Genomic DNA, 144,179 nt, shown 5'->3' on the forward strand with positions numbered 1-144,179 from the left:
CACCTGATATTCAGGTCCATTGACTTCCATAGAACTGAATATCAAGCCATATATATATAACAGGCAGTCGATGCAATATCACCCATTTAAGTAACTGTGTTAGGTGAATTTCTACCCCAACGTATTATCAAATGCCAGTAGTAGCAGGCATAAACAGTGGATTTTAATTTGTTGTTTAATAAAGAGTATATGAGCACTTTTTTTCCTTTTTCACTATACAAATTACAGAGTTTTGTGGCACTCTGTAAGTTAAAATCAGATGCTTTAGGTGGGTAAGTATCCTGAATAGAGCTCTCTGATTTGAATTCTTTCTCTCTTTCTCAGTATGCAATTGGCACACTCACGAATTTTCCTCCAATTTATTTAATTTCCTGAGGGAACTGAATAAAAATTCCAAGAAAATAACCTTCTGAAATTTCTCCCTGAGTCCCTTGCCGAGCTGAGCTAACACCCCAGGATATTAACGTGATGTTATACATTATTTTGTTCTAGCAGAATTAGAACTATAGTATTTCAGACTGTAGTTCACTATTAATCTCCACATCTATAAATTTTGATCAGTTGTATTCTTAACCAGTTATTTAATCAGACCCACTTTAATGACATAAAAGAAGAAAAAAATAACTGCAAATAATTTGAGTTCTGCTGGAAGGCTCTTGCTCTTGAAGTGTTAAGCTGCCTTTTTACTTTACGTGTGCTGACTGACTTGCTGTGTACCTCCCCAGTATTTTCTGCTTTATTTTAATGCTTTATATCTTTAATGTTTTTGCAAGGAGTTTATTCCACCTAACTACTGCTCTGTGCGGAAAAATATTCCAACTTTTAGTCTTTCTTGACACTGGCCAATTTCACATTTGGTTATGTAATCATAGCTTAAGTTAAATAACTTGCTTTCTTCTTCAATATTGCTGTTGTTCAGTATTTTAAAGACTTGAGTCACGCCTCCCCTTAATTTCTTTCAAAGAAATCAAATTAAATTCTGAGTTTCTGTCTTTATAGTTTAGAGTTCTAAGTACCTGTACTATCCTTGACATTGTTCTTTATAGCCTCTCTGATGCATTCATGTTCTTTTCATGGACAGTTTTCCAAATTTGTCAATTATACGTGACTATAATAACTTGTTTTGCTGTCTAATCAAATATCTTTGAGATGAGTTTCACTTCTTGATTGGCCTGTTGATGAGAACCTCATGCTACTCAATGAGCAGTCTCCATTGCCAATGGACACTCATCCATTGTGTATACATTTTCATGTTTTCTGTTTCTACTTTGGGTTACTTTATTTTCCATCAATATTTAAATCCATCTGAAGGTCCAGCAACTGAATTTGTTTACATTCCTTTGACTGCTATCAATAGCTGCTGCACAGGTCACCTCCCCACATGGCTTGGTATTATTGCTATCCTTTATACCACTAATGATTAAAGTGGCATCGGTCCTGTGCTTTTTGAAATACCAGAAGTCATTATTTGTTGACAGAACTCTGTCAGTTTTGTAACCATCTGCTTCCTATTGCATTATAATAAACTTACCCTTAGTAAGATCTGATTCAATCCTCCTAACCATATAGCAAGCCCAAATAAATGATATTCACCAGAGAATGTTTGTCAAGAATTATAGTGCATTAATGAGGTATGATCTCTCTTTTTCTTAAACTGTAGTGACTGCCAACCTATGAACTGTTTAGACATTAATAATAACCTACAGAATGCTCTCAAGCATTTTCTTCACTACCACTGTTTGACTAACTGGTCTAAAATTTCCCAGTTCATGTCTCGCTGCTTTTTGAATAAGGGGCTAATGATATTACACCTGACCACCTAGAGAATGCCCGTCACCAATAGTGACTGCATTCACTTGGTGAACACAAAGAGAAAACACAAAGAATAACGGGTTCCTTTTTAAAAAAATCATATAATTCCTTAGTAGGTAGTATGTTCCTCCATTTTCCAATTTTAATGGAAAGGTTGATGTAAGTATGAAGTGGAGAGGAAAAAAAGAAAGATATATATTTATATAGCATATTGCCATCCCAAACATCCCAAAATGTGTCGCAAAGAATGAATTACATTGTGCAGTTACTGTGCTATGTGAGTCAATGCAGCAGCCATTATGTGCACACAATTTCCACAAATACAATGAAATAAATGACAAGTTAATCTATTGGAGTTCATTCAGAGAGCGATGTTGACATGGATCCAAGGAAATCGCCCTGCTTTTGTATGAATAGCCTGTGGCTTGGTGGATAGCACTTTTGCCTCTGAAGTCAGAAGGTCATGGGTTCATAATTCCATTCCAGAGACTTGAGAACAAAATCTAGGCTGACGCTCCAATGCAGTACTGAGGAACTGCTGCACTGTCAGAGGTGTCACCATTCGGATGAGATGTTAAACCGAGGCCCTGTCTGCCCTCTCACATGGACCTAAAAGATCCCATGGCACTATTCGAAGAAGAGTCAGGAAGCTTTCTATGGTTCTCCCATTAACCGACATCAGATTATTTGATCAATGTGACATTACTGTGTGTGGGATTTTGTTGCACACAAATTGGATACTGCATTTCCTATATTACAACACTTAAAAGGGAAAGTACTTCATTGGCTGTAAAGCACTTTGGGAGGTAATGAGGTTGTGAAGGGTGTTATATAAATTATTTTAAATATAAGCTCTTTTTTATTGTTCACTGATTCACTTTAACAGGCAGTAAGTAAATGCGAATATGAAGAATTTTGACAATTCTTTGTTGTAGTGAGAACAAGGCTGGATATAGAAAGCTCAGAGGGGAAATGAGAAAAGAAATAAGAGAAGCAAAGTCGAAGTATGAGAAGATACTGGCAGCTAACATAAAAGGGAATCCAAAAGCCTTCTAGAGGCATATGAATAGTAAAAGGGTGGTAAAAAGGAGTGGAGATGATTAGGGACCACAAAAGGGGATTTACACATGGAGGCAGAGGGCATGGCTGAGGTACTATGAGTACTTGAATCTGTTTTTATCAAGGAAGAAGATGCTGCCAAAGTCATAGTGAAAGAGGAGCTAGTTGAAACACTGGATGGGCTAAAAATTGATAGAGGGTGTAAGGATAAGCCCAGCAAGTGCAGGCCAGTGAATTTAACCTTGGTGGTAGGAAAGCTTTTACAAATGACAATCCAGGACAAAATTAACAGTCACTTGGACAATTGTGGATTAATTAAGGAAAGCCAGCATGGGATTGACAAGGGCAAACCATTTGAGCAAATTAATTTGATTGAGTTTTTTGATGAGGTAACAGAGAGTGTTAATGAGGGTAATGCAGTTGGTGTGGTGTACATGGACTTCCAATAGGCATTTGATAAAGTGCCAGATAACAGGCTTGTCAGCGAAGTTAAAGCCCATGGAATAAAAGAGACAATGGCAGCATGGATACAAAGTTGGCTTAGTGGCAGGATACAGAGCGTAGTGGTGAACAATTGTTTTTCGGATTGGAGGAAGATATACAGTGGTGTTCCGTGGGTCAGTATTAGGTCCATTGCTTTTCTTGCTATATATTATTAACCTAGACTTGGGTGTGCAGGGCACAATAACAAATTTGTGGATGACATACAGTTTGGAAGTATTATGAACTGTGTGGAGGATAGTGACAGTCTTCAAGAGAACATAGAGAACAAGAGATGGAATGGGCAGACAAGTGGCTGATGTAATTTACTGCAGTGAAGTGTGAAGTGATACATTTTGGTAGGAGGAACAAGGAGAGGTGATATAAAGGGTACAATTCTAAAGTGGGTAGAGGAGCAAAGAGACCTGGGGGTATATGTGCACAAATCATTGAAGATGGCAGGGCAGGTGGAAAAAGTAGTCAATAAGACATACTAGAGAGAAACAGAGTTAACATTTCAGGTCTGTGACTTTGCATCAGAACTTGATGACTGGCAGTTCTGATGAAAGGTCACAGACCTGAAACATTAACTCTGCTTCTCTTTCCACAGATGCTGCCAGACCTGCTGAGCATTTCCAGCACTTTCTGTTTTTATTTCAGATTTCCAGCATCTGTAGTATTTTGCTTTTCTTTTCAAAATAAAGTACTTCAATCAAAAAAAGTCAAGGAAATTATTGAATTCAACTCCACTTTCATCTTCTTTGGTTTGAAATTCAAAAGAAATCTATTTGTGAAGAGGGTGCATTGTTAGTTTTGACTTCAAACCTGCACCCAGTGCCTTTTAACCCTTCAACGAAGGTTCACTGCTTCAACATAGAAACATAGAAAATAGGAGCAGGACTAGGCCATTCGGCCCTTTGAGCCTGCTCCACCATTCATTATGATCATGGCTGATCATCCAACACAGTAACCTGTTCCCGCTTTTGCCCCATATCCTTTGATCCCTTTAGACCCAAGAGCTATATCTAACTCCTTCTTGCAAACTTACAATGTTTTGGCCTCAACTGCTTTCCGTGGTAGTGAATTCCACAGGCTCACCACTCTCTGGGTGATGAAAGTTCTCCTCATCTCAGTCCTGTAAGGTTTACCCTGTATCCTTAGACTATGACCCCTGGTTCTGGACTCCCCCACCATTGTGAACATCCTTCCTGCATCTACCCTGTCAAGTCCTGTTAGAATTTTATAGGTTTCTATGAGATCCCCCCTCACTCTTCTGAACTCCAGCGAATATAATCCTAACCGACTCAATCTCTCCTCATATGTCAGTCCCGCCATCCCAGGAATCAGTCTGGTCAACCTTCGCTGCACTCCCTCTATAGCAAGAACATCCTTCCTCAGATAAGGAGACCAAAACTGCACACAATATTCCAGGTGTGGCCTCACCAAGGCTCTGTATAATTGCAGCAAGACATCCCTGCTCCTGTACTTGAATCCTCTTGCTATGAAGGCCAACATACCATTTGCCTTTTTTACCGCATGTTGGACTGGCATGTTTACCTTCAGCGACTGGTGTACGAGAACACCCAAGGTCTCGTTGCATATTCCCCTCTCTCAGTTTATAGCCGTTCAGATAATCTGCCTTCCTGTTTTTGCTACCAAAGTGGATAACCTCACATTTATCCACAATATACTGCATCTGCCATGCATTAGCCCATTCACTTAACTTGTCCAAATCACCCTGAAGCCTCTCTGCATCCTCCTCACAACTCACCCTCCCACCCAGTTTTGTGTCATCTGCAAATTTGGAGATATTACATTTAGTTCCTTCATCTAAATCATTAACATATATTGTGAATAGCTGGGGTCCTAGTACCGATCCCGGTGGTACCCCACTGGTCACTGCCTGCCATTCAGACAAAGACCCATTTATCCCTACAGTCAAAGCAAAATACTGCGGATGCTGGAAATCTGAAATAAAAACAAGAAATGCTGGAAATACTCAGCAGGTCTGGCAGCATCTGTGGAGAGAGAAGCAGAGTTAACGTTTCAGATCAGTGACCCTTCAGAACTGGCAAATATTAGAAATGTGAAAGGTTTTAAGCAAGTAAAGCAGGGGTGGGGCAAGAGATAACAAAAGAGGTGGTGTAGATAGGACAAGGTCACAGAGAATAACTGACCAGAAGGTAATGGAGCAAAGGCAAACAATATATTAATGGTGTGTTGAAAGCCAAAGCATTAGTACAGCTAGAGTGTTAATGGACTGAAAACTGAACAAGTACAAGTACTAATATGAAAAAAACAGTGGGTAGGCAAACTGAACAAACTAAGATAAAATAAAATAAACACAAAAAAATAAATAAAAATAAAAGTAAAATGGGGTGCCCATCATGCTCTGAAATTATTGAACTCAATGTTCAGTCCGGCAGGCTGTAGTGTGCCTAATCGATAAATGAGATGCTGTTCCTCGAGCTTGCATTGATGTTCACTGGAACACTGCAGCAAGCCCAGGACAGAGATGTGAGCATGAGAGCAGGGGGGAGTGTTGAAATGGCAAGCAACCGGAGCAACCATTAATCCCTACTCTTTGTTTCCTGTCTGCCAACCAATTTTCTATCCATCGCAATACGCTACCCCCAATTCCATGCGCCTTAATTTTACACACTAATCTCTTATGTGGGACTTTGTCGAAAGTCTTCTGAAAGTCCAAATAAACCACATCCAATGGCTCCCCCTCATCAACTCTACTAGTTACATCCTCAAAGAATTCTAGTAGATTTGTCAAGCATTCGTAAATCCATGCTGACTCTGCCCGATTCTACCACTGTTTTCTAAGTGCTCTGTTATAAAATCTTTGATAATGGACTCTAGAATTTTCCCCACTACTGACGTCAGGCTGACTGGTCTATAATTCCCTGCTTTCTCTCTACCTCCCTTTTTAAATAGTGGGGTTATATTAGCTACCCTCCAATCTGTAGCAGCTGTTCCAGAGTCTATAGAATATTGTAAGATGACCACCAATGCATCCACTATTTCTAGGGCCACTTCCTTAAGTACTCTGGGATGCATATCATCAGGCCCTGGGGATTTATCGGCTTTCAATCCCATCAATTTCCCCAACACCATTTCTCTACTAATACTGATTTCCTTCAGTTCCTCTCTCTGACTAAGTCCTGTGTTCCCCAACATTTCTGGTATGATATTTGTGTCCTCCTTTGTGAAGACAGAACCAAAGTATGCATTTAGTTGGTCAGCCATTTCTTTGTTTCCCGTAATAAATTCCCCTGCATCTAATTCTAAGGGACCTACATTTGTCTTCACCAATCTTTTTCTCTTCACATACCTATAGAAACTTTTACAGTCAATTTTTATGTTCCCCGCAAGCTTGCTCTCGTACTCTATTTTCCCCTTCTTAATCAATCCCTTGGTCCTCCTTTGCTGAATTCTAAACTGCTCCCAATCCTCAGGTCTGTTGTTTTTTCTGGCAAAGTTATACGCCTCTTCCTTGGATCTAATGCTGTCTCTTATTTCCTTTGTAAGTCATGGTTTGGCTACCTTTCCCGTTTTACTTTTGCGCCAGACAGGGATAAACAATTGTTGCAGTTCATCCATGAGCTCTTTAAATGTTTGCCATTGCCTATCCACCATCATCCCTTTAAGTAATATTTCCCAATCCGTCATAGCCAACTCATGCCTCATACCTTCGTAGTTTCCTTTACTAAGATTCAGGACCCTAGTCTCAGAATCAACTACGTCACTCTCCATCTTGATGAAGAATTCTATCATATTATGGTCGCTCACCCCCAAGGTGTCTCGCACAACTAGATTGTCAATTATTCCTCTCTCATTACACAATACCCAGTCTAGGATGGCCTGTTCTCTAGTTGGTTCCTCAACGTATTGGTTCAGAAAACCATCCTGTGTACACTCCAAGAATTCCTCCTCTATGGTATTGTGACTAATTTGATTTGCTTATTGTGTGATAGAATATTGGGAAGAAATGGCTGGCACCATTGTGCCGATTCACCCTCCTCTGTGCAGCTCCTGTATTTCATAGGTTTTCTGTCACATGCAACTCTGGATCTGCTTTCATTATGATCGTCATGCAGAAGGCATCTTGAGTCACTGCCCTTTTAAAAAAAATACTTGTGCTATGATGATGTGGTGGAAGGTACTAAAATCTGCCGGATTTGGATCCAGAGCACTCATGGAATTAAGACTATCAGAAGCTGTAAAATGGCAGTTTGGCTAATTTAAACAAGCTGTGTGTCTAGTGATGTGAGCTTTCGACAGTCAAAATTAGTATTTGCCACTTGGCCTTGCCATTACTGCATATCTGAATATAAAAGATGTATGTAATGCCAGGATGTATGTGAAGCATCATTTGTGTTGTGAGCAGAGGAAACAAGAACTTCTATTACTGTCACTTGGTTTGTCACATTGTTCCATGCTGCGATTTTTGCCTTCATGTCAAATTCTGGAACTTAACATAATATTGGTGTTAATTTTTAAAAAGCTAGTGAAAGGGAAGAATTATTGTGGATGATACTAAATGAGTTGACCTGACAGATTAAATGGCATTGGAAACTTTGTGCTGTTGGGAGTGATGTCATCTGTGTACTTATAACCACTATAACAAGAATCAGAGATAAAGTGCGAAATACATACATCAGAAATATCCTCGTAGTTTTTGATGAGCGTAAAATATCCTTCAATCCTTGCACTGGCATACCTACTTTTGAACAAAAAGCTGTTCCAAATGACATTCTCCTGTATTTCCTTTGAATCGTGACATTTACAAGAACACAAGACGCATTGAATATAAAAATCAAGTGATCTCAGGACACTTTACCAAGTTTGTAAATACACACGTAAGGGTGCAATTGATGTAATTATGGCTGCTGTGTTTATTTTAAATTGCTTATCTAAACTTTAAATAAAAACTAAAAGAAAACATGGAAATTGCACACTGCAGTCAAGATAGCTGAGTGAGCTTCAGTGCTATCTGTATTGGACAAAGCATTCCAATCATTAAACAGTGTGTCCTATCTATATGATACTGTGTGAGTTATATGGAAATGAACCAGATGCAGTCTAACAGGATTTTTTCCAAGTCATTAGAGACTAGGCGGAGGTGGGAGTGGTTAACAATGAGTGCCAAGAATCTAAAGTATTCATTGCTGGAAATATACAGCATGTCTGTCAGCATCTGTGAGGGAAAGAAAGATTTTCAACTGGGATGTAGACCCACCATCAGAACTAGAAGCTGGGAGACAAGTGAACCTTGTTTATGGGGCTGAAAAAGTGAACATAGGAGCAGGAGTAGGCCATTTGGCCCCTTGAGCCTGCTGTGCCATTCAACTAGATTATGGCTGATCATCTACCTCAATGCCATTTTACCACACTATCCCCATATCCCTTGATGACTTTAATATCAAGAAATCTATTGATCTCGGTCTTGAACATAATGACTGTTTCCACAGCCCTCTGGGGTAGAGAATTCCAAAGATTCACCACCCTCTGAGTGAAGCAATTCCTCCTCATCTCAGTCCTAATGGCCTACCCCTTAATCTGAAACTATGTCCCCCTCATTCTAGAACCACCCCCCTCCCCCGCCCCCCACCAAGCCAGGAGAAACATCCTTCCTGCATCTACCCTGTTGAGCCCTGTAGGAATTTTGTATGTTTCAATGAGATCATCTCTCATTCTTCTAAACTCTAGAGAATAGAGGCCCAGTCTCCTCAATCTCTCCTCATAGGACAATCCTACCATCCCAGGAATGAGACTGGTGAACCTTCATTGCACTCCCTATACGGCAAGTATATTCTTCTTTAGGGAAGGAGACCAAAACTGTACACAATACTCCGGGTGCAGTCTCACCAATTGCAGTAAGACGTCTTTACTCCTGTACTTAAATCCTCTTGCAATAAAGGCCAACATGCCATTTTCCTTCCCAATTGCTTGCTGCACCTGCATGTTAGCTTTCAGTAACTCATGAACAAGGACACCCAGGTCTCTTTGGACACCAACACTTCCCAGTCTCTCACCATCTGTATTTCTGTTTTTCCTACCAAAGTGGATAACTTAACATTTTTCCACATTATATTTCATCTGCCATGTTCTTGCCCACTCACGTAGCCTATCTAAATCCTCTTGAAGCCTCTTTGCATCTGCCTCACAACTCACATTCCCACCTAGTTTTGTATCATCAAACTTGGAAATTCTATATTTGGTCCCCACATTCAAATCATTGATATAAATTGTGACTAGCTGGGGCCCAAGCACTGATCCTTGTAGTACCCCACTAGTCATAGTCTGCCAACCTGAGAATGACCCGTTTAGTCCTACTCTGTTTTCTGTCCGTTCACCAATTCTCAATCCATGCCAGTATATTACCCCAATCCATGTGCTGTAATTCTGTTTACTAACCTCCTGTGTGAGACCTTTATCGAAAACCTTCTGAAAATCCAAATACACCACATCCACTGGTTTCCCCTTATCTGTTTTGCTAGCTACATCCTCAAAAAACTTCATCAAGTTTGTTAAACATGATTTCCATTTCATAAATCCATGTTGACTCTGCCCAATCCTACCATTATTTTCTAAGTGTCCAGTTATCACATCCTTTATAATGGATTCTAGCATTTTTCCTACTACTGCTGTCAGGCCAGGAGGTCTGTAATTCCCCATTTTCTCCCTCCCTCTGTTTTTAAATAGTGGGGTTACATTTGCTACCTTGCCATCTGCAGGAACCGTTCCAGAATCTATAAAACTTTGGAAGATGACCACCAATGCATCCACTACAGCCACCTCTTTCAACACTCTGGAATGTCAGATCCAGATGATTTACCAACTTTCAGTCCCATTAATTTCTCTAGTACTACTTTTTTACTAATACTTATTTCTTTCAGTTCCCCATTCTCACTAGTCCCTTGGTTCTGTAGTATTTCTGGGAGGTCTTTTTGTATCTTCCTTCCTCTGTGAAGACAGACACAAAGTATTTGTTTAGTTTCTCTTCCATTTCCTTATTCCCCATTATAAATTCTCCTTTGTCTGTAATAGGCCCACATTTGTCTTTGCTAATCTTTTCCTTTTCACATACGTATAGAAGCTTTTACAGTCTATTTTTATGTTTCTCAGTAGTTTACTTTCATATTTTATTTTCCCTTTCTTTATCAGTTTCTTGGTCCTCCTTTGTTAAATTCTAAAATGTTCTCAATCAGGCTTGCTACTTTTTTGGCAACTTTATAAGCCTCTTCCTTTGATCTAATACAGTTTTAAACTTTTATTGTTAGCCATGGTTGGATCACTTTTCCACTTGGTTTTTTGCACCTCAAAGGAATGTAAATTTGTTGTAAACCATATATTAATTCTTTAATGTTAGCCATTGCCTGTCTACCATTATAACTTTTAATGTAGTTTCCCAATCTACTACAGCCAACTTTGCCCTCATATCTTTGTAGTTTCCTCTGTTTAGATTTAAGACCCTAGTTTTGGATTGAACAACATCACTTTCAAACTTAATTAAAATTCTATCATGTTATGGTCACTCTTCCATAAAGGCTCCTTTACAAGGAGATTATTAATTATCCCTTTCTCATTGCACAATACTAGATCTAAAATAACCCATTCTTTAGTTGGTTCCTCAACATACTATTCTAGAAAACCATCTTATATACATTCCAGGAATTCTTCCTTCGCAGCATTAGTGCTAATTAGGTTTTCCCAGTCTATATGAAGATTGAAGTCCCCATGATTACTGTATTACCCTTGTTACATCACCCCTAATTTCCTGATTTATAACTTGCCCTACATTACTATTACTTTTTGGTGGCCTATAAACAACTCCCTCGAATGTTTGCTACCCCTTGCTGTTTCTTAGCTCCACCCACAAACTGATTCTACATCATTAACTTCAGATCTAAGATCCTCTCTCACTAATGTACTGATCTCATTCTTTATTAACAGTGCTACCCCACCTCCTTTTCCTTTGTGCCTATCCTTCCTAAATGTCAAACACCCTTGAATATTCAGTTTCCAGCTTTGGTTCAGTCATTTCTGATGACATTTATACTATGAGGACCAACAGTCCAAAGTCTGAGTACAGATTACTACATGAAACCACTACCGTGTAGTAGACTTTGAAGTTGGCCACAACAATTATTTTGCTTTCTTTTTTTTCTTGTGCTGTTTAATGAGGAGCTTTATGGCAGACATCAAAGCTCTGAATATTTATTTCATGGATTTGTTGTGTGATGTCTCTACAGAAGGATTAACAGTTGAGCTTTTTACTGAGTTATTAACAGGAATTGATTACCACAAAGGCAGCCACTTTATATTGTAATCAGTAAGTATTGGACAAAGAAGAGGTTTGGTTATAAGTAATGCTCAAAGATAATTTCACAGAACTGAATCATAGAGAGAGTTTTGTCCTCACCACCTGGGTGGTAATCCTGCGGAGGGACAGTGTTACGCATCCTGTTTACAACCTGCCTGGCTTTGAAATCAATGGTTAGAGAATGGGGCAGGTTTTGTAGCAGACGGAAAATCCGCTCCATCTGATTACCAGCCTGGCAGTGAAGATGGGTATCTACCCTAAAGTATCCTGCTGAGGGTATTTGTAGAATTGCAACTGATTGGAACAGAAGAAAATCCATCCATTGAGTTCTAAGTACTAAAGGCAAGGCATTACAGGTTGATTTATTGAAACAGAGCACCATTTCAATTCACTCCAAATCTTGACTGTGCCTGTGTAAGTATTTGAAAAGGAAAAGCCCCAGGGATTTTCAAAGAAGTTGTGTATTGCATCAAATGTTGGTGGAACAGAGGATGTTGCTCCTGCGGAGGTAAAGCGATTGAATCTTTGAATTGTAAAATTCAATAGGTTATTTAAACACTTAATTTGTACAACATCTGGCATGCCGAATTTAGCTGACTATATTTTATGGTGCTAGGGAAAAAAAATGTATGACAGCTGTGAATATTTTGTAATTTTATTTGCCATGAGTCCAAATTTGCTGGGATTACATAGATTTAGCAATATCAGGTGTTCTCAAATGACAGCAAGGTAAACAACTTTGACTAATGAGTGTGCAGTGGTTGGATGTGAAATGTTGGATTTTACTGTCTACTAAATGGAGATGGAACTTGTTTCCCCTTTATAACTAAACCAAATGCAGCATTAAAGAAATTCAAGGAATTAATATGCAATCTGGACTAACCTTGATGTGTAGATTTTTAGCCATGGCTCAGAGGTAGTACTCTCACTTCAGAGCCAGAAGGTTGTGGGTTCAAGTCTCACCCCAGAGACTTGAACACATATTCTAGGCTGACATTCCTAGTACTGGGGAAGTGTTGCACTGTCAGAGTTGCTGTCTTTCAGATGAAGATGTTAAACACTGTCTGCTCTCTCAGGTGGATGTAAAAGATCCCAAGGCACTATAGCATAGAAGAGCAGTGGGGTTCTCCCTAGTATTTATCCCCCAACCAGCATCATTAAAACAGATGATTTAATCATTGTCATGTTGTTTGTGGGAGCTTGCTGTGTGTAAATTTGTTGTCACTTTTCCTACATTACAACAGCGACTACATTTTTCTGTTATATATAAAATACTTGGATCTTGGAATAGAGAGTAGAATTTCAAAAGTTGGCAACATTTGCCAAACTTGGAGGAGTGGCAAACAGTGAGGATGATACAAATCGCCTGCAACAGGACATCGTTAGGCTAGCAGAGTGGGCAGACAGGTGGCAGATGGAATTGAATTTAATACAGTCAAGTGTGAGATGATGCATTTTGGCAGAAGGAATAGGGTGAGGCAATATAGATTTAATGGCGCAGTTCTAAGGAGTGTGCAGGAGCAGAGTGGGGTGCATGTGTATCGATCTTTGAAGGTGACAGGACATATTGAGAGAGTGGTTAGCAAAGCATATGGGAACTTGGGCTTCATAAATAAAGGCATTGAGTACAAAAGCAGGGAAGTTATGCCGAACATTTATAAAACTCTGGTTAGGCCTCAACTAGAGTATTGCATCCATTTCTGGTCATCACACTTTAGGAAGGATGTGCGGGTTCTTGAGAGGGTGCAGAGGAGATTTACCAAATGGTTCCAGAGTTGGGGGATTTTAGTTAGAAGGTTGGGTTGGAGAAGCTGGGGTTGTTCTCCCTGGAGCGAAGGAGATTGAGAGGAGATTTAATAGAGGTGTGCAAGATTATAACAGGCTTAGATAAAGTAAACAAGGAAAAATTGTTCCTATTAACTGATGGCACAAGGACTAGGGGAAACAGTTGAAGGTTTTTCTATGTTCTATAGATAGGTATATGGATAAAGGAGAATGATGGGGTATAGATTAAATTGTCCTTGACAGAGGACAAAGGATCGGCACAACATCGTGGGCCGAAGGGCCTGTTCTGTGCTGTATTTTCTATGTTTTCTATGTTCTATGTTCTATATGTTTTGGACAAGAGATGCAGGGAGAATGTGAGGAAGAACTTTTTTACACAGCAAGTGGTAATGACCTGGAACTTGCTGCCCACAAGGGTGGTGGAAGAGGAGACAATCAATGATTTCAAAAGGAAATTGGACTGGCACATAAAGGAAATATACTTGTCGGGCTGCAAGGATCGAGGGAGTAGTGGGACTGACTGGATTGCTCCACGAGAACTGGCATGGACTCGATGGACCGAATGGCCTCATTCTTTGCTATAAGAGGCTCTGTGATTCTATGACTCTATGACTTCGAAATTATTTCATTGGCTGGAAAACACTTTGAGATGGCCAGAGATTGTGAAAGGCACTAAATAAATGCAAGTTTCTCTTGAATTCTTGCTTGCTTTCTTTCTCCCAATTGTAAGGAATGTAGGGTCCATTTACACGAGTGAAAGGTAACTGTACCTATGAGGGTGCCCAGTGGTAACTGGAAATTTGTAATAGAAAACACTGACACGCGAGATTTTTTACAACAAACATACGAATTAGGAGCAGGAGTAGGCCACTCGGCCCCTTGAGCTTGCTCCGTCATTCAACAAGATCATGGCTGATCTGATTGTAACCTCGACTCCACATTCCTGCCTACCCCTGAGAACCTTTCACCCCTTTGCTTATCAAGAATCTATCTACCTTTGCCTTAAAATTATTCAAAAACTCTGCTTCTACCGCCTTTTGAGGAAGAGAGTTCCAATGTTCCAAAGACTCACGACCCGACAAGAACCACCATTAATACTGAAAGCTGATGTGAACATATTTACAGCTGGTGAATTAACAGGAAAACAGCTGAAAGAAATGTAATATTTGATAAGGAGAAAGTGATTGCAGATGTGAAGTGCCCCAAAAAAATGAAGTGCTTTAGGATGTCTTCAGGGTATAAAAGGTGCTGTACAAATGCAAGTATTTTTTTCTTTTTAATATTGAATGGGAAGGTGCACATTTTAGTTTTTAGAGATACAGCACTGAAACAGGCCCTTCGGCCCACTGAGTCTGTGCCGACCATCAACCAATCAATTTGTTGGGGAAGATTTGTCAGGCAAGTGCTTGTTTTAGCACTTGTTTTGGCTTGTGCTAAAATAATCAGCATAATTTCAAAATTGATTTACAAGCTCCTTTATTAGCTCAGTAGGCGAAACATTGTCCAGTGAGGTATTAAGTGATATACACCAGGGAAGCCACAAGGTCAATTCTCGATCTGTACTGAGTTGTGTGATCTCAACTACGATAGCAACAAATTTGCCATGGTATCCCTGGGATAGAGAGTGGAAATATCGACAGGCTTCCTGTTCTGATTATTATCCAATGATTCCTCCGGCAAAATATGGATATCAGTCACGAGCAGGATCAACCTTGTCTGCCAACACTTATTGGGCTGAAATGTATGCTCCTGCCACCAAAATTGGCGGTGGGTGAAAACAATGGTGGCCCGCCCGTTGCGGAGCCACCGTGATATTAAGCGCAGAGGCTCATTTAAATAGCCAGGGCCGACCGCACCACCACGCCCCCTCCCCCAGAGGTCAGGTCAGAGGCTAGGAATCCTGCGGTGTGTAATTCACCTTCTGACTCCCCAAAGCCTGTCCACCATCAACATTGCACAAGTCAGGAGTGTGATGGAATACTCTCCACTTGTCTGGATGGGTGCAGCTCTAACAACAGTCAAGAAGCTCGACATCATCCAGAACAAAGCAGCCCACTTGATTGACACCCCACCTACAAACATTCACTCCCTCCACCACCAACGCACAGTGGCAGTAGTGTGTACCATCCACAAGATGCACTGCAGCAATGCAGCTCCTTAGACAGCACCTTCCAAAGTTGTGACCTCTACCACCTCGAAGGACAAGGGCAGCAGATGCTTGGGAACACCACCACCTGAAAGTTCCCCTCCAAGACACACACCATCCTGACTTGGAACTGTATCACCATTCCTTCACTGTCTCTGGGTCAAAATCCTGGAATTCCCTAACAGCACTGTTGATGGACCTACCCCTCATGGACTGCAAGCGTTTCAAGAAGGCAGCTCACCACCACCTTTTCAAGGGCAATTGGGGATGAGCAATAAATGCTGTCCTAGCCAGTGACGCCCAAATCCCATGAACGAATATAAAAAAAAAGATGAAACTCGTTAACCTTGTTTGACGTTGCTCTGTGGACAACCCATTGAAATTAAAAGGAGGACTATTGCATATTGATGACTCTTATTGGCATAATTTAACTGACAAAGGGTTCTAGAGACAGACTGATTCACTACCCAATCCAACATGAATAGGTGTGAAGTAGCACTGTGTTAACAGAATTGTCCCCATTCAGTCATCAATCGATAGCTATGGTTTCCATTTCGTGATCCAGTGTGAGGTCAAACCAGGGGAGAAGGCCATGTGTCACCTAACAGAAATTCTAATGTGATGGATTTTTTCTTTAAAAAGTTGGCCCTCTGGAGAGAAAGAGAGATCAAGCCAAGACCTCTGAAAGCCAGTCCAGCTGGAGTCTGGATCCAATCAAGCAAGAAGAACCCTGCTGAACAACAACTGGAATAGCTACTACAGCAGAGACATCACAAAATTACTTTGAGACTCTCCATCTGTGAAGATAATAAAACCCACACCACCAGCTTTGTGCGAAGTTGTAACCACTAGAACTCTACAACACCTCTGCATGTCCAAGACTACAAATATCCAGGCTTCCAGTTTAAAAAAGACTTTCCTCCTGAGAAGATTCAACAGATTAAAATAAAAGCAAAATACCATAGATGCTGGAAATCTGAAATAAAAACAGAAACTGCTGGAAATACTCCAAAAAAAGCATCTGTGGAGAGAGAAGCAGAGTTAATGTTTCAGGTCTGTGACCCTTCATCAGATTCATGTCTGTAAACCATGAACACTTACCTCACTTTGGAATTTAAACTACATCCTATCCCTTTTCTCTCTATCTATGGTGAATGTATGCATGGGTAAGGTTGAGAACATTTTGGGAATTGTGCAAAAATAAAAGTTTTATTAACCTATGAGAAAATCTGTCATTTGTCTGTCTATTTGACCCAAAATACACGCGGGCTAACACGTCATTTTTAACAAGCATGATTGCGGTTAGTTGGGAGGTAAACAGTGGGAACCATCCACACCCCTTTCCACCTCTCCGTACCACCATCTAATCACTTGCTGTACCTGCATACTAACTTTTTATGCTTCATGTAGCATGACACCCAGATCCCTTTGTATCACAGAGTTCTGCAGTCTCTCTCCATTTAAATAATATACTGCTTTTCTATGCTTCCTGCCCAAATGGACAAGTTCACATTTTCCCACATTATACTTAAAATGTATTTAAAGTAAACATTACATTTTTGCCCACTTACTTAACCTATCTATATCTCTTTGTCGACTCTTTATGTCCTCTTGACGACTTACCTTCTTACATATCTTTGTGTCATACATTAGCTACCATACACCCTTCATCCAAGTCATTGATGTAGATTGTAAATAGTTGAGGCCCCAGCACTGATCCCTATGGCACTCCACTAGTCACAGCTTGCCAGTCCGAAAATGACCCATTTATCCCTACTCTCTGCTTCCTGGTAGCTAACCAATCTTCTATCTATACTAATGAGTTACCCCCTACACCATGAACTCTTATTTTATTTAGTAACCTTTGATGTGGCATCTTATCGAATGCCTTTTGGAAATCCAAGTACACCACATTTACAGGTTTCCCTTTATCCATGTTGCTTGTTATTTCCTCAAAGAAATCTAATAAATTAGTCAATGCGATTTTCCTTTCACAAAACCATGTTGACTCTGCCTGATCACACTATGATTTTCTAGGTGTCCTGCTATAACCTCCTTAATAATGGATTCTAGTATTTTCCATTTGACAAATGTTCAGCTAACTGGCCTATGGTTACCTGTTTCTGTCTCCTTACCTTTTTCAATAGAGGTGTTACATTCACTATTTTCCAATCCGATGGGACCTTCCCAGAATCTAGGGAATTTTGGAAGATCACAACTAATGCATCTACAATCTCTGCAGCCATTTCTTTTAAGACTCTAGCATGCAGGCCATCAGGTCCTGGTGACTTGTCACGTTTAGGTCTAATAGTTTTCCCAGCACCTTTTCTTTGGTGATTGTGATTGTTTTAAGTTCTTCCCTCCCTTTTACCGCTTGTTTTTTCAGTATCTTTGGGATTTTTTTTGTGTCTTCTACAGTGAAGACTGACACAAAATACTTGTTCAATGTTTCTGCCATTTCCTTGTTACCCATTATTAATTTCCCAGAATCTCTCTCTGGAAGACTAACGTTCACTTGAGTTACTCTTTTCCTTTTTCAATACTTGTAGAAACTCTTTATCTTTTTTATATTTCTAGCTAGCTTTCTCTTGTACTCCAACTTCTTTTTTTTTAGTCAGTCTTTGCTGTTTTTAAAAATCTGTCCAATCTTCTGATCTACCACTAATCTTCATAGAATTGTACGCTTTTTCTTTCAATCTGATACTATGTTTAACTTCCTTAGTTTTCCACAGATGGGGCATCCTTCTCCTAGAGTCTTTCTTTCTCACTGGAATATATCTTTGTTGAGAGGTATGAAATATCTTCTTAAATGTCTGCCACTGTTTCTCTACTGTACTATCTTTTAACCTAATTTCCCAGTTTGCTTTGGCCAATTCTGTCTTCATATCCTTGCAATTACCTTTATTTAAGTTTAAAACACTAGTCTTATGCTCACAGTTCTTACCCTCAAACTGAATGTGAAATTTCATCATGTTATGATCACTGTTGCCTAGAGGCTCCTTTACTATGAGGTCATTAATTAATCTTGTCTGATTTCATATTACCTGATCTAGAATGGCCCACTCCCTGGTTGGTACTAAAATGTACTGCTCTAAGAAATTGTCTTGAACACACTCTATGAACTCATCTTCCAGGCTACCTTTGTCAATCTGATTCGTCCAATCTATATGTAAATTAAAATCACCCATGATTATTGCAGTACCTTTCTTACAAGCCCCCATTATTTCTTCCGATATACTCTGTCCTACAGTGTATCTACAGTTGAGGGATCTATAAACTACTCCCATAAGTGACTTCTTTCCTTTGCTATTTCTTATCTCTTTCATTAATTCGTTTGGGGGATGTGGGCATCGCTGGCTATGCCAGCATTTATTGCCCATCCCTAATTGCCCTCGAGAAGGTGGTGGTGAGCTGCCTTCCTGAACTGCTGCAGTCCTTGGAGTGTTGGTACATCAACAGTGCTGTTAGGAAGGGAGTTCCAAGATTTTGACCCAGCGACAGTGAAGGAACGGCAATATAGTTCCAAGTCAGGATGGTGTGTGGCTTGGAGGGTAACTTGCAGGTGGTGGTGTTCCCATGTCATTCTAGGTGGTAGAGATTGCTGGTTTGGAAGATACTGTGGAAGGAGCCTTGGTGATTTCCTGCAGTGCATCAAGTAGATGGTACACGCTGCTGCCACTGTGCGTCGGTGGTGGAGGGAGTGAATATTGAAGGTGTTGGATGGGATGCCAATCAAGCAGGCTGCTTTGTCCTGGATGGTGTTGAGCTTCTTGAGTAGTGTTGGAGCTGCACCCATCCAGGCAAATGGTGAGTATGAGTATTCCATCACACTCCTGACTTGTGCCTTGTAGATGGTGGACAGGCATTGGGGAGCCAGGAGGTGAATTACCTGCCGCAGAATTCCCAGCCTCTGACCTGCTCTTGTAGCCACAGCATTTATGTGGCTGGTCCAGTTCAGTTTCTAGTCAATGATGACCGCCCCTCCCCCCACCACCCCCCGCCCAGGATGTTGATAGTGGGGGATTCAGCAACGGTAATGCCGTTGAACATCAAGGGGAGATGGTTAGATTCTCTCTTGTTTGAGATGGTCATTGCCTGGCACTTGTGTGGCGTGAATGTTACTTGCCACTTACCAGTCCAAGCCTGGATGTTGTCCAGATCTTGCTGCATCTTGACACGGGCTGCTTCAGTATCTGAGGAGTCATGAATGGTGCTGAACATCGTGCAATCATCAGCAAACATCCCCACTTCTGACCTTATGATGGAGGGAAAGTCATTGATGAAGTAGCTGAAGATGGTTGAGCCTAGGACACTACCCTGAGGATCTCCTGCAGTGATGTCATGGAGCTGAGATGATTGACCTGCAACAACTACAACCATTTTCCTTCATGCTGGGTATGACTCCAACCAGCAGAGAGCTTTCCCCCTGATTCCCATTGACTCTACTCAAACTGATTCTACATCTTGATGTTTTGAACTAAGGTCACCTCTTACTACAGTGCTAATGTCACCCTTAATTAACAGAGCTGCCTAACCACCATTTCCTAGCTTCTTATCCTTCCAAAGCGTCAAATACCCTTGACCAACCATGGTCACCTTGCAACCACATCTCTGTAATGACTATCAGGTCATACATATTTATTTCTACTTGTGCTAACAATTCATCCATTTTGTTACAAATGCTGCACACATTCAAATACAGAAAATTCAGTTCTGTCTTTTTATCATTTTTGCAAACTCTGGCCTTATCTGCTGGTGCACTCTTAAGTTTGTTCTCTCTGTCCCTTTCTGCTACACTCTGGTTATCATTACCCTGTCGCTACTCTGCACTATTGTCCTTTCCCTTTAATTTACCAACTAGATTGTGTTGAGACTCATTGTTTTTGAAAACGTGTGGCTTCACTCCGTTGAATGAATTCTGCAGGATTCTAGTATCCATCTGATTCAACTACCAACTACACTGGCTTTGGTGAGTTTGTTTTGATTAGGCTGACTTAGCTTCTGTATCATTGATACGAACAGCCAGAGTAAAGTGTTTACTGGGTCACTTTTACATTTGAAAATGGGACAAATGGCTGCGCCCACGGAATATACTGGAAGGCTAGGAGTGTAAGATAGAGCTTGCGAATCACTCATTGAAAGAATGGACATGTTCTTCAGAGCTAATAATTTATTCGAAATCGACAGTGAAAGTGAAGAGGCCCAGACTCAGAATAATGCAAGAAAGCAATTTTGCTGATGGTGATTGTTCCAGAAGTGTATAGCAGGCTAACAAATCTTCTTGCTCCCAACAATTTTGGCACCACAAACCAGAGAAGTAATGAAACAGTTGGTGAATACATTGTGGCACTGAAGAATTTACCATGACATTGCAACTTTGGTACATTCTTGGACTGTGCATTACAAGACAGATTTGTGTGTGGATTGATGGATGAAAGAATCCAGTCGAAGTTACTAAACACACAAAATCTTGCGTTTGAGCTAGCGTGTAAGATTGCTTCTACCATGGAGATGGCATCAAAGAATGCTCCTATGCAGGTGACTAGTACAACTTCTGTCCACCATCAGAAGGCTTCTGCCAAGTCTAAAGTGGGGAGACCTGATCGGACGAGTGCTGTTGATAAAGGTTTAGTGGCTTGTTATCGCTGTAATGGCAACCACAGGGCATAGGCATGTCAGTACAGAAATTCCAAATGCTTAAAGTGCCAAAAGATAGACCATATTACAACTGCTTGCTGAGCAAAGGCCAAAGCAGGAAAGAGAACATAGTTTCAGCAGAAATGAGCGTGCTTATGTTCGGAGCCCCCCTCACAAGTCACACAAGTGGGATATGGGCATTGCTGTAGAAATTTGTGGTGCTCAGAGATACTTAGTTGAAATTGGTGGAAAAGTAAAAAGTGTTCACATAGATCACATGATTCCAGCGAGGGATGATCCAAAACTTGAACGTGACTGACTTGATAGCAAGCTTTTGCCAGAATGTGAACCAGTTCAGACTTCGATGTCTGAAGTACCAGTTTCAGAAAAAGAAACAAGGTCTTCTGTAAGTCCTGAACTGAAACCAGTAGTTCAAAACCTGACTTTACACCAAAACCTGAGAGATCAAGAGGACTTCGTAACCAGTTATTAGACTTCATTTATTGTCTAAAGGAAAAAAAGGTCAGTTGTTATTTTGCCAAGTGTGCATATTCTCAAAGATTTGTTTGTTTTTGAAGTTGTATAGTTAGTGTACCTGTAAATGGTTATTTTTTTTTTCAAAGGGGGAAGCTGTGTAATGTATTCCTATCTTATGAGCGTGCATCATGATGTAATTTAACATGTAATCTGGCCAACTTGGTGTCTGTCTTTCCTCCCAATATATAGCAGCCCGTTACACTCTGCCTAATCATATGCCTTTTCCCCATAGCTGAGAAGAGCACTCGTGTAATATTTGTCTTTTCCACTTCAATGAGATTGTTAATTGGGTGATGAATTAATGGGGATGGCAGTGCTGTGACCCCACACTCACTAGGAATTAGTTTGAGAGTGTTCAATCTAATTTCAGAAAGGACTCTTGCAGGATGCAAACAGTAGGTAGAGGAGACTTTCATTGCATTGTTTGAACTGGATTTGAACCAGAGTCTCGAAACTGAAAGGACAGTGTTGAAATCACTCTTCTATCCAGTTCTCCCCAAATTAATTCCTCTTTCAAAACAAAAAAAATTGGTTACAATTCACGCTGATGTAGTTGAGTATTTGTTCATATGAATCAGATCTTGGCTTTGCAACCCTGCTAGGTAGAACTGCTGTCAAATGAAAGGAAGTTTTGAATGCAGTGTTATTAGTGAGTATATATCAACAATTTTACAATGTTGATAGCCAATAGCTGTTAATTTTAATCTGACATCTACTGTTGATCTGCCTCTTTTCCCCCTGCATGTTCTTGATGTGTCAATACAAATTACCCAATCCTCCATTTTATAATGTACTTTAATATCTTGCAAATGAGCATGTCTGTGGTTACATTATATTAAAATATGTAATTCATTAGCACCCCATATGGTAAGATGCTTTCTGTTTCCACAGATGCTGCCTGAGCTGCTGAGTATTTATGTTTTGATTATAGTAAGATGCTAGCTCAGGCTCATCATTTTCCATATGGCAAATGATCCCACTCTTCATGGGAGCATCAAATGGAAGCCAAATGCTTAACCCACAGAGGGTCTGCCTATTGGAAAACTTTCCAGCTATTTCTGACAGCATGCTGCTGGTCACTGATCAGACTGTCTGAGTTCGCAGTCAGGTAATAGTAACATGAAAGATTCTGAGTCACAAACCATTGTTTAGAGTATACAGTACAACACTTTAAAATATATGTGTATATCTTAGAGGAGAAAATGTTATTGATTTTTGTATTTGGTTTTGTTAGATGGCCAACATAAATCACTTTGACCCTCCCCTATTGAAACTGTGAAATGAAATATATTAGACTTGGAACGCTTTATGTTGAATAGACTATCTGAGCTTCTTAAATGAAATTGTTCTTGATCATACTAAAGTCACCCATGTCTCCTGTCTTTCTTGTCCCTGAAGTTCACCTTAGGCATGTATTTGCACTAATTAGAGATGATGCAGGTGATTATTATTGAATGATTGGATATTTTTAAGGTATACTTAATACTAAGTGGGGCGGCACAGTGGCGCAGTGGTTAGCACTGCAGCCTCACAGCTCCAGGGACCCGGGTTCGATTCCAGGTACTGCCTGTGTGGAGTTTGCAAGTTCTCCCTGTGTCTGCGTGGGTTTTCTCCGGGTGCTCCGGTTTCCTCCCACAAGCCAAAAGACTTGCAGGTTGATAGGTAAATTGGCCATTATAAATTGTCACTAGTATAGGTAGGTGGTAGGGAAATATAGGGGCAGGTGGGGATGTTTGGTAGGAATATGGGATTAGTGTAGGATTAGTATAAATGGGTGGTTGATGTTCGGCACAGACTCGGTGGGCCGAAGGGCCTGTTTCAGTGCTGTATCTCTAATCTAAAATCTAATCATCATGCAATATATGGTTGAAAGTGATTGCTAGACAATAATCTCACTGAGAATTTCTCAAAGCTGTTGGCTCCCTGAGACCTCACTACTTTATCCAGTGAGTAGTTATGCTGTACTGATCAGGGTCGACCCCTTGGCCAGAATTTTACACCCCTCCCCACTGGGAGGCGGGGGTGTTGGGAGCTGGTAAAATCGAGTGGGAGGCGGGAGGTGCTGTTCCCATCGCTTACCCACCCCAACTGCCATTTTAACAGCGGCGCGGAAGGTCGTGAATGGCCGGTCCGCCCCAGGCCAATTGAGGCCACTTAAAGACCTCTTCCCGCCACGGCTTGTATATTAGCAGTGGCGACTGGCCACTTCGCTGCGTGAGGAGGCTGCCCAGTAATACCTGGCAGCCTCTTTCTGGGCTTGTGGGGGGTGGGGGGTGGGGGGGGGGGTGGCTCCTGATAGGGCACTCTGTGCCGCACAGAGAGAGCTACCCCAGCAGCACGGGCCACTCCCCCTAAAACAACACCCCCTACTCTACATTACGACTCTCACTCACCTGTTTTAGGCTGGTGTCCCTGCTGGCTCCTCTCACTGAGTGCAGTCCCAGCAGTGGCCATTGCTCCTGGTGGCGCTGCTGGGACTGAGGAGTTGCCAGCCCTCTGATTGTCCAGCAACTCTTGGAAGCAGGACTTCCTGCTTCAGAGGGGCAGAAGACCCGACTGAGGCCAGTTAAGGGCCTGGACCACGTAAATTTACAGTGTGGCTTCCAGGCCCGGCGAGGTGAGCTTGGCCCTAACTATTTGGCCAGTGGGTGGGGTACCTGCTGCAAAGTAAAATTCCAGCCCTTGTCTTGACTGAGTTGGTTCAGCTGACCTGGGAATAATGAGGGTTCTAGAATTAACCACAATGTTTGTCCCCTGCTTCTAGATTACGAAAGAGAAAACTGTCAGGGTCCCTTGCTTGATTGCTACCCAGCAACTCCTGCACGTATGAAAACATTGGGTGAATACGAGATCAAGTCTGGCTGTGATGGCCTCCACAGTCAATAATCTGCCGCACTGTTTGTTGAGGCTCACACACAAATAAAAGCCACCTGGGAGTCATTGATCTTCTGGTACTAGTGGAATTGTGCCCTTGCAATCAACACCTTTGGAGCAAGGAGCAAATTGGTGGAGGAGAAAGAAGCATTGAACCTGGGATGAACTAGAAGACAATCACATTATGGGATTTAGATCATTTATATAGAAAATGTATAGAAAACTATAATCTCTGTGACCTTTGTCATGATGAGCACTATATACAAAGGTAGTTTCCATCGTAGTATCTGGATTACAGGGTATCAGTTTGATAGAATGGTTCAGATTGCACCATAAAACCACAAGAGCAAAGCTCAAGTGGATTAACTGTCATCTGAACTGTGAGATAATAGCCTGGAAATCACTTCAGCACAACTACTTTTATATATTTCTATAAATGATATATATCCTGTATGTGGTGAACTCTATGAGGTGGTTTTATTCAGTTTTCAATCGCATGTTATGCTAAAATCATCTGTACATGGACAGCAACAGACATGGTTACTTTGCACCATCAATGCAAGAGGACATTGGCACTGAAGGAAATAATCAATGGCTGATTTCTGGGGAATAATTTGAATACTCTCTTTTTCTCACTTTTATTTTCTTGGAAGGCGTCAGCAAGAGGTTAAATTAATAATAAAAATTGAAAGCTGCATTATACTGTGTGTCTATTGGATTCACATAACATGCGAGTCTAAAATCATTGTAACATATTTTGATAGCTTCTGCAATATAAAACTGAGTTGTTTATAGCTTTTTTAAAATATAGAAGCTGTATCTGGCTTGCACCTCATTTATACAATATACCTCAGTTGGTTCACAATAACAGACTTGTACTCAGGGTCTAGGGCAACTGTATGAGAGGAATGGGTAGACAATATCAAGCTAATCCACATGAAGTAATTCCATATTTATGTTAAGGTATATTGGGTGATGTTTTTCCCCTTCCCTGCAATACAGTTTGCTAGCATCTACACTCAAGGGAACAAATAATACAAAGTTTGACAACAAAGTTAGAAAACTGAACTGTATGGTACATCTAAACCTTAATTTTGTGATGATAGCAAAATCAGGGATATACTCACTGGTCTCAAAGGTGAGCAGCTGGTGATATTGAGGAGGTCTTTCAAATTATGCAAAGCTAGCTCCTCCACCTTATTTTAATTGGCTTCTCCCAATAGGAATGGCAGAAGGAATGTGACCAGTGAAATCGACTGGAGGTGAGGAATCCTGCAAGGCAGCTGCTTTTAAAGGGCTGCTGCTTGCCAGTAAAGGGAAATACTTCTAATTGTCCTTTTCTTGTGAGAATAATTGGGACAAGCAGGAATGTGAGGAAAACTGCCCCTTTTGGTGATGACGTTTTGATGACAGTTGGAGGTGCAGAAAAGGATGGTCGCCAACTTTGGCCAGCAGTGTTGAAGTCCACCCTCCTATCAAAGCACAGATTAAAAGTGATTGGGAGGAGTTTGCAGAGAAAGTGAATGGAAAGAACATAACTAGGAGTAAAGGGTGAAGAGTTCTATGATGTTGGGAGGTCTGCCAAAGTACGCGTACATATCTTTGCAGAGATTATTATACTATTGGACTATAGTTTGCTTGGCATAAAGTAACATTGTGAGGGGCAAGCTTGCCTTCATATAGGGGAGATGGGCTACAAAGCAAGACATAGAGACAACCTTTCCATTTTTCTGCATATACTTTTCTTTTAGAAAAGCTGAAAGGTATAAATAATTTGTAATATGACTCATAAATATTGAAAGGAGTATTGAGAACCAGCATAGCAACCAGGCTGGATACACATGCTGTATTGCACTTGCACAAGCAGAGATGTGGACTGGTCACAGGTTAACTGTATGGGTTTCTGGCAATATTTAACTTCTGGATGTCTTGTGTGTGCTTCAAAGAGAGGACAGCTCATAGCTACCTTAAGAAGTTGAGCACTAGCTGGGGACCTTTGAAAGGTATCTGTAGGATTTTGGGGAGAAGTTTCTAGGCATTTTGGGCCTGGAATCTCTTGGAGGAGTTTGAAGGTGTATTGCCACTGCACAACACTTATCTTCCTTTTCTTACTCTCTTATTCAGTAACAATGAGACTAAATGTAACATAAATATTATACAAATGTATTACCTCTATTAGATGGCATTCCATCCTAAACCAATTGTAATATATCCCTTTGATTTCTCTTTGGTCTTTCAGAGATGAAGTGGTATTGTCTGGTGGCAGTCAGGATCTGAAACTTTACAGCAAATCAGATCACACATTCCACCTGGTGCAGGCACCATCACAGCTTCAAACGTGTTAGGACATTTCAGATAATGAAGTTGAGGAGGGAGCTTCAGGGAAGCACCATCAAAGTGATGAGAAATAAGTGGAGTTGACAGCCAAGAAACCTCATGCAGCTGCCCACAGTCACAATGTTTATCTTCTATAGAGGAAAGGGGTTGGTACCCTACTGTGCCTGCGTTCAGAAGGCAGGCGATTGATGAGCAAAAGGCTTTCATGGTAACTTTTGAGACTGAGCTGAACACCATAAAAATGTTGGAGAATGTGTACTTCACCCCTCTGAGTGAGTAGCAATGAATGAAGGATTTTCACAACTACAATGTACTATGTGCAGCACCATCACTCCCACCTGCATGAGAGCTATCGAGGATAGAGGGATTAGGCTGGGAGATATGGTTTGCCTCAGAAACACTGGAACAGAGCTAATGGAGAACTTGGGCTCTAACATATGAGTCTCTGCTGGACTTGACAGGCTGACAGATCAAATCTAGAAATCCATCACCTCAGCCTTTAAACACTTTAATAGTATCCTACAGTTTGCTTTCACATAGATTGCTGGTAATACTATAGGGATGGAACAACTTCCTCTTGGGTTGACTATACAATATTCAATCCAGCCTATGCCCTCAAAGAATTAAAGGTATTGGGCAGTCACTGGCAGCCAGTGTCTTTCTGGGCATGTCGTATTTAGTTATAACAAGACCCTCTCATGTCTCTTGAATCAGAAATAATGCAAACTCCAGCACTTGAAGCTTGCCATATATAGCAGCCTGCCCACACACTCTCACCTCCCACTGGAGGAGTACTTGGAGGTAGTAGGTTAGACTGTAGAAGAAGTTCTTGGGCACCAAATATATTTTGAGTACCTTAGTTCTCTTCTGTGTAAATCATTATTGTTCAGAAACACTAAATGAGGCTGCTGGTGATCAGATGTTACGTTACAGTAGACAGAATAGTTTGCATGGTGCTTGACTTGTCTGCAATATTTGTGTAGGGGCCAGATCTGGAAATAACTGAAAGCAGTTATCACTGAGTGCCTGCCGTACCAATCTTGCTCACTGCTTCTCTATTTTCTCAATTTCTCAATGTGCATGCTGATTATTTACTAGAAGAGCAGAATCCTGGAATTGTCTAACAGTGAAAAAGACAAAGTATTGGGCAATAGACTGAGGCAATTATCAGTTTGTTCAGAAATCATATGATGGCTCCAATAATGTGATAAAATACACGTCAAAAAAAGGTGTGTTTTTGGCTAATCAGTCATTTAATATATTCAATTTTAATGTTTTTCGGAGCTCCATAAACACAAGACTGTAACAAAGAGTTTGGAACTTTCTGGACATTATTGGGATATTTAAAACGGAGTCACATGTGACTAGGGAACTGGGCAAATTGCTCACTTAATAGGATGTTACCAGTGTTCTTGCATTGAATGTAGAGACCATTGGGTTTTTATAAGCGATACGTGAAGCTTCACAACTCCACTTAAATTCTTGGAACTGGTGACTAAATTAGTGGAGGAGAGTTGTTCAATAAATTAAATTTCCTTCCATTTACAGATGCATTTTGTAAGATTCCATATCTGAGGCTCATGCAATTATTCGAAAATTGTCTAGTTGAGTTGAAAATAAGATTGGCAATAGACAACAGATGAGATGATATATGAAAATGTTGTATTACTGTTGCGGAGGAGTTGGGGGTAAGGTTGGCACTGAATACAGTGTCTGGTCATAGTGCAAACATCAGGGACCATCAAAAATACAGAGGAAGATGCCTCGAGAAAATGTGGAAATTTTGTTAATTACATTGAGCTATTTGGGCAGTGGATGAGTGTAAGGGAGACTCAGTGGTATCTGGAAAAAATAACTGGATGAATCATGGAGTAGTAGATGAATGTTGATCTGGATAAGTGTGACGTGATACATTATTTAGAAAGGAAATTTGAATAAATGGGTTTTTTTTAAGATGGGCCTGGGCTCACAAAGGTGAAAGTTCTTCCCCTTAAAGAGCGACATGGCTAACATTTCTGGAGAGGCAGAATAAATAGGTTTCCAGAAGAAAAGTACAGATGGAAAAGGATTTAGATATAATTATTGATCATTTCTGGAAGTATCCAGTCAATGGGAAGCTGCAATGAAGGTTAATCAAACACTGTAATGGAATGTGAGTGCATTTGATTGAGTAATAAACTATTTTCTTTTAATTCTATAACTTGGTTGACAAGGCTACATGTAGATAGGATATTGTGCGCAATTTTGGGCACCCTCCTTCTAGAAGTACATTGATGCACTAAATTATGTAAGGCCCTAAAAAATATTCAGTTTTCATTCCAGAACAGAAAATTATAAATGGAATATGATAAAAGGCCTTTCAGATGATGTGAGGCACTGATTATTTCAATGCAAATTGGGCTAGTGAACACAAAAGACTAGCTATCGGAAAAATGTCTCCCCTCCCCAATGTCACATAGTGAATATGTGGAACTGAGTCCCAGCAAAGTCATCATTGCTATGTTGATTAATCCTGTTTAAAAAGTGCTGAAAAAATTCTGGTCAAAACTGCTGCTAGAGCCATCACAAGTAGAATGCAACTAGTCAGAATTAAATATTATGATTATAGGATTAGCGTTTTGCTTGTGCCTTTTGGGAAGAAATTTCAGTGAGCGTTATCTTCTTGGAAACCTGGTCAAAGAGGTAGGTTTTAAGGAGCCTCTTAACAAGCAGATAGAGAGGCAGAGAGGTTTAGGGAGAGAAATCCAGAGCTTAGGGCCTTGACAGTTGAAGGCATGGGTATCAATGGCAGAGCAATTAAAATCTGGGATGCTCGAGCAGAATTAGAGGACTGCAGGTACCTCGGAGGCTTGTGGGGCTAGAAGAGATTACAGAGATAATACGAGGATAGAGGGATTTGAAAAGGATGATGAGAATTTTAACCCCCTTTCAATATATCGAGTGGATTGTGTTGAGACTATGATATAGAAAATTGTAAACAATCTGTGGAAGAAATTAACTTGATGAGTCAAATACATTTTTTTCATTTTATACTTCATTATATTTTTGCAGTAGATAATATCGCTAATCCTTGCTTTAAAATCATGAATATAATATTGGTAATTATTTACTGAGCATTGAGCTTTCAGCTTAGAAGATTCCACATGTTACGATGAGCTTTCTCCTGATATTTAACTTGTTAATAGCAAGAAGGGTTTCCAGAAACCGGAACCTGTACCCTTAACCATGTCATAAATGGAATAGCATTCCACAAGACTAATAATTACCCATTGTAATACACCAGAGATCACATGGGATGCCCAACATGCACTGCTGTCTACCACAAAAAGGTGGATACTGTCATGGCAGACCATTTGATTTCAGGCTCAAACTATCAGTCAGATTTATTTACCAGTATGGTAATTGCAGGAAAGCAGCACAAATATTATTTGCTACGTCCATTGATCATAAAGTCTTCAGTGGAAAAAATAAAATTTATAGACTTCACAGTATGGTGAGGTAATGCTGCTGCCATTCAAACAAAGTCAGAATGTCAACATCACCAACTACAGAAATTGAAACTGAAGAGTTGAAAGCTAAATGCTGAAGTAAGTGAAAGGTTGATGAGGGTTATGCAGTTCATGTCGTGTAGATGGATCTTCAAAATGTGTTTGATAAAGGGCTGGATGGTAGACCTTTTAGCAAAATTAAAGCCCATGGGATTAAAGGATCAGTGACAAAATGGTTAACAAAATTAGATAAAAGGAAGAGTTGAAAGCTTAGAGTAATAATGAATGCGTGGTTGTTTTTCAGACTGGAGGGAGGAATACAGTAGTGTTCCACAGGTTTGGTATTATGACCAATGCACCTTTTGATATGTTAATGGACATACAGAGCATAGTTTCAAAGTTTGCAAATGACACAGAACTCAAAAGTAGTAGACAATGAGGATAATAGGAATAGACTTCAAGAGGACAAAGACTGATGAAATGAGCAGACACATAACAGATGAAGTTTAATGCAGAGAAGTGTGAAGTGATAGATTTTGTTAGGATGACTGAAGAGAAGCAATATCAACTAAATGGTACAATTTTAAAGGGTGTGCAGGAACACAGAGATCTAGGGGTGTATGCATACAAATCTTTGAAGGTGTCAGGACAAGTTGAGAAGGCCGTTCAGTAAATATATGGGATGGTTAGCTTTGTTAATAGTGGAATACAGTATAAAAGGAAGTTATACTAAACATTCACAGAACACCTCAGCTGGAACAATGTGTTCAATTCTGGGCATCACACTTTAGGAAGGATGTCAAGGCCTCAGAGGGTTTGAAGAGATTTACTTGAATGGTACCAGGAATGAGGGACTTCAGTTGCATGGAGAGACTGGAGAAGCTGGGGCAGTTCTCCTTGCAGCAGAGAAGGTTGAAAGGAATTTTGATAGAGGAGTTCAAAACCATGAAGTATTCTGGTAGAGTAAATAAGGAGAAAAAGTTTCCAGTGGCAGAAGGGTTGATAACCAGAGGACACAGATTTAAAGTGTTTGGAAAATGAACCAGAGACGACATGAGAAAACGATTTTTTACACAACGAATGGTTATGATCTGGAATGCATTGTTTGAAAGGGTGGTGGAGGCAGATTCTGTAGTAACTTTCAAAAAGGAATTGAATAAATACTTAAAGGGAAAACAAATCAGGGCTATGGGGAAAGAGCAGGGGAGCTGGCACTGGCATGATGGGCTGAATGGCTTAGTATTCTACGATTTTACTGCATTGAATTTGTCACAAGTAGTAATGGCAGTGCCTCTATGACAAAAGAGGCTCATTCTGACTTTGGGCTATAATGTAAAATGGGTGAAATAGAATTGACAGCCTGTTTGATAACTCTCCCAATTTTTATTTCCATTGTGGCTGCCTATTTGCTGTTATCTGTTTTGCACCATTGCACAGTCAAAATTACTCCCAAGGAGTGAAGTTTAGTGCCACAGATGTTACATTTGAGGTACTAACTGACTTCCTTGAAAGATATCTCCTAATGGGCCAGATAATTAATTTGTTTACTTCTTGCATTCTGCAAACTTGCATATATTAGCAACCTCAAAGGGGACTGAGCCAGGCATCATTAACATTGTCTGAAACATGGTGTTCCCACTGAAATGACAGTGTGTCTGATGAGTCAGTCGTGGAGCTGCATAATGCCATCAAAAGCGCAAAGAAGGAACAAAACAAAAGAATGAGGAAGTCAAGAAATTGAAGTATTGGAGAAAATGGAACTAGCAATAATGAGAAAATATGGGAAAAAACACCCAATGTAGAGGTTGGGTGGAAATCAAAGCTAAAGGAGAAAACTAATTTAAAATGTTATTTATGTATGCAGCCATTAATGAGGATCTTGTGATAGCAAATAATGCAGAATGTATTATTCTGTTGCAAAGGTGAAGATGTATCCTTTTAAAGAAAGAAAAAATACTTGCATTCTTATAGCACTTTTCAAAACCGGACATTTCAAAGCACTGTACAGCCAATGATGTACTTTTGAAGAGTAGTCATAGTTGTAATGCAGGAAATGCAGCAGCCAATTTACGCACAGCAAGCTCCCCCAAACAGCAATGTGATAATGATCAGATAATCTGTTTTGTGATATTGAATGAGGGATAAATATTGGCCAGGACACTGGGGTTAACTCACCTGTTCTCCTTTGAAATAGTGCCATGGGATCTTTTATACCCACCCAAGCAGGCAGGGGGCCTCAGTTTCATGTCTTATCCAGAAGACAGCACCCCCTCAGTACTGCATTAGAGTGTCAGCCTCAATTCTTGCACTCAAGTCCTGGAGTGGGACTTAAACCCAGAATCTTATGTTTGAGAGGCAAGAGTGTTGCCAACTGAGCCACAGCAGACTTAAAAAACAGCACCGAATCACTATCAAGTAAATGCAGATTGAGATTTGATCGTTTTTCAGGCTGTAGTTCACAGCTTTAGCTTTCTCTATTTAAAAAAAAAGTGATTGGTGTAGTCAGAAGTTAGACATTATGCCGTTTGTCAAATGGCTGTCTTTATTTTCTCTTTTTAAATAGTTTTCAGCCTTGGTTCCGTGGCAGCAATCTTGCTTCTGAATCTGAATCTTAAGCCTTTCTCCAGGCCTTCAGCACTGAGGGAGTACTGCAGTATCAGAGCTGCTGTCTTTCAGATGGTGGTAAACTGAGGCCGGGTCTTGTGCTCTCTGGTGGATGTAAAAGATTCCAAGGCACTATTCAAAGACAATGTCCTGGCCAACAATTAATCCCTGAACCAAAATAATCTGAAACAGTTTGACTGATTATCTGTCTCATTGATCTCTGTAAGACCTTGCTGAGCACAAATTGTCTGCTGGGTTTGTTTATGCTTGACAAGTAATTATTTGGCTAGCAATATTTTGAGAGGCCCCGAGGATATGAAAGGTTTGATTTTAGATTCAAGTTTTTTTTTCTTTCTTCTTTGAAATGTGGCTCTAAAATATGATGGAGAAGAAAGGAGAAGTACAGTGAAATAGCAATTTATACTAGATCAGGGATGTCCAACCTTTTCACGTGGGGTGGGGGCCACATTACAATTTTTGTCTTATATGGTGGGGGGGATATGGTGGGGGGGGGGGGGGTGCGGTGAGACAATTTCAGAAAGATAAAGGCATTAAAAATGTATCTTACGATTAATCAAAACAACAATAAATGTTCATTTTTATGGAGAAGTTTTAAATAAACTTAATTTATTGACTTACTTTCTCATCACTGTGTTGGACACTGATTTAGTGAGATAGCTGGCATTATTTTTGCTTGCACAAGTAATCAATGTTTGCCCGTACATTTGTTGTAGTGATGCAGAGTATTCTGGATAAAGTCCATCTGTCAGGAGTGATCCTGACCATACACTGTCTGTCTCTCTCTGTCCCTTTCACTGTCTCCGTTTCTCACTCTGGGTCTCTCTCTCTCTTCCTGTGACACCGCCCCCCCCCCCCTCTCTCTTCTCTCTTTCTTCCCCTTTCTTTCTTTCCCTCTCTTCCCCTCTCTCATCTCTGTGTTTCACCCCTGTGTTCCCCCCTCTCTGTGTGCCCCCCTCTCTGTGTGCCCCCTTTCTCTTTGTGCCCCCCCACTCTCTCTGCCCTCTTCCTCTTCCTCTCTCTCTCCCTCTGACAGTTGCAGGGAGCAGGAGCACTCAGCACAGCAGCTTTGTGGTTGGTCTGTTTTTAAAAAAAATATCACAAGTCAGTTTCACAGGTGACAGGTGCCGACATCGGGAGCAGCGGTTTCCCAACTTTGGACATATTCAGGGTTTTCCGGTGGATTACGACTTTTTTTCAAAAGCCCGCCGAAAAAATCTGAAACTGTCCTAAGTTGGGAAACAGCTGTTCCTGATGTCAGCACCTATCAGCTGTGAAACTGACAGCGCAATGTTTTTAAAAAGCCAGTCTGAAAGAAGACAATGGGAAATTTGTCATCTCCTGAAATATATCCGCGGGCCAGATGGAAACCTTTGGCGGGCCGGATTCTGGTCCACGGGTCGTATGTTGGACAACTCTGTACTAGATGTAATGATGGCATTCTCGCCAGCAGGCTGGAAGGTGCCTTGGCCCTCTTGTTGAACCCCGGGTGGAATTTCACAGCGAGCAGCCAGTTAACTGGCCACCGCCGGGGACACCATCCCTTTAACGGATGAACTTCCACCTCCAAAGCTGCTGGCCAATTGGAGGGCTGGCAGTGCTACCAGGAGTAGTGACCTCTGCCCATATTGCAGGAGGCCTGCAGTGCTGAAGTTGTTGGAGACCCTGGGATGCAGGTAAGTGGGGTCAGGGTCATCGGGGCCAATCAGGCAGGCCTAAGCAAGGGGGTGTGGATTTTATGAGGACAGGGTGAGTCTTGCTGTGGGGGTGGCTATTCCCGGGGGGGTGGGGGGGAGCCCTCCAGAGGGCCCCCCCAGAGGACCCCCCTTACTGAACCCACTAGAAGGCCGCCAGGTCTTACCTGGTGGTGTCTCCATATGCCGGCAGGCCCTTCTGACTTCAGTAAAATCTGAGCGGAGGTGGGAATCTGCTCTTAAATGGCCATTAATTGGCCACTTAAGGGGCTCAATTGGCCTCTGGTGGGGAGGTCGTCCTTCGCCTTCCGCAGCCCCGGACAAAATGGCATGGGGCCAGGAAAACATTGAGCACACCCACTGCCTGACGCCACTCTGTCACCCCTTGCCATTTTGTGTGACAATCCTCCCCACCACCACGCACTCCCCCCCCCCCCACCGACCTTTGTTCCCATCTCCAAGGGCAGGATAAAATCTTCCCTTCTGTCTAGAGCAGGAGCACTTGCCTCAAGAAGCCAGACAAAGCAGCAAGGCATGGCACCCAGCAGGAGGAGAACACAGAACTCACTGACACAGAACTCCAAACCCTCCTCGAGAAAATTGAAGTAAGGAATCAGAGTGCCAGGTGTCTGTGCTAGCAAGCTTACCAGGAAAATTACTGGCGCTGCCTGAAGGAACGTGACGCTGACATAGAGTGCCAACTCCCTCAACCCAGGCCTGCTGACCAGACTGCACGAAGCTGAACAACCTCACCAAAGCAGGCAAGGTAACACATCCAATGCTGTTTTTTTCCTTGCCCACCCTAGGTGCCAGAGCAATGTTCATCCTCCTAACACAACACTTGTAAAACTAACCCTTCATAATGCACTCTGGTTAAGGAGGGGCTCTAATATTGGCATCTTGACAACCTAGCTTCCCTGTCAGTATACTACATGCACAACTTTGAAACTCCTTCCTTCATTTGAACACATGACACCCCAAAATCCTTAACTTCAGCTCACTGATGCCACATAGCATATGCTCAACTGCTAGCCTTCCCCCCCACCCTCATGTACTCAGTATTCTTTTTGAAGGAGTAATTAGTCCACAATGGCTGTCAGAGACAGGCCAACGAAGGACACATCTTCACTTTTAAACCCCTCATCCCATATGAGAATAAGACCATGCAGCTCATACGGACACACTCAGCTTTTACCACGGGAAGTGGTGAGTTTGCCGATATATTAGCAACACCAGGTTAGTGACTGAAGACCCAAATTGCTGCCCAAGTTATTTACCCATTCATAGTTTCTGATTTCCATTGCTGCAGATTCATCACAGCAATGGTGGTGTGGGGATAGAAATGAGGATGACAAGTAAGAGAACAATAATGACAAAAAGCAACAGGAAAGGGATTTCTTCCTGGTCAATTATGACTACTATGTAGAGGAACAGGATGATGAGGATCAAGCCTGCAGCATGATTCTGCCCTGTGTTCCTCTTCTGCAACCCATCCAAATCACCACCTGTGGCACTTGCTTCCTCACTCCCAGGCACCAGGCTCGGGACTTGCAGCTAGTTATTGTTACTGAGGATATGACATTGGGTTATTCATTGAGCACAGTGGAAGCTGGGAGTGGGTGAAGAGGCGCCACCTTCCCAGTGAGGCTCAGGAGAAGGCTGCCAATAGCTTTGGAGTCGTGGGACTGATAACTCACGAGTACTTGCCTCAAAAGAAGGATGTTCGAGAAATATCACGCCCTGCAAGTGGGTTCTGAGGTCACTTTTGAGGAACTGTGGATGTGTGACTCTCAAGTGTGCAGTTGTCCTTTTCAGCAATAACGTGGAAGCCTTGTCTTTGTTGCAGGAATCAATGGACTGAGTGTCACATTTATTGGAACCTACAGCAGATTTTAGTTAAGAAGTGCTCAGGGACTAGTTACTACTTCAAACTCCAGGGAAGTACAGACTGCAGCTCTGAAAGCATTAGAGAACAGATAGAGTACAGCATGCATTAGGACTCCTAAACTGGGACTGCTGCTATGTGTCTGAACATTCCAGATCTGCTAGCTGCTATTAGACTGGCCATGCTCCTGATCAGTCAGGCCACCAGAGTGAGTGGAATGTCAATGACCGGAGTCCGTCTGCCTGACACTGCCGTCTCCCAGGACAACAGCATATGCCAGGCCTCCAGCTTTCCCACCTCAGTGCATCAAACCAGTGGAAGGTGGGAGATGAAATCTGGCTGCCCAAGAGAAGGTTGTCATGAAATGAGAGACACCTCCGTCTGTAGTCTTTTGGAAAGCATGAGAAGCTAACCACTTCTTATGATACTGGCTCTTAGGTGGCACCTAGAAATAGCATGAAGATAGATTTTATTTTTAAAAAGCAAGCATAGGCATCTAAAGAAAAGATGGTGTTGGGAAAGAGTAGGTTCATTGTGTCCACTTTGGAATTTGCTGTAATAGATTAAAATTCCACTGACATGGTGCCTTGTTATTGGTAGAGATTAGAGTCATATAAAAGAGTGTGTGCTTGTATGATGGTGATGATTTGCGCAATCATGTAGGGTCAGACCGTGCTCATTTGATGGATGGAGAGAGGATTGAGGGAATCTCTCCTTATTTGAAAGTGGCGGTGAAAGGAGGTCAGGCTGTGGTGTCAGAGGTAGACTTACAGACAAGAAAGAAAAAGAAAAGGCTTGCATTTATATAGCCCCTTTCACAAGATCCCAAAGTGCTTTATAGTGAATGAAGTATAGTCACTGCTGTAATGTAGGAAATGCAACAGCCAATTTGCACACAGCAAGCTCCCTCAAATAGCAATCTGACATTGACCAGATCATTTGATTTTGATTAAAGGATAACTCCCCTTTTACATCCACTGTAGAGGTTACATAAAGTCTCAGTTTAATGTCTAATCCTAAAGACAGCCCCCCTAAGTGTCAGCCTAGATTTTCATGTTTAAGTCACTGGAGTGGGACTTGAACCCACAGCCTTCTGAAAAATAGGGCAAGAGTACTACCCACTGAGCCACAACTGACAGGTATATCACAAGGCCATATCTGCTCGTGAATAGCCTTTACTGTGGGTGGGGGGAAGGACCTGAAGGTCTGCCATTGGTCTGACCCTGTGAGAAGCAGGTCCAGATGTGCAAAAACAATGTGTAAAAAATGATTTTTCTCAGCTGCAGAAATCAGTATTCAAATCCCCAGACCCTCTCTTGCGGCGGAAACTACTCAGTTTAATCTGCAACAGCTGATGCTGTTGTCTGCTACACCTCACCAACCTCACTCCAAGCTGCCCACATTGCATTCGGAGTATGAACCCAGGAAAAAGAAGCTGCCACTCTGTTGGCTCTCATTTTGACATATATGCAAATGAGATCACGCGGCTCACAGGGCGGTTCAGAAAGTGCAAGGGAACTCGCCAGAAACGTTTCAATGGTGGAAGAGGCTTTCACCTGACGTTCCTGTCCAGCAAAATTCCGTCCACTGTTTATACACTGCTAATTCACTGAAAATGGCAAGGAAGTTCCTCCCCAGTGTATACTTCTATTCCTAATGTGTAGGTGGAAGCTTTCTAAGGCTACAAATTTTCTAATTGATAAGTTCATACAAAGGTTAATCACAATCGAGGCTAGAGATCTAAACCCGGGGCTGGATTTTCCCTCCCGGTGTAGGAGGCAGAGGTTGGGACTGTTCCCGGTCTCTAACCTGCTCCCCTGGGGGGAAAACAGTTACCCATTGGGATTTTCAAGGGGCGCCCCCTTATATGGCATGGAGACAGGTTCCCTGTCCAATTAAGGGCAGTGGGCAGGCTCTCGATGCTGGAGGGCCAATCAATGGCCTTATAGCTTGAGAGGAGCAGCAGATTGCAATGGAATATAAGTAAGAGAGAGGGTGCTTCAAAATGGAGGCACCATCTCTCTAACAATTTAAAATCCATAATTAAAAAAAAGATTCAGCAGCCAGGCCACCACTGTTGGTGGGGTGGCAAGGGAGGTGGAGTGGGGCCTGTGGCTGCTTCTGCACCCAGGCAGATAGGGAGGGCCTCTAGGCCTGCCTGAAGCACTGGCCCCCTGACAATGCAGCGGGTAGGCCCTGCTGACCCCAATCCCAGCTCCGCAAAAATGGCCAGGAGGCGGGATAGATCTGGGGAACTGGCACGCTGGCTGGCAGGACTAATTTTCGGCTCTGCCTGCCTCCGAGCCCAGCCCCGGCAGGGGCCGAAAATCCAGCCTTTGTTTGTGAGATAGAGTCAGTTAGAGTCTGCACCCTGTGACTGATTTTCTGTTTCTGGTGAGTTTTTTTACAAGTTGTACAATCAGTGCTTTCCAAGCCTTTTTTAAATAGTGCAATGCTGAACGGTGTCTGAAATGTGATGGCCAAAGGTGTGCTCTTTGGTAAAGACTTTATAATATCCATTTATATTCTTCTGCTATGTACTGGAATTTTTTTACTGCCTATTTGCTTTTCCTATGTACACACCTTAGGTCAGTTTAATTATTTTTATTGCCTTCTAAAAGAGGCTGAATATCCACAGGAAAAGTCTGATTGTGATTTATCACACTGATAAAGCCCACAGATCTCTCATCTTTTGCTTGGAGAATATGAACATGTGATTGGTAGCAAACATTGGTTACATTCCTCGAGGGTCCCATTATCTTTTGGAGTGCATGTTACCACTTCAAGTATTGATTGTGTTGTAGAAAGCCACGTTTGTAACAACGTTCTCCTGAGCTTTGTGATCCCTTCTGTCTCGAGGATTCCCTAAGCGTTGCACATATTCCAGCATGATAATGACCCAAAACATATGTGCCTACTGGGAAGAAACAATTATACAAGAAATCTGGTAGTGTGCTTGAATAGTTTGTTCATTTAAAACTAATGGTGTGACATTGCTTGAGGGAATGAATTAGTACCTGGAATCCAATATCTCCTCAGCATCAATGGAAGGTGACTGATGATGAATGGCGCCTATCCCACAGCATCAGTGTCAGTCTCTTGTATGACTAAAGTTCAGTGAGGAAATATCTGATATTGACTGCTCCAGGAATTTCAAATTTTAAGAACGGAACAAACTTTGCTTGGTATTTGTTATTGTTATTAATATTGTACTTGGAGGATGTCTTAGAAAACATAAAGTTGATGCAGAGTAGATCTGTGTGTTAGCATGCTGTCCTTTCATGTCTCGAACCTGTGTTTGCATCCAGCCCAGATTGATGGGCTGAAGGTGTCTTTTCTTTAACTGTAAGGTTATCATTGAAGTCAGTCTCGGCTCCGTTCCAAACAGTTTGGTCGTAAATTGATCGTCTCACCCAAGAGACGAGAAACCTTGCTGTTTCTGGAACTCTCTCCCCACCCCCTCTGCCCCCTACCCCACCCCCACCATCACCACAAAAGGGTGTGGATGCTGGGTCAATGGAAATGTTAATGTCTGAGATTAATAGATTTTTGTTAGTAAGGGTATGAATCAAAGGCAGGAAAATGGAATTCAGATACTGATTAGCCATGATCTGATTGAATGGCAGAATGGTCTACTCCTGTTGCTATGCTGCTATTTTATGGGAAATGAGATATTTCATACTATAGCTGGAGAGGTAACTAAGGCAGGAATGAGTACCTGCTTAATAGGCAGCAGCAATCTTTCCTGGCTTGGTCACATGCCAATTGGCAGCCAGGCCAGTGCCACACACTGATGTATTTAAGGAAACACTCCAGATGTAGCCACATGTGTATAGGTAAACCAGCTATGTTGCAAACGGAGATCTATGATGTTGGGTCTCCATGAGAGGGAAAATTAACAACAGCATCAAGGTTATCAGGGAATCTTGATATTGTATATTTTACGACATGAAAGGCGCTATATAGATGCAAATTGTTGCTGTACTTTCATTTTTCCTCCACTGTTCTCCTTTTTAAGCATATTTAAACAAAATAACATCCAATCATACTTGCACTGGTACATAAAATTACAAAAAAATATATTTGTTATAAAGCTACAGAGCACAGAGCTTCGCAACATAGAGTATATGTATTTATTATCGATTGTATTCTGTTCAAGTGAACAATCCTATAAATCAAGCTTGACAGAGAATGTTGGTCTTCAGTCTCTGTCTCTTTTAATCCCATGTTAAACTGTCACAGTTAATAAATCAATATGGATTCTTGTTGCTCCATAATCAGACAATTCAAAAACTGTATATGAATATGTTCTGATGTAGTGTGGCTACATTTAAATTACAGTTCATCAAGTATTGATTTATTTCAAACTTTTATTGCGCTCCGTAGATGTCATTGCAGCTTGTACATATCCTGCAAGGATAAAAATGTCCCTATTTTGAGCACTCACTTGTGGTTTCACAGTGAAACATTATTAACTTTTCTGTCAGTCCCATGGCCATGAAGTAAAAATTAGAATCTTTCATGCTCATTTTCCCCATGTATTAACTATACATGTGGTCAACTGCTTCTCTCCCAAAGGATTCCTTAACAATTATCGAATTATGATTATTGTGAGAACGAATTTATTATTGTTCCCACATGCTCACGAATAATTTTTCTCAGTGCCTCCTGGATTTAGTATGCAAGTTTGCAGTAAAAAGGTAGTACATCATATTGCACTTGGCTAGAGTGGAATTTCATGGTTTGCTTAACATCACAAATCACTTGCTCCAGTTATCCTCGTAATCTTTTGGGGAATGTTAAAAAAATAAACAGGCCTTCTATATTGGAACACACCATACAAAAAAATCTTTTTTCTAATGTGTTATTTTCAGTCAACTGTAGCAAATCAGGACGAACACGTCCTCAAAAGTTGTTCTTGGCAACCTTATTTTTGCCGTGTTTCAATGTGCTCCTTTGGCAAACTGGGGCATTTTTTTTGTGCACGGTTTAAAGTTTATAAAGACCTTATGAACTCGTTGCAATAGAGAAAAATATAGTTATTTAGAATGTATTTTTAAAAATAAAAATGTTTTGCATGTGTTGTTGGCAGCACACACCTCTCAACGCCATGTTAATTTTTCAGCACAATTTTTCATCCACAAAGCAGTTTGCTTGATCAGCCCCATGCTATGGGACTCCATATCCAGCCCCTCCATTACTAGTGCACTATGGCTGGAGTACGTATAATCTACTGGATGCACTGCAGCACTCAGCAAGGTTAATTTGACCGTACCTCCCTCCCTTACAGTCTCTGCTACAACAACAACGTATCTTTATATGGTGCCTTTAACGGAATGAAACGTCCCAAAGTGCTTTACAGGAGCATTATAAAAAAATGTTTGATGCCAAGCCATAGAAGAAGATATTAGGTCAGATGTCCAAAAGCTTGGTCATCGAGGTAGGTTTCACAGATTGTCTCAAAGGAGGAAAGAGAGGTGTAGGGTGGGTATTCCAAAGCTTGGGGTCTAGGCAATTGAAGGTGCTGCCACCAATGGTGGAGTGCACAAGAGGCCAGAATTAGAGGAGCACAGATATTTCGGAGGGTTGTGGGGCTGGAGGAGATAACAGAAATAGGGAGGGATGGGCTATGGAGGAATTTGAAAACAAGAGTGAGAATTCTAAAATCAAGACTTTGCTTGACTGCAAGCCAATTTAGGCCAGTGAGCACAGGGGTGATGAGGAAGAACGGGACTTGGTGTGGGTTATGACATGGGCAGCAGAGTTTTGGATGACCTTAAGGTTATGGAGAGTAGAATGTGGGAGACCAGCCAGGAGTGCTTTGGAAGAGTCAAGTATAGAGGTAATGAAGGAATGAACTGTACTGACAAGCACAAGAACAACAATATATTGGGAATCCCATCACCTTCAAGATTCTCATCATCTTAACTTGGTTACATATTGCTGTTTCTTCATTGGTGGCTCAAAGTCCTAGAATATCCAATCAAACATCGTGGTGGGAGTACCATCACCACAAGGATCATAGTGCTTCAAGGAGGACATTTTCTCAGGACAGCCAGGGATGGACAACAAATGTGACCTTGCTAGTGTGGCCCACATCCAGAGAACAAATTTTTAAAAAGTTCTCTGCATTTCACAATTTTTCATGAAAGGGTGGATATTTTCTGCATCTGTTTCCTTTGCAAACTACCAAGCTGGGAGAGCTCCATCTTTTGCCCAATGCTCCTTCTGGTCCTCCTCAGCAGATGATCATTCTCCAGAGGCCTCTGTTGAACCTTTGTGATGTTTCACTTCAGGTTAACTTGGTCTTTCTCGATGATGCCTGTTTAAAGCAGATTTCTCAAAATTCTTTGGTGCAGACTTTCCTGAGATGACTGGAGACAGTCTACTCAAGAAAAAGCCCTGTTGGTTGGCAAGTATAGACATTGAGTGATCTGTCTTAGTGATCTAAATATTGGCAATTGAGTACTCAGCATTTAACAAAGCAATTTCCTTGGACTTCATCAAAGCAAGTGCACCTCTTGACTTTGAAGTACATTGGAATCTGACATTTGTCCATTATTGCTAGACACTTTGATGTTCCCTGTCACTGCACATGTGGAATCTATAAGTTTTACAGAGAATATTGGTGAATAGCTTTTTATCCTGGAAAATGACCAAAAAGGATTATGGCAGTTGTCAAAGTGATTGGGTTGCAGTTTAATGGATCCCACCCCATTTTCTGCAATGCACCTACATTATTATCATCCTCTCGTCAGGGCATGAGCTTTTTGGGCCAAGTCTGAGAGGGCCAGTATATTTGGAAATGTATCCCAGCATGGCTCAGTGTCTTCAGGAGAGCGTGAAGGGGGCAATATTATACACTTAATTTAAAAAAAAAAGAAACAGTTGCATGTGAATGAACTCTGATGCAAGCTGCAGTTTAAAAAAAGAAAACATCTACTGTGCATACTGTGGAAGATTGAGATAAGAGCCTTGCTATGATTTCTGGCTTCAAATTACTTTGATCTCCCCCCACTTGAGCATCCTTTTGTTTATCTCAGGAATCACATTCCTGCATGTCCAATCATCCCCTCTTAAAATACGATTCACTCCATGCGTTGTTACTGCAGCACCAGGTGGACATTCAATATTGCTGTTTTTTTCTTTTAAAGTTCACAGCAAGTGTTCTATCTGTTAGAGGATTGCCTAATCCATTAGCCACTGACACTGTGGGCCGATCTCAGGATGCACGAGAACATCAGTTTGAGGAATGTTGAATGTCTCGTGGGTGGATCCAAAACACGAAGGGTAGAATTTCAGTTGGAATCCAAATGGAATACATCAAAGCTGGAGATAGTTGCTAAGGAAGGGAGATTTATATGGCTGGCCCAGTTAAGTTTCTGGTCAATGGTAACCCCAGAATGTTGATGGTGGGGGATTCAACGATGGTAATGCCATTGAATGTCAAGCAGAGATGGTTAGATTCTCTCTTATTGGAGGTGGTCATTGCTTGGCACATGTGTGGCGCAAATGTTACTTGCTGCTTATCAGCCCAAGGCTGAATGTTGTCCAGGACTTGCTCCATGTGAGCGAGGACTGCTTCATTATCTGAGGAGTTGCAAATAGTACTGAACACTGCACAGTCATCAGCGAACATTCTGTCTTCTGATCTTATGATGGAGGGAAGTTTGGGCCTAGGACACTACCCCGAGGAATTCCTGCAGCAATGTCCTGGGGCCGAGATGATTGGCCTCCCACAACCACAACCATCTTCCTTTGTGATAGGTGTGCCGCTAACCGGTAGAGAGTTTTCCCCCTGATTCTCACTGATTTCAGTTTTGCTCAGGCTCCTTGATGCCACACTCGGTCAAATGCTGCCTCAATGTCAAGGGCAGTGACTCTCACCTCACCTCTGGAATTCAGCTTTTCCATCCACGCTTGGACCAAGACTGTAATGAGGTCTGGAGCTGAGTGGCCCTCGCAGAACCCAAACTGAGCATTGGTGAGCAGGTTATTGCTGAGTGCCGCTTGATAGCAGACTGATAGTAGGCTGATGGGGTGGTAATTTGCCAGATTGGATTTGTCCTGCCTTTTGTGGACAGGACATACCTGGGTAATTTTCCACATTGTCAGGTAGATGCCAGTGTTGTAGCTATACTGGAACAGCTTGGCTAGGGGCGCAGCTAGTTCTGGAGCACAAGTCCTCAGTACTACAGCCGAGATATTGTTAGGCCCTATAGCCTTTGCTGTATCCAGTGCATTCAGCCATTTCTTGATACCATGTCAATCAAGTTGGCTGAAGGCTGGCATCTGCGATGATGGGAACCTCAGGAAAAGGCTGAGATGGATCATCCACTCAGCACTTCTGGCTCATTGTGAAATAAGATTTGGCTGATTCTTTACTTACTAATCAGAAGTACAATGAACAGTGTACACCGTTGTTGAGCACGTGATTTCAATATCTATATGTCTATGGCAAATGTGTGTGCAAATTTAGTGCCTGGGGATAAAAATGTAACCACACCTGTGGCTAGTCAGCATGTTCTATTAAATAACACTTCATTAAATGAATGTAAATGTATGTATCTGGATTTGAAAACTGTATGTCTTTTCACATGATGACAATTTTTTATAATCATGACCAAAGAATGATAAATGGGTACAATGGAAAATAAATAGCTTTTTTGCCCCCCCAGCACCCCTCCCACCCCCACCCCCCACCCAACTCCCCAGAAGCTGTTGATCCATGCTGGGATATGTATTATACAATTGCCAATCACCCTTGAGTACCATGATAGTGAGGTACTGGTCCCAGGATGTAGGCAGTGGTCGAGTATCTTGGTCAAGTGGTTGCTTTTCATGCGCGAACCTTACAGTGAACTCTAGCTATTGAACAATCAAGAGGGCATTACAACTGAACCTGATCCTCTCCTCACCTGCTATCCACACGAGCCCTTTGTCTGGCAGGAGTCACTGCATGGCAGTCAGAGTGAACCCTGGCTGCTAGTTGCACCTTCCATCTGAGAAGTGCTGTGACTCTCCTACTGTTGCTCCAGCTCAAACCAATTAAATCAACACAGAAGGGAATTTTGTATATTCTTCCTACCTTTTAAGTGACTGACTTTGTAGGCGAATTTTAAAGTTGTATGTCTGTGGTAATATATCAAATCCAGAAGACAGTTGTGTGTTGGCGATGTGACGGAGGTTAGAGCCTATTCCCCACTATTGATTCAATACATAAAACAAAACAGGAAAAATGATGCTGTCACCTTTCACTTTAATTAGGAAAACAGACTGAATTCTAAGAATTCCCAAGCTATTTGCAGATTCTGAGTTACCTGCCTACAGTTAGCCTAAAGCCTAGATTCTCCCACAGGGCACTGTTCGAAAATATTCTGACAGCATGTTTAGGTATCCCATCTCGTCACCTTGTACAACAGCTACTAAGACCTGTTTAAAATAAATAAATAACTGCATCATGAAGTTTCCTTAATATCCTTTTCATTTTTAGCATCTTTTGGTGAAAGTTATAACACAGAGAAATGAAGGGCAAATTTAGTTTCACCCTCCATCTTGTATTTGAATTTTTTATGCTACTGCTGAAAATATAAAAAATAAACTACTCCCTGTTATGAACCTCACAGGGTATCTAGACTATGTAGGCACACCTTATATTATAAAATAAATTAGTGCGGGGATAGAGTGGGGAGTTGAGTTTAATGGTTGAGAACTCTACGATTCTAAGAATTATTTTAAGAATTTAAAGCAAGAAACAAAAAGGCCATTCAGCCACAGCTCAAAGTGGTGGAGCTCTAAATTTTACTTAGCATGTCTGCCTAGAATCTACAGACCTTTAAAGGTTGGGCTTAGAATAACCTAGCACTGTTTCTTGATTTGAAACCTCATCGTGTCTCCTACTGTTTCAAAACCTTGGTGGTGTTCTGAACTATGGGCCTTAGTCCTTTTACCTGGGTTTCTTGAGAATTCAAGTCTTCTTTCCTTCTACTGACTGCGTACGTATGTTTTGCAATTCATTTCCTACTCACATGCAATCCAGAGCTGGCACAGTAGCTGAAACATCCTCACTGAGTAATGCAGTAGGAATGATGGAACAATGCAATCTGCTAACTCCACTTGTCTGTGCAGACAGAGATGGCAATGCAGGTGATGAGCTCTGCATTGTAAGAACAGTGGGGCACATATTTACACTTGCACACTGGCTGGGGTCCCATGCATGCTCTAATGTTTACGACTCTGGCATTCTATGGAAATAAAACATAGTCCAGCTGTTTCAGTTCTATACAACAATTCAAATGGTAAGAAGGTATAGGCTGGTCACTATAATAAAAGTGCAGAATTAAATGCTACATTTTATTATACTGTAGCAGCAACAAGAAATGCCATTTGCAGTGCAATCATGGTACCTAACACTGTTTAGTGGTGCCTGACACATGCCCTTCCCCTTTAGAAGTCATGTGAGATTTCCACACACTCATGGATATTTAACCTCTGTAACTCTTTATGAATAAAAAAGGCTGAGACCATGTTGCCAATTTGTACCTTTTGCAGCCTGGGTGATAACCTGGTGGAATGGTTCACCCTCCTGTTGTAGAATCCGCCCAAATTTTCATCCCTTTAAAACCTGTGAAATGGAAATCGGGTGGGTTCTGTAATAGGTAGGTAATCTGCTCCACCAAGGTACCTCCCAGATGGCAAAGCGGAAAATCAACCCCGTACTTCTCAACAAAACCAATGCGTATTTATAAGTACAGACAATAGCCCAACCAGCACACCAGATGGCAGTGTTGTGGGAATTTAAATTTAAATTTAAAACACTGCTTGCTGCTGGAACACAGCCATTCACTTGCCCATAATGGAACAAGACAGCAAAGTTCCTATCAATGAAGTACAGAAAAATGGCAGCAATTTTTTTTTAACACTGTGCTCGCCTTATTACCACAGCACTAATAGGTACGTTCCAGTAGTTGGGGCGGCACAGTGGCGCAGTGGTTGGCACCGCAGCCTCATAGCTCCAGTGACCCGGGTTCGATTCTGGGTACTGCCTGTGCGGAGTTTGCAAGTTCTCCCTGTGACCGCGTAGGTTTTCACCGTGTGCTCCAGTTTCCTCCCACAGTCAAAGACTTGCAGGTTGATAGATAAATTGGCCATTATAAATTGCCCCTAGTATAGGTAGGGGAATTGTGGGGATGTGGTAGGAATATGGGATTAATGTAGGATTAGTATAAATGGGTGGTTGATGGTCAGCACAGACTCGGTGGGCCAAAGGGCCTGTTTCAGTGCTGTATCTCTAAATAAACAAGCAGCTGGCACTGTGCTGCCACTCTATATTGTGAAAAAATATGGTAAAAAGTGTAATGTTATAATAGATTCTTAAACGCCCAACAAACAGGAGTTTAGATTGGCATTTGTTGCACTTTTGCACATTTCTCGCCCTTTTCCCGTGCTCCCCAGGTTTCATAAACGCTGCATTATAGAAGCCTCCTCGTCCTCAGCATGATTTTTTTTTAAAATTTGTTCTTGGGATGTGGGCGTCACTGGCGAGACCAACATTTATTGTCCACCCCTAATTGCCCTTCAGAAGATGATGGTGAGCCACCGCCTTGAAGCGCTGCAGTCCATGTGGTATAGGTGCATCCACCGTGCTGCTACAGAGGGAATTCCAGGATTTTGACTTAGCGATATGATGTAACATCTTGATCAGATGTATAAAGATTTAAATGAGCTAATCAATATAACTGATGCTACACTTATGTCCCCTTGCATCAATCAATAAAATAGATTTTTTCTGCTATCGAAGTACGGGCTGCATTTTGTGCTGTCTTTAATGCAAACGAATGAAATCTTCCTCTGTTGTAAATTGGGTTAAACTATAATTTATACATATAATGAAATAATTGCAACAGCAAAAACTTGACCAAGACTCTGAACCCAAAAGAGGAAAACCTGTTAATGTAAAGGAATGAGAATTGCATCTCTTAGCACAGAGTTGTCAGTTTGATGGAATGTATTTAGGGCAGCAGTGTTTATCTGTTTGGACATGTTTTAGCTTGGCTGACTGAATACAGCAGTGAATAGGAAATCTGGGTGAGATCTACAGAGAATTGTTGTCATCCTTAGTCTCCAGGATTTGGAGGAAAAACACACATAAATCCAAGCACTAGTAAACATTGCATGCTGCTGCCTCTGCCTTTTGAGAAAATTATGTTCAAACATCATCTCATTTTGTAAATTAGAGTGAGGCTCTATTATATTCTGTTATCTTTTTATATAAGAAAAGCAGAATCTGTGATTTCAATTGCCACTATCTACATAAACGGAAGTTTTGCAGTTAACACTTTTTTCAAACACATTATGCCTGAAATTGTAGCCTCAGCTGTTAACCATCCAATAAACCACATGTGATTGATTATAGCTTTAAAAAAGGCTCTAACAACTAACTTAAATGAGAGATGATTTTTTAAAATTCTTTCATATGATGTGGATGTTGCTGACAAGGCCAGCATTTATTGCCCGGCCCTAATTGCCCTTGAGAAGGTGGTGGTGATCTGTTTTCTTGAACTGCTGCAGCAATGTGGTGTAGGTATTCCCACAGTGCTGTTAGGGAGGAAGTTCCAGGATTTTGACCCATCAACAGTGAAGGAAAGCCATTATATTTCCAAGTCAAGGTGGTGGTTGGAGGAGAACTTATAGGCGGTGGTGTTCCTATGCATCTGCTGCCCTTGCCCTTCTACATGGTAGAGTTTACAGGTTTGGAAGGTGCTCTCGAGGAAGTCTTGGTGAGTTGCTGCTGTGCATCTTGTAGATGATACACATTGCAGCCACAGTGTGTTGCTGGTGGAGAGACTGAATGCTTGATGTGGTGCATGGGGTGTGAATCAAGTGGACTGCTTTGTCCTGGATGGTGTTGAGCTTCTTGAGTGTTGTTGGAGTTGCACTCATTCAGGCCAGTGGGCAATGTCATGCAAGCCCCCACCTGCCAAGAATGAGGCATATTAATTTTGCCACACGGACATTAAATTTCAAATTGTTGCTGGGAAAAAGAGAAGGCATGATTCAAGGGGTTGCCAGGTCCCTGGCTAGAAAGACATTTTTGCATCTTAACAGACACTGCTTGGAACAAAGGACCTATCCCCTGACCCACCCAATACACAAAGCCAGACTACCCTGCTGACAAACTTGGGGCGTTCCAAATTGTCGAGACAGTGTTTGAACTGGCAGAAAGCTCTTTGCTCCCAGACTGAAGAAGACCTCCTGTCTGCCTGTCTGCTCCCATCTCTTTCTCATGGAACTTCCAAAACCCACTGAAGGCACATGAACCCCAAGAGAGAAATGTCTCCTACAGTGAACAAGGTTTAAGAAGAATACTGGGCCCCAATGAAAAGCAAGAATATATCTTCATCAAGGACTCTACAGTGAGCATGAAACACAGTAACAAAAAAACCCTCCTCAGAGATTGCCTCAAACTCTTCCACTCTATTTTTCTTCTCTTTTCTGTCCCTATCTGTGTGTATATCACATATGCATGCTAGTGTGGGTGCATCATGTATCTATAGGCGTCAATCGAATTAGAGTTTAAGTTTTAATAAAATTTCACTTTTCTTCTTTAAACCTAAGAAAGCCTGTTTGTGCTTGTTTCTTTACCTTATAATTGGAAAGCGGTGAATAAGGATTCACCAAGGGGGAGCTAAAAACACAGTATGTTTAAAAATAAAACGCTGTTACAGTAAGACCAGGTGAAAGCTGAAAGGGAACCCTAGATCTTTATCTCACCTGGTCGTAACAGCGAGTATTCCATCACACTCCTGATATGTGTTATGTAGATGGTGGAAAGGCTTAGGCGAGTCAGGAGGTGAGATACCTGCTGCAGAACTCCCAACCTCTGATCTGCTCTTGCAATCATAGTATTTATGTGGCTAGTCCAGTTAAGTTTCTGGTCAGTGGTGATCCCCAAGATATTGGTGGTGGGGGTTTCAGTGATGGAAATGTCATTGAACATCAGGGGAGATGGTTAGATTCTCTCTCGTTGGAGATGGTCATTGCCTGACACTTGTTGGGAACAAATGGTATTTGCCACTTATCAGCTCTGGCCTGAATGTTGTTCATGCCTTGCTGCTGCTTGCGGGCGCAAATTGCTTGATTACCTGGTTTGGTTCATTCGGAACAAATCCAAATACCAGTGAGAAATGAGAAACCATCAGAAAAATGACCATCAAATCCTGTAATTTTTGTTTTACAAAATAGCACATACAGTCTCCACCACTGACACTCCACACGCTTATCACAAATGTACCATTACCATAGCAGTCAATTACAAAGGTCCTATTTAAACCGTAAGAAGCGGGCTGGATATTTCAGGCATATTTCCTACTTCAATAACGACTGGATTCCGCCCCTTACTATTTCTTGCATTTTGGCAGTTGGTTGTCCTTCTCCTGTTGCTTTCCTTTCTTGCTGTAGTTCTTCAATTACTCTCCTGTTAAATTGGGGAAATGGTCAGTTCCACAAAGTCACATGTCTGCCTCCTGCCTTCCCATTCCTTGTTTTACTGTTCACCACCCACAGCGGACAAAGCATGTTAACACCACTGCCCATTATCAGCAGTGAGGATTGTATCACAAAACTGACCAATAAAATTATCAAGTAATTTATTCATTACTTTCATCTGCCATTTTCTTTATTCAGAGGAGTATTTACAGCTAGAAATAACATTTTTAAAATCATAGAATGATACAGCACTGAAGGAAACCATTCGTCCCATCATGCCTGTGTCAACTCTTTGAAAAGAGCTATCCAAGTAGTCCCAGTCCCTTGCTTTTTCCCCATAGCCCTGTAAATTTTCCCCTTAAAGTAGTTATCCAGTTTTCTTTTGAAAGTTATTATTGAATCTGCTTCCACCACCCTTTCAGACAGTGCAGTCCAGATCATAACAATTTGCTGTATAAAAAAGAAAATCCTCATGTTTCTTCCATGATCTTTATAACCTGTCAAGCAGATTACAAACTGCACAATTATATATATAAAAAAAGCTAAATTTAATGTTGCAAGGAGTTTGCCTCCAAAGGCACAACTTTCAGCCCAGGGCTGCAATTAGAAATTTCATCTTAGTCTCAGATGCTGGGATCGGCAGCTATCCACATGTGGGCATGTGATGCATCATAGCTGTAGTTCCACAGAGCCAGGATGCACTCAACAATACACGGGGTGAACCATGATAAGCCACACCACATAACAACCAGGCAGAAAAGGAATCGAGAGGCCAAACCCCTGTGGACACATTCACTGTGTAGTTTTCATCCTGTTTCTCCTAAACTACGCTACCTAGTATGTCCTGTCCATAATCCAGGCAGTAAATTAATCAAAAATTATGAAGCACCTCTTAACCTTATTAAAAATTAACTAGCACATGGAGCAGATTTCAAAACTGTCATATCTATTAGGAATATAAGCTGCACTATCAGCTTGTGATGGCATCTGAAACACTTAATGAGATTAGTGCATTGCAATCACTGCTGAGTGGTCATTATTCTCTGTTCTTTTAGATGTTGGATTTTCAGGATGCTCATAGTTTGGTCTCTAACATAGAAGTGACACACCTGTATTATACCTGTGAGTCTGCCAGTACAGCAGAATCAGGCTTCTGTGTTACATTTCATGATTAATCTGCTCCTGAGATGGCAGGCACTTTTAAACCCAGCTACAAATATACCTGCGCACATATCTAAGTTGTTTTGTCTACAGGGGCAAAGAAATGATAATGCGCATTCTGTTTTTACAGTCATAATACCCAGTCACTTGAAGGTGAAGGCGTTACACAAAAATGGCAATCCAGTGTATTTTCAGGAGTGATGTTTTGAAATGTTTTGGAAAGATGGGCCTCGATTTTAGTGAGGGGGCGTGGGGTAGCCCGGAAATGGGTGATAATCCTGGCAAGGCCGAGGATGTGGAGGCTTTGCTGATTTTTAACAGTGGGGCCTCATTGCGCTAACTCATGTCCAACAGCCAGCCATACTGATTGCCCGCCTGCCTGCCTGATTGGTGGGAGTAGAGATTTAACACCATGAAACTGCAGCTGAGGACGGTCTCCGGCAGTCAGTGAAAAGAGTGCTGTGCATGAGATGTGGGATTGGAGTTCCAATGAGAGCAGGGCGAGGATAGGCCGGGAATGAAAAGGCCCAAAAGATTCCTTGACTAGCCTGGGGGAAGAACTCCTACTGCTCTTGGCCTACAGACAGTTCTAAAAGGAGCAGACCCTTGATGCTTACCTTGCTCATTTGGCACCTCTCACCTTGGATCTGCTACCAATTGGCAACAGCACGGGACTCCCTCTGATAAGTTTATGTTGCGGTGCCGATGATGGCTTCAGACCCTGACTTTTGAATCTTAGACCCTCCCTGCCTTGTCTATGGCCTGATTTGAGTTTGTAAAAGTTTAAACGGCTGGAATATCAAATGGGTTGGAGCCAGGAGGTAAAATTTTAATCCCTCCCAGACACTATTCCTGCTCGGAAGGTTGGGTACAATTAAAATCGGGGCCCATGGAATCTGAACACTTAGAAACCTGCTGCAATCATCTCCTCCATAAGGATCAGACAGAAATGTAAACAAACTTTACCAGCCTTCAACTCACCGCAATCTGTGTCTCTCTCTCTTGTTGCAGTAGCAAATTTATGATGTACTTCAAACCATATGTGTCAAAGCTGGACTGTGTTATCGGCACTTACACACTGGGAAAAGTAAATATGATTCTTGCTTGCTCTGTGGTTAATTATTACAATTGGTTTCTTTTTTAGTGATATTTTTGGTTCAAAATACAATTATTTAGTTGTTGAAACACATTATCTTGCATATGATGCCGATGCAGCATAAATATTTCCTGCTTCTGGTTTCTGAATTTGTTAAACCAGTGCAGATGAATTTTGGCATGCACTTATATATGCACTATTTAATCTTGTATGTTGACATCACTTTTAAAATTATTTCGTTTCATATCTTGTGTTAAAGGAGTAAACTGCCAAGGTTTCTAAATCAACATGATATACAGACTGGAAACGTCCAGGGTTTGATGCATTTCTCTGTGCTAAGCTTACTTGATCTCAGAGTGACTGCAAATATATGTGCTGTATTGGCTTCAACACCCTGGGGCTAAGGGGTAACAAGTCAGTCGGAGATCCCACTCTGGATCATTATCTAGTAACACAAGATGGAAGTGTGCAAATGATGGCCATCAAATGAGGATAGAATTGAGCTTGGATATGATGCCTTTCATGGTTGAATGGTCTGCTAACTCACTGACTAGACTCAGCTGAAGAATGGCTGCTTAGATGTCAGCAACCCTTTAGATTCAGAATCTTTGGGAAGTGGCGATGAGAGAATTAGAGGGTGGAAATTCAAAAGCCCCAATCCTGCCTACTTTGATTATAATATCTCTTTGTGTGGGTGTGAATTACTGTATTCCTTTCCCTGACTATATGCGAGGTGCAATGGAATGCTGGATGCACAGATTAAAATTGCCAATTGACCTACTGAGTGCCGGGTACTACATCAGTGGTCAACATATTCTATAAAAGCAAAATACTGTGGATGCTGGAAATGAAGGAAAAACAGAAAGTCCTGGAAATACTCAGGTCAGGCAGCATCTCTGGTGAGAGTGAGAGTGTCAACTTTTCAGGTTGATGAGTTTTCATCAGAACCCATAGGCCCAACGTGGTCTAGTCATGTACCAAGGTATTGGCCTTGGCTCAGTGAGTAGCACACTTGACTCTGAGTTGGGGGTGCAAGGCCAACCCCAGAAACATGAGCACATAATCATTTCAGTATAATCTTTTGGATGAGATGTTAAACTGAGGCCGATCTGCCCCCTCAGGTGGATGTAAAAGATTCCATAATACCTTTCAATGAAGAGCAGGGGGATTCTCTCTGGTTTCCTGGCCAATATTTATCCCTTGACCAACACCTAAAACAAATTATCAGCTCATTATCTCTGCTATTTGTGCGAGTTTGCTGTGTACAAATTGCCAGCTATGTTTTCTATGTTACAACAGTGACTACATTTTAAAAGTACTTCATTGGCTGTACAGTGCCTTGGTACATCCTGAGGTCTTGGAAAGCATTTTATGACTAAAACTGTCTGCCTTTTCATCAATGCATGGTTTCTTGAATAGTGTGGACAATTAAATAACTAACATGAATGCAAAAGACAAGGGTGAAGTGTTCACAACAATCTTCAGCCAGAGGTGCTCAGAGGATGATCCATCTTGGCCTCTCCTAAAGTTCCCATGATTGCAGATGCCAAACTTCAGCCAATTTTATTCATTCCACATGATATCAGGAAATGGTTGAACGCACTGGATACAGCAAAGGCTATGGGCCCTGACAACCTGCTGACTGTAGTGCTGAAGATTTGTGCTCCAGAGTAGCGGTGTCCCTAGCTAAGCTGTCTGAGTACAGCTACAACACATGCCAATTGGAATATTATCCAGGTATGTCTCGTCTACACAAAGCAGGACAAATCCAATCCAGCAAATTACCACCCCATCAGTCTTCTCTGTCCCATCAGCAAAGTGATGGAAGATGTCGTTGACAGGGCTATCAAGCAGCACTTACTCACCAAGAACCTGCTCACTGATGTTGAGTTTAGTGTCCGTCAGGATCACTTGGCTTCAGACCTAATTGCAGCCTTGGTACAAACATGGACAAAAAAGCTGAATTCCAGACATGAGGTAAGAGCGACTGCCCTTGACATTTTGGCAGTATTTGACCAAGTGTGGCGCAAAGGAACCCTAGTAAAATTGAAGTCACTGGGAATCAGGGGAAACTCTCCAGTGTCAAACCTAGCACAAAGGAAGATGACTGTGGTTGTTGGGGGCTGATTATCTCAGCTCCAGGACATCGCTGTAGCAGTTCCCTAGGGCAGTGTTGTAGGCTCAACCATCTTCAGCTGCTTCATCAAGAACTGTCCCTCCTTCATAAGGTCAGAAGTGGGGATGTTCTTTGATGATTGCACACGGTTCAGTACCGTTCACAATTTCTCAGATAATGAAGCAGTCCATACCTGCATGCAACAAGACCAGGACAACATTCAGGCATGGGTTGATAAGAGACAAGTAACACTGATGCCAGGTAATGACCATTTCCAACAAGAGGGAGTCTAACTACCTCCCTTGATATTCAATGGCATTACCATCAGCAAATTCCCCACCATCAACATCCTGGGGGGTCACCATTGACCAGAATTTAACTGAACCAACCACATAAATACTGTGGCTACAAGAGCAGATAAGAGGCTGGGTATTCTGTGGAGAGCAACTCACCTCCTGATTCCCCAAAGCCTTTCCACCATTGGGCGGCACAGTGGCGCAGTGGTTAGCACCGCAGCCTCACAGCTCCAACGACCCGGGTTCAATTCTGGGTACTGCCTGTGTAGAGTTTGCAAGTTCTCCCTGTGTCTGCGTGGGTTTTCTCCGGGTGCTCCGGTTTCCTCCCACAGCCAAAAGACTTGCAGGTTGGTAGGTAAATTGGCCATTATAAATTGCCCCTAGTATAGGTAGGTGGTAGGGAAATATAGGGACAGGTGGGGACGTGGTAGGAATATGGAATTAGTGTAGGATTAGTATATAATGGGTGGTTGATGGTCAGCACAGACTCGGTGGGCCGAAGGGCCTGTTTCAGTGCTGTATCTCTAAACTAAACTATCTGTAAGACACCAGTCAGGAGTATGATGAAATACTTTCCACTTGCCTGGATGAGTACAGCTCCAGCAACACTCAAGAAGCTGGACAAAACAGCTCACTCAGTTGGCACCCTATACCGTAGCTGCAGTGTATACCATCTACACGATGTACTGCAGCAACTCACCACTGTTTCTTCACCAGCACCTCCCAAACCCACGACCTCTGCACTGAAAAGGACAAAGACAGCGGATGCATGGAAATATCACCACTTCTACGTTTCCCTCTAGCAGACATCATCCTGACTTGAAAATATATTGTCATTCCTTCATTGTGGCTGGGTCACAATATTGGAACTCCCTCCTTAACAGCCTTGTGGGTGTACCTATACCACACAGAATGCAGCGGTTCAAAACGGCAGCTTGCCACTGCCTTCTCAAGGACAGCTAGGGATTGGGCAATAAATACTGGTATTGCCAGTGATGCCGACATCCCATGAATGGATAAATAAAAAAAATTCTGTCCCCCCCACCCCCGGAGCATTAGGATTTTTTTTTCCTCAAAAATATACTTTATTCATAAAAATCTATTAAAAATTACATTACAAAACAGCTCAAAACAGTGCCAAGTTGACATTCCAGAAAGTGCAAAGGAAATCAGTTTTCTTCAATACAGGAGTGAGTTGCCTCTCGACCCTTCCATTCCATTTTACTTGCCATGTACATTTTACAACAAACCCATATTTGGTGTATACAGCCCGAGGGGTTTCCCATGGGTCCAGCCCCTCAGTTCACTGTGGCGGGAGGACCTTACACAGTGGTCTTTCCTCATTGAGCCTTTGCTGCAGCTGCCCCAAGCTTTAGTGCATCCCTCAGCACGTAGTCCTAGACCTTGGAATGTGCCAGTCTGCAACACTCGGTCATGGACAACTCTTTGCACTGGAAGACCAGCAAGTTTCAGGCAGACCAAAGAGGGTCTTTCACCAAATTGATGGTCCTCCAGCAGCAATTGATGTTTATCGGAAGCATTTAGGATGCCAGATCTCTGCTCAGCATTTCCTTACAATAGCACAACTCAGCTAACTGAGATCGAGGATTAATGAAACTGTCTTGGTCGCTATATATTGTAGTAATGTTAACTTTTAGATTTTGTCTGCTGTGAGTTTCTTTTAGAAGAATACAAGTGTAATCATAAGACATGCTTGCTCTATCGTATTACTATAAAATGCAATGATAAGCAATAGTTAGTTTCGACAGTGAAACTTAATTAGAATACATTCTGGTCAGAGATCCTGAGCTGATAAGTTATTGCACGGACACAGAAACGCTTCCTTTCTTAGGAAGGCCTTGAAAAAGCATTTGTTTGAGAAAGACCATAGACATGGAAATTTAGGGAGCGTGAGTTAAGTTAGGGAGTTTGATCTGTGGCTGAAAGGACAGGACAATTAAATCAGTGTTAAATGATGGCTGTGTATTGGCTAATGCTATGATGCATGTGAATTGCTGTGTATCAGTTGTGAAAAAGAGTAAAAAAGTGGCTGTTGGGACAAATAGTTTGGAATTTGAAGGTTTGGCCAACCAAATATATCAAGCTTGGAACTGTAATGTGTTTTCAGTTTCTCAGCTAAATCTCGCAAAATTTTGTCCCTTAAATCTGAGTTTAATAATTGTCAATAATTATTATTGTATGCTGAATAAATCTGTGAACATCTACCAACCAGAAGGACAAGGGCAGCAATGCATGGGAACGCCAACGCCTGCAATTTCCCCTCCAATCCACACACTATCCTGACTTGGAACTATATCGCCGTTCCTTCACTGTCGCTGGGTCAAAAGCCTGGAACTCCCTTCCTAACAGCACTGTGGGTATACCTACCCCACATGGACTGCAGCAGTTCAAGAAGGAAGCTCACCACCACCTTCTCAAGGGCAATTAGGGATGGGCAATAAATGCTGACCTAGCCAGCGACGCCCACATCCCATGAATGAATAAACTAAACGCTGTGAACCCTATTATTTTGAGAACACCCATCCTTTAATCAGTGTAAGAGACTGAATGTGCATCTCTACTAAAACATTGTGCTCAATTTAAAAAATGTTGCTGGGTAAGAGATTTATCGCACAAAGACTGACTCCTCTATTGGCATACTATGATACTGAACTAGAGACCTGATGATTGGTGCTCTATTGCTGTTTATTGTACCAACTGATTCAGTGCCTCTGGGGGACAAAAGAGAGAATGCGTGTGTACTGCCTTAAAAGAGTTGACTGTGTCTGCTCTCATTAGATTACTTTTTGCCCTTTACAGTTAACAATCGCAAGGTTGTACATTGATTTCTAAAACTGAGTCATATAAAGAGTGTTTCTCAGAATTCTAATATCCCCATCATAAAACCTTTGAAAGCAGCTGCAGTGCAGTAAATAAAGAGGTGATAAATGGGAGAATGGCTCACAAAAGCACTCTAAAACACATTAGTCGTCATTCATAAGAAAATAAGAGCGTAAGAAATAGGAGCAGGACCATACGGCCCCTCGAGCCTGCTCTGCCATTCAGTACGATCATGGCTGATCTTAGGCTTTAACTCTGCTTTCCTGCCCACTTCCCATATCCCTTAATCCCCTGAGAGACCAAAAATCTGTCTATCACAGGCTTTAATATATTCAATGATGGAGCATCCACAACCCTCTGGGGTAGAGAATTCCAAAGATTCACAACCCTTTGAGTGGAGAAGTTTCTCCTCATCTCTGTCCTAAATGATTGGCTGCTTATCCTTAGACTGTGCTCCTGTGTTCTAGATTCCCTAGCTAGGGGAAACAATCTCTCCGAGTCTACCCTGCTAAGCCCTTCAGAACTTTGTGTGTTTCAATGAGATCACCTTTCATTCTTCCAAACTCTAGAGATTATAGACCAGAGATTCATCTGAATGAACATATTGGTGTGATTTCCTAATGCATTAAACATTGGAAATCTGTAGGGTGGGGGATGCATCCTGACATAAGTTCCAGGATGTGCATGTCTGGGATCGTTGGTCCTGACTGTGTCAAGGGTGGTGGAGTCAGGGGCAGCTGCCTTAATTTTAATGCTGCCGATAGACATCTGCCATTTGTTGATATATCCATGTGGAATGTCCAGCACAGGATGCCCATTTTGAGGGGAAGGAGGAATGCTGAAAGGGAGCTTAAAGGGTCCATGAGAGCTGCAGTTAAGTCTTCAAAATAAAAATCCTTCTCCAGGCCACAGTTACAGCTTGAAGGCCCAGCTAAGGCTTGTTTCTACCCTTTGGCTGCCTGTTGGTATCAATGGTGGTATTCCAGGACTATGTTGGTTCCCTCGCAACACTGCCCAATGTAGAGAGTCCCTGCCCTATCCTGTGTTGTCATCCTTTGATATATGCAAGTAGTTAAATTGAGTCACTATTTCTTTTGGCAGTGTTACTTTAAATCGGAGGGTGGGATAGAACATTGTCCTGGGCCTTAGTTACACATGTAATCTCAGACAGAGGATGAAGGCCTTTTGTATCTGGTGGGTGAGGATCACAAGTGAAATGAATTTGTATGGGTTTAGTTCAGTTCATAGGTTCATCTGTCATTTCCACTATCGCACAAATACTACCCAGAATTGACTAAGGTTCCTACTTCACACGAGAATTCATAAAAATAGAAATCATGTGATGCTGAAAATGTTGCATGTGTAGTTGTGGAGGAAAGAGTTTACTGCGGTTATGGTTGATGTATGTTGTCAGTGAAATATACCCAAGGGGAAGAAGAATCTGAATATTGCATTCGACCTATATTTGACTTAAGACTGCTTGATGCTGGGAAAGTGCTCTATTCGCATGCCTTATCTTAAAAAGATATGCAAAGGAATTAATAAACACAAAAGCCTTTCACCTCAGTCAGTCCTTAATTTAAATATAAAATAAATTAAAATGATACTTGTCACACCGAAGAGTTTTCAGACAGGCAAAGCTATGAGCATCCTACTTCAAAAGTCTGTGATGAAGATGCCACCTTTAAGGGTTTACATTGCTACAGATGATGTATCTGCTGAGCGTAAATGCTTAGTTAGTTGTTCACTTTTAAGTAATGACAAAAATGAGCAACCATGCTGAATGGCTATGCAACAATACAGCAGTTAATGTTCCCATTCCTGAGTGCTGTCTTTTATTTAAGATGGATATTTTACTCTTGAGCACATCACACCGTTGTAATTTCATTTTGTGCTAACCTGGTACTTCGCCTTGAAAGATGAGTTATTGCTCGGCAGTGCTCCTTTAATACAGTGAAAGCAATGATGTGTGAAGATATTCTTGATATTAAATGTACTGTAGTTACTAAAGATTATGATGAAAATGAAGCATTTTCCCTATGATTGATTATCTATTGGAAACTTTTTTGCTGGCCATGGTACATGCCTGGTTAACATCGGTCACTGCTAGCTGTTTCTGCAGTCTGTAGTGAATGTACATTCCAATTTGCGTGATATACATTATCTCAGGACAAGGCAAAGACCATGGGGGCAGCTTTATACTGGCCAAGGGGGTCTCCCAAATCATGCTGTATTTCGTGCCAATCAGGCACTTAAGTGAACACTGGCGGGCCTCCCAAAGGATCAAAGACCCTGTCGCCAGAAATCCTGCCATTGGCGAGCTACCGGCCAATCAGAGGCCAGCAGCTGCAGTGCCACTGTGGAGGCGGTGTCTACTGGTGGAGGAGCACCTACCAGAGCTGGGGAGCGCAGCTGGAACCAGGCCTTAGGTAGGTCAGGGTGGGGGTCGCGGGGGAAGGGAGAGGGGGGAGGTTGGCAGCAAGGGCAGGGGTGTGGCTCTCAGTGGGCTGCTCCTTCCCGAAGCCGGGTCCCTTGTTCAGGCACTATGTGCCTTTAAACGAGTCCCTCCCCTCACCCCCCCCAACCCCCACCCCGAGCCAGGAAGCAGCCCGCACGGTTTTCTGTGCCGTGCTTCTCGCAAGGCAACAGGGCTGCCTGCCACACAGCTATTTGCGGCTGCAGTGGGAAGAGGCCCTTAATTGGGGCTTAACTGCACCCCTCCCCCCCACCGCAACCTCGACCCTGCGAGACCCCTCCCACCCTGACCTACCTGTGCAGCGCCACTCCTGAGCCTCCAGTGGGTGTTCCTCCGGCAGCAGCCATTGTCTCTGTGGTGGCACTGCTCACTGGAAGAGCTGCTGGCCTGTAATTGGCCGCAACCTCTCTGAGTGTGGACCTTCGGAAATGGGGTCCTTGGTGCCGTGGAAGGCCTGCCGCTGTCCACCAAATTGCCTGATTGGCACTAGATTTGGCGGATCTTTTTCCAGACATCAAGACTGCTGCCGCCAGCATAAAATCCCGGCCTTCGCCCTTGGCATTTTCAAAGATTGCAATTGAAGCAAATAAATAGTTGCACTGTGTATTTGTTTAATGTTCAATAAATGTGTCCTTCAGTCACAGTACAAGAGAGTGTATATTGTTTCACTGACCAGGAGATCACACATGGTTCTTTGGTTTACTTCCACAATTTACTACATTTACCTAGATATTAGGCAGGTAAAGGCATACTCTGGCTCATAGGGGACAGACAATCCATTGGCCTGTAGTGTAGAACTGGAGGAAAATACATAGAATCATACAACACAGGAAGAAACCACTCAGCCCATCATGACTGTGCTGGCACTTTGAAAGAGTGATCCAGTTAGTTCCACTCCTCTCTCTGCTTTTTCCCCATAGCCCTGCAAATTTCTCTTTTCAAGTATATATCCAATTGCCTTTCGTAAGTTGCTATTGTAAATGCATGTAATCATTTAGTTGTAAGATTGAATATGATGGGTGCCTAACCCTATTGCCAGGCTTTGGCCAGTTTAACCTGTTTCTGTAACGTGGAGCGAGCAAAACTAAATTATACTGCTTGTTTTTGAGGATCTTATTCAGTCAAACAGCACTGTAGTCTTGTTATGAAAACTTAGTTCCAAGGGAACATAAATGTGTTGGGTGAGGTACCAAATACTTAACTGAGGTTGCTGAGTGATTGAGTTTTATTTGAGTAGATATCACACAAACGAAGCTGCTTGGCTGCCTGCCCAGAAATATCCCTATTGTCACAAACACGTGCTATGCCGAATGATGATTTTTTATTCCACCGGCTGGGAACATGAGTCAAATTTTTAAAAAGGGGAAAAAAGGTACAGATAAAATGTGACTGCTGGCAGCTGAAATGGCCACTGCAACTTGCATCAAAATACCCTACATTCCAATGCATAGAGGTGGAGACATAGTGTCTGCCCCAGCCAGAGCAATGACCTTGGGGATTCTGAGTGAACTACCTGTCCTGTCACCATTAACAAGACATTAAAGGCAATCACTTGGGGCATTAAACTGGTGGAGATGAACCACTCAAAGACAATCACTTGAACAATGGAACCCTGGTTGAGAGAAGGGAATTCTGAAACATGAACTGATTAAGTTGTAAGAGGAAATACACACTGGGTGATGGTCATGTGACAGGCCTCACAATCTCTGTGTTTAAGCTGTTTTTTCTCTCTCTGCTGAAATCCTTCATGTATGCAACAAAGGCTTGTCTCTTTTTTACTGCTTTTCTCCTTGCTGCCTTCTCGCTGTGCTTCTCTGCCTTCCTCCTCCCTTCATTCTCACTGTGTTGAGATCAAAACTCAATAGATAGCGTTGTATCTAATATTTTCCCAAAACTGAATTTCATTGTAATATCCCAACTTTCCCTCCCTTTTCTAATTCAAACACTTTATGATATTACATCATCCGGTCTGATTTCAACTTTGGTGTGTCTTTACATTAGCTTCTCAATACAATAATGGTAAAGGGTGTTTACTAGGGGCAACCATTCAGTTTGGCTTCAGATTTTCATCAAACAGTATGTAGTTACGTTTAGGAGTACAGTTGCCATCTACATGTGTTTTGCATATAACATGCTCTAAGCTTTGCTACCCTATAATTATAGCCACCAAAAGGTAAATATGAGTGGCGTAAAGAATATTTTCCAATAAAGATCATTCAGTGTGGGGCAATTATATGCCCTTGGCATTACTTATCATGTTCGAGCATTGTCGTTTTAGAGGGATCTTACACCACTTGTAGTGATCATTGTAACTTATTGGTGTCTGAGCAATGCAGATATCCGTGGGACTAGGAATTTGAACCTTGTAAACCTCCAGTTATCCCAACATTTGATTGTTCCAATTTGAAGCAGTGAGAAGCAGAATGCAGACTGGTTTCAATCTCACTTTGAAGAGCTGGAACCTGTCATAGCCGCCGAGCGCATTGCACTGTTGAACTACAAGAGAGCCCCCAGCAAGTTAACATCCGTAGCACTTAAAGCAGCCAGAAGCGCTGCACAAAGAACAGCCAGGCGCTGCGCAAATGACTACTGGCAACACCTATGCAGTCGTATTCAGCTGGCCTCCAACACCAGAAACATCAGAGGAATGTATGATGGCATTAAGAGAGCTTTTGGGCCAACCGTCAGGAAGATCGCCCCCCTCAAGTCTAAATCAGGGGACACGGTCACTGACCAACGCAAGCAAATGGATCGCTGTGTGGAGCACTACCTAGAGCTGTATTCCAGGGAAAATGTTGTCACTGAGACTGCCCTCAATGCAGCCCAGTCTCTGCCTGTCATGGATGAGCTGGGCGAAGAGCCAACAAAATCGGAACTCAGTGATGCCATTGATTCTCTAGCCAGTGGAAAAGCCCCTGGGAAGGACGGCATTACCCCTGAAATAACCAAGAGTGCCAAGCCTGCTATACTTTCAGCACTCCATGAACTGCTTTGCCTGTGCTGGGATGAGGGAGCAGTACCACAGGACATGCGCGGTGCCAATATCATCACCCTCTATAAAAACAAGGGTGACCGCGGTGACTGCAACAACTACCGTGGAATCTCCCTGCTCAGCATAGTGGGGAAAGTCTTCCTTCGAGTCGTTTTAAACAGGCTCCAAAAGCTGGCTGAGTGTGTCTACCCTGAGGCATGGTGTGGCTTTCGAGCAGAGAGATTCACCATTGACATGCTGTTCTCCCTTCGCCAGCTACAGGAGAAATGCCGCGAACAACAGATGCCCCTCTACGTTGCTTTCATAGATCTCACCAAAGCTTTTGACCTCATCAGCAGACATGGTCTCTTCAAACTACGAGCAAAGATCGGATGTCCACCAAAGCTACTAAGTATCATCACCTCATTCCATGACAATATGAAAGGCACAATTCAGCATAGCGGAGTCTCATCAGACCCCTTTCCCATCCTGAGTGGCGTGAAACAGGGCTGTGTTCTCGCACCTACACTGTTTGGGATCATCTTCTCCCTGCTGCTCTCACATGCGTTCAAGTCTTCAAAAGAAGGAATTTTACTCCACACAAGATCAGATGGCAGGTTGTTCAACCTTGCCCATCTAAGAGCGAAGACCAAAGTACGGAAGGTCCTCATCAGGGAACTCCTCTTTGCTGACAATGCTGCATTAACATCCCACACAGAAGAGTGTCTGCAGAGACTCATCGACAGGATTGCGGCTGCCTGGCCTAACCATCAGCCTCAAGAAAACAAACATCATGGGACAGGACGTCAGAAATGCTCCATCCATCAATATCGGCGACCACGCTCTGGAAGTGGTTCAAGAGTTCACCTACCTAGGCTCAACTATCACCAGTAACCTGTCTCTCGATGCAGAAATCAACAAGTGCATGGGAAAGGCATCCGCTGCTATGTCCAGACTGGCCAAGAGAGTGTGGAAAAATGGCGCACTGACACGGAACACAAAAGTCCGAGTGTATCAAGCCTGTGTCCTCAGTACCTTGCTCTGTGGCAGCGAGGCCTGGACAACGTATGTCAGCCAAGAGCGACGCCTCAATTCATTCCATCTTCGCTTCCTCCGGAGAATACTTGGCATCAGGTGGCAGGACTGTATCTCCAACGCAGAAGTGCTTGAGGTGGCCAACATCCCCAGCATATACATCCTACTGAGCCAGCGGCGCTTGAGATGGCTTGGCCATGTGAGCCGCATAGAAGATGGCAGGATCCCCAAGGACACATTGTACAGCGAGCTCGTCACTGGTATCAGACCCACAGGCCGTCCATGTCTCCGCTTTAAAGACATCTGCAAACGTGACATGAAGTCCTGTGACATTATCCACAAGTTGTGGGAATCAGTTGCCAGTGATCGCCAGAGCTGGCGGGCAGCCATAAAGGCGGGGCTAAAGAGTGGCGAGTCGAAGTGCCTTAGCTGTTGGCAGGAAAAAAGACAGAAGTGCAAGGGGAGAGCCAACTGTGTAACAGCCTCGACAACCAATTTTATCTGCAGCGCCTGTGGAAGAGCCTGTCACTCTAGAATTGGCCTTTATAGCCACTCGCGGCGCTGCTTCACAAACCATTGACCACCTCCACGTGCTTACCCATTGTCTCGCGAGACAAGGAGGCCAAAGAAGAAGTTGATTGTTCCAATTTGCTTGACTGTGTCTGCTCCAGAGAAATCAGACTGGCTGCTAGCTGCAAATGCTCAGTTTGGCCCAGGACCTCTGATGAATCTGGAGAAATGGCAGAGAGGCAAGCATTAGCAAATAGTGGCATGGATCGTGGCTGTAGCAGATGAGTGGCAGTTTTATGCACCACCAGGTTATCATACAGAGTGTGGGGGAGAATGTTCAGTGCATGGAGATAAGGAAGGGAAGATGCTAAAATACCCAGCAGACGTGTCCTCTAGCCTCGCCACCTGCTCTGCTCCATTCCCTCCCTATGCCAATAATGGCAATAACAACCTCCTCCACTGGTGTGAGCACTTGTGTTCATGTGAGATCTCCTTCAACACTTATCAACTCTTGCAGCTTGCTCTGGAATAAGAGTAGAAGGGATATGAAGATGTGTGAGGAAGTTTAATATACTATGCATGCTGAGAGGAAAAAGCAACAGTTGTGGAGGAAAAAGGGGAAATTGTTTTAAGGATAGTAGCAGGTCCTTAGTGTGGAATTGGAAGCAAATGGAGGCACAGTGAAGTCTCCTGTTGTTTTTAGAGGAGAGGCATGGGAACCAAGGGAAGGAAGAAATGGTTGTGCTGGAGTTAACGTAGGGTGTGCAGGGCTGACCTGAGAGGAAGAGAGATATGAATAGAAGTTTTATCAGCACAATTTGCCTTGATACCCAGGGTGAGATTTTAACTCATCCAAAATCCATCAACTTGCAAAGAGTTAAAATCAGGCCCCCAGTGCCCATCAGCAGGAAAGAGGATCTCCTTCCTGCTCCACACTGCACTATCTGGAAACCTGTAGGTGTGGCTGCAATCATCATAGCGGTGAGGAAAACAAACACCAACATCCAGCTTCTTTAAGAGGAGCAGACCACCTTTAAGTAGGGTCTGAATTTTCTGCCCTACCAAATGGTGAGCTAGCTGCTGGAAACATAGTTAGTGCTGACAGCTTGCTGTATTAAAATGAGGTCCGACCACAATAATGGATCGAGTTGCAAACTGACATCATCAGACAGGCGTAAGGAAGTCTCGCTCACCCAATTTTCACCAAAGTCGAAAATGTGCTTTTAGTTACAGTGAAGCACTTCCTGCTCCATATTTAGATAGATGATGTTGCTCGCATTTTTTGATCCTAGTGCTTATTTTGCTACATTAAATGATGTGTTGCTACATGATGAGGGTTATTGTTAAGTCACAAAAATAAAGAAATTTGTCAGTCATGTATTGTCAGGATACTTTGTATCTCTCACACTTTGCACAAGTGCAACACATTCTTTTAGGAAAATACAGAGAAAACCAGTCATTTCATGATGGCGTTTTGACCTGGAGTCAGAAATTTACAAATGGTTACAGTTGTCCTTAGATTGCTTGGAACTTTAAAAGTAATTTATGATGATATAAATTTGACTATTTGGACCACCCCTTCACAGAGGGGGAAAGCCCCATGAGAGACAGGTTAATATCTAAACATCACAACATGCTCCAGCCCCCATATCACTCATGAGCAGTGTCACATGAGGTCCATTTATCTAGTTGATAAACTCATGAGTAAAATGTGTCTCACTTTGTTTACATGGTGGCAATTAAATTTTTTTTTTTGTTTCCAAAATATACTTTATTCATAAAAATCTGTAAAAATTACATTGCCAAACAGTTTCCAAACAGCACCAAAAAATACAAACATTGCAAGGGAGATCGGTTTCCTTCAATACTGTCATGAGTTTCTTCCCAACCCTTCCGTTTCACAATTGTCATGTCAATTACAGTTTTACATTTACAGCAATTGAGAATATTAACGATACAGTTCGAGGGGTTTCCATTGGATCCAGCCCCTCAGTCCAGCTTGGTGGGGGAACCTTACACTGTGGTCTTTCCCCATTGAGCCTTTGCTGCGGCTGCCCCAAGCTTTAGTGCGTCCCTCAGCACGTAGTCCTGGACCTTGGAATGTGCCAGTCTGCAACATTCGGTGGTGGACAACTCTTTGCGCTGGAAGACCAGCAAGTTTCGGGCAGACCAAAGGGCGTCTTTCACCGAATTGATAGTCCTCCAGCAGCAGTTGATGTTTGTCTCGGTGTGCGTCCCTGGGAACAGCCCGTAGAGCACAGACTCCTGTGTTACAGAGCTGCTTGGGATGAACCTTGACAAAAACCACTGCATCTCTTTCCACACCTGCTTTGCAAAGGCACATTCCAGGAGGAGGTGGGCGGCCGTCTCTTCCCCACCACAGCCAACGCGGGGGCACTGTGCGGAGGGGGCGAGACTTCGGGTGTGCATGAAGGATCTGACGGGGAGGGCCCTTCTCACCACCAGCCAAGCTACGTCTTGGTGCTTGTTTGAAAGTTCTGGTGATGAGGCATTCCGCCAAATGACTTTGACGGTCTGCTCGGGGAACCATCCGACAGAATCCACCGTTTCCTTTTCCCGTAGGGCCTTGAGGACATTCCGTGCAGACCACTGCCTGATGGACCGGTGGTCAAAGGTGTTTTCCCGCAGAAACTGCTCCACGAAGGATAGGTGGTACGGCACGTCCCAACTGCATGGAGCGTTCCGCGGCAATGTGACCAGGCCCATCCTTCGCAACACCGGGGACAGATAGAACCTCAGCACGTAGTGACACTTGGAGTTTGCGTACTGGGGGTCTACACACAGCTTGATGCAGCCGCACACGAAGGTGGTCATCAGGATGAGGGCCGCGTTGGGTACATTTTTCCCGCCCTTGTCCAGAGATTTGAACATTGTGTCCCTCCGGACCCGGTCCATTTTAGATCCCCAGACGAAGCGGAAAATGGCTCGGGTGACTGCCACGGCGCAGGAGTGGGGTATGGGCCAGACCTGCGCCACGTAGAGCAACAACGTGAGCGCCTCGCACCTGATGACCAGGTTCTTACCCACAATGGAGAGAGATCGCTGCCCCCACATGCCCAACTTTTGTCGTACCTTGGCTACTCGCTCCTCCCATGTTTTGGTGCATGGTGGCAATTAAATGATACATTTAATTTGTGAAGCACATTTGTTTCTAGATTTTTTTTGTCTTCTTGCGCACCAAATCTAATTCAAATAAATGCACAATCTAGTCAACATTAATAACTTTATGTAAATATCTCTTGTAAATTCATTTCTTAATGGCTGGGCAGGAATGGGAGGAGTCCTTTTGTGCCAACTATTGCTTTGTCCCTTTTCAATCAGAATGCATCTTGTTTTGATAAATGTTTTTCCTTTAATTCGTTGATCGATTTCAACTTTACAAGGAGGTGCGCAAATCCTTTCAGACAACACCAACTTGTGACATGTTCGGCTGGATTTTAAGAGCCTGCCATTCTTAGTGGCGGCTGAAATGCCGCAAAACCGCCGCAATCTACTGCACGGCAGCTCATTTCAATAACCAGGGCGGCCCCCCCCCCCCCCTCCAAATCACGTGGAGGGAGCAGGCTGTCCGGCACCAGTATTTTTAAAGGGCAGCCTGCCCTGCCGGCATATTTAAATTTTTAAAGAGGTACTCACCCCACCCCCCCCGCCCCCCCAAAAATTTAACGAATAAAATTGTCATGCCCCTTTTCCATCCCCCAATAAAAATTACAGGAAGTATATGCCTTCTCCCCACCCCCACCTATCTTTGAATTCTGACCTTTTCCCACCCCCAGACTGTACAAAGTTGAAAGTTCACCCCTTCCCACCATCCCCTACACTGATGATGCTTATTTAATCCCGTTACCGCTCCCTGCCCCCCCACCTGCAGTAAGCTCCTCCCCCTCCCCACCAGTGGCATGCCTGTTTTCCCCAGATGGGGAATTGAAGGCGCGGGAGTACCGGCCACTGCTCTGAAGATCATGGCGGGCACAGAAGATTGCTGATAAATCTATTTAAATGTATTCATTTCATTGATTTAAGTATTTAGATTCAGTTCCTGTCACCCAGTGGCAGGGGGTGGGTGGAGGGGGGGGGGTCGCCATGGAGCCTCGCCATAGAGCTTCGCCACCACTAGGAGGATCGGGCGGGGCCCTCCTGCCGTTGAGCTCTGTGGCGGGCCTCTGCCGGAATCATCTTCCGGCCCTCACGCCATGGAGGTTGATGTCGGGGCTCGGTAAAATCAAGCCCAATTTGTGGGATTTCTTTTTCAGGCAAAAGTAAATGAAAATGATAGACATTAATGAGTTCTACATAATAGACCCACTAACTTTGTAAAGCACATAGAAACCAAAAATGAAGTATGACACACAGCAAATTCAAATGAATAGTTTGTCATTGTGACAGTTGGCTTATCAGATGTTCGGGGAAAATATTCTTGCTGATTGAAGACAGCTAATAAAAATACAATATATTTTAAATGCGTCACATCATGTAATGTAATTTAACTGTTATATGAGTGAACCTTGGTTTTATTGGATGCCATATGGTTTGTTAATGAAAAAAAGCCATTCAGGCCACCTTTGCTCATCCATCTGAAAAAGCATTTGTCAGTATAAGAAAATGGCAGGAATAATTATCCTCTGATATCAAGACATGAGGACTTGGTATAGATTTATATGTTGGGGGAGATTATAATAGGAAATACTTAACTTACCTAACTTCCCAGTGCTATGAGTTGGATTATTTATGTGTATCCAAATGCAATGAGTTGGTTTGATCTATTGATGCTAAATTGTTAACTTGTGTTCTTCAGACTGAAATGAAGATTTATTTAAAGAGGAAGGAAAGCACAGGAGGTCGCTTCTTGTTCAAAGTAGCCCACAACATTCTCGTGAGAAAGGGATAAGAAATATCTATGCATTACACTTCACATAATTCGATGAAGGTCCAATTTTTCTGGTCTTTTCTCTGTCCCAGAGCTACCCCAGTCACGATACCGACAAGGAGGGGATCTGCTTGTGCCCTAGTATCTTTCTTAATTAGTACCCTGCTATTTTCCTGTGGGGCGGGAGAAGTCTTCAAATTCCAGACAAAGCTTTTCCTGGGCTCGGGCAGCTCCAGGTTGGCTCCCAGGCCAATCTAAAATTGTCTCTTGCATTGAAATGAATGGAGCCACTTGGGAAGCAGATGGGACCTCAAGGCCAGTGACATCCCATAACTGCAGCTGAATGAACCAAAATAGCACAGGGTAGCAGGAATCTATTCAACCTGTACATGATGTTTATCTGAGGTATACAGCTCAACAGGATGTTACTAAAGAAATTAAATTGTTTTGTGTTACTTTTTTAATGCTTTGTGACATAGGCAGGAGTTTTTTTAGTAGTGTGGGCAGGAGGAACAACATTGCCTCAAATTGGGTTATCAGTGATCAACAATGAGTGAACCTCGAAGCAGATAGTGAGAGAGAAGTTTTCAACACCGAGGGCAATTGAGTGAAAGAAGGCGAGAATAAGAAGCAGGCTTGGTTTTGAGAAGCATAAAATGTGTAAAGGGACACATTGTTGGAGAAAATCACAGATGTAGAAAAGACCAGGCCATGCAGGGATTTGAAAGAGTGGACAATGACATTACATTTTATTCTCTGGGCAACTGGGAGTCAGTTAAACTTGGTAAAGATGGGGCTACAAGTGTAACCAAAAATGTTGGAAGGTGAATGATAACAAGGAAAGCATTGAAGAAGACCAACCTCAAGGTGATTAAAGCATGAATTAGGGTTTAAAGGGCAGAGACGGGGAATATTTGAGGGGAAAGATGGGGATCTCAGTAAAGCATTGAATTTGGGGGAAGAATTCAAGCTTGGATTGAGCTGGACATCAGAGTTCTATACCACTCGGCTTAATCTGCAATGTCATCTTTGGGGAGGGTTGATCGAGATAAGGCTGAATACATGTACATGGGAGCTGAAGAAGATGGTTTTGATTTAGCTGACATTTAGCTGGAGGGGATTTTGGTTCATCCAGAACTTAATGTGCGATAGGTAGTTGGAGAATGGCCATAGCTCTGGGATCAGTAAAGGACACGTACAGCTGAAGCTGAGTGTTGTCGGTGTACCTGTGGTAAGTGACCCCTGTGTTTCTAGATGATGACACCATGAGATAATGGAGAGAATGGGGCTAAGTTGGTAACCCTGGTGTTCATGAGAGATAAACATGCAGGAAACAAACATAGGGAAGAAATGGTTGGGGTTGATGCAGCATCTACAAAATAAAAGGTGGTGGTGAACTGTATTGTGGAGAGATGTTCAAGGTGCACTTAGTGGGCAACTGTATCTAAAGCAGTAGAGAAATCGAGGAGGGTTTTGACTCGCACAGTCTCCATGCTGTGAGTGTGATGGAAGCCTGATTTACAAGTTTTGTGCAGTGAACATAGAACCTAAATGCGGAGAAAAGATATATTCCAGGACTTTAGAAATAAAGGGAGGATTGGCCTGGGAAGAGTTTGGAAGGAATGAAAGTAAGTTTTTTTGATGAGGGGTTGATGACAGCAGTTTTGAAGGACTAGGGACAATCCTAAAGAATAGGGAAACATTGACAATTTTGAGTGTGGAATTGAGAAGGTGAATCTCGGTGGTCGGAAGCTGGGTTAGGAGAGGTGGTCTAAGGATTGTGTGATTGGCTCCATGGATGAGATACGTTAAGTGATAACAGGGCAGGGAGGCGAAAGAAAAGCTCTCGAATAAGGTAGGGGAAGGGAAATGTGAATTCATTTGCGACTCAATAGTGTCTCCTTATAGGAGTGATGTGGGTGGTTCCCACCTGACCACAGCAAGTGTGTTTTGTTGTTAGGGTTTAACCCCTTGCTGTTTTATTTTTCAAAGAGGCAGCGGCAGGTTGTGCCGTAGGTTTAAAAAAACAGAAAATCAATTGTTTATTGATCAATACGCCTTATCCTGAAGTTGTCATAACTGTATCCATTCACGTATTCGCTTGCGTGCATGCGCGCGCACATGGACAAGAAAAGACTAGAGAGGGAATAAAGAGAAATTGATTTTTTGTTGCGGGGAGGTCACAATAAACCTGTTAAATTCTCTTGGAAATCAAGTTCTCGATGGGTGCAGGCCTGAGATGATTGTAGATTTCTCTCTTGATTGTAAGTTCAGTTGAAGACGATGGATCACTTCTAGTTCACGGCTGTCTAGTGTAGATGCAGAATTCCACAGCAGGACTTCTGGCTTGCTGGAAAACAAGCTGCTGCATCTTGCTCTTTCTCTCTTTCTCTTTGGCATCTCTTTCTCTCTAGGCTGTCTTTTTTTATAAGATAAAGCCATGTTACTTCTCATCTCCTGTTAGGAGACGTTCTGATCGCTCCTCAATGGTGATCACACAATGGCCCAGGACATGGCTACTACACACCTTCTTTGTTTCAGAAGAAAACATTCAATTCTGGAATGATTTAGGATGGGGTGCAATTGACACCTCTTAACTTTGAAGATTTGTCCCTTACCCTTGTCAGACAATTTGATACACAAAGGCCAATCACTTTTTCTTCAGTGGCCATTTTGTACCGTTGTTCACTTTTTTAAAAAAAGGTTCATTTTTAAAAGACAAAGTCAGTTTCTCATAACTCTTCAGAGTTTGTCCATAATTTGTATCATCACACTTCTGGTGTACGTGACATTATTCTTTGCTCTATAACTACAGCATTGTACTATTAAGAAGAAAATGTATCCATTTGTTTCCCATGGTTAATAAAATTTTTAATGAAGTGATTTTCAACAAATGAAAAAAATGACTAGAAATATTGGGTTAAAGCAGAGTAAAATGACTCGAGCAACAACAAGTTTTCCTTCAGGGTAGTATATTCAATAACTAGGGATGTGCTACTGAACAAATTGTTGGAGCTGCAGGCTGGTAGGTCCCCTGGTCCTGATTTACTTCATTCTAGGGTGTTAAAAGAAGTGACTAGTGAGATAGTTGATGCTTTAGTTTTAATTTTCCAAAATTCCCTAGATTCGGGGAAGGTTCTGTTAGATTGGAAAATAGCAAATGTAACTCCTTTCTTCAAAAAGGAAGGGAGACGGAAAGCAGGAAACTACACGCCAGTTAGCTTAACATCTGTCTGAGGGAAAATGTTAGAAGCTATTATTAAAGACGGTATAGCAGGGCATTTAGAAAAATTCAAAGTAATCAGGCAGAGTCAACATGGTTTTGTAAAAGGGAAATCATGTTATTGAAGCTCTTTGAGGGAGTTACATGTGCTGTGGATAAAGTGCCACATTAAAGGTTATTGCAGAAAATAAAAGCTCATGGTGTAATGGGTAACATATTGGCATGGATAGAAGATTGGCTAGCTAATAGGAAACAGAGAGTAGGCATAAATGGGTCATTTTCTGGTTAGCAAGATGTAACGAGTGGTGTGCCACAGGGATCTGTGCTGGGGCCTCAACTTTTTACAGTTTTTATAAATGGCTTAGATGAAGGGACCGAAGGTAAATTTGCTGATGACACAAAGATAGGTAGGAAAGTAACTTGTGAAGAGGACATAAGGAGGCTACAAAGGTATATGGATAGGTTAAGTGAGTGGGCAAAGACCTGGCAAATGGAGTATAATGTGAGAAAGTGTAAAATTGTCCACTTTGGTAGGAAGAATAAAAAAAGAAGCATATTATCGAAATGGTGAGAGATTGCAGAGCTCTGAAATGCAGAGGGATCTGGCTGTCCTAGTGCATGAATCGCAAAAGGTTAGTATGCAGGTACAGCACGTAATTAGGAAATCTAATAGACTGTTATTGTTTACTGCGAGGGGAATTGAATATAAAAGTAGGGAGGTTATGCTTCAGCCATACAGGGCATTGATGAGACCACATCTCTGGAGTACTGTGTACAGTACTTGTCTCCTTATTTAAGGAAGGATGTAAATGCATTGGAGGCAGTACAGAGAAGGTTGACTAGACTAATAACTGAAATGGGCGGGCTCTCTTAACGAGGAAGGATTGGACAGGCTAGGCTTGTATCCGCTGGAATTTAGAAGAGTAAGAGGCGAATTGATTGAAACATATAAGATCCTGAGGGGTCTTGACAGGGTGGATGTGGAAAGGATGTTTCCCCTTGTGGGAGAATCTAGAACTAGAGGTCACTGTTTCAAAATAAGGCGTTGCCCATTTAAGACAGAGATGAGGAGAGTCATAAGTCTTTGGAATTCTCTTCCTCAAAAGGTGGTGGAAGCAGAGTCTTTGAATATTTTTAAGGCAGAGGTAGATGGATTCTTGATAAGGGGGTGGAAGGTTATCGGGGGCAGGTGGAAATGTGGAGTAATCAGTTCAGCCATGAACTTATTGAATGGCGGAGCAGGCTTGAAGGGCCGAGTGGCCTGCTCCTGCTCCTAAATTTTTCTGTTCATATTCTAATAGGGAATATTTTAGTTATACAACTTTTTATTTTTCTCAGAACTCGTGAAAATAATGTAAATGCATTCAATGTAATTTAATGGATATTTGATTTTAAAAAAAATTAAATTGGCTGAGCTTATACAAGAAACCACGGGAAACAAATGGAGTCTATGCAATTAATCTGCTTATCCAATTTAAGTGGGAGGTATTGCGAAGTGTTTTGCTTCCTTTTCGTTCTACTTTATATTTAAGTAACTTGAGTGATTGCCTGTGCCTCTGCCAAGGACTAATGCATCACTTTGTGGGCAAGGAAACCCTTGCGAGCTATTCTTTTAGTAGATTCATTTTCTCCATTTGTAGAAAGTCACTTTATTTCATTTGTGAATTTTCAATACAATTCTGTAGTTATATAACAATGAATGAAGAGACACAAATGAGTATCAGAGTCCCAACCTATCCTTCCTCCATTCTACAGCTTCTCTTCCATCTCCCCTATCTGGCATCGCTAGACTTATCTTTTACAATTCCTTGACCTACTTCTCTGTGAAAACTTGCTGAATGCAAATTGGCTGCTGTGCCAGCATTTCGATAATACTTTATTAACTCTGAATAGTTTGGGCTGTCTTGAGGTGGTAAAAGGTGCTCTATAAATAAGTTATTTCATTTTTACTTTAATTAGCAGATAAGAGGTAAAGAAGGGCTGTTCCAAAGTTATTACAATCACAAACAAAGGTAATGCACTTCCCAGCTATTGATTAATTCAAGAGCTTGGGATTGCTCCTCACTTATTATACATTCTCAGGATGTGGGCATCTCTGACGAGGCTGGCATTTATTGTCTATCCCTAGTTACCCTGAGAAGCTGGTGGTGGGCATTCATCTTGAACTGCTGCAGTCTATGTAGTGAAGTTACTCATAGTGCTATTAGGAGGGAGTTCCAGGATTTTGATCAAGTGACAATGAGGGAATGGCAATATGTATCCAAGTTGGGATGGTATGTGACTTGGAGGGGAACCTGGAAATGATGATGTCCTGGGTATCTGCTGCTTTCGTCCTTCTAGGTGGTGGAGCTTGAGGTTTGGGAAGCACTGTCGAAGGAGTTGCGCTGGGATCTTTGGGCTGAGAGGTAGATGCAGCAGGTTCATTGGTGTTGTAACCAGCAATTATATGGTCATGTACACAGACAACACTCAGCTCTACCTCATGAACACTTCTCCCCAACTCCCTCCACTGTATGTAAATTGTCAGACTGCTTGTCAATCATCCAGTACTAGGTGAGCAGAAATTTTTTCCATCTAAATATTGGGAACACCAAAGATATTGTCTTCGGTCCCTGGCACCAGTTCCATCCCTGTCCCTGGCAACTGTCTGAGACTGAACCAGCCTATTCGCAATCTTGGTGTTATATTTGACTCCTAGATGAACTTTCAACCACATATCCATGCCATCACTAAGCTTGTCTATTTTCACCTCTGTAACATTGCCCAACTCCCTTCTGCTCATCTGCTGCTGAAACCTTCTACACTTCACTATTCCAACTCACTTCTGGCTGGCCTCTCATGGTCTATCCTCTGTAAACCTAAGGTCATCCAAAACTCTGTTGCCCATGTCCTAAATTGCACCAAGTCCCATTCACCTATCATCCCTGTGCTCACTGACCTACATTTGCTCCTGGTTAAGCAACGCCTTTATTTTAAAATTCTTGCCCTCATTTTCAAATCCCTCCATAGCCTTACCTGTCCCTATCTCTGTAACTTCCTCCAGCTCCACAACTCTTTGAGGTATCTGCATACCTCTAAGTCTGGCCTTTTGAGCTTCCCTGGTTTTAATAGGTCCACCAGCAGTATCTGTGTCTTTGCCTGCCAAGGCCTAAGCTCTAGAATTCCCTCCCTAAGCTTTTCTGCCTCTCTACCTCTCTTTCCTCCTTTAAGATGCTCCTTAAAATCTACCTCTTTGACCAAGCTTTTTGTCATCTGCCCTAATATCTCTCTGTGGCTCAGTATTGAATTTTGTTTTATAATGCTCCTGTAAAGCCTTGGGATATTTCATTACATTAAAGATGCTATATAAATACAAGTTGTTGTTAAGCAAAATCCTCAGGAGAATGGATTCAGATAATTGAGAACTCCACCCATTACATAACTCCTATTCTGACCCAGTCTTGGTAATTATTGCATTATGGTGATCAAGTCAGATGTTGCCAGCTCAACTAGAAGGTGTGTTCGATGCCAATGGAACCTGATGTGATATGCTTTGCCAAATAATTATTTGCCAGATAGAATTTTCTTTTAATCATTTAAGAAAAGCTGTGGTTGGATAATTCCTCGGAGGTGATCCCACCCCAGCAAGTGTTACTTTGCCAGAGGTGCAGTGGAAACCTTGTTTACATGCGGGAGCAGCACCAAGGAATTTCCTGATCTAAGACTACTAAAGAGTCAATGGTAGAAAATAATGCAGAGGAGGGTTGAATGGATGAGTGATTGAAAACAAAAGCTAAAACCTTGAAGAATTGGAGATGGTGAGCTTAAACACCCAGAGGGATTAGAGCTGGAAGATTGCCTATATTAGAGAAGTAGACCATGAAGAAATGAGGGATAAATTATTTAGCAGTTTGGAGAACCAGAGATGAACACTCAAAGACAGTATGACTAAAAATGGACAGATTCTGGAAATGAAGGCTCAGCAAACTCGAGGATTGGAGATGGAGGAAGAAATACCTTCAAATGTTGGAGATGAAGCATAAAATCCTGAAGTTACTACAAGCTAGTGAATCGCTTTAGGTTTTGCTTCATTGAAATTGGAATACAATGCATATAAGCTATTTAATATTGTAGTTGTCCTGAGTTTCATATAATCTTGCCTAAAGTATTGCAGTAAAAACAGTTGCACATAATTCCCTTGGTAAGTTATTGATCTGTCTTGTATAATCTATGTTATTAAAAATTGTGTCTAAGAACGTATTACTATGATTGAATAGTATTTCAGCCACCGATTTGCCAATTCCATACTGGGGGAGACTTAGCGCTCGCTTAAAATTCTCACTTCCCAGCATTGAGATTACATGGAGAGCCATGGAACATCATCCAGTTTTCATAAATCTTCCTACTGAAGTGTAGCCAGGCCACTCCTATGATTGAAGCTTATCTGTAACATGTGGTTGGTTTCATGTCAACAGCATTACATTGTGAAAGAATCTGCTTAACCACTGTGGTAGTAGGGGCACGAATCATATGTATTTCATGAAAGTGAAGCCAATTTCATATCAAAGAAAGAACTGGCAATTATAGAGCATCTTTCATGATCTCAATCTTCTCAAAGTGCTTTACAGCCAATAAAGTACTTTTGAGTATAGTCAATGTTGTAATGTACAAAATATCACTACATTCATTTAGTGATACAGACTTTGTGTAGCCTTCTAGCACCTTCAGTGTGCAGAGAGAAGGAGGTCTAGGCTTTGATAGTTGAAGAATGCTGTTATTAGCAAAAATCTACAGAAAAAGTTTCAAAACATTTAAAAATGATTCAATTTTCTTTCTTGATGCATAAATTTTCCATCCCCAATGATTCCTACTACAACAGCAACAACTTATATTTATATAGCACATTTCACATGATTAAACATTCCATGACACTTCACAAGAGCATTATAAAACAAAATTTGACACTGAGCCACTTAAGGAGATAATAGGTGAGATGACCAAAAGCTTGGTCAAAGAGGTAGCTTTGAAGGAGTGTCTTAGAGGAGGAAAGTAGGGAGGCGGAGAGGTGTAAGGGGAGGAATTCCAGAGCTTAGGAAATAGGCAGTTTTAGTGAAGGTGCGAATATGTTGTCCGAATCTCATCTCAGGGCAAACATGACACCAAGATTGTGAACAGTCTAGTTTAGTCTCAAAACGTTGCCAGGAAGAGGGATGGAGACGATAGCTAGGGAATGGAGTTTGGAGCGGGGACCAAAAACAATGGCTTCAGTCTTCCCAATTTTTAACTGGAGGAAATTTCTGATCACCCAGCCTGGATGTTGGATAAGCATTCTAATAATTTAGCAACAGTGGAAAAGTAGAGAGAGGTGGTGATGAGGTAGAGCTGGGTGTCGTCAGTGTACAGATGAAAACGGATGTTGGGACAAGCTATTTTGTGTTTGGAATACTTTTTGAGTGGAATGTTTGATGGATTTTTTTTTGCATATTTACAGCTGCAAATTTTCCATCTAAATACAACAGAAAGTTAGTGTGACAGGTGTTACTGTAATGATGTTCTGGCAGGCACTTGCCTCTCTTATCAGGGTAGCATTGTTGTGGTTGAACTATAATTGGTTAAAGGTGTTCAGATATTTTTCATAATTGTCAACTCAACTGTGTTAATTGAATGCTGCAGCTGCGAGGGACTTAGCAGTGCTGATTAGAATCTATTCACTTACCTATTGGGTGCTTGAATTTCACTTGATGCCTGTAACCTTGTGGGAGTAACTACCTCAGCTCTTACAGCCGTATTACAAAATGCAGTCTGAAGGTTAAATCTGTGCATATTCTGCCTTAGCAGAACTCAATCTTAAATGATATGAAACAATAGCTTACCATTTTGGATGAAAATCGAAAACCCACATCCAGACTATGAGTGGCTACAACATGCTGTTGCTGATTTGCTGGAAGGGGATGTCACAAGAACACAAAAAATAGGAGCAGAAGTAGACCATCCAGCCCCTCGAGCCTGCTCTGCCATTCAATACGATCATGGCTGATCTTAGGCTTCAATTCCACTTCCCTGCCTGCTGCCTATATCCCTTGATTCACTGCGAGACCAAAAATCTATCTATCCCAGCCTTAAATGTGTTCAATGATGGAGCATCCACAACCCTCTGGGATAGAGAATTCCAAAGATTCACAACCCTTTTGAGTGAAGTAATTTCTCCTCATCTCAGTTCTGAATGATTGGCCCCTTATCCTGAGACTGTGTCCCCATGTTCTAGATTGCCTGACCAGTGGGAACAATCTCTCAGCTTCTACCCTATCAAGCCCTTTCAGAATCTTGTTTGTCTCAATTAGATCGCCTCTCATTCTTCTAAACTCCAGAGAATATAGGCCCAATTTACTCAGCCTCTCATCATAGGACAACTCACTCATCCGAGGAACCAATTTAGTAAATCCTCGCTGCACTTCCTCCATTGCAAGTATATCCTTTCTTAAATGTGGAGACCAAAACTGCCCACAGTATTCCAGGTGTGGTCTCACCAAAGCCCTGTTCAATTTTAGTAAGATTTCTTTATTCCTGTCTTGTCACACTTCATTGCAACATAGCATATACTTCATGGGGTTTGGTGTTTATAATGGTGCAACATGCTGTTGCCTTGCTCTGAGGGAGGGGCTACAATTTAATATGGGAAAAGATATTCTCTGATCTCCTATGGTTTACACTTCAGTGCAATATGACATGTTTTTGCTGAGCTCTCAGTGGTTGGCAATTAAATGTCCCTCTTGGTGAATTACATGGTGCTTCACAGAATCAGTCCAATTTAAAATGCCCTAGCTAGCCACCTGGATGGTTCACAGTTCATTGCAACATAACATACTATTGCTGAGATCTTGGACAGGTTCATGGGCATTTTGGGAACAGAACACAAACATGTAGTCCATCCAGAATCCAATACTCCCCTCCATAATCACATCTAGTTACAACTTTGATTCATGTTTATCGGGCAGAATTTTAGATATGTGGAGGAGGCGAGACAGGAAGCAAGTGAGGGCGCAAAATTTGATCCTGGTCCAGTGTGCTATCACAAAGAGAACATTCATCACCTGCTGTATGCTGTGATGGGCAACCAACTGTGGGATGCCAGCGAGGTCAGCTGCCGCTGCTTGGAAGGACCCAGAGGAAAGAATTACAGTGCCATGGTCACTTTGACGTCTACTGGCAGGGTGTGCCAATGCGACCGACAAGAACTGAGGTGGCCCTCCAGCAGGGCATACAACTCTGCTACCATCTGCCTTGATGGGCGGCACTTCGCCGACACTGATACTCGTAGGCTAATTCATTGTTGGTATACCCTATAGAGTGTATCGTCTTTGCTCCCCCTCAGCTCCTTGTCCAACGTGGTCACATCACTCAGTGATTTTTGAAGAAGCGTTGGGACCTGTATGCCAGCAAGCCGCACGAATGTGGTGGTTCAGCATTTAGGTATGTAAATGAGGCACTTAACAGCCGGTTATAGGGCAGAAAGCTATTTATGATTGAAGACACGGGGATCACAAAGGATTGTGACTATGGCCAGAATGTTATGCCCCCTGCCACCCGCCACCAAAGAGCTGGATTGTGGCAGGGGTTGGGCGGGGGGTGTAAAATGGAGTGGGAGGCTCGGGTGGGCCTTCCCGACCCGCCTCCACTGCCATTTTATGCAGAGTGGTGGCGGTGAAAACCAGTCTGCCCACCCTAGGCCAATAAAGGCCCTTAAGTAGCCAGTTAACAGCCACTTAAGGGCCTCCGCCCGCCACCACAATGATTTTACCATTGGCAAGCGGGTGGACCAGGCCCAAGAGAAACCACCTGTTAAAAGTAGGTGGTTTTCTGATGGCCTGGGGGGGAGGCCTTATCATCAGGCATCCTGTGCCCGACAGAGGGCCGCCCCCGGTGCCCCAACCATCCCCAACTCCCAACATGCCCCCCATCCCCCCAACTGACTACCCTTGCCTCGCTGGGGCCTGACTGATCACCCCCGGCAAGGCCCCCAAAACTTACCTTTTCCCTGGGCCATCCTTCCACTTCAGCCTTCAGTTGGGTTGCAGTCCCAGCAGTAGCCACCGTTGATTGGCTGGCAGCTCCATTAGGCGAGACTTCCTGCCTCAATGAGGTGGAAATCCCAGCTCAGATCAATTAAGGACCTGGGGACCGTAAAATCTGCACTGGATCCCCAGGCCAGGCAGAGGCGCGATCGTCACCGATTTTTTGGTCGGTGGACGGCTCCCGTCCAACAAGGGTAAAATTCGGCCCATGTCCCTGACTGAGAGGTGGCAGCCCAGCGGGGAGCCAGTCACAGAGGTGGGTCCATTTAGCTTCAGTGAATTAAAGGGCAATGATTCGGAGAGCTGCTCAGGCAGATAGTGGCCAGTAGGTGTGCAAAGATAGCCTGGAGATAGCACTGTAGGCACTGGAGCACTTGGGTGTGGGTGGGGGAATGACCCTACAGAGGCATAGCAGGCGGTCCAGGCAGCCATGACCTCACTTCTGGAGGCCAGGGAGGCTCATGCAAATGGGGCTGAGATACTTGGATATGGAGAACAGCAGTGATGAGGAACAGCCACTCACACAGCAAGAGCAGGCCATTGGCATTGAGGCATGCAGAGGTGTTGGACATGGAGCTGGGAGGGAGCAAAGGTGATACACTCCACATAGAGTATATCGATAATGAATTAGCTTAGAGTATCAGTGTCGTTGAAGTGGTGCCCATCCAGGCAGATGGTAGGAGAGTTGTGTGCCCTGGTGGAGGGCCACCTCCATCATCACCGGTCGCATCAGCACACCCTGCCTGTAAACATTAAAGTGACCATGGGACTGCAGTTCCTTTCTCTGGGTCCTTCCAAGGGGCAGCAGCCGACCTCGCTGGCATCTCACAGTCGGCTGCCCATCACAGCATACGGGAGGTGATGGATGCTCTGTTTCAGAGGACATCGGATTACACTGAGTTCACCACTGGAGTGGGGGTGGGGGGGCGCCACACAGGCACAGAGGGCAGTGGGATTTGCCTCCATCAGTGGACTCCCTTAGGTGCAGGGGGTTGTTGACTGCACCCATGTGGCCATCAAGGCACCAGCAGAGCAGCCAGGGGCATTCATGAGCAGGAAGGGATTCCACTCTCTCAACGTTCAACTGGTGTGTGCCCACCACAAGCAGTTCCTTCTGTGCACGGTATCCGGGCTGCTGCCATGAATCCTTCAGCCTTAGGCATTGCAGGTGCTGCAGCTGTTCATGTCAGAGACCACGTGGATGGCTGCTAGGGGACTAGGGTTATCCATTAAAGAGAAGGCTGCTGACACCAATACGCAACCCTTCGATGGAGACACAGAGGCACTACAACCGCTGTCATCGCAGCACAAGGGCCACCATTGAGCTGGCTATTGGACTGCTCAAGATCTGGTTCCGGTGACTTGACCAGACCGGGGCGGGGGTCGAGGTGGGGGTGGTGGGGTGCCCTCCAGTAAGCTCCCTCAAGGGTGATTGATTGTAGTGGTCTACTGCCTTTTTCACACCCCAGGCCACCAGAGAGTTGTGCACATCAATGAAGGAGGAGTGGCACACTTCCTCAGAGGAGGAGGCGGAAGTAGTGGGGCAGTGTTACCCAGCCCGGCAAAGACCTCCAGAGGTCTGGTTAAGACCTCAAGACATCGATCAGGCTGGAAGGGATGCTTGGGATGCTCTGATTCAGGCACGTTTCTCCTAAGGGCCCGTCATCCTGGAAGACAAACAGCTCATAACCTTTCAATAGAGGAGTGTGTGAATCCAACATGCGAACAACTGATAGAGGCTCCACTGGTCCTCACATTGCCTGGAAGGCAAGTCTCCAACTTTCACACTCTCAACTAATGCACTCATTTGTGTCTCTCCCCTACCTCATAATTCATGTGTTTTTAAGCCATCAGTCATTAGAATCACACAAGTCTGGTTGCAATCGTCATCATGACAATGGATTGATTCATTTTACTTGATCACAAGCATAACAAAGATCACCCAAGTGAGCCAAACTGTAAAGGCGACTGACGCAGAGGCTTCCACTGTGGCTGAGAATGAGCTAGAAACAGGCTGCTCACTTATATATGGATGAAGCTGAGAGGCCTGTGGCGGTTGTCCTCGGCACCACAACAGGTACCCAACCCATGACAATGCAGGGGCAGCTGCTGCCACAGGGCCTTCCTCAGTCGGAGGAGCCAAGGGGATGTCAGATGATGCAGGTGCCACATGAGGGGTGGCCCCTTCACTCTCACCGCTACCTGCCTCAGCCCTTTCATGGGCTGTCTGAACGCCAGAGTGGATGGGCAACCAGGGCATACCTGGCACCCACTCCATGCATCGTAGTGCCATCAGTGCCACTGACCAGTCAATGCTACATAAAGTGACGATTCATTGCCTGGCGGTCAATGCGCTGCTCCTGCATTCACTCAGCTTGATGCTGCATAAGTCTCTCCAAGAAGTTGACCACTCTCTCAGTGGATGAGCTCAGGCTGTCATATGTCTGAGACATGACAGTGCACAAGTCATGGATGGACTCCTCCATTCTCCACACAGTCTCAGGGAACTCTGGCATGTGGGCACACATCTCCCGCTGTTGCTCAAGGAAGAGCCACCTTGTGAGTGACACCCGAGGCTCTGCATCTCTGTCCAGCTTAGCATGGTTATGTTTGTCCTCCATCCTCCGAGGGGGACTGTCCACAGCTGTCTCTGCCATGATGTGTTGCTCACCCTGTGCGACCTGTTCTGCAATGGCTTGAGGGCCTACTGAAGTGAGTGTGTTTACCCTGGCGGAAGGTGCGCTTGACTGTGATGGTGCAGGCTCGCTCAAGTCTTCCTCCACTGCAGATGAAATGCGCTATCGCTCAGGTCTGCGTTGCCTCCCCTGCCACATCTGGCCCTGTGGGAGACATAAGAAGGCTGTTGATGGTTATGTGAAATCGCCTCTGTCATTATCTACTTCTGCAGAGCTGAAGCCATCCTTTAGAGCTACTGCTTTGGCATGAAGAAAAGCAGGGAGGAGGAAGCTCCATCTCTGTCACCTGAAGATGTTCAGATCTTTTCACCCTGTATTGGATCGACTCCACTCTAACCATCGCCCACTCCATCACGTGTTGCCACTCTGCCCATGGCAAAGGCTGCCTCCTTCTTTGGCATCAGTATAGCCAGATTTGGCACCTTACCAACCAACCGAAGCCTCTCTCTAGCGTTGTGCACTCTCTTTTCCTGCAAGGTCAAGAGGATAAGAGTTAAGACCAATGTGCACTCTCTCACTACATTCAGCTGCACAAACATGTGATATCACTGGCCCCAGTGTTGCCTCCTGCAGTTCTAATAGAAAGGCCAGCTTTGCCTACATTTCAGTGCTGCTGAATTGTATTGACTGTTCAGGAGGACTATGTGCCCTCGGGCTGTTCAACTCTTGTGTGTGCATGTGACTGCAGACCCAAAGGCCTATCATCTGGGTGCAGCGCTGCACTCACCTTGCCAGTCCACAGAAGGTTGTTAAAGCCTTTGTGGCACTGAATCCAGAGCCTCCTCACCACATTACATACACTCACTTCCTCTGCCATCTCCAGCCAAAATTATTTGGTTTGGTGACTGGATGGCTTTCTCCTGCTACTCGCTTGGAATAGAATGTCACGGCTGGTGCTGACACCACCTCCAAGAGAGCCTCAAGGGAGGCATCGCTAAATTGTGGGGGGGGGGGGAGCGGGGTGGGCTGCCCTGGCATGGATGCCTGTCCTTCTACTGGCATGCTGATCTCCTGTCATCTCTCCCTAAACTGGCAACTGTAATAATGGCTGCCAGCCCCTTTTTAAATTGTGCCCACAATGCTGCTGTTTGGGCTAGTCCCCGCCTCCACTGCTCCTAATTGACCAGCATGCCCCCTGGCCACTAATTGGCCAGCTCGTTTAAAACAGTGTCGGGCATCAGGCACCAACACAACACAGGGTCAGAACCTCGAAATGCTCCCAACCCTGTAACAAAAATTCAACCCATAGAATTTACTGGAAACTTTTTTTTTAAATTCATGGGATGTGGGCGTCACTGGGAAGGCTGGCATTTATTGCCCATCCCTAAATACCCTTGAGAAGGTGGTGGTGGTGAGTTGCATTCTTGAATACAACTGGGAGGCTTGCCAGGCCATTTCAGAGGGTTGTTAAGAGTCAACCACATTGCTGTGGATCTGGAGTTGCACATAAATCAAACCATACAAGGACAGCCAAACTATGTAAGGGCAGCAGATTTTCTTCCCTAAAGGACTGTTGTGAAATAGATAGGTTTTTACATCAATCTGTTAGTTTCATGGTTACTGTTACTAACTTTTTATTCCAGATCTGTTTTAATTAATTCAATGTAAATGCTCCAGCTGCCATGGTGGGATTTGTAGATATTTCATTTATGCATTGGGACCAAGAATAATTTGTTACGCTGACTAATGCTGTTAGCTCTACTCTACATTTCTTCATTTTTGTCAATTACAAGCCGAAAATTGTAGTGGGCATATCAGTCCATGTCATGTTTTTAAGCCTGTATTGTCAATCTGAATCTTAGCATTAGAAAAAGTGGAGGAAAATTTGACCTGTTATCGAAACACAACTTGTGATGGTTACCATTAGGTTTGGATCAGTGCCAGCTGTGGCTCAGTTGGTAGCACTCTCCTCTCTGAGTCAGAAGGTTGTGGGTTCAAGTTCCATCACCACAATCTACTCCAGTGCAGCCCTGTCTGTCCTCTTAGGTGGGTGTAAAAGATCTTCTGGCACTGTTTTGAAAAAGAGCATGTGAGTTATCCCCAGTGTTCTGGCGAGGGTGACCATTTGTTTAACTTTATACTGGACAGTCCCGTTTCTTGTACCAGATGCCTTTATGTCCGGGATTTTTATTTTGGGGTTACTAACAATGCAAACAGTCACTGCCCTGAGCAGGATCATCCTTGTGCCTCATACTGACCGCTCTGCAGCAATGAAGCACCGGGGGGCCTGTGCTCATTCTTTCCCAGCCCAGGGTAAAGAGTACTTTGAGTCCCTCATCATTCGAGATAGTGAGTTCGCAGAAGCCATGTCTTCTGAGGCGACATTGATAGAGAATGAGATGGGTCAGATGTCCCAGCATTGAGTCTGCCAGCGCTTACCTGAGTCTGTGAATGGTCTAATCAAATAGCGGGATCACTCAGCTTCTCCATTGGTAAAGCAAATGCATTCCTTTCTTCCCTGAATTTAAAGAAAAAATCTTTTATGCAAGATTTTACAGCCAATGGACTTAATTGCATTGAAGCACCTGCCAGTAACTCTTGGGAACTGACAGAGTATTAAAAAAAGCACGACTTTACTAGCAAAGTCCCTTGTTTCAGGTTTGCAACATTTCATACATCTAGAATAAATAATGTTATGAATAAAATGATACTGGGAGCTTTGCAACTGCACTGCTCCTCCATGGGGCATCCAGTCCCCTTGAGCACCCCAAAAACCCCAAACTCGAGCCCTCCAAAAAAACGCAAACATAGAAAACCAAAACACACACCGACTGATCTATACCCCAACTCGGCAATCTGTCGAAACTTAAAAGGGACCATTTATATTCATTTTTAAAAAAATTAGATTAGCTGAGCTTGCATTGGTCACGTGAATGGCTCGCTTCCAATTCTCTGTTTATAATTGAGAGAGATTGCCAAGTAATTAGGGTGGCCATTCGTCTGGTTTTATTTGCGACGATCCAGTTTTCAGCTGGTCTGGTGTCCGGTATTCTTGAGCTCTGTTATGGGCCACCCTATTCCTGGCCAATATTTACCTCTCAATCAACATCACTGATAAAAAAATTATCTGGTCATTATTGTATTTCTGTTTTTGGGAGCTTGCTGTGTGTAAATTGACTGTCACGTTTCCTAAAGTACAACAATGGCTACACTTCAAAAATGCTTCATTGGCTGTGAGATGTCCTGATGTTGTGAAAGATGTCACATAAATGCAAGTCTTTCATTCTTCCTTATTAATTAGAAGATTTCCCACTGGGACAGAGTTAAATCTGTCACGAACTGTACTTTTAAAATGTCATAAGGCATTTTTGTCTGTTATAAATCGTGATGGAAAACAATGTAACTTGCTGGGTCCAGTGATGAAGATGGAAAGCAAAATTATTTTCTGCAGCAAAAAGAATTGTTATTGATGTGTGTAAATTCTGACAGGATCTGTTAGGCTCAGTCGGGTGCAAATAAAAATAAAATAAAAACACTGTAATTGAAAATGACCTTTCAGCTTATGCACAATTATTAGGGTGGAGTTGACTTTTGAATCATTGATGTCCTATCTTTTGGGGTGGCAAGCTTTTATTTTAAAAATATGCAGATCTAGTACTAGGCCTGTTGCCAGTCTAACCATGTCATGAAGGCATCCTTTTCTAAAGGAACGGTTATTACCAACCAGACAGAAGTATGCTGTCTGCCATTTGCATCTATCTGATGTTTTTCCAATACAATCGCAGAGTTCAGCAGAATTCACAATGTTACACCATGTATCTGATAAGCGAAATCTTTTGCCAAAGACCTGTGGGTGAAGATAGTGCCCTTTTGTTTTGCTGGACTGTTGCTTTATAACTCTGACAGAAATGAAAATATGATGAAATTCAGACTCCTCTTTTTGTTTCCAATCATCCAGGTAGGACAGATGTTGCATTAAAATAAAAATCATTCTTAATAACCAAATTGCAGAAGCAAATGATTTCAGGAAATACTAAAAATACCTGCGAACTCAAGATTGTTTGATTACAAGTCAGAACAATTTCCTCGAATTCTGTATAGATGGTTGTTGAGACTCTTAACACCAAGCCAATCTTGTGCAAAGCTCTTGTCTATTGTTAATATAACAACCTGCTGAAAACATTATTTTTCCTATTGGGGAGAAAGGAAGGTCATTTTCTTCTGTGCTATTTTCTTGCTAAGGAAAACCTGTCCAAGTGCCAAGTGTAAAAATCATTGCTTGTTCTAGTGGTAGAAAACAAACAAGAGTAGCATTTAAGTTTGCTTCAGTGGTCCAAAATTGATGGCATATTTTGCAGACAGAGGTGCCCAGAACTATGCTCTGGATCTCAAGCCCTCTCAATTTTTCAATTATACACAGATGTAACAGTCAAAGTAGCACTGGAGTAATGAAATAGAAATTAATGGGCCTGAATTCCAAGGGTCCTGCACTATTGGCACGAGTGAGGTGGCGTGGAACTCCTGTTCACCCATACGCCAAGACGTAGACTCCTTTCCCATTTGCAAGGATGGGATCATTTCCATGTTAATAGCAAGATGCCAGGGCATCAAAGGGTATTTTAATGGTGACTCCCCAAAACGGGTCAAGGATAAAAAACACTTGCAGACTTCAACTCCAAGGGCAAGGTCTGGGGCCTTTCAAAAGTGATCAGTCAGTTGGGTTCCATTGATGCATTATTGAATATAGTAGTATAGAAGTTAGGTGCTGGACGAGCAACACACATGTTATGTTCAAATCCCATTATGGCAAGTAGGTAATCTGAAAACATTACCATAAAAGCTGCTGGATGTCGGAATACCCAATTAGTTCACTGATGTCTTTCAGGTAAGGAACTTGCCACCTCTACCCATTCTGCCAACATGTGACTCAAATCCCACAATAAATGGTTAACTCTTAAATACTGTGAAGCACCACAAACCCACCACCTCAGCGCACCTAAAGATGGCACAATGAATTTGGAGGAATTGTTTGATAATTTGATACCTTGAAAAAGAAAATTTAATTGGCTGATCTGGCCCTAACCACAATATTGAGCAGTATGCATTTTAAAAATGCGAATGCAAAGATGTGTATTCGTTTATGAAATTACAAGAGTGCGATTGGTTTGATTCAAGTTGTAACCTGCATTTTGTACATTTTATTTATTTTCAAGTGTATAACAATAGAATTGACATATTAAGAAAACGATTTGTGGTGTTGATTTTTCATATGGCACACAGTCTTCCTCGTTCAGCCAGTTCCTAGTTGGATTTGATCAGGCCTGATGGGATACATTAAGGATCCTGAAGGAAATAGGGGATGAAATAGCGACAACTCTACAGTTTCTGAGATCTATTGTGGGTGGATGTGTGCTGGAGGACAAATGATTGGACAATGTAATATCCCTGTTCAAAAAGGGAGACAGTTAACCTGGATAATTATAGGCTGTTACATTTAACACCTATGGTAGGGAAAACTTTAGACTTTTAATTAAAGATGAATTTACTATGTACGTGAATGAAGAGAAAATAATTAGAAGCGACTACTACAGATGTCAGAAAGGAAGATCATGTTTGACAAACCTGATAACCTTTGAGGAGGTGACAGATATGGCAAATGGGGAAAATGCAGTAGATGCTGTGTACATAGACCTTCACCAGAAAGCTTTTGACAAGGTAGCTCACAGTATAAAGCAATAATTATAATTTGAATGGGGGGGGGCAAAAGTCTGGGTGATGTGTAAAAACAAAGGGATTTGGGGTTCAAGTTCACGAGCTTAAAGCAGCACCTCAGGTGAACAAGGCCATGAAAAAAACTGCTGGTGCATAGAGTTTTATGTCAACAGGTATAAACGATAAAAGTCAGGATTAAAATACTACCTGTATGGTGAATAAATATGAACATGGACTGGTTGGGCTGAACCAGCTGTTTGTTTTATCATTTATAGGTAATCAAGGCTAACCTGGGATGCTAATCTATGGGATTTCCCTCAAAGCTGCATCATGATATGTCTATAGCTCATATATTAGAGGAATACCCATGGTATTACAATGAAACAATGCATTTCCCTGAAGTTAAAAATCAACAGTGAATTAAATGTGCATGCTGCCAAATTTTTCACAATATTACTTATGTAACGTAAATTAAAAGAGTAGTTTCTAATGAAAATATGCTTCCTTTTGCCCATTAATTCAAATAAATCAGTTGAAAGAAAATTATTCTAGAACTTTGTGACACAATAGCTGGCCTTCTGTAAGTCAAAGGGTAAGGCGCAATCAGTACTCAGTTTCAGTTCCAAGCAGACTGGTTCTCTCTATTGAAATCAGGGGGCAGGAGTGGATGGGGTGTGTTCAGCATCACAGCCTCAGAAACTGCATCAATATTGATTGATATGACTAGCACTATTTATTTATAATGAGAGTTAGATGCTCCTTAACAATGGCTGTCAGTGCACACAATTATTACTGGGTAAAACTAACAGCAGTTTCCAATGCCTGCTCGTGTGCAGTTAAATGCGAAAATCTTATAGTTGTACTCTGTTCCTCCACAAGCTGCACTGTTGCAGTGTTCACCAATGGAATCATTATGGAAATTACTGTGAAGGTGTGAACTTAAGCTAATTACCCAGTACTATCGCACTAAAGACCAATGAAAATCCTAAGCCTCGTTCAACCAGGCGTAACTGAGTTTTTAATGGCATAGTAAGTCATAATTACTGCTGTACATCCTCGTTCGTCCTGAAAAATTAATTTTACAATTGTGGAGTCGCATTCCCTCAGAAGGAAATTAATGTCGCAGACCTTTGGAAAAATATTTTAAAAACATTTTCTGAAGTTTGTGTTTTCCTATTAAAGGTTCTCCCTTGAACCCATGCATATGTCAAAACCTTTATTTTCCTTTCTGTACAATAATTTAAATGTAATTTACTTCCTGCTTTGCCATCTGTGAGGATTCTTCAATCTGATTTGTTGATCAGCCTCCCTGCTGCTTGCTCTGTACACAGAAGCCACAGATCCCCTGTAGAGGGTGTCAAATTCAAACTGACTCTTCTAAAGAGGACATCCGCACTCTACAGCTCACTAAAACTTTGTGGGCAGCGTTTTTCAAGGTGAGTAGTGAGTGCTGTTCCTTTGTCACTGACTGCAAAATCTGAGCAATTATACTTTTTGGGATTTTCTTTTGATGCATGTGCATACAATATTGAATTGTTCCTTCCGTGACCAGCACAAGCCAATATTCAGTTTATCTTCAGCAGCATTAGTATCGATCTCATCCTCTGCTTTCACAGAGGAAAGCACCTGATTTTGGATTTAGTGTTCCGAGTAAGACTAATTGCTTGTGCTGCTAGTATTTTAAAACCAGTACCAGGAATCCATTACACGAACTTTAATGTGTAAGTAATTACACTGATAATGCATTTTAAGTGTTGGTAAATTATTGCAGATTACAGCTGCATCACAAAGGTGTAAAATGACATCCTTGATTGATTTTATTTTTGGAGTTGGGCATCAGACTAGCTAACAGCACTTAATCTGAGCAGATGTTAGAAAATGAACTTTGCAAACAGATCATTCAGTTTAGTCAATATAGTTCTATTGACCCAAAAGAGATGGAAAAATGTTATACGTATACTTTTCAAAATAGAATAGAAAGCTGCCTGAGTCAGGTTCTGACATTGAGTAATCTGAATTAAATCATATTTCTGAATATAGAATTGGAAACTGATGGCATGGTCCATTAGGGACCCACCACCATGCACTTCAAATGGTTGGGCATGATTTTGGTACAGGATAAATTCTCAATCTTGCTTGTAATAAGTTACAAAGGTTAAGTCATGCGCTTCTGTACAAAAAAGAAGAGAAAAATCAAAGCAAGATTTGTCCCATGGTATTTGGTGCACTCTCATGTCGCTGTCTGGAGAAAATTTGCCTGGAGAAAAGGAGTGAAAGTTTGGATTTAAAAGATGGAGCTATTAAGATCCCAGTGCAGATGTTGATGGTCAGAAAATCATGGGGCTAATGCCTATGATTACCCAACATGCATTCCATGTGGGCAAGCCTCCCGATGACAGCACATTCTCATAAAATTGATGCTATGTTTCAATATGTTTCATCTATCTTGCGCTTCTGATACTAATAGAATTTGCTACACTGATTTAAAATTTAATCAGCAATGACGGCACAGTGCGAAGAACAGCCCTTTCCAAATTCAAATCCCAAAACCAATGAATAAAGCATATGAGTGCAAATAGAACTGAGTTGCCTGGACTTTGTGGATGGATTATGAGGGTTGGCATGCACCGTAGTTCATACACTCGTGGCCAAGCCTCTATAGCCAAGTACTTTAATTAGCTTGAGGTCACATGTTTCAATACCATTCTGGGCTAGACATTAACGAACACCATTCGAACCACTTCAACCCCAAAAGTCTGATTTTTAAAATAGAAGTTGATCTTGTTTCTCCAATTTACCTATTAAGGTCACTTAAGATTTTCATTGTTCGTTTTGATCACTGACAAAGCAAACATGGGGAATCAGATCCACAGTCCCAAACCTTGATTCCCACTCCATCTGTCCAGTTTTGGATTTAGCAAAAGGTGAGCATCTGACCACTGTTCTACTCCACTGAACTGGTGGGGTAAGAAACTTTCACTGTGGGACATGGCAGTGTGGAACTAGTACTAATCTGCTGTACGTTGTTGATGTTTGAAAAATATATGTTTGATTTCAATGCTCCAATGGAAAGACTTTCATTTATGTAGCCCCTTTCATGACCACTGGATGTTTCAAAGTGCTTTGCAGCCAACAGAGTACTTTTGAAGTGCTGTTGTGATGTAGGAAAGGTACAAATTTATATCCACTGGCAATGCAGCCTGGATAATTGGGACTTCTGTACTTTTAATATGTTTTAAGGCTGTGATAAATGGATCTCCACTATGGCCTGGCAGTTACATTGATCCCAGCATTCTTTCCCCCCTGTGGCACAGGTCAGGTGGAGTGTACCCAAAGTGCACTCTGCCTGATGTGAGCTGAAACTTTCTACATACCAGAAATTAGCTTTGGCACAAAGTTCCGCATGCGCAGGGTGTGCACCCAAAATTGGGGCCTCCAGAAGCAGTAGTGGCTGCAAGCTGAGGAGCCTGTTAGCTGCTGTCCAAAAAAACAACAGTCAGAAGTTCTCTGACCCTGCGTACCCAGAAAAGGCCTCCTTGGTCTTCCTACTTAACTCTCAAATCCTCTGAAATGGGTTAGGTAAAGTGCCACTGCAAACATAATTTTGACCCTTGTCCAGCAATTGTGGAGAAAAGTGAGGTAATAGGCTCTATTATGGCCTGTTTTCTTTAGTTCCATAGCTGCCTTGTAACTGTTTCAAGTACAAGCACAGCTGAGATCCCCAGGAAATTTCTGGGCAATTCTTTGGGAAAGAGGGCAGAGAGCCAGGTCAGGATTTCACGTTTTGGGTCAGGTCTCCAACGTCGGTGTCAAATGTGGTTCTGACCCAACACTGTCCAGAATAGTTACTCGACAGTGATTTTGGTTTGATTGGCCAAGTAGCAGCCAGAGGGCATGCTCACTGTCCAATCAAGGACAACGGGCGGGCTCTCGAAGATGGAAGGCCAATAGGAAGCCCTCCAGCACGGAAGGAACTGCAGCCTGCTGTTGCAGGTAAGGGAGAGGGAGGACACCTCCATCTTGAGGCGCCCTCTCAGCAACTTATTACGACCAGGTGAGAGAGGTCTAGGGTTCCCTTTCAGCCTTCATCTTGTCTTACTGTAACAGGGTTTAATTTTAAACACATCGTGTTTTTAGCTCCCCCTTGGTGAATCCTTGTTCACTGCTTTCCAATTAAAGAAACCAGCACAAACAGACTTTCTCAGGTTTAAAGAAGAAAGGTTGAAATTTATTAAACTTAAATTCTAATTTGGTTGACGCCTACAGATACACGACACACCCATGCTAGCATGCATATGTGATACACACATGCAAATAGAGACAGAAAAGAGCAGAAGAAAAATAGAGTGGAAAAGTTTGAGGCAATATCTGAAGAGTTATTACGGTTCTTCAAGCTCACTGTAGAGTCCTTGATTGTAGGTAGATCTTGCTTTTCGTTGGGACCTAGTATTATTCTTGTTCGCTGTAGGAGACTTTACACTCTTGGGGTTCATATGGCTTCAGTGGATTCAGAGGCTTGTGAGAAAGAGATGGGAGCAGACAGGAGAGAGATCTTCTCAGTCCAGGGGCAAACAGACACTCTGCCCCAAACTGTTTGTACAAATTCAAAAAACTCAGGTTGCCCAGCAGGTTAGTCATGTGACTAGCTGCTTTGACCATGTCTGTGTATTCAGCCGTCTTAGCAGTCAACCTGGAATGCAAGCTCCCCCACCTTCAACGTCTGGTGATCAAAAGTCCATTGTGGGTTGAATGTCAGGGAATGGCTGCTTTGTCCTTCCAAACGCCGTCTGTTAATGTGCAAATGCCTTTTCCAGCCACAGCTGATCTGTTCAACAAGTCCTCACCTCACTCCAGTAACAGTTTAAAATCAATGTTCATGACAAAATTAATGTGCCTCATTCTTGGCAGGTGAGGGTCTAGCATGACAAACTTTTTAAAAGCTTCTGAATTAAAAAATGACCACAGCTGCTGGGCCACCATAGTGGAGCGAAGCCCCTCCACATGGAGACCTGTGGCCATACCTGTGACCAGGTAGGTGGCAGAGGGGACCTCAAAGTCTGCCTGGAGCACTTTCCCCCTTGTCTGCCGCTGGTAGGCCACCTCCAGGCAGCTGCCTCGCTGCTGATGCCATGGGGGGGCCCATTCCAGTCAGCCTCTTATCAATGGCTTTAATTGGCCTTTAATTAGCTTAATAAGCTACTCACTGCTTGTGGGTGGGTAACAGTTCCACCCCGATCCAGCCTCCAGCAAAATGGCTAGGGGGTGGGATGGTGCTGGCAAAGTGGCATGCAGGCTGGTGGCGGGAAGTTACATGCCCGCCCGACTCCATTCCCACCCCCTTATTGGGGTGAAAATTCTGCCCCTGGTGTCAGGAGTCTTATATGCCTTTTTTCTCTCCTTTGCATCTGGGACTGAAGGTGTAAAGGTGTTAACACAGATGGATGGAAGCCTTATCAGTGTAAATTGTTGTATGATTGCCTTTAAGAGTGATGTCTCTTTAAGATCTTAATATGCTAATGAACTAAGTACCAGGATGCAGTCATGTGACTACAAGCCAGCGTCACTCTGCAACTGTAACACCTAGAGGAAGGTTCTGTAAATAGTTCGCTCTGTACTGTACATAATAGTTTAGTTGTAATAAACCTGTTTGAGATCTTCAACCAACTGGACTCCACACATCTCATCTATGTTGCATCAGACAACATAAATAACATATTACAGAAACCCAGTCTTAAATTAATAGAACTAGTACGTGGCATGTTTCGTCCTTTCAGTAATTTGCTAAGAAACCTATAAGAGATGTCACATATCATTGCACTCCGGACGCTGCAAGCTCCAGCCTAGATAATGCCAGTCGCTATACTTTAAAAATAACTCATGGTTGTGAAGCTGTTTGGAAGGTAATGAGAGTGTGAAAGGCACTATATAAATTCAGTTATTACTTTTGGATTTCTGACCCAACAATGACCTGAGATGTCATGCTGAACTTCACTTGCCACTGTCCTCGATGCCTTTTTCTTTATTCCAAGATTCCAAGACATTTTAGAAGGTGCAAATATCAACACAGCACCCTTAAGTTTTTTCATGCTCCAAAATGAGTTTTTAAATTTGTTTGCAGTGATGTTATAACAAGTAACACAATGCAGGACAGCACGATTCAGGCACAGTGACTAAACTATCATACTTTTTGGAGCTACACCTGCTTCTTAAGCAGTAACCATACATTAGTAGCCTCTTTCTACGTTCAATACAAGTTCTCAATGCAATGCCTTGGAGTGCTTAGTCTCAAGTCTTCCTTCCTAGTGTTTCAAAAGCTTTTCTCCTGCACTTGCTTCAATAGGGATTCCTGAATTGTCGTTGTTTTTCTTGGAGGGTGGATGATGGGAGGCTGGCCATTTACATAATAACAAGATCACAGGAATCCATCACAGAGGTTGAGATTAGAAGGTGAGATTTACTGGTTCGTAACCAGGCCACTAGATGTAACAGCACTAGATTTAGCAGGCCACTAGTCTAGCAGAGTATTACCACCTCAGGGACCATGGGTGGGTGGTGGGGGTGGCAACGGAAAGGAAAATAAGGCCAATTATCATTATTTTGACAACTGATCACAGATTAGAGCTGGTAACGGCTGTGGAGTCTGTAGCAAATTGAAGTAACTAGTCTAGGTACTATGGATAATTATCTGAGTATGCTGGAGTGGGGACCAGGGCATATCGGAAAATCACAAGTCCTGACCACTTGTGTTGGCCGTAGTTAAGTCATCAAAAAATGAGCCCCCGTGACTCGAGTACAGGCTGGGAAATAGTCTGTAAATATTGCCAGCTATTGTGGGGGAGTGGGAGCAGAGAGAGGTAGCAGTGCTGCATTGTGAGTAAAGATTAGAGATACAGCACTGAAACAGGCCCTTCGGCCCACCGAGTCTGTGCCGACCATCAACCACCCATTTATACTAATCCTACACGAATCCCATATTCCTACCAAACATCCCCACCTGTCCCTATATTTCCCTACCACCTACCTATACTAGTGACAATTTATAATGGCCAATTTACCTATCAACCTGCAAGTCTTTTGGCTAGTGGGAGGAAACCGGAGCACCCGGAGAAAACCCACGCAGACACAGGGAGAACTTGCAAACTCCACACAGGCAGTACCCAGAATCGAACCCAGGTCCCTGGAGCTGTGAGGCTGCAGTGCTAACCACTGCGCCACTGTGCCGCCCTTTGTTTAAAATGTAAATTGACTTCATTTACAGAAATAAAGCGTGAAAGTAAGTCTGCACTCAGTATTCCACTTTCTTGGAGAATGGCAAAAGTTGCACGGAAAAGGTAGAACAGAACTTAGTAGAAATATCAATGTTTGTTTTTGCTACAATATTAATTTATGGCTTTTGTATCAGCTGACAGCCATCAATAAGCATTAAGAATTACTACTGCCTTCTTAACTGGAACCACGTCTACATCTTGATGGATGGTGTAAAAGGATATAAGATGCCTGCTTTGCAAATCCATCCACTAAATTGTTACATAGCCGTTGTGTTGCAAGTCCTGTTATGAATGTATTATTGCAGTTTAATCTGCTTTAGAATCAATTTTATTACCTATTACTGGTAAAGGCCATTTATCAACGGCAGGATTATTTTCTGTTTAGGTTTGTGTTTACAATGAAAAAGTTATCACTTCATATTCATAAGCAATCTTCTTTGCAATTAAATTATTTAAAGACGCAATGCTGAATAAATGCATTCAGTAGATAACAAAAACCAGAAATGAGCCATCAAAGAATGATTTATTTTCACTGTAGATGGAGCTTTCAGTAATTCTAGAAAATAATTTTTAACATGGTTCATATTGCACCACTGCCAAATGTCAATGAATCAAAATATATCTGCATCATTCCTTTGTCTGCTTCAGGCCTGAAAGAATTGGCAACATGAGAATCCACTCAAATACTACAAATGACTACTGTTTGGCTGTAGTTTTCCTCATTCATTCACGGGATGTGGGCATTGCCAATAAGGCCAGCATTTATTGCCGATCCCTAATTACCCTTCAGAAGGTGGTGGTGAGCTGCCTTCTTGAACTGCTGTAGCCTGTGTGGTGAAGGTACTCCCACAGTGCTGTTAAGCAGGGAGTTCCAAGATATTGACCCAGCAACAGTGAGGCAATAGCGACATATTTGTAAGTTAGGATGGTGTGTGACTTGGAGCAGCTGGTGGTGTTCCCATGTGTCTGGTGCTCTTGTTCTTCTAGGCAATAGAGGTCACAGGTTTTGAAGGTCCTGTTGAAGAAGCCTTGGTGAGTTACTACGTGCATCTTGTAGATGGTACACGCAACTGTCACTGTGCGCCGGTGGTGAAGTAAGCGAATGTTTAAGGTAATGGATGGGGTGCCAATCAAGCGGGCTGCTTTGTCCTGGATGGTGCTGAGCTTCTTGACTATTATTGGAGCTGAATCCATCCAGGCAAGTGGATAGTATTCCATCACACTGCTGACTTATGCCTTGTAGATAGTGAAAAGGCTTTGGGGAGTCAGCAGGTGTGTTACTCATCGCAGAATACCCAACCTTTGATCTGCTCTTTCAGCCACAGTATTTAAGCGGCAGGTCCAATTTAATTTCTGATCAATGGTATCCCCCAGGGTGTTGATAGTGAGGGATTCAGCAATGGTAATGTCATTGAATGTCAAAGTGAGACAGTTAGGTTCTCTCTTGTTGGAGATGTTCATTTCCTGGCACTTGTGTGGTGCAAATGTTACTTGCCACTTATATCAGCCCAAGCCTGAATGCTGTCCAGGACCTATTGCATGTGGACATGGACTGCTTCAGTATCTGAGGAGTTATGAATGGTGCTGAACATTGTGCAATCATCAGTGAACATCCCCACCTCTGATCTTATGATGGAGGCAAGGTCATTGGTGAACCAGCTGAATATGGTTGGGCTTTGGAACTCCTGCAGTAATGTCCTGGGGCTGAGATGATTCGCCTCCAACAACCACAACCATCTTTCTTTATGCTAGGTATGGACTCCAACCAGTGGAGAGTTTCCCCCAATTCCCATTGATTTCAATTTTACTAGGGCACTTTGATGCCATGTCAAGGGCAGTCACTCTCACCTTACCTCTGGAATTCAGCACGTCTTTAGTGCTACAGCTGGGATGTTGTCATGGCCCATAGCCATTGCTGTATCTAGTGCGCTTAATTTTCCTTGATATCACATGGAGTGATTAGAATTGGCTGAAGACTGGCTTCTGTGATGGAGACCTCAGGAGGAGGCCAAGATGGATTATCTACTTCTGGCTGAAGATCGTTGAGAACTCTTCATTCTTGTCTTTTGTACTCTTGTGCTGGGCTCTGCCATCATTGAGGATGGGGATGTTCATGGAGCCTCCTCCTCTGAATAGTTGTTTAATTGTCCATGATCATTCCCAACAGAATGTGATAGGAAAAAGAGCTATGATCTGATCCATTGGTTGTGAATCACTGAGCTCTGTCTATAGCATGCTGCATCCAATGTTTAGCATTGTTATAGATTCACCAGGTTGGCACCTTATTGTTAGATACATCTGGTGCTGCTCTGGCATGCTCTTCTGCACTTCTCACTGAACCAGGGTGGTCCCCTGGCTTGATGGTATTGGTAGAATAAGGATATGCTGGGACATGAGGTTATAGAATGTGGTGGGATACAATTCTACAGCTGCTGATGACCCACAGTGCCTCAAGCGATGCCCAGTTTTGAGCTGCTAGATCTAATCTGAATCAATCCCATTCAATACAATGGTAGTGCCACACAACACACTGGAGGGTGTCCTCAGTGTGAAGATGGGACTTCGTCTCCACAGGGATAGTGCAGTGGTCACTCATGCCAATACTGTCATTTACACCTGCATCGGTGACAGGTAGATTGTTGAGGACAAGACCAAGTACATTTTTCCCTTGAGTTGGTTCTCTCAACAGTCTCTGGAGCTTTGTCCTTCAGGTGTTGGCCAACTTGGTCAGGAGTGGTGCTACCAAACCACTGTTGGTGATGGACATTGAAATTCTCCACCCAGAATACATCTGTGCCCTTACTACCCTCAGTGTTTCTTCCAAGTGGTGTTCAATATGGAGCATCACTGGTTCATCAGCTGAGGGTGATAGGTGTAATTAGCAGGAGGTTTCCTTGCCCATGTTTGACCTGATGCCATGAGACTTCATGGGGTCAGGAGTCAATGTTGAGCACTCCCAGGGCAACTCCACCCTGACTACCACTGTGCCGCACCTTCTGGTGGGTATGTCCTGGTGATGGAACAGGACATACCCAGGGATGGTGATTAAGGCAGCTGGGACATTGGCTATAAGGTATTAATAGGTGAGTATGACTATGCCGGGCTGTTGCTTGACTTGTCTGTGGCTCAGCACTCCCAATTTTTGCACAAGTCCCCAGATTTTAGTGAGGAGAACTTTGCAGGATTGACTGGGTTATCTATGCCTTTGTTGTGTTTGATGCAATTGAGAACATCGGCATTCTCATAAAACCATATATATAAAGTTTGTAAAGTGCCTAGGAGGTTCGGGAGCATGACCAGACATGGTGTAAAGCTGGATTCATGTCTGATTGAAATTTTATCAGATTCTTTTGCATGGACAAAAATGGCAATCCTCCATGTTATACAAGGCAATAATCTAAGCGAGGAGTTTTTTTGATCATTCGATGAGATGAAAGTTTTATCACTTTCTACAAGACTAAATAATGTGAAACCGTTCTATATGAAGGATGTGATTGCACTGGAGAGGGTGCAGAGGAGATTCACCAGGATGTTGCCTGGGCTGGAGCATTTCAGTTATGAAGGGAGACTGGATAGGCTAGGGTTATTTTCCTTCGAGCAGAGAAGGCTGACGGGGGACCTGATTGAGGTATTCAAAATTGTGAGGGGCATAGATAGGGTAGATAGGAAGAAACGTTTTCTCTTAGTGGAGGTGTCAATAACCAGGGGGCATAGATTTAAAGTAAGGGGCAGGAGGTTTAGAGGGGATTTGAGGAAAGTTTTTCACCCAGAGGGTGGTTGAAATCTGGAACACACTGCCTGAAGGGGTGGTAAAGGCAGGAACCCTCACAACATTTAAGAAGTATTCAGATGAGCACTTGAAACGCCATAGCATACAGGGCTACGGGAATAGAATAAATAGGTGCTTGATGGCCGGCACGGACATGATGGGCCGAAGGGCCTGTTTCTGTGCTGTACAACACTATGACTCTATACACATCAGCATAAAGGGCAGTACAGCTGCAGTTTCATTACGGGGGATTTAGTTTAACAAGAGCTGGTGTATCGTGATTTAGTCTTTTTGATGCTGAACCACATGTCCACTTTCCCAATACAACAGCATACCTAGCCACCTTTCCCCCATAAGAGTTGAATATGGATCAAAGGGGGGCAGCAGATAATCCTGTATAGTCTGTACTGGGAGTGTTAGGAGCTAGTGCAATGTTATTATTTTCGTAAGCAGGGATCAGTTCATGGCAGTTTTTGCACTCCCGGTGCTACTGCATCTGGGCTAACGTCTGGCTGATTTCTGTTGTAACTTCTTGTATTAAAATATTTTTCCATCAATTGTTCAATTGATTTCACAAAACTGCACATATTGGCACAGACCCTTTGTGGCTCAGCCCTACTATCCTGTTTGGGTTATTACCACATTCTGAACAAGCTAGCTGTACTCGTAATATTTACTATAGTGACCTTGCCAACTGTGTAACAGCCCCGACAACCAATTTTTTCTGCAGCACCTGTGGAAGAGTCTGTCACTCTCGTATTGGCCTTTATAGCCAATCCAGGTGCTGCTCCACAAACCACTGACCACCTCCAGGCACTTACCCATTGTCTCCCGAGACCAGGAGGCCAAAGAAGAGGAAGAAGTGACCTTGCTGCAGAACTTATCTGGCTGCTGCAGCTAAAAAGAGTAGGCAGTGGATTGTTCACTTTTATCTTGTTGTATTGATCTCTTGTAATGATTGAAAATAGGTTAGGGCGATTTTCTCCAGATTACTTTAGGCACTTTAGAAGCTCTGAGATGACCAAGATGGTGTCTTATGCTGAAACACCCGTTTAACCCACATGTAGTGCAAAACACCTTGAAAAAGGAGTTGAAGCTTACACTAGGAATGGCCACCCCGAGGATCACTTACATTGCCTAGTAGCACTCATTAAGGAGGCTGTATGCCATTTTGGTGACCTGCGCTTTTCCTAACTCCCTCTCCTGACAGCGACCAGCTGATTGATAGAAAGCAAGTCATTGCTGAGGATTTTGAGCACTACTTAAAGGTATATCACTTTTTTCTGTTCATTTACTGCTGGAGGTTTGAAGATGACTTGTGAAACCCAGTCTTTCTGGGACACATTGCCAAACTTCACCAACACTCTATCAACATTTATTCCGGAAGTTCTCTGAAGAATTCACTTAAGAGGATCAAGTATTGTGCTACTCTACCTTATTGGACACCTTGTAGAAGATCCTAGGAGAAAGAGAGTGCTTGGTCATGGGAATCTTGTTCGTGATCCCCCTTGGTCTGCAGGAGGAATGGGAGGAGGACATGAGATCAGGCAGAGCAGCACCAGCTGCTGCAGGTGAGAGGGACATGAGGGCAAGGTGGACTCCTTCTTCCCTGTGGTTACAGGACAATCCCTCCTCCTCTGGACCTCCTCCACCAAGATCTCCTCTGCTGTGTCCATGAACCTGTGCGCCCTCTCACTCGATCCCTGAGCCATTCTAAAATGGGCCGTTATGTGCAAACCAGAGCATTTCACACCTGCGGAGGGAGTGGGTGTGTGCAGCCCACATATAATACTCCATGTCAAGAGAGGCAGTGGCGTAGTGGTATTGTCACTGGACTAGTAGCCCAGAGACCCAGGGTATTTCTCTGGGGACATGGGTTTGAATCCCACCACAGAAGAAGGTGGAATTTGAATTCAATTAATAAATATGGAATTAAAAGCTAGTCTAATGATGGCCATGAAACCATTGTCGATTGTTGTAATAACCCATCAGGTTTACTAATGTCCTTCAGGGAAGGAAATCTGCTGTCCTTACCTAATCTGGCCTACATGTGACTCCAGACCCACAGCAATGTGGTTAACTCTTAAATGCCCTCTGAAATGGCCGAGCAAGCTACTCAGTTGTATCTAACTGCTACAAAGTCAATGAAACTGGACGGACCACCCGGCATCGACCTCGGCACCGGAAATGACAATGGCAAACCCAGCCCTATCGACCCTGCAAAGTCCTCCTTACTAACACAGCGCGGCACAGTGGCGCAGTGGTTAGCACCACAGCCTCACAGCTCCAGCGACCTGGGTTCAGTTCTGGGTACTGCCTGTGTGGAGTTTGCAAGTTCTCCCTGTGTCTGCGTGGGTTTTCTCCGGGTGCTCTGGTTTCCTCCCACAGCCAAAGACTTGCAGGTTGATAGGTAAATTGGCCATTATAAATTGCACCTAGTGTAGGTAGAAGAATGGTGAGAATGTAATAGAGAAAATGGGGTTAATGTAGGATTAGTATAAATGAGTGGTTGTTGGTCGGCACAGACTCGGTGGGCCGAAGGGCCTGTTTCAGTGCTGTATCTCTAAATAAAATAAAATAAAAATAAATAAAAAACATCTGGGGGCTTGTGCCAAAGTTGGGAGAGCTGTCCCACAGACCAGTCAAGCAACAGCCTGACATAGTCATACTCATGGAATCATACCTTACAGACAATGTCCCAGACACTGCCATCACAATCCCCGGGTATGTCCTGTCCCACCGGCAGGACAGACCCAGCAGAGGTGGCAGCACAGTGGTATAGAGTCAGGAGGGAGTTGCCCTGGGAGTCCTCAACATTGACTCCGGACCCCATAAAGTTTCATGGCATCAGGTCAAACATGGGCAAGGAAACCTCCTGCTGATTACCATCTACCGCCCTCTCTCCGCTGATGAATCAGTACTCCTCCATGTTGATCACCACTTGAAGAAAGCACTGAGGGTGGCAAGGGTGCAGAATGTACTCTGGGTGGGAGACTTCAATGTCCATCACCAAGAGTGGCTCGGTAGCACCAGTACTGACCGAGCTGGCCGAGTCCTAAAGGACAACGCTTCTAGACTGGATCTGCAGCAGGTGGTGAGGGAAAAACATACTTGACCTCGTCTTCACCAATCTGCCTGCTGCAGATACATCTATCCATGACAGTATTGGTAGGAGTGACCACCGCACGTTCCATGTGGAGATGATCCTGGTTCAATGACGAGTGCAGGAGAGCATACCAGGAACAGCACCAGACATACCACAACATGGTGAAGCTACAACTCGGGACTACTTGCATGCCAAACTGCGTAAGCAGCATGCGATAGACAGAGCTAAACGATCCCATAACCAATAGATCAGATCTAAGCTCTGCCACATCCAGCTGTGAATGGTGGTCGATAATTAAACAACTAACTGGAGGAGGAGGCTCCACAAATATCCCCATTCTCAATGATGGGAGAGCCCAGCACATCAGTGTGAAAGATAAGGCTGAAGCATTTGCAACAATCTTCAGCCAGTAGTACTGAGTTGATGATCCATCTTGGCCTCCTCCTGAAGTACCCTGCATCACAGATGATAGACTTCAGCCAATTCGATTCACTCCGCGTGATATCAAGAAACGACTGAAGGCACTGGATACTGCAAAGGCTATGGGTCCTGACAATATTCCGGCAATAGTACTGAAGACCTGTGCTCCAGAACTTGCCGTGCCCCTAGCCAAGCTGTTCCAGTACAACTACGACACTGGCATCTATCGGCAATGTGGAAAATTGCCCAGGTATGTCCTGTACACAAAAAGCAGGGCAAGTCCAACCCGGCCAATTACCGTCCCATCAGTCTACTCTCAATCATCAGTAAAGTGATGGAAGGTGTCATCGACAGTGCTATCAAGCGACACTTGCTTTGCTCAGTGACACTCAGTTTGGGTTCTTCCAGGGCCAGTCAGCTCCTGACCTCATTACAGGCTTGGTTCAAACATGGACAAAAGAGCTGAACTCAAGAGGTGAGGTGAGAGTGACTGCCCTTAACATCAAGGCAGCATTTGACCGAGTGTGGCATCAAGGAGCCCTAGCAAAACTGAAGTCAATGGAAATCATGGGGAAAGATCTCTGCTGGTTGGAGGCATACCTAGCACAAAGGAAGATGATTGTGTTTGTTGGAGGTCAATCATCTCAGTTCCAGGACATCACTGCAGGAGTTCTTCAGGGTAGTGTCCTAGGTTCAACCATCTTCAGCTCCTTCATCAATGACCTTCCTTCAATCATAAGGTCAGAAGTGGGGATGTTCGCTGATGATTGCACAATGTTGAGCATCATTCGTGACTCCTCAGATGCTGAAGCAGTCCATGTAGAAATGCAGCAAGACCTGAACAATATCCAGGCTTGGGATGATAAGTGGCAAATAACATTCGTACCACACAAGTGCCAAACAATGACTATCTCCAACAAGAGAATATCTAACCATCTCCCATAGACATTCAATGACATTACGATCGATGAATCCCCCACTATCAACATCCTAGGGATTACCACTGACCAGAAACTGAACTGGAGTAGCCATATAAATACCGTGGCTACAAGAGCAGGTCAGAGGCTAGGAATCCTGCAGCGAGTAACTCACCTCCTGACTCCCCAAATCCTGACAACCATCTACAAGGCACAAGTCAGGAGTGTGATGGAATACTCTCCACTTGACTGGATGGGTGCAGCACCAACAACACTCAAGAAGCTCGACACCATCCAGAACAAAGCAGCCCGCTTGATTGGCACCCCATCTACAAACATTCACTCCTTCCACCACCGACGCACAGTGGCAGCAGTGTGTACCATCTACAAGATGCACTGCAACAATGCACCAAGTCTTCTTAGACAGCACCTTCCAAACCCACGACCTCTAACAACTAGAAGGACAAGGGCAGCAAAAGCATGGGAACACCACCACCTGCAAGTTCTCCTCCAAGTCACACGCCATCCTGACTTGGAACTATATCGCCGTTCCTTCACTGTTGCTGGGTCAAAATCCTGGAACTCCCTTCCGAACAGCACAGTGGATGTCCCTACCTCACATGGACTGCAGCGGTTCAAGAAGGCAGCTCACCACTACCTTCTCAAGGGCAATTAGGGATGGGCAATAAATGCTGGCCTGGCCAGCGATGCCCACATCCCGTGAGTGAATAATTTTTTAAAAATGAAAATTTTGTCTGGTCAGTGCTTGAATGCTCAACCTGCAGGTGTCTGATTAGCAAATCCAGGCAAGTTCAAATCATGATAAGCATTAATTAGGCCAAAGTTGCATGCTAAAACCAGACTTTCAACAGAAGTGTCTTATTAGCACAGCACCGACATAGTGCCTGATTTTACCCTTTCACCAAAATAACCACTGTTCTTTTTCAGGGAGGTGGCAGATTCTTTCTGGAGAGATAAGTGTAGATTTGCCAAATGGCCTCTGATATCCATGTCTATCTTATGAAAATTAATAGAGGAGTCACCTTAATTATGATCAACCTTTAGTCCTTCAATTAGACAAACATTGTAGGATGTACAAAATAGATGTGTTAATGAATCAATGATTTTTGCACATCTTTAGCTCAATATTTGTAAATAGATTCACCTGTCAGTGATGTTTCCTTATTCTGCCCAGGATTTTAACAGTTGTCTCTCCCTTCTGTTTCTTTGTGTCAAAGTAGGTTACTTGCAATAACTAATTCAGTGATGCAGAACTATAAAACAGATGCTTTATTGTACAGTGTAGTTTTAATGTCATGTATTTTTGAATTCCCTGGTAATCAATTCTAAATTCACAGTAATTGTACCAGAATCATTGAATCTTTTAGTATCAATCTCACTGTGTATCAATAAGGTGCCAAGGTTGGTCAAAGATCTATTTTAAAAACACCCTTATTAAAGCTGATATCAGTATAGAAAAAGTGACCATAAAATTGATGCATAAAAACCCAACTGATTCACTCATTTCCTTTAGAACATAGGAATTAGGAGCAGGAGTAAACCAAATGGCCCCTTGCTACTCTGCAACTCAACACGATCATGGCTGATCTTCTGCCTCAACTCTACTTTCCCACCCGCTCCCCACATACCTTGATTCAAAAAAAATTAATCTCAGCCTTGAATATATCAAACATGGAACATTCACAACCCTCTGGGGTAGAGAATTCCAAAGATTCACAACCCCCTGAGTGAGGAAATTTCTTCTCATCTCATTCCTCAATACCTTATCCTGAGACTGTGCCCCCATGTTTTAGATTCCCCAGCCAGGGGAAACAACCTCTCAGTGTCGACCCTGTCAAGCCCCTTCAGAATTCTGTATGTGTCAATGAGATTTCCTCTTATTCTTCTAAACTCCAGAGAAAATAGACCCAATTTAATCAGCCTCTCATCATAGACCAACCCTCGCATCCCAGGAACCAATCTAGTGAACCTTTGCTCTACTGCCAAGGCAATTAAATCCTTCCTTAGATACGGAGACCAAAACTATGCACTGTACTCTAGGGGCTGGATCTTGTAACAGAAAATGGCAGCTGCCCTGCACGGCACCCACACTGCCATGCTGCCGCAATTGTGCGGCTGGCGGCCACTTAACATACTGACAGTGGCTGCGCCCCCCCCCCCCCCCCCAATCACGTGGCAGGGATGGCATCAGCGATGTGAACAGTGTCACCTGATGCAGAAGCAGATGCCGGTGCCATTTCTAAAAGGCTGCCAGGCCTGAAAACAAAATGCAGAGTTGTCCTGTCCCCTCCCATCCATAAAATAATGCAGAGTTGACCCCTTTCCCCCCCTCACCCCCCCACATCTATACACAGAATGCAGAGTTGACCTTTTCCCCTCCTCTGAGGCATCAGCTTCTCATGGATGGGAAAGTGAAGGCGCGTGAGTGTCGCACATTGAGCTCAAGTTTGGGAACGGATGGGAAGATCGAGGCGGATGACATTGAAATTTATGCAGAGAGGTATTTTAAATATTTAAAGTAGGTTCCCATTGCAGAGCGGCAGAGGTGCTGCCATGGAGCTACCCTGCCCCCGGGAAGATCGGTCCCGGCAATCCCGGCGTCAGGTTCTGTGGCAGCCGCGGCCGCTCCGATTCTTCAGTCACCCCACCCCACCCACCATAGAACCCTTTGTCAGGAGGACAAGAAGATTGAGCCCGAGGTGTGGTCTCACCAAAGCCCTATACAATTGTAGGAAGACTACCTTGTGCTTGTGCTTTAGTCCCCTTATAATAAAGGCCAATATGCCATTTGCCTTCCAAATTGCTTGCTGTACCTGCATGCTAACTTCTTGTGTTCCTTGTATGAGTACACACAAGTCTCTCTCAACATCAAAATTTAAACATTTCAGGTCTTTTTAAAAAAATTCTGCTTTTCTATTCTTATCACCAAAGTAAACAACCTCACACTTTCCCACATTATACTCCATCTACCATCTTGTTGTCTACTCAGTTAACCTGCCTATATCTCTTTGCAGCCTTTGTGGTGTTCTCACAGCTTACATTCTCACCTAGCTTGTATCGCCAGCAAACCTGGATACATTGTTCTCGGTCTGTTCATGTAAGTCATTAATAGAAAAAGCTGAAGGCTCATTTCTGATCCTTGTGGCACTCCACTAGTTACAGCCTGTCAACTTGAAACTGTCCCGTTTATCCCCACTCTCTACTTCATTCTGTTAACTGATCCTCTATCTATGCTAATATATTACTCTCAACTCTATGAGCCCTTTTCTTGTGAATTAACCTTTTGTGTGGCACCTTATTGAATGCCTTTTGGAAATCCAAGTATAATACATCTACTGGCTCCCCCTTATCTGCTTTACAAGTTACATCATCAAAAACTCTAATAAATTCATCAAACATGATTTCCCTTTCGTAAACCATGTTAAGTGTTGGATCATACTATGATTTTCTAAGTGCATTTTTTTTCGTATTCTTTCATGAGATATGGGCATCACTGGCTAGGCCAGTATTTATTGCCGATCCCTAATTGCCCTTGAGAAGGTGGTGCAGAGCTGCCTTCTTGAACCCACAGTGCTGTTAGAAAGAGAGTCCCAGGATTTTGACCCAATGACAATGAAGGAATGGCTATATAGTTCCAAGTCAGGCTGGTGTGTGACTTGGAGGGGAACTTGCAGGTGGTCCCATGCTGTCCTTATCCTTCTAGGTGGTAGAGGTCATGGGTTTGGACGGTGCTGTCTAAGGAGCCTTGGTGAGTTGCTGCAGTGCATCTTGTAGATGGTATACACTGCTGTCAGTGTGTGTTGGTGGTTGTCGGAGAGAATATTGAGGATGGTGAATGGTGTGCCAGTCAAGCAGGCTACTTTGTCCTGGATGGTGTCAAGGTTCTTGAGTGTTGTTGGAGCTGTGCCCAACCAGGCAAGTGGAGAGTATTCCATCACACTCCTGACTTGTGCCTTGTGAATGGTGGACAGGTATTGGGGAGTCAGGAGGTGAGTTACTTGCCGCAGGATTCCTAGCCTCTGACCTGCTCTTGTAGCCACAGTATTTATGTGGCTAGTCCAGTTCAGTTTCTGGTCAATGGTAATCTCCAGGATGTTGATATTTAATTCAGCAATTAATTCCATTGATCATCAAGGGGAGATGGTTAGATTCTCTCTTGTTTGAGATGGTCATTGTCTGGCACTTGTGTGGCACAAATATTTGCCACCTGTCTGTGCAGGTCTTGCTGCATCTGGACATGGGCTGCTTCAGTATCTGAGGAATTGTGAATGGTGCTGAACATTGTGCAATCATCAGCGAACATTCCCACTTCTGACCTTATGTTAGGCAAGGTCATTGGTGAAACAGCTGAAGATGGTTGGGCCTAGGACACTACCTTGAGGATCTCCTGCAGTGATGTCCTGGGACTGAGATGATTGATCTCCCAACAACCACAACCATTTTCTTTTCTGGTGCAACAAGCAGAGAGCATTCCCCCTGATTCCCATTGACTCTAGTTTTCCTAGGGCTCCTTTGATGCCATATTTGGTCAAATGCTGCCTTGATGTCAAGGGCAGTCACTCTCACCTTACCTCTGGAGTTCAGCTCTTTTGTCCATGTTTGTACCAAGGCAGTAATGAGGTCAGGAGATGAGTGGCCCTGGCGGAACCCAAACTGAGCGTAAGTGAGCAGGTTATTGCTGAGCAAGTGCCACTTGAGAGCAACGTCGAGACCCCTTCCATCACTTTGCTGATAATCGAGAGTAGACTGATAGGGTGATAATTGGTTGGGTTGGATCTGTCCTGCATTTTGTGTACAGGACATACTTAGGCAATTATTCACATTGCTGGGTGGATGCCAGTGTTGTAGCTGTACTGGAACATCTGAGCTAGGGGTGTGGCTTGTTCCGGAGCACAAGTCTTCAGCATGTTGTCAGGGCCCACAGCCTTGTTAAGACTTCCATCATAATAGATTCTAGCAATTTCTGACAACTGACGTTAGGCTAACTGGCTTGTAGTTCCCTGTTTTCTCTCTCCTTTCTTGAATGTTGGTGTTACATTTGTTAATTTCCTATCTGCTGGGTCTGTTCTAAAATCTAGGGAACTTTGGCAAATTGTAACCAGTGCATCCATTATCTCTCCAGCTACCTCTTTTAGAATCCTTGAATGTAGGCCATCAGGTCTTGAGGATTTGTTGGGTTTTAGTCCCTTCAGTTTCTCTGATACTTTTTCTCTGCTGATATTAAATGCTTAAGTTCCTTACTCTTGTTAGCCCCTTGTTTACCCTCTACTTCTGGTATATAATTAGTGCCTTCAGCTGTGAGGATAGACACTAAATGACTTTTCCATTTCCTTATTCCTCATAATAATTTCTCCTGTCCCTACCTCTGAGGGACCAATGTTCACTTTACTTACTCCTCCTTTTTATACACTTGTCAAAGCTCTTACAGTCTGTTTTCATATTACTGGCTAGTTTTTTCTCATTCTTTTTTTTCCCTTTTTATCAACTGTTTGGTCACCCTTTGCTGGTTTCTAAAACTCTCCCAATCCTCAGGCTTACTAGTATTCTTCACAACAAAATTAGCCCCTTCTTTTAATCTAATACTACCATTAACTTCCCTAGTAAGTCACAGATGGTTCTATTCCACTGGAATTTTGTTTTTTAATGGAATGTATTTTTCTTGAAATTTTTGAATTGTTTCTTTAAATGTTTCCCACTATTTATTTGCTGCCATACTTTTTAGTCTATTTACCCAATCAACCTTAGCCAGCTCTCCCTTCATACATATGTAATTGGTTTTGTTGGAGTTTAAGATTGTTGTTTTGGACTCGAGTATGCCACTCTCAAATGTAATATGGAATTCAATTGTATTATGGCCACTTTTTCCCGGAAGATCTTTTACTATGAGTTACTAAGTAATTGTGCCTCATTACAAAATACGAGATCTAAAATAGCATTATCAGCAAGATTTTCATGAGAAAAAAAAATTATTCACAACGTGTTGTTGTTGGAAGCTGTCACAAAAGCATTCTACAAACTAATTTTCCAGACTACCTTTGCCAATTTGATTTGTTGAGTCTATATGAAGAGTAAAGTCCACCGCAATTATTATATTGCCTTTGTACAAACTGTGGTTATTTCTTGTTTAATGCTATGTCCAACGGTATAACTACTGTTGGGGGGCTGTAAACTACTCTAGCAGCTTTTTCTGAGCCTTGTTTATGTAGCAAAACATCCAAAGGTGTTTCACAGGAGAGTTTTTTTTTAGTTTAGAGATACAGCACTGAAACAGGCCCTTCGGCCCACCGAGTCTGTGCCGACCATCAACCACCCATTAATACTAATCCTACACTAATTCCATATTCCTATCACGTCCCCACCTGTCCCTATATTTCCCTACCACCTACCTATACTAAGGGCAATTTATAATGGCCAATTAACCTATCAACCTGCAAGTCTTTGGCATGTGGGGGGAAACCGGAGCACCCGGAGAAAACCCACGCAGACACAGGGAGAACTTGCAAACTCCATACAGGCAGTACCCAGAATTGAACCAGGGTCGCTGGAGCTGTGAGGCTGCGGTGCTAACCACTGCGCCACTGTGCCGCCCCAAATGTTGGCACTGAGTTAGCAGACAAAAGTTGACACTGAGCCACATAAAGAGATATTAGGACAAGTAGGTTTTAGTGGCAACTTAAAGGAGGAGAGAGAGGTAAAGGTTTATGGAGGGAATTCCAGAGCTCAGGGCCTAGACAGCTGGAGGCACAGCTGCCAACGTGGTGCGATGAAAATCAGGCATGTGCAAGAGGTCAGAATGGGATGAGCATAGAAATCTCAGAGGGTTGTAGGGCTGCAAGTGGTTAGGAAACAATGAAGGAAAATTGTAGATCAGACGTGAGAGTAAGGATTAAATTTGATTTTGCCTTCGTTCATTGGACCTCGCTGCTGGAGGAAACTGTTTACGGGCATTGTTAAGAGTGAGGATTTGGTGCCATAGCTTACTGACTTTTTTTTCAGGCCATCCCAGATCTTCCTGAAAATCAGCTGAAAAACAAAATAAATCTGTTTCCTGGCCTTAACTGGTAACATTAAATGAAGGCACAACAAAACCAATCGTCTATTATAAAAAATTCTGGATGTCTGACAGAGAATTACTGGCAATAACCCAATTGCAAAGTTCAGTTAACCAGCAGGTTAGTTGAGCCTCATTCTCTCATGACAATATTCCCCAGACTAGAAAGGTCAGCAAATCTTTGAAATAATTTTGACAGACACTTTGCATGAGTTTTTTTGGAAAAGCACAACTTGTCAACCATCAGCACAGAGTTTAGGAAAGTGAGGTTATGTTGAGTTAAAGTGCTCGAATTTTTCTAAGGTATGTTACTGATAGCCGGTAAAGGGTGTGGGTGGTTCCCACTGTTCACCTACCAACTGATCACAGTTTGTTTAAAATTGAGAGTTAGCCCCCTGAGTGTTTTACTTGCCAAATAAACCACCAGTGACAGGTTTTGTTCCAGGTTCAAAACAGAAGATTAACTATTTATTGACCAATATTCATTCCTGAAAACCTTCGCAACACCACTCTTGCGCACATTCACTTGCACACACACTCTCAAGAGAAGATAGATAGAAGGTAAAGGGTAAGAGTCCAAGATTTGGGAGGTAGTTGTGTTTATGGTAAACCTGTTGAATCTTCTAAATAGGGCAGTCTCTTTTAAAGATGCAGGCCTGAGTGTTTGCAGTCTTGAACTTGTTGAGGTGTTGTGCATTTCTGGTGGTTAAGATTTCAGACTGCAGGTGATGATCACTTTCAGTTCTCTGCTGCCCCAAGCTGAGGTGTAGAATTAGCAGCAGGGCTGCTGCTTCTTGTTTAGGTTGGATCTTTCCACAGCTTCTTGCTGGACTGCCTTTTCTGTGGTATTGCTGTGATCGCTCCCTTTCTGTCCAGAGGGTTTCCTTTCCAGGTCATAATTCATCAAATTGGCATTTCTGGTACCTGACATATGGCCTTCTCCCCTGGTGTGACCATAAAATGGACCAGACTGTAAAAAATCCACGGCCATCCATTAATGTCTGGATAAGTATCATTCTGTTATGAAGAGTCAACTTCATACCTTTTTTGTCTCAGAAGAAATCCATTCAATTCAGGAATGTCTCTTTATAGTTTCAGGATGTGTGTAGGCGACACTTCTTAGTCTAGATTGTATCCTTTTGTCCTTTAGAGACAGTGAGGCAAATTTTGAATACAAAGGCCAGGTCATTTGACCTTCGGTGGCCATTTTGCAGCCCATTGTCCAATTTTTAAAATCAAAGGTCAATTTCAAAGATTTTTCATTAATACAGTTTGTATCTTAGACATTAGAATATGATATGTCTTTACTGGGCATGACGCAGCTCCACTGCATAAAAAAAACCTTGATTGCTTTTTTATACATTGCTCTCAAGGTAAAGTAAGAGAAAGATGAACACACATTCTGCACTCATTTTGAAATCCACATCTCAATCTTACAGCTGCTATAGCTGGTATTGTCTGCAACAGCCATTTCCTGTTCAGATTTGAGTTTCGCATCACCCCTTTTTTGGATGAGATGCAATTATAATTGCATTTCTCTTTGGGCATTTGAAGTTTGTCCCTCGGGAGGCTACTGTTTAGAAAACCTGTGGCTTTCTATCCATTTCCCACTTTTAAATCCCAGTTATATGGTGTCGAACAGGGTTGGATTTCTTTATCATCTGTTTTCAGTACTTTGGGAATTTTAATACCAACAGACATGTGGCTTTTGGTGAGTTTGGGGCTAAGTGGAAATGAGTTGGACTCTTGAATCCTTTAAGGGATCGAACTTCGCAGGTTGCTCTAGAGGCATCTTTTCTATTCCAAGTTTTATAATATGCAAATTTCCATTACTGCATTGTTCCTAGCTGTTTGCAAATTTTTCTGCCTGTACAGGCCTTAACCCCTTAACTGCTGCTTCTACAACACATGGATTTAATAGTTTAGGTTCTGGCGCATTGATAATACTTATTTTTATCTCTAGGGTGACGGTGGGTGTTCAACAGCTTTTTTTTTTGGCCCTTGTGAGGCATCTGGGTTCTCCTCCTACACTTTGTCTTTAGTCCTGAATCTAATTTGTTGGGTTCAGTTAGCTTTGGATTTAGAACCTGACTATTTGATTCTTCAGTGGGGAAATCCACATTGACCTCACTTTTATTTTTCTTGTGACTTTCGCAAGCGCTGCTTACCTTAGGGCATATTATCTTCCCTTTTTTCCTTTACTTTGGGAATTTATTTCCCCAATCTGCTCCATGTCCTCTGGGACATGACTGCTCATGGGTAGCTGTCCAGCTTCCGCTGCACTCCCCTGTGACAATTCAACTAGGTGAGGCATCTCCCTCACTTTTGGCTTGCCTGTTTGGGAACTTTCCTTGTCCCTATTTAAATCTTTAAAGATGGTTTCAGCCAACCATACCTCTGGTGCATTCTCTTCAACCTCTGCTGCTTTTACCTCAACACCTTTACATTCCTGTAGCTCTGTATCAGCCTCTTTAAATTCTGCTGACTCCATCTTGGCCTCTTTAAATTCTACTGGCTTTTCTTTAGCCTCTTTAATCTTTACTGGCCCTATACCCCTGTGTGATTTTTGGGACTTCCTCTGCAGCTGCACAGAATTTTGCTTGTTCCACTCAGTTTCTCCAGTTTACGTGGACTGCTCTGGACCCTCTGGAAACAATACCGCGCTTCCTGCCCAGCAATAGGTTGATCCTCTGCATTGGTAAGCTCAGAATGACTCTAACCATTACTACGCAAGTGACCAACTTACTCTGTCGGTAAACTTTGACTAAGGGAACCTTCAAGCATTTGCCAGTAAGCTTTTACCAATTCCCTGGCATTTGTTCTGTTTTCAGCTGGCATCTCTGTAATCTTTGCTACAAGTAGTGTTTGAAGACAACTGGTATCCCTGAGGATGGATATCTGTTGCCTGGTGCCTGGGATACAAAATGAGTCATTTACCCTTTTTGCTAAATATTTCTGTAGGTATTCTGGTCTTCTCCTACATTGGAGCACATACTTATCACCTTCATAGCTACAGACACTGTCTTGACTGTACCACCCCCCTCCCCCCCATGTTGAATTTTTTGGAATACCAACAATCTGCCTTTATATGCCCAGATTTTCCACACTGAAAACACACTGGGAGTGCCCCTACTAGTTTACCATCTTGATTCCTTTTCAGAGTTGGAGAATGATCTGTTTTTATTTTTTTATTTATTTAGAGATACAGCACTGAAACAGGCCCTTCGGCCCACCGAGTCAGTGCCGACCAACAACCACCCATTTATACCACCTACCTACACTAGGGACAATTTACAATGGCCAATTTACCTATCAACCTGCAAGTCTTTGGCTGTGGGAGGAAACCGGAGCACCCGGCGAAAACCCACGCGGTCACAGGGAGAATTTGCAAACTTCGCACAAGCAGTACCCAGAATCGAACCCGGGTCCCTGGAGCTGTGAGGCTGCGGTGCTAACCACTGCGACACTGTGCCGCCCTTTCCCTACACTCCTTTTCTCTTGAGCCAATTTCTGCTTCATCTACATCCATCCTATCTCTACCAAGCCTGCAAGAGTTACTAGACCCAAGTTTATTTTGAGTTAGAACTCCTGTGTTAATTCATAGTCATCTGCCATGACTGCAGCATCTCTCACCCTTGTGATTCTTTCTCCTCACTATGAGTTCTTATATTAACTGGGATGCTATTTTTAAATTTTTCTAATAGTATCACCTCTCTCAGAGTTTTGTAGGAGAGTTCTAGTTAGAGATATCAGAGCCAGCAATTGAAAGTCATATGTTTAATTCTTTCAAATTCTGTGTAAGGCTGGGCAGGTCATTTCCTAGTGTTACTGAATTTCTGTTGATAGGCTTTGGGTACTAACTCATACATGTTTAGAATTGCTGTTTTAGTCTGTTCATAATTGAGGGAGCTTTCTTCTGATAACAGGGAATAGACCATATGGGCATTTCCTGTTAACTGAGTCGGCATCAGGAGGGTCCAAATTTCTTCAGACCATTTTAGTCTGGAAGCTATTTTCTCATTTGACTCAACAGCTTCCTCATTAAATTTTGACACTAGTTTTGAGTGTCTTGTAATATCAAAGTTTTGTTCCAAATTGGAGATACTGGGCTGAATTTTACAGCACCCCGTCCCGCCCCCCCCCCCCCCCCTGCCCCCCTGACATCAGGGGTCATGGGCCTCAACACTGGGAAGGCCTGGCCTGATATTGCTGGCGGCAGCGAGACCTCATGGCAGCCCCCTGTTGCTCAGAAACTGAGCAAAATTTACATATGTAAATAAATTTAAACAAAGGAATTAATTACCTCCTCTCTTCACCTTCCGTCCTGCTGTGATATTAGTGCCAGTGGCTGGCACTCCCGTGTCTTTGAATCCCCATCCGGGGAATCGCTGTGTAACATTGGTGGGGTGCAGGCAGCAATTAAGTTTTTTTCGGTGCTGGGATTGGGAGGAAGTTGGTCAAACTAATCTCATTGGTTTAGGGGATTGTGGGAAGGGTTAGAGTGTAAAGTTCATGTACTGGGGGTGGTGAAGGTAAGGCGGGCAGGGGAAGAGGGCAAGTAATGCATTGCATGGTTATTGGGGGGGTGGGAGAGGGGCAATTTAAATGTTCAAAAAAAATTTTGAAACCTATTTCTTTAAATTTTGAAATTAAAAGGAAAGGCTTGAACCCACTTTAAAAATAGCGTCAGCACCTGCGGAAAGGATGCTGATACCATTGCCGGGGACGGACCGCCCACCCCCTCCATGTCATCAGGGTAGGCGGTCCGTCCCGACCATTTAAATGAGCCGCCGCATTGAATATCCTGGCGGCTCTGCGATGTGCGGTCTGCATGGGCGGACCATCATTGTTTATGTGGCAGCATTGTAAAATGCAGCCCACTGTATGCATTGCTGGCGGCATTCTCATCCTGTTTTTTCAGCCTTTATAACTTACATTTTCTTGCTGCTTCCTCTCTTCTCAGCTGAAACTCTCTTTCCTCTCTTTTTGAAATTGAAACTCTCCTCTTTTTCCTTTTTGTAATTCCAATTTTCGCATAGCAAAGTCCCTTTCCATTTGAATCTTACCGAGTGTAATTTTATCCACTTCAGGTTCCATGCCTGTTCCATGTTTCCTGTTTCTTCTGGTTCAGGCGCAAGATGAAAATGGCTAGCTAAATTCCTCACTATTTCAGGTTTCTTTGTTCTTTGTTTGAAAGTGACTCCTAGCTGGGCAGCAAAGCTTTTTGAATCTTCAATACTTAATTAATATATCTTAACATGGGATATGTTTCACTGCTTTACAAACTATTCAGCGTGAAACTTGGCCATATCCTTTATCTCTAGCACTGTAGAGAAAAAAAGACTGATATGAGAAAATCTGTTTGTTTAATTTTCCACAGTTTAGAGGACAATTTTCCTCCCTGTTCCCAATCTATCATTTAGTTTGATTGTTCAGAATCTCACTGTTCACCTTCCCACTGTTCCCACTGTTCACCTTCCAACTGACTGCAATCATGTTTTGTTTAAAATTATGAGTTAGCCCCTGAGTGTTTTACTTGCCAAATAAACAGACAGTGACAGTTTTTTTTGTGGATTTCAAACAGAAGGTTAACTATTTATTGAACAATATTCAGTCCCTAAAATGTTTGCAACACCACTCATGCACACATTCATTCTCACATGCACTCTGAAGAGAAGATAGATAGAAGGTAAAGGGTAAGAGTTCAAAGTGTGGTAGGTGTTTGTGCTTTACGGTAAACCTGTTGAATCTTCTAAGTAGGGCAGTCTCTTTTAAAGATGCAGGGCTGTGTGATTGTAGTCTTGAACTTGTTGAGGTATTGTAGATTTCTGGTGGTTAAGATTTCAGACTAAAGGTAGTGAACACTTTCAGTTCTCTGCTGCACCAAGCTGAAGTAAATAATTAGCAGCAGTGCTTCTTCTTGTTTAGGCTGGATCTTTCCACAGCCTCTTGCTAGACTGCCTTTTCAGTGATACTGCTGTGATCTCTCCCTCTCGCTCCAGAGGGTTACCTTTTAAGGTCACAATTCATCATATTAGCATTTCTGGTACCTGATGCATGGCCTTATCCCCTGATGTGACCACACAATGGACCAAGCTGTGGAATCTATGACTATCCATTAATGTCTGGATGGGTATCATTCTGTTATTATGTGTCTACTTCACATCTTTCTTTGTTTCAGAAGAAATCCATTCAATTCAAGAATGTCTCTTGATGATCTCAGGATGGGTGTAGTCGACACTTCTTGGTCTGGAATGTATCCTTTTGTCCTTTTGAGTCAATTTTTGAATACACAGGCCAGGTTATCTAACCTTCGGTGGCCATTTTTCAGCACATTGTCCACTTTTTTTAAAGCAAATGTCAATTTCAAAGATTCCACATTGAATAAAGTTTGTATATTAAAAGTAGGAATACATGATATGCCTTTACTGGGAATGACAGGTATTACAGTGGTGGTGAAGGAAAATGCACTTAATATTATACACTTGGAGTTTCAGAAAGTGTTTTGGCAAATGTCCATCTTAGTGTTTATTGGGTAAGGTAAGGAGTCAGAGGATAGAAGGAAATGTCTGGCAGTAAACTAAAAAAAAACTTGAGAAAAGAAGGTATCCAGCAATGGGAGCCTTTCAGGCCACAGAGCTTATTAGCAGAAGTCAGTTTTCATGCTGTTGCTATTTCTTAAACATATTATTGTAATCTCGCTGCAGCTGATGATCATTTAAAAAAAAATCAGTTTTTCTATTCATCCTATCAAAGTGAATAACGTCACGCTTTCCCACATTATACTCCATCTGCCACCTTTTTACCCTCACACTTAACATATCTATATTCCTTTGCATAGGAACATAGGAGTAAGCCATTCAACCCATTGAGCCTACCAGCCATTCAATATGATCATGACTAATCTTCCACTTCAATGCCTTTTTACCACACTATTCTCATATCCCCTTATGTGATTTGTATTTAGAAATCTGTCAATCTCTGCTTTAAACGTATTCAATGACTGAGTTTCCACAACCCTCTGGGGTAGAGAATTCCAATGATTCACAAACCTCAGAGTAAGGAAATTTCTCCTCATCTCTGTCCTAAGTGGCTTCCCACTTATTTTGAAATTGTGTCCCCTTGTTCTAGACTCCCCAACCAGGGGAAACATCTTACCTGCATCTACCCTGTCTATCCCTTTAAGTATTTTGTAGGTTTCAATTAGATCACATCTAATTGTTTGAAATTCTAGAGAATACAAGCCCAGTGTCCCCGATCTCTCTTCATAGGACAGTTCCACCATTCCAGGAACAAGTCTGGTGAACCTTCATGCACTCCCTCTATGGCAATAATATCCTTCCTAAGGCAAGGGGACCAAAACTGCACACAGTACTCCAAGGTTCTATACAATTGAAGCAGGACTTCACTACTCCTGTACTCAAATCCTCTTGCAATGAAGGCTAACATATCATTAGCCTTCTTAATTGTTTGCTGCACCTGCATGTTAGCTTTCAGTGACTTATTGACGAGAACACCCAGGTCCCTTTGTACATCTACACTTTCTAACCTCTTCCCATTTAAGAAATACTTTGCACATCTATTGCTCCAACCAAAATGGATAACCTCACATTTTTCCACATTATATTCCATCTGCCACGTTCTTGCCCACTCACTAAGTCTGTTCAAATCCCGATGAAGCCGCTTTGCATCTTCCTCACAACACACTTTCCCACCTAGTTTAGTGTCATCTGCGAACTTGGAAATGCTACATTTGGTCCCCACATTGATATATATTGTGAACAGCTGAGGCCCAAGCACTGATCGCTGAGGTACCTCACTAGTCACAGCCTGCCAACACGAGAATGACCCGTTTATTCTTGCTCTCTGCTTTCTGCCTGTTAACCAATCCTTAATCCATGCCAGTATATTACCTCCTATCCCACGTGCTTTAATTTTGCTAACCAACCTCCTGTGTGGGACTTTATCAAAAAACTTCTGAAAATGCAAGTATTCCACATCCACCAACTCCCCTTTACCAATTCTGTTAGGAACATCCTCAAAAAGCTCCAACAGGTTCATTAAACATGATTTCCCATTCATAAATCCGTGTTGACTATGCCCAATCAGATCATTATTACCCAAGTGTCCATTTATCACATCCTTTAGAATAGATTCTAACATTTTCCCAATGACTGATGTAAGGCTAACACATCTGTAATTCCCTGTTTTCTCTCTCCCTCCATTCTTACATTGTGGGGTGACATTTGTGACCTTCCAATCTGCAGGAATTGCTCCAGAATCCATACAATTTTGGAAGATGATCACCAATGCATCCATTATCTCCATAGCTACCTCTTTCAACACTCTGGAATGTAGAATATCAGGTCCTGGAGACTTATTAACCTTCAGCCCCATTAATTTCTCCAGCACAACCTTTTTACTAATACTAATTTCCTTCAATTCCCCCCTAATCCCTTGAATCTCTCATTCTGGGAGATTTCTTGTATCTTCCTCAATCAAGACAGACACAAAGTAATCATCTAGCTACTCTGCCATTTCTTTATTCCCCATTATAAATTCTCCTGACTTTGCCTGCAATGGACCCACATTTGTCTTAGCCAAATGTTTCCTTTTTACGTACCTATAGAAGCTTTTACATCCGTTTTTATATTTTTTTGCTAACTTACATTCATATTCTATTCTCCCTTTCTTTATTGGTTTCTTCATCCTCCTTTTCTGTGTTGTAAGACCCTCCCAATCCTCAGGTTTACTGCTATTTCTAGCAACTGCATAGGCCTTTTCTTTTAATCTTATACAATCCTTAACTTACTTTGTTATCCATGGTCGACTGCCTTTACTTTTGGGGTTTTTGGGGTCTGCAGATGCTTTGTGTCCTTGTCACAGCTTACTTTCCCACCTAGCTTTGTATCATCAGACAACGTGGATACATTGCACTCGGTTCCTTCATCTAAGTCATTAAAATAGATTGCAAATAGCTGAGGCCCCAGCACTGATCCTTGCAGCACCCCACTGTTAACAGCCTGCTAACCCAAATATGACCTGTTTATTCCTACTCTTTGTTTTTTGTCCATAAACTAATCCTTTGGCCAACATTACTTTACCTTTTGTTTGTGAAACTTGTAGTGGGATCATTATACATGAGAGCAGATGTCGTGTCATCCACAAGCTCTTTACTGATATTATCTTCTTCCCTAAAGAGATCAGGGAGGGCTGAATTTCAAAGGATGAATGCATCATGGCAACTTCCAGTGAATCTTGTTTTGACTTACAGGATCCATAGCATGTTGTCACACACAGTCTGTTCATTTATTTTTGATATCCCTTCAGCATTTTGAACCCAAGTTTGGAAGGGAAGAACCTCTACTACTGGGTGGGGGCCAGGGGTGGGTTTCACAGTTAAACTGGCTACAGTATGGAAATTTTGCACACTTATTATTGTACTTCACTGAAATTCTAATATCTACCCTAATGTGATCTGTTTGCAGCATAAGTTTAGATCCTACACCCACCCTTATTTTACATTGGAAGACTGAACAATCTTCTGTAATTTGGAGTCTTTCTGCAATATCTAATTAAATCTATGGGGAGAATCCATTCATGACCACCACCGCCAACCCTCCCACCCCCGAATTAACATTTTGTGATGTGTGTGCTAAAACAGAATAACATTTGTGTTCAGTATTAATTGGGGAAGGCATAAGAATTGCAAAGATTCTGCAGAGTCTGCTCCAGAGTCCATTCCTGCCCGACTGAATGCCAAGCCCTTTCAGGTTTTCCATCCAAAACTCTGCCCCCACACCCCCTCGCCAGCCTATGTAATTAACCCAGTTAATATCCAGGCTATAAGATCTGCAAGAAGTCTTCAATGTTAGATTTGGCAAATACATCTAGTTATCTTGTTGTGCCTGAGCTCTCTGAAGCTAGAAAGCAGATTATCAGTAAGTAGGATATGAAATTTAAATTAAGCACATGTTTATACTGTACTGCTGGTAGATGAATGATTAAGCAAGTCCTATTTAATTTGCTGATAATGGGAAGAAATAAGGAAAAGGTAATCAGATTAATATAAGCTTGATTCCATTATTTCAAGATTATAGGATGGGCAATAAATGCTGGCCTAGCCGGCGACGCCTACATCCCAGGAACGAATAAAAAAAAGGGTTTTGGCTAAAGGACCAACTAATGGAGTCAGCCAGAGTTATTATTATCAGAGCTGCTATGAACCATAACATTTTGAGTAGTTAGTTGGGTCGATTATGTTGTCTGCCTCCTTCCTCGCTTTCCTCTTTGTCTACCCACATGATGCCCAGAAAGGCTTCGGAAAAAAAAACAGCTTTGGGGTTTTTCCTGGAATATCCCAGTGCAAGGTCAAAGGGTCTGCATCCCAAAGAGAAAAGAAGACAAAGGCAGCCCCCACCCCACCCACTAGCGAGAAGATCTTGGAGCACCAGCTCAGAGGCCCTGATGCTGATTGCCAAGTGGGTATCTGTGGGACTCTCAGGTGCAGCTCACCTCTGGTATGCCGCATCTGTGACACGCCCAGAAAAAAAAAAGCCCTAAACATCCTGGGTCTCCTTTCTGCCGTGTTCGGAAGAACAAGACTTGTGTTGTAACCTGAGTCACAAGAACATGTGAAAAAGACAAGTTTCATGAGATGTTCCGAACCTTGCTAACAGTTGGAATGTAATTGAAGTCACTACTGATTTCTGAGAGGCCTTTCAAGAAAAAAAGACGAGATAATAGGTTACAGAGGATTGCGGTGATCAGATAATAGAAATGAAGTGGAGATTGGATTCTGTTGTAGCTAAGTCTGAAGAGCATTTTGTAACTATCAGTTTCAGTTCACAGTTGGTTTAAGGCCCATTCCCTTCATATTGGTAAGTCTGTGCACAATGTAGATAAAGAACAAAGGGACCAATCGTCCTTTTAGCAACGGTATTTTTTGCACGATTAGTACTTGTTGGAGAATTCTGAAAAATTGGTCTTGATACTCACCTCCCCAAAGAGAGCTGGGGATGAAGACTTACATATTGGGGAATCTGTCCCCAACATGCTGGGCATGTACCCACTGCCTTTTCGTTACAGTGGCATATATTGAGACGTCTGGGTGTTCCACTGTGGAGAAGTGGGGCACTTGTTTACCATGTTTAAATCAGGCTCCACAGTGTAATTGGGAGCCTGCTTTTAAAATTCACTGCTACTGCACAAGTTTCCCAGGGGTCAGGAAAGTGGCAGTGGAGGTGGGAGCTGACAGCTACATAAGATAAGTGCCTTTTATAGCATCCTTGTGAGCCAGGAGAAGCAGGAATGCTCCCCCAATCTCTCCTTTCTCCCTCCTCTCCTTTTCTTCTCTCTATCACAATGACCAACCTCTCCCGAATCCTGATTGCTGGGGTCCATCCCCAATAGTTTTCCCTCCTTACTGCTGGCGAGGCTGTCAATTTGGCTGGCTACCAGTGGGAAACAGAACAGAAAAGTGATAATGAAGACCTGCCATTAAAATTAGCAGGATGTCCTCCCCCCACCGGCTCATGGTAATATTGCAGTATTTTCTAAGGCACGGTGCATTACACACATTTAAACTAGATTTTTGTCTTCCACTCGATAAAGAGGTGTTTTGTCACACAACTGTTGTGCACATTCACTTTCTTAAATACCTGTGACTGTGATGTATTGAACTATTGCAATTCAAAGTGATCATGCTGCGTTTTTATAAGCTGCGACTTTTGATTTTTATTTGCATCCTGAATTTAAAAACTATCGCGTTAGGAAGTATATTTATAGAGCTCGCATTAAATCTAGGTAGAAATTGTGCAATCTTTGATTTACATCAAGCCAAGAACATCATCTATTATGTGCATATAGTAAAAATTTTGAAAGTCAAAATTTGAATATATTTGTTTCTCTTTTTTGTTCTTCATCCAGTTTTGTCCTGGTATAAAATGCCTCTGGAGGGATAAGTCTGAATTATATAACCTAATTTGTAGCCCATAATGTGCGGCAGAAGGTCTACTGTTCACTATGTAAGTGCCTTTTATTTAACAAGGACAGGTATTCTTTAATAACATCCTTTCCAAACAGACAATGTAAAAAAGTAAAAGGTTACTTCCTTAGGAGAGGGCTTCAGTCTTTTCTTGTATCCTCCTGTTTCACAGCACACTGCCAATGTCCAGAAAAGGACATTAGCTGGTTGTCAGAAGGGCCAAGTGAAATTTTAAAATAATAATTAGGAAAAACTGTAGCCAGCCTGACATTATAGAGTTAATTTAATTACAGGTATTTTACTACAATGTTTTGGGGCAGAGTGGAATTGACCCTAAGAAGCAATCTGTGTAATTGGAGGTTTCATGATCCAATTTCTCATCATTCTATGGACCAGTTATTTGAAAAAAGTATCTTTGTGTATTTTTCGCAGAAACTCCGACCCATGATTAGGAATGACCAAGAAGACAACAACCCAAGGTCTTCTGTTCCTTGATTTTCTAAAAAGGGGGAAATTTTTCCTTAGTTTTCTGGTACTTTGTGTAGAAGTTAAAACAGCAAAAGGAGGAGCTTGAAGAAGATAAACATTTGTAACTAGGGTTATTAGACTGCAGTCAAATTCAATCCATTAAGCAGTCCAACTATGGCCAATCAAAGAAGTGTAGTATAACCGCACAAGTACTTGCAAGATTTTAGCTGGTCAGCAGAAGATAATGAAGTGAGATGGCAGGAAACACAGTTAAGCTGTACCCCAGAGCCTGAAAACAGTGCAGTGCAGAGAAAGATGGAACACTTTTGATACTAATAGTCATTTGGTGGTACAGAATTTGAGTATTGCTGAAAATAGAGACATGTTATTGAAGTTTTTCGTCTTGCACTCCTCAGGACAAACCGCAAGAATACCAATGTAAAGGAAAACAATGACTTTATACTGTATGTGCTGTTTGGTTGGCAAGTGAACTCTGATTGGTAAAGGTAATGCCATGGAGAATGCACCAGTTTACGGTGACTGGCATTTAACTGCCAAGCTTTGTTTGAAATTTAAACCAGACAGATTGACTCTGATTGGTCAAGGCATTGCCCTGAGGAATGAACCAGTGAATGGCTGTCACTTATTTTGTTTAGCAGGAGCAGGCACAATGTTTGTACCTGTTCTTTCTGTCTGCAAAGAACAGGACCCTATATATTAATATATGTAATTAGTACATGCAAATATGCCACACTGCAAGCCCAACTGACAATCTTAAATTGGTTGTTAGCACACTGAGGATTATTTAGCAAATGTTCTCCAATTGCAGAATCACATCTAATGTTGGACATTCTGTTTTGAATTTTTCAAGCACGGGCTGTTTGGGTACGGCCGGTACCTTGCCCAGCGAAAGGGACATGTTGTTTGATACGATCCGCCAGTCTTTGGGACGTACAGCCTATATACCTAGCATCACACTGGTATTGAAATTTATATATCGCATTACTCATTTGTGTGATAGGCAGGACGTCTTTTTGGCTCGACGGTAGCATCCTGTTAGTAGTGAACACCACACATGTTGCTACTGCATAGTAGCAGCGTGAACCAGCTAGCTTTACCTGTCGCTCAAATATTTGGGATACATTACCCTTCTAGGGTAATTTGAGGCACACCAGGCACTTTTCAGGGCTGAAAATGACGGCCTCAGGCCCATTCATAAGTCTGCGCGATATACAGTGAGAACTGATCTGATCAGGGTAGCCATTGTCATGCAGGATGCCTTTGATTCGCCCTATTTCAGCATCAAGCTTGCATGGTGAGCAAATGGCTTTGGCCCTATTTACAAGGTTGCCTATAAGGCCAATCTTATAGCACGTGGAACTGTAAGAGTCCCAATTGACCAGTGAAGGTAAGTTTGCGGTTGCTGTGGTAGAGAGAGCCTCTTAGCAGATTTCTCAACTAGTACATCGAGGAAAGGGAGCTCATTTGACTGCTCCATTTCAAAGGTAAATTTGAGCGCAGGATAGAACTACAGAAAGACAGAAAGAACATGTAATAACATTGCGCCTGCTCCAACTAAATAAAATAAGTGACAGCCATTCACTGGTTCAGTCCTCAGGGCAATGCCTTGACCCCAATCAGAGTCAAGCTGACTGGTTTAAATTTCAAACAAGTCTTGGCAATTAACTGTCAGTCACCGTAAACTTGTGCATTCTCCATGTCAACGCCTGTACCAATTAGAGTTCACTTGCCAACCAATCAGCACTCTCTTCTCATACAGTATAAAGTTATTGTTTTCCCTTACATTCGCATTCTTTCAGATTGTCCTGATGAGTGCAAGACGAAAAGCTTCGACAACATGTCTCTATTTTTGGCAATACTTTTGATACCATGCCAGAGCTGCCATCTGATAAAGGGCACATGTTTTTTTATCAACATCTTCCAAGCTACAGGCTGGACAGCCTCAGGAAGATCAGGAATAGATTTATGACTTCACTGTCTGGACAGTAATCTGCCTGGGCATTTGATTGCTACTTGATACTTGGCTACGTAAACTGAAAAATGATAACTTTGCTAAGCACATACCTCTGTCCTTCAAATTGAATAATATTACGCAGATACTATAATAAATCAAAATTCAGCTCAGGTCTGTATTCTGAATGGAATTATACAATATTAATTTAGACACAGTTAATGCTATGCTATTGTAATTCCAAAGCCATGTTAATGTTCTGTCCGTGATGATTAAGTTGAGGATGGTCTTAACTTTGCCTGTATAGAAGGAGTGTAATAAAGTTGTCATTAATTTTAATAGAATTGATTATGGGTCCATGTACAAAGCAAACAGAACATTTAAATGTTTCAAGCTGCCCCACATGAGCATAATCAGGCAAAAAGTGTCACCAAAGTGAAGAAGGAGATATTAGGAAGATGTTGAAGAAAATCCAGATTGTGCCCAATTGTTGAACAAATTCTCCGGACTCAGACGTTGAGAATCAAACCCTTTATTGCATGATATCATGGGGAATAACACCTTACCTAAATGCGGTTCAGTGCTACTCCCCCAGTTACAGATCGCTGTGGACTTATATAGTATAAAAAAGGCAGAGCTAACAGTTTCACAATTAGATAAGCACCCACAAGACTGCCTACGTAACGGTGCACCATGCAGGGTCCGAGGTCAGCGAAACATCAGTTTCAACAATAACAAGCTAGTTCCTTAATTCAATTCCCACTCCAGACACCATATCTGGCCGTAATGTCTGATTGTGGTTAGCTGCTCTGTCTACAATTTATGACCGTTGGTTGTGGTTAGATTAGCTGTGTCCTGCTTTTCTGCTTCTACACAGTTAAGTAATAATTAGCAAAGCTAAGAAAATTTCTCCAACAATCCCTCCTTTTATCATACCATGATAACACAATATCATCGTAAGTGGAGGGGAGAGGTATTTAAAGTAGTCATTGAAGCATAATATCTTTCCTGCCATCGCGCTGTACCAGCCGCAAGGCCAAGCTAGCAATACATGATTGATTAATCTCAGCTTAAATGTCCCCATAATATTCTGTTCTTAAAATTCTAAAATTCCGTTCTGACAGTCCCCTCTTGACTCTTCTACAACCCTTTTAAGAATCCTTCCCTTGATCCCACCTAGGTGCCTTTAATGGTCTCTATTTGTCTAGAAACAGCCTTCAACACCCGGAGGGGTCGCACTCAATACGTTGCCTGCTTATATCACAAGGGGGCAGTGGGAACTCTGTAAAGGCATAAGTTTTGGGGGGGCTTCAAATACTTGTTTACAACATAAAAGGTGGTACACTTGTACAATTAAAAATTCATTTAAACATCACTGTTACATAATCGATTGTATAAACATAATATAATTTCATAAAGCACATTGATCATTCATTAATTCATTTTTTGAGTATATATGAAAAGGTTATACAATTACCCCTTTTATGGCATAACTAATTGTCCCTCCTTTGACAGAGCAAGTTCAAAACTAATTGCTTTTCGGGTAGCTGTCCAACCTGTGTTCATACATCCTCTTGCATTGCCTAAATAATTTCTTAAGTTGCCAAATTAAGTATGTCACATCTAACACCATGATACCCAAAACCACTATCAGGACATGGGAGATAATTCTAAACCAGGGGTGTATCTGCACGTCTGACCCCAGTTCCAGAAGTCCTCCTGCCAGGTAGAATCATTTATCTTGTCAATCTCATCTTGTAGCATCTTCGACTGTTGTTCCAAATTGCAATGGCTTCTAGCTGCTGTCTATCTTTACCCAAGCGTGTGGGCAATGGTTGAATAGTATATTCATATTCTCAGAGGTAATTTGTCAAATCCTCCTTAATACTTTCTGTCACAGTTATCGTTTCTGTCTTTTGCTCATGGATCTGTACCAGCTCCATTTTCCCTACTCGGGTTGGTAATTTTGGGTTGAACCAAAATGTACTGTTGCTCACCGGACAAGTCCATTTATGTCCATACTGGTATTCCTTTGCTGTGGTGGTTCAGCAATATCTCCCCTTTCCCATATAGGCCACATGGGTTAGTCCTGACGATGCTTTCCTAGTTTCCCTGGTGCAATTTACAGTGGCATTAAATCCACATTTTGATTCTGCCGTTTTATATTTAGGATGAGGACATATGATCACCTGGTTTTCCAGACTACACTCAGACAATGGACAATGTTGTTCCAATTACCTCTTTTCCCAATTTCCATAACATAGGGTAAAATATCATTGTATTTTATGTAATCTATTTATCATTTTCTCATTACCAAATTCCTGTCTCAACAATTGTTACAGTAATACCTTGTACAACTCTCGGGTCTTCTCAGGGCACCAGCCAGGTAGCTGGATATCTGAGAAAATCAATATTACCGGTACCAACTCAAGCTTTACAATATCATATACAATTTTATTCGTTTTTTATTATCGTAAGTCCATTTTCTAGTCCTGTAGTCAATGCAAGGCAAAGGAGACCAGTCACTTGTGGCTGTTGGGTCGTAACCTTACTCGTCGGTAATTCGAATGTGGGGTTAACCGTGGGGGTTGGTGCTTCTTGTCTGTTTAATCTCATAACCAGAAATAGGAACAGTCCTTTTTTTTTTAGAGCTTTAATATCTCGCGCTAGGGGGAGTTTGAGGATTGTCTGCACTCACTTTTGCTCTGTCTCATGCTTTCCCTGTGTTATTACTATTCCCAAATAAGAAACCTTTTCCTTCATTATCGGTGCCATTTTCAGCTTAACTTTCACTCTAACCTTCTGAAGGAAGGGGGAATATCGATGGATTATGATAAAATCCCTGGGAGAGACACGTCCAGATGTACTGTTGTCCCTTGAACGTAAATGCAAATTTATATTGACATTCTTGTGCCAACTGTATGGACCAGAACCCATTGCTAATGTCCAACACAGTAAACCACTGATTTGTTATTTTCTAAAACTTTGATTGTCCTCTTAAATATCAGATAAATTTCCCTTTTAGTGCTTTAAAATAACCGCTCATATCAATTAAATTTTGTTTATTGATTCCAATTTCTTATGCCCAGACTTGGTTGTACTTTTTGTACGTTAAGGACAGAAATGCTTGCAACTATCTTTCCTTCTCAAGCATTTGTCTCATTGATAAAGATGCTATGATATTTGATGTCTGCAATTAAGTTTTAAATTCTCAAAGCTGCTGGATCTCTTGTTGTGGCATCAGTTCTCATGTGGCCTTGGAACCTGCCGTCACCTGCTTAAAAATAATCCATTGTGGCTCTGCCCCTGAGCCCAATGGGTTAATTTGTCCAATTCTATCTGTTTATTAGAAATATAACATTTAACAATGTCCAATATGTATCAATTTGACTCTCAGCTATGCAAAAAGCTGCAGCGAGTTAAGTTCTTTGTTTGTCTCCAAGGGGGCGGAGCAAAACATTCTCAGCTACGTCACTTTACAAAACCTTTCTTTTCTGATCGAAAAGAACTATCTATTTTAAACCTTTTCAATCCTTTTGGTATCCTTAGGGTTTAAAAACAACAAAATCATGTGCAACATTTTTCAACTTCAAAGGAAAGCACCTCCATCAGGAAAGACAGCATTTTAGATTAAACTCCAATTGTTTCTAAACTTTTTAGTATCTTTTGTAAGAGGTTCCTAATCCAAGGATTTTTATAACAAAGATGATTCCAATTTCAATTCACTGCAATAATATTTTTTAAAAAATCAAAACTGCCGATGTTATATGAGTGAGTCCCACGTCCGGAACTTAAGACTCCTCCAAAACATGACATAATAAACTTGAAAGTTCATTGTTGCAACAAATGAAATTTCCAGTTCTTCAACTTAAACAGGTCAATTAACCTTAACAGTATTAATTCAATTCAGACTTACTAACTTATAATACTTATTAACTACACACAGAACAGAATAGCACGTGCTTATTTTAAAAGATAGGTAAATTACATCATTTTCTTGCTCTTTCTTCATGCGCCTTTTCAAATGACTGTAATAAAACCAAAAACTAAAGAAAGAGTTATTTAACATTCTTACAACAAAAGACTTAACACTAGGTCCTTACACAAACAGAATCTTTTTAAACAGACAGAATCTTTCCTATATCTCCTTTTCTATCCTTTCCCTTAAAACAATATAACAGTCAGTAAAACATGTCTTCAAATTTAGACTGTAAAATAAAACAATAGCAGAGTTTCCAATTAAAACAATGTTCCAAACCCCAAATTAGATTTCTGCCAGATATCTTCAGACCTTCAAGGCTGAAGCTTATCCCTCAGAAAATTGTTCATTGCCTTTTCACAGTTGCAAAACCAACTAAAAATAAAACTTTAACTTAAAATATAATTCAATTTTATATCCCATTCCTGGGTGCACAATCTTAAATTGAAATGAACACACTCAACAATCACTTTTCACACTCATTCAATTCCAAACAACTTAATAGACTCATGCTTTCAACATTAAAGCCAGACAACAAAGAGTTAACGACAGTCAGTTTTACAGAACACAAACTGTACATCCCAGATATTCAATTCATTCATGGAAGCTTCCAACATTCTCACAATTGAATCAAAGACACCGTAACTTGTTTTTACTTTAAAACATACCTATCTTTAAAACACATATTTACCGTGACACTTCTGTGTCTCCTTCGAGGGGGCAAACGGACGTGGGTCGCCTTTCTCCAGAGGACATGGATTACTCGTCCCCGGGGGCGACCCTTCCTTCTTGGAAGCCATTTAGTCCACTCTTACTTCTACTTTCTCAAAACCTTCTAATTTTACGAGTTAATTTCTATGGAGTAAACAACATTAACACAAACAAAAGACAAAACCACACACAAGGAGACGAACAGGCGCAGTTAATGTTAAATTCTCAAGGTCAGCTAACCGGCTCATCCCTGTCTCTTCAGGTCAACGGTATTTTCATTCTCCAACTCTTGTCACCCGCATCTTTCTCTAGGGCCAGATCAGCGGGTGTACTCAGGAGCCCCGAAAACGTGCCTGTTGGGTCAATTTGGTAATTTAGTTATAACCCCAGTCATCTCTGTCCCATATCTTGTCACCGCATTTTACTCACTTCCCATGTGTGAGATTTAGCTTCGTATACTCAACGAGATCAGTTATTCGGCCCAGCCGTCTATTGCAGATTTTTTTTTAAATTTACTGGATTTTCCACTTATCTACTTTTTCAACTTCACCTCGCATAATTACTCACTTCCCATGTGTGAGCTTAACTTACTCAATTTTAGAACTTTTCTGATCAGGTTTCAGCCAATTCTTCCTTGACCCCTTTGTTCCCTTCGCCCATTTAATTCCTGGCCTTCACGTGGGACCCAATTGTCCTCTTAATTCCGGCTCAGGCTGGGTGATTGGGATATCAGGGTCGCAGAAAAGTTGACTTACCCCTGATCCTGTTGATTATTTTTCACTAGGTTCTTTTGGATCCCGTGAACTCAGGGATCCTGCCGACTACGCCAAACTGTTAGAGAAAATCCAGATTGTGCCCAATTGTTGAACAAATTCTCCGGACTCAGACGTTGAGAATCAAACCCTTTATTGCATGATATCATGGGGAATAACACCTTACCTAAATGCGGTTCAGTGCTACTCCCCCAGTTACAGATCGCCGTGGACTTATATAGTATAAAAAAGGCAGAGCTAACAGTTTCACAATTATATAAGCACCCACAAGACTGCCTACGTAACGGTGCACCATGCAGGGTCCGAGGTCAGCGAAACATCAGTTTCAACAATAACAAGCTAGTTCCTTAATTCAATGCCCACTCCAGACACCATATCTGGCCGTAATGTCTGATTGTGGTTAGCTGCTCTGTCTACAATTTATGACCGTTGGTTGTGGTTAGATTAGCTGTGTCCTGCTTTTCTGCTTCTACAAAGTTAAGTAATAATTAGCAAAGCTAAGAAAATTTTTCCAACAGAAGAGTAGCTAAATACTTGGTCAAAGGTGTAGGTTTTAAGGAGGGTCTTAAAGGAACAGAGAGAGGTGGAGAGCTTTAGGGAAGGAATTGCAGATCTTAGGGCCTAGACGGCTGAAAGCATGTCTGTTAATGGTGGGTTGAAGAGAGCAGGGGATGTGTAAAAGTCCAGGGTTGGGTTGGGGCAATGCAGAGATCTTGAAGGGCTGTGGTGATGAAAGAGGTTGCAGAGATAGGGAGGGGCAAGACCTTGGAGGGATTTGAACACAAGGATGAGAATTTTAAATTCAAGGTGTTGATGAACCGGGAGCCAATGTAAGTCAGCTAGTACAGGGTTAATGTGTGTATAGAGGCGGAAGAAGGTGGCCTTTGTGATGGATAGTACGGTGTCAGAAGCTCAGCTCACGGTCAAAATAGGTCGCTGAGGTTGTGAACAGTATGGTTCAGCCTGAGACAGTGAAACAGGAGGTGGATACAGCAGGTTGTGTGCTTGGCCAAATGAAAAAGGAATGACACTGCCAGAACTTCAATGTAAAGGCATTGTTTCTCCCACCCACATTCCGTCACATTGTTGAACACCCCTTTGGAAACAAGGTGAAGGAATTTGCAATAAGGAGTAGGTGCTTTAAGCCTTGTTTGATTAACAGCATTGTGAAGACTGGATCTTGAATGTTCTTCTGCATTAGAGTGTGGCATGCACTGACTGAAGCTTAGTTGGGCAAGAAGAATGAAAATTGAGAGAAATCCTTAAGTATTGCAAGAAAAGAGAAGTGATGAGGAATTAAATAAAATGACATACTGTGACATTATTTGGGAGGTGCCAGGAAAATTGTTTATGTTGTTAATGTCTGGAAAGGTTTATAATAGATCAAGAGACAGGAAAAGCAGAACTTAGTTGGATGATGTGATGATGATGATGTAGAATACTCTGTTTCCATTTTGTTTTTTAATCAATTTTTAGAGGTCCTTTTTTCTGATTCCTATCAGCTTTTGTCTTAGCATTTATTTTCAATCAATATTCTAAACATATACGATTTACCATCTCAAGTGTCTCTAATCTTTCTTTTGTGTCTGCATATCTTCTATTTGTCAACTTTCTACTGATTTTGAACCCATTGAAGTCATCTAGATTTTCCCTCTTATTGAACTCCGAGAGGGGTGGGGAGGTGGGGTAACTGGGGGGGATAAGCAGGTGTAACATCAGGATTTGTTAGAATCCAGCAGTACAGAGACTGGAAAGCATTAGGACACTAAAAATCAATTCACTGGAGTAGAGAAGGGACGTGGAATATATACTTGAGTACCACAATACATGGCTCTTAAATAGCATTCTTTTGCTAGATACTGTCAAATAGAGATCAATGTACTTGGGAAGAAAGTAGTTAACTTTTTGACATGCACACTAATGACCGGCGTAAAAACAAAGGAGAAATGTCTTACAATCACTGAATAGGTCACTAAAAATCCTGAAAACCAGCAAAATCCTTTTTCTCCTGGGTGCAGATTTTAACAATCTCGAGTGCACCATTGTGAAGTACTGCTTTCCGTTAACATGTTTCAATTTATCTTTTTATGGTATTATGTTTCCAGGAAATGTATTGCTGCATAGATTATTACTATTCTCTGTATATTTTTTTTTAAGTACTCCAGTCTTTTGAGAAAAGGTGCAACCAAATACTGCAGATTTGTCAGATACTAATTCTGACTGCTTAAGTTGGTGCTTTTTCATATCCTCTGTGCCTTCGAGATTTCTGGTATTCAAAAAATCTAGGTATATGTCTTTCTGTAGGTTGAGTTACAGCTGAGTTTTTGCCAACTCAACAATCAGGACCTTTCTCTCTCAACTTCACACCCAAAACCGGGCTGGATTTTATGCTGTGTTAGAAGGCGGGTTTTTTGGTGGTGGAGGGGGGGTGGGGGTGGTGCGGGAGAAGAATTGGTGCGTAGTCGTCAGCCACAGAACCTGACGCCGTAATGCCGGTTTCCGATTTTCTCAGAGGTGGCGAAGTCCCATGGTGGCAGCTCTGCCGTGATGTGACGGGATCATAAGTTAAATCTGTGACATACTGTTTTGCATGAATTTGTATCTAATTCACCGCGATCCTACCAGGCGTTCACAATCCTATGCATGACGTGTGGCACTCACGTACCTTCACTTTCTCGTCTTTGAAAAGATGGTGCCACCAAGCCGAGAGTCATTGGTGCTTGAAAAGTTTAGGTAAGTTATCCGTTGTTATTGTTCCGAGTGCTTCCAATCTTTCTGTTAAATTTTGAAGATCTGAGTTTGAAAACTGAAAAGGAGTCCATGGACGTTTTTTCACAAGGGTCACAGAGGTCAGGACTGTAAACAGTTACTGGAAGGCACCTATCTTCAAATAATTACCCAGCAGGGTTGTTTTTGACTTGGGGGAAGATGGTTGCCAAGAAGTGACAAGTCAAGATTTATAAGGGTCAGCAGGCTTGTCTCTTGTCACATTGTTTATTGTTTCGCCTTGGACAATGGGGTTGGGATATGGACAATGGTTTGAAAAGACAGTGGAAGAAAACTTGCCAAGAGATCAAAACCCAGCTCAGTCTGTTCCAACTCTTTGCAAAAGCCTGCCTGTTTTCCATCTCTTGATAAGTTGAGAAGCAAGTGTAAGAAACTGCCTGAAACCCCCGTTACTGCATTTTCCCTGGAAAGCCTTCCCAAGCTGATCTTCAGTGTCACTTGACAAGAACTGTTCTGGGAAGATCCCAATGACAGCCTTCTATATGTATTTGGGACGCCAAACCAAAAAGGACCTCTGTCATTTTTTCATATTTTCTCTTTTCTCTTCAAGAATTAACAAGTATTTTGGCCAATGTATTTTTTTTTTGTACTAGAGCTCTAAAGAGTAAATTTCTTTTTTTTACGGTTAACCGGTGTGTGCATGTGCTTAGACTATTACTCTATCATATTTGTTAAAGGGCGGCACAGTGGCGCAGTGGTTAGCATCGCAGCCTCACAGCTCCAGCGACCTGGGTTCAATTCTGGGTACTGCCTGTGTGGAGTTTGCAAGTTCTCCCTGTGTCTGCGTGGATTTTCTCCGGGTGCTCCGGTTTCCTCCCACAAGCCAAAAGACTTGCAGGTTGGTAGGTAAATTGGCCATTATAAATTGCCCCTAGTATAGGTAGGTGGTAGGGAAATATAGGGACAGGTGGGGATGTGGTAGGATTAGTATAAATGGGTGGTTGATGGTCGGCACAGACTCGGTGGGCCGAAGGGCCTGTTTCAGTGCTGTGTCTCTAAACTAAACTAAAAAAAAAACTAAACTATGACCCCTGGTTCTGGACTCCCCCACCATCGGGAACATCCTTCCTGCATCTACCCTGTCAAGTCCTGTTAGAATTTTATAGGTTTCTATGAGATCCCCCCCTCACTCTTCTGAACTCCAGCGAGTATAATCCTAATCAACTCAATCTCTCCTCATACATCAGACCCGTCATCCCAGGAATCAGTCTGGTAAACCTTTCCTGCACTACTTCAATCGCAAGAACATCCTTCCTCAGATAAGGAGACCAAAACTGCACACAATATTCCAGGTGTGGCCTCACCAAGGCCCTGTATAATTGTAGCAAGACATCCCTGCTCCTGTACTCAAATCGTCTCGTTATGAAGGCTAACATACCATTTGCCTTTTTCACCACCTGTTGGACCTGCATACATACCTTCAGCGATTGGTGTATGAGAAAAGGCAGGTCTCGCTACATATTCCCCTCTCTCAGTTTATCGCCGTACAGATAATAATCTGCCTTGTTTTTGCTACCAAAGTGGATAACCTCACATATATCCACATTGTACTGCATCTGCCATGCATTCGCCCACTCACTCAACTTGTCCAAATCACCCTGAAGCCTCCTCACAACTCACCCTCCTACCCAGTTTGTGTCATCTGCAAATTTGGAAATATTACACTTAGTGCCCTCAACTAAAGCATTAACGTATATTGTGAATAGCTGGGGTCCTAGCACCGATCCCGACGGTACCTCACTAGTCACTGCCTGCCATTCGGAAAAAGACCCATTTATCCCTACTCTTTGTTTGCTGTCTGCCAACCAATTTTCTATCCATCGCAATACACTACCCCCAATCCCATGTGCTTTAATTTTACACGCTAATCTCTTAAGTGGGACTTTGTCGAAAGCCTTCTGAAAGTCCAAATAAACCACATCTACTGGCTCCCACTCATCAATTCTACTAGTTACATCCTCGAAGAATTCTAGTAGATTTGTCAAGCATGATTTCCCTTTTGTAAATCCATGCTGACTGTGCCCGATTCTATCACTGTTCTCCAGGTGCTCTGCTATAAAATCTTTGATAATGGACTCTAGAATTTTCCCCACTACTGACGCCAGGCTGACTGGTCTATAATTCCCTGCTTTCTCTCTACCTCCTTTTTTAAATAGTGGGGTTACATTAGCTACCCTCCAATCTGTAGGAACTGTTCCAGAGTCTATAGAATCTTGTAAGATGACCACCAATGCATCCACTATTTCTCGGGCCACTTCCTTAAGTACTCTGGGATGCATATCATCTGGGCCTAGGGATTTATCGGCCTTCAATCCCATCAATTTCCCCAACACCATCTACTAATACTGATTTCATACAGTTCCTCTCTCTCACTAAGCCATGGGTTCCCCAACATTTCTAGTATATTTGTGTCCTCCTTTGTGAAGACAGAACTTAAGTATGCATTTAGTTGGTCAGCCATTTCTTTGTTCCCCATAATAAATTCCCCTGTTTCTGACTGTAAGGGACCTACATTTGTCTTCACCAATCTTTTTCTCTTCACATACCTATAGAAACTTTAACAGCCAGTTTTTATGTTCCTCGCAAGCTTGTTCTCGTACTCTATTTTTCCCTTCTTAATCAATCCCTAGGTCCTCCTTTGCTGAATTCTAAACTGCTCCCAATCCTCAGGTCTGTTGTTTCTTCTGGTAAATTTATATGCCTCTTCCTTGGATCTAATGCTATCTCTAATTTCCCTTGTAAGCCATGGTTTGGCTACCTTTCCCATTTTACTTTTGCGCCAGACAGGAATAAACAATTGTTGCAGTTTATCCATGCGCTCTTTAAATGTTTGTCATTGCCTATCCACTGTCATCCCTTTAAGTAACGTTTCTTAATCCGTCATAGCCAACTTGCGCCTCATACCTCCGTAGTTTCTTTTTCTAAGATTCAGGACCCTCGTCTCAGAATCAACTACGCCACTCTCCATCTTGATGAAGAATTCTATCATATTATGGTCACTCATCCCCAAGGGGTCTCCCACCACTAGATTGTCAATTATTCCTCTCTCATTACACAATACCCAGCCTAGGATGGCCTGTTCTCTAGTTGGTTCCTCAATGTATTGGTCCAGAAAACCATCCCGTGTGCACTCCAAGAATTCCTCCTCTACAGTATCATGACTAATTTGATTTGCCCAATCTATATGCAGATTAGAATCACCCATAGTTACAGATGTTCCTTTATTGCATGCAGCTCTAATTTCCTGTTTAATGCCATTCCCAACATCACCACTACAGTTTGGGGTCTATATACAAGCCCCACTAACGTTTTTTGCCCCATAGTGTTTCTCAGCTCTACCCATACAGATTCCACATCGTCAGAGCTAATATCTTTCCTCACTATTGCCTTAATTTCCTCTTTAACCAGCAATGCGACTCCACCGCCTTTTGCTTTTTGTCTTTCCTTCCTAAATACTGAATATCCCTGGATGTTCATTTCCCATCCCTGGTCACCTTGCAGCCATGTCTCTGTAATCCCGACTATGTCATACCCATTTACATCTATTTACTCGATTAATTCATCCACTTTATTGTGAATGCACCGCTCGTTAAGGCACAAAGCCTTCAGGCTTGTCTTTTTAACATTACTTGTCCCTTCCCACTATTTTTCACTGTGGCCCTGTTTGATTCTGGCCCTTGATTTCTCTGCCTATCACTTATTCCCCTTACTGTCTTTTGTTCTTGCCTTTGATCCCCCCTCCTCTGACTCCTTGCAAAGATTCCCATCCCCCTGCCATTTTAGTTTAAACCCTCCCCAACCACTCTAGAAGATACTCCCCCTCGGACATCAGTCCCGGTCCTACCCAGATTCCACCCTGAACTCTCTTTCATGGCTTTGATGAGTCATGCAAGGGCTTTTCACCTTAGGGTCTGGTTGGTTCCCTTTTCTCCTGACTGTGAGGGTAGATTCCTTGCCAATCTTCCCTTTGTCCTCTGGAACACTCCTGCTTGCAGGTATTTGTCCAGATTCTACTGCACTCCCCTGTAGCACTTTGACCAGGTGAGGCATCACCCTCATGGTTTCTCTGCCCTCTTGACTTTCTTTGTCTCTGCAGGTTCCTGTAAATGCTGTTAGCAACTCTGGAAGGGGGGCTTCTAGGGTCTGCATTTAAATGGGAGGATGTGGGGTCTAACTTTTCAAACATTTTGGGGTTGGCTGACCAGTCAGTAGGGGTTTCCATTTGGGAATACTCCAGGAATTCCTTTAACCTGTCCTCTTTCTCTCTTTTTCCCCTTTCCTTTCTAACCTTTTGCCAACCTTATGCCTGCCCGTCCCCTTTTGTCCTCTACAGGGGTCCCTTACAGTTCACCAGCCCTCTGTTGGAGGGTCCTCCAAAAACCGATACAGGACTTAAGAATGCAGATTTCACAGTAGGTTGGGATTTCTCCTCAACCTGGCACATGTGACAACTCCTACAATACTCCACCACATCTTTGTGGAGTTTTGGCCAGTCAAACTGCTGTCTTATGTAGGTTTTGGTTTTTCGTATACTGACATGTACAGCCAGTGCAGTCTCATAGGCCATTCTTAATATTTCTCTCCGGTACATCTGTGGCACCACTAACTGGTGAACCACTGTCCACTCCTTGCTCTCAGGTCTCTGAGGAAAACTCTACTTCCTCATCAGTACCTCATTCTTTAAATAGTAGCAATCAGGGACTCCCTCTGCTTAACTTTCTGACTGGGCAGCCTGTGCTAACTCTCTCAATACTGGATCAGCTTACTGAACCTCAGCTCGGGAAGATCCATTTAATTCATTCCCTGGGTCTTCTAACTTCCCAAAGAAAGTCTCAGACAGACAGACCTCATGGTCATCCTCCTGCAGTGCCAATTCAGTCTCCTCTGGGGGAGCTGGGTTTGATCATGGCCTGATTCACTACACATTCAGGGAAACTGCAGGGGACTGTCTCCTGCCACTGCCTTGTTTCTCTCACCTCCTGAGGTCTCTCTTTCACTACTGGGGAAGCTACCACCTTTGCCCTGCCAGATCATTACCTAGGGACAGGTCAACCCCGTCCACAGGCAAACTGGGGACAGTCCCAACGGCCATCGGTCCTGAAACTAGGGTCGCACTCCAAATACACCCGACGTAAGGGTACAGACGTACACTGCCCTCCAATACCATTCATCACCATTCTGGTATTTACTGCACTCTCTGGGGGAAAGGTCAGGCCTTTTCCCAGTAAAAGGGATCTAGTGGCCCCTGTATCCCTGGTGATTACTATGGGCTTGCTTGCCCCACTCGAGGGGTATGGGGTTACTCTCCCTTCAGACACAAAACCCTGATAACCTCCAAGAATCCTATTAAATTTTCCTGCACTTGCAGCAGTAGCCTTCCTGAGTCTTACTATTACTGCAGTTAAAGCCACAGCTTGTTCTGCTGTGCTTTCCATCAGGGTCCCTTCTCCTTCACTGAGTGGATGTGCCCTGATTAACCCTACAGGCTTTCCCTTTAGTATTCAACAGTCAGCTCTTAGACACCCTGCTTTATTACAATGGAAGCACACAGGTCTCTGGGTCTCACTATTACTTATAAAACCTTCCTTTTTGGCTGGAGGAGGACCCCCTCTGTCTCCTGCTTTTCTTTTCCTCCCAGGGCTGCTTGGGCTTCTATCACCTTCCCACCCTTTGTCCTTTTCGGATTTGTGGGGGTATCTAGGAAAGGTTTTCCCCTGGGAAACAAACTTATAAATTAAAGCAAACTCAACAGCCAGGACTGCTGCCTGCCGGGCTCTATGAACCTTCTGCTCCTCTACATGTGTCTTTATGGAGAGTGGGAGAGAGTTTTTAAATTCCTCGAGCAAAATTACCTCTCTGAGATTTTCATAGCTGAGTTGCACTTCAAAAGCCCTCAGCCACTGGTCAAAAGCCAGTTGCTTATTTCTCTCAAACTCCAGGTATGTTTGATCAGCTTGCTTCTTGAGGCTTCTAAACTCTTGGCGATAGGCTTCCGGTACTAACTTATATGCCCCGAGGGTAGCATTTTTTGTCAGTTCATAATTTGATGAACTCTCATCTGGCAACATGGAATAAACCTCATGGGCTTTTTCTGTTAGCTTGCTTTGTAACAGGAGAGTCCAAGTCTCAGCTGGCCACTTTAACAGCTTTGCAAGTTTTTCGAAAGATACAAAAAATGCTTCCATGTCCCCCTCACTGAATTTTGGAATCAATTGGGAAAATTTTAACAATTCTGTACCCAACTCTGAATTTTGATCCTCCATATTGGCCACGTTTTCACTGGGCTTATTCTGTCGCCGCCTAGTTAACTCAAGTCGCCTTAGCTCTCTATCTTCGCATTCTTTCTGGAAGGTTCTTTCTCTTTCTCCCTCTTCTCTTTCTTTCTCCTTCTCCTGTCTGCTCAGCCAATTTTCTCAACTCTTCCATAGACAGTGCCTTTAACTTATCCCAATTTACTTCACCCTGGCTTGGGGAGTTACTGGCTTTAGTCACAGACATGTTAGTATTCAATCACACACAACCACAAGAAAATCTGTATTGAAATCATTTCTATTTCTGCTTGGGATCAATTTGGCTTCCCACTTCCAATTTCCTCATTTGTCTGTAGGTCGAATCCCGGACGAGCCTCCAAATTTCTGTTATCACCAGGTGAGAAAGGGGTCTAGGGGTTCCCTCTCAGCCTTTGCCTAGTTTGACAGTAGCAGGGCTAATTGGATCGGGTTGCAGTTCTATTGTCTCTTAGTATGCAATGTTTTCCAGCCACTGCTGATCTCTTTAAACAATTCATCTCTTCAGTCCAGCAACAGTTTAAAATTAATGTTCATGTGACAATATTAATATGCCACATTTTTGGCAGGTGGGGTCTTCATGACATAGGGTGGAAGGTGGGAGGCCGTCCAGAAATAGTCAAGATAGATTTAAGAAAGGCATGGATGAGGGTTTCACCAGCAGATGAGCTGAGACAGGGGCAGAAGTAGAAGCAGGCGTGTTTGGTGATGGAGATGTGGCTGAAAGCTCATCTCGCAGTCAAATACAACACCAAAGTTGTGAATAGTCTGGTTCAGCCTCAGGCAGTTGCCAGGGAGACTCTGTTCCCTATCCACCAACACCATAGTGTGGACCGAAGATGGGGCGGGGGGAGGAGGTGGGGGGGTGAGTTTTATGTTCCCCCCTGTGGCGAGTTTGGAGGTGGAGAGAGCACAAAATCGGGTGTGAAGGTGGGTGGGGGGGGGGGGTTCCTGCCACCTTCCCGCCTCTGTCAAAATTTAGTCTGGGACAGGAAGGCCTGTAAACGGCCTTTCTACCCCACTGCCAGTTGAAGCCCTTAACTAGGAAATTAATCCCCAAATGAGGGCCTCATCCCGCTACTGCCGCAATTAGCCATGTGGTGGGTGGTCCTCTCACCACACAGGAAGCATGGCACAAGAAACTGTGCAGGCTGCTACCCGGCTGCAGGGTGGGGGTGGGGTGGGGGTCCCTTGTTAAAAGGCGCTTCGTGCCTGCACGAGGGACCTGGCATCAAGAAGAGGGGGTGGTCCCACTGAGAGCCACCCCTCTGCCCTTGCTAGCAACTCGCCTCCCTGCGTTCCCCATCCCATAAGACCCCTCCTGCCCTGACCTACCAGTGTCCTGGGTCTAGCTGCACTCCTGGACCTCAGGTGGGTCCGCTGGGGTCCTTGATCCATCGGAAGGCCTGGTGCTGTCCACCTAAGTGCCTGGTTGACACTAGATTCGGTGGGCCTTCCAGAGAAGAGGCGATGTGGGGTTTTCAGTGTCACTTTTCCGGATGTCAAGACCCCCGTCGCTAGCATAAAATGCCAGCCAATGGCTTTAGTCTTCCCAATATTTAGTTGGAGGAACTTCGGCTCATCCGGGATGCTGAACAAGGGCTGTGACAAATCAGAGACAGTGAGGAGTCGAGAAAGATGCTGATGACCTAGAGGTGGGGGTTGTCAGTGTACGCGTGTAAACTGACCCTGTGTTTTCTGATGATGTTGCTGAGTGACAGGAAATAGGTAAGAAATAGGATGGGGCCCAGGATAGATCGTTGGGGGACACCAGACGTAATGGTGTGGGAGTGGGTGCAGGTGATTCTCCGGCTACGATTAGATAGATAAAAATGGAACCAGGTGAGAGCACTCCCACACAGCTGGACAACAGTGGAGAGGCTTTAGAGGAGGATGGTGTAGTCAACTGTGTCAAAGGCTGCTGACAGGCCGAGAAGGAGGAGGAGGGACAGTTTACCTTTGTCACAGTCACATAGGATGTTATTTGTGACTTTGATAAGAGCCGTTTCAGTACTGCGGCAGGGGGAAACCTAACTGGAGGGATTCAAGCATGGAATTGCAGGAAAAATGGGCACGGATTTGGGAAGAGACAACATGTTCAAGGATGTTAGAAAGGAAAGGGAGGTTGGAGATGGGGTGGTAGTTTGCAAGGATGGGCTTTTTGAGTAGGGAATGTTGAGGGCAGATTTGAAGGGGAAAGGAACAGGACCTGAGGAGAGAGAACCATTACCAATATCTGCTAACATGGGACCCAGGAAGGGAAGCTGGGTGATCAGCAATATTCCCTGTAAGCTGAGTGATCACGCAGCAACTGACAAGTACCCGCGTCAGCTGCGCACAAGTCGGCCTCTTTAAGTACTGTGTGCGCGCAGTCACGCAAATGATTTAAAGGGGCCGCATACTGAATAGCCCGGGCACGCAAAAAAAAATTAAAGGGAAAATTTTGTGGTCAGAAGTTTGGTTGGAATAGGGTC

This window comes from Heterodontus francisci, chromosome 9, assembly GCF_036365525.1.
Source record: "Heterodontus francisci isolate sHetFra1 chromosome 9, sHetFra1.hap1, whole genome shotgun sequence".
Classification (NCBI taxonomy): domain Eukaryota; kingdom Metazoa; phylum Chordata; class Chondrichthyes; order Heterodontiformes; family Heterodontidae; genus Heterodontus; species Heterodontus francisci.